Source organism: Diadema antillarum, unplaced genomic scaffold (assembly GCF_040938485.1).
Source record: "Diadema antillarum isolate AM-2024a unplaced genomic scaffold, OU_Dant_1.0 seq00000931_RagTag, whole genome shotgun sequence".
NCBI classification, from domain to species: Eukaryota; Metazoa; Echinodermata; class Echinoidea; order Diadematoida; family Diadematidae; genus Diadema; species Diadema antillarum.
Genome location: NW_027271782.1, coordinates 159989 through 282034, shown reverse-complemented (window position 1 = coordinate 282034; position 122046 = coordinate 159989). Strand labels below are relative to the sequence as shown.

Here is a 122046-nt window from a genome sequence, read left to right as displayed (position 1 = left end):
GCTAAACATAAATTTAAAAAAAAAATCCGAATATCATACATAGCATACATGAGGTAAGGTGTGACATCATAAACTCACTCATATGAATATTTATTAAAAAAGGTGAAAGTGTTATATCTTCTTTATTTCTTATCTGATTTTTGTCATGTTTGTATCATATTGTAAGGAATATTCATCTCTTTGTGTGAAGTTTATCTATTTTGGGGTTTCTTCTCGGTGTTCCCTTAACGATACTCGACAGAACAGTCAGATGTTTCACTGGGGTCGGGCGAGGTCGGTGACGTATTTTAGGCATCCACTGACTATTCTCACAGTGTCGTTGAGGGTAGCATCCAGTTTTCTGACATGGTGACATCACAGATGTAGATGGATGACATGGGTATGAATCTCTGTCTGCATCATCGTCAATGAAAAGCCATCGGTACGGTGTCTCAGTCGCTGGAAAGTATCTCCCCGTTCTGTTCGACGTTTTGACGGGATTTTTGGCACAATAAAGAATTCGTCGGTGAAAACATGAACCGACGTTTCCGACCCGTAAGTGCGCAAATGTGAATCGGAGAAAAACGCGTTTGAAAATATGGACTTTTTCAACGGATGAAATCACGTAGTTATCGACTGTTAATCTAGACAAACGTTACACCACAAGAACGCCCAAGACCTGTTCTTTCTAACCATTGTAAATTTATAACATGATTATCTGCATGCAGTGAGTATTGACGTGGGGAAAATTAGGTTGAAATTTCGGACAGTGCTTTTCTGCCCGTTACAGCGCGCGAGGAGGTTTGCGTCGGTTCATGCCATCAAGTCTATTGCGCGTCTGGTTGTAAACAGACGTATACGCTTAGGTACGTCGCTTCATCCGCGCACAGTAGGTGAACGCGTAGCGTAAGCACCGTCTCGTATGGGTATGCTTACACAGGCGCTCAATATGGGTCAACGAACTTTTCTGCAGACTCGAAGGCACACGTTGGTTGGGTCTTTGCGTATTACAATATTTACTGTTTTCTAACTGAAAAATTCAACATGTTTGTGATTTTAATGTACGGTGTATATACCTATGACTTTTCATATTTTATTACAGTTCACTTAGTGCCAAACAAATTACACTAAGAATTTGACAGATTGCTCTGGCAAGCGAATGTATATAGTGACATCGCTAAATGAAGCAAACGATTACTTTTACTTTTTATATGCAATACAGTATTGATCTTTATTTTTAAAGTGCTTATGTGAGGTGACTTGTACCAGTGTGTACTGGAATTTTGTCAACATTGTAAAGAAAATTATGCATCTCTTATTTCTTGCTGCTATCAACCTTGTAAAGTAGTGCCAAATTACGCCAATTTCGGGATTTTACATCGCCGGTGCCCAGCTTCCCCCCCCCCCCCCCCCCCCCCCCCCAAAAAAAAAAAATAAAATAAAATAAAATAAAATAAATATATAATGATGATAAAATAAAAAAGGGGACACTTTATTCTTTTGTTGCCACTTCCGTGTTACATCAACTAACATGCAAAAAAAAAATAATAGTAATAATCAAAAGGCCTTCAGCGGGGGAAAAAAAAAAGGACTTATCACGCTCATACTTTGGGTTTCATCTTTTTTCTAGTTCCACTACCGTGGTAAAAAGAAAAAGAGAAAAAAGAGAAAAAAAGTAGGGGCATAGTTGTGACACCCTATGTACATGTATTCCTATGCATCGTCCAAATAAAAAAAAATAATGATAAAAGTGGAGTGACATTTTTTTTCTTAAACAATTAGAAAATTTTCTAAAATTAGAAAAAAACAAAACATGTATAATACTTACAAGTTATGGTGAGCATTCAGTTACCACACCATTTACTTCATTTCCCTTTGCAATACTGAAACTGTCTTATTGTTTATCTAGCAATCTGGATATTAGTGAATCAAAATGAGAATAAAATCTCCACATGACAACACGTGCGGTCATCCATCACACACATCTTTACACATGAAACACTGTACAATTATTATCTTCTTTTTTTTTGAACACTTTTATTAACAGTAGCCAGTAGATACTAATACAAAGTTGTATACATAGTACAAATTGTGTGTCAACAATATTACTTAGGACTTACTATCATCAGAACATACAATACAGAAACATGACTGACCTTCAATTGAAATTAAAATATAAGTTGGTAGATGAAGTACATGTATAAACAGAATTTTGTTAGAGGACACTACAATGAGCTTACAGACAAATACATGACAAATTAATTTGTACAAACAAGAGTGATGATATAACGTGATTATGTTCGTAATCTAACAACATTACCATTAACATGGGATAGCAATAGTGTGAGCAGCATGTATCTACTGTTACAGTAGCTAAAACGAATACAGTAGCAAAGAGTATGACAAGCAGAGTAGAAAAATGGAGAAAATCACAACTGCATTTAAAATAAGAAAAATGTGCAATAAGTCTGTCAAGCAGTAGAAATCCAGCAAATGCAGCATCATTGCATTGCAAAAGCAAGTCTTAGCCACAGTTCAACAGCATGTCACAACAAAAGCATGCGGTAGAGTGTCCATTTCAACATGTGGTATCATGGCATATTTCGACTAAAAAAATAAAAAGGCAAATGCCAAGCAACATCTCACCTGCATGCTGCAGTTTGTGAGTTGAGTACATTTCAACATAAGTTTATGGACCTTTGACCTTTAATGAGTTGACGACGATGACAACAACTACAGTGACACCTATGTCTTGCTTCCGCTACGCAGGCAAGACAAAAACAAAAACAACAACAACAACAACAACCACCACTGCTGGGCCCCATTGCATAAAAGTTACTATTATGGTAACTTTGCCATCCAGTGGAAACTCCCATGGAATTCTTGATTTTGATTGGCTGTTGAGTATTGTTGCCATGGTAGTTACCATTGGATGGCAAAGTTACCACAATAGTAACTTTTATGCAATGGGCCCCTGGTAATTAGAACATTCATGTCCAGGGAGCAAAAACACACTAGCTTCCCTTCCAGAATGAATTTGATAACACACAAATCTTTCAAGAGAACATAATGCACTCAACTGAAAAATCCACCAGTGGAATGTATTCCTTGATGGCCACAGAGTCACAAGAAATGAATTACTGAAGCTTCTAATTCCTACATGGATTTCTTAGAAATTTTTACAGTACTGCGCTGCAATGCATTTTACGTGTGTTCTTAGCCTTACTAGTATTTGGCTGTGTGCATGTGGGGAATAGGGAAATTTCACACACAAAACAAAAATGAATAAAAAAAAACATGACGAGCTACAATAAGTTCAACAAGGCAAGGGTAGGGAAAGGAAAAGAAAGCAAGAATGTTGGGTTATATTGTATCTTAGCAACATTGACATTTGTACAATAGCGCAGCCGTCAACATGAACCAATCAAAACAACACTGTACCAAATTCTAGGTAGAAATCCACTTGTACACTTTCAATTACAACGTACATTTCCTATTTAAAACAACATTATGATATTTACAGTAAAGGAGAACCAGAATTATGTTTCCAGGCTCAGCACTACTAATTAAAGAAAATTCTGGAAAGCTGGCAGCTATGCAGCAAATGAGAAATTAAAAGCATGGATGAAGTTTTGGGGAAAAAAGTCAGGTGTGTTATGCTGAAATGGTAAATTGACAGGCATGGAATAGATGAAGATGAGAATCATTAAAGACAACTCAAGGGCTGGTTTGATATTCTCAACTTATTTTTTGGTTTCTGAGATTTATGGCAGATAAACAAAATGCTTATGCTGTGAGGGAAATACAAAATACAAAAATATGAATGAAGAATAAGGCTAATAAAAAATATCACTGCATTGATCATAAGAATATTGACATGGATTCATGATGAGTGCATTCTTGTGAATCTGCCAATTAAGCCCTGCTGTTCACATCTGCTACACATCATATCTTGGCAATAATAATAATAATAATACATACAATTTCTATAGCGCCGTTCTCCACTTTGATTAAATGCTCAAGGCGCTTTACAATTGTACATCAAAGCAAACAGATTGAAAATACAAGTACATCACAGTAATAGAAGAAGGATGAAGAAGCAGAAAAAAAAAGACATGAAAGTCTGTCTTCAAAAGACACTGGTCTTCAAAATGCACTGCTAAACAGATAGGATTTTAAATTACTCCTGAAAGATGTTATAGAGCTCGAGTCTTTCAGCTCACGAGGAAGTGAATTCCACAGTGTTGGTCCAGCGTGAGCGAAAGCTCGTTCCCCCCAAGATTTCCTAGAAAACGGAATATGTAAGAGACCTGAAGTTGAGGATCGAAGAGTTCGTGAAGGTTGGTATTGACGAAACAAACAAACATTGTAATCAGGAGCTGTTCCCTCAATAACATGATAAACCAAAAGAAGTATCTTAAACCGAATACGCTCCTGTACAGGCAACCAATGAAGACTCTTCAGGATAGGTGTGATATGACTGCGTTTACTTGACAAAGAAACAATACGTGCAGCGGCATTTTGTAGCTTTTGTAATTGGGCAATTTGCGAGTTTGGTAGATTGAAAAACAAACCATTACCGAAATCAAGGCGTGAAGAAATAAGTGCATGAACAAGTTTTTCCGTGGCAGAGCGAGTCAAATACTTGCGAATAAAACCAATATTGCGCAATTGATAACGGACTGATTTAGAAATGTTGGTGATTTCAATGTCATATTTGTCCATTCTCACTATAATTGCAATTGACCTATAACATGAAAAAAAAAGTAAATGCAGGAACAGATGACACCTGACAATGTGGTATCCTTGGGTAGAGTGGTACCCTTGCAGTTCCTTTGGAGGGACAATTACAGCCACTTTATTAACATTGGGAGTAGTGATCAAAAAGAAATGCTCATATTATCGCACATGTATGGTTTATTTGTGTCACGAAACACCTTAGCAACAAAAATTTTGCAACAAAACCACAAACAGGAGATAGTACTAATTTTCTCATTAAACTGTCACAGTGATGGTTTATTCTAGAAACGGTTTTTATTCAACTATTGTTAACTGTTTGTTTATCTTACAATACCCTGTACTTAACACTGATTGAATAGAGATTAATATTTTCACGTTGGTGATTTTTTATCCCTAACACATAGTTAGAAACTACTTTGAAGCACGGCAACAGTTTGTTTTCTTCATCTGCAAATGTTAGCAAGGTGTTTTAAGTGTTGCTGTAAGTGCCATTGAAGAGGTGCTCTGCACTTGAAAAAACAGTACCTGGGTGGATACCAAGTGGTACTGTTCCTGTCATTGAAGGGGTGCTCTGCCCTTGCAGACCAGTGCCGTGGTGGGGACCAAGTGGTGCTGTAGCTGCCATTGAAGGGGTTCTCTCCACATGAAGACCAGTACCTTGAGTGGGACAATTAAAGTCACTTTTTAACATTGGGCGCAGTGATTAAAAATATGCTAAAATCATCACATTTGATGCACATGTATGCTTCAGTTGCACTGCAAAACACAGCATTTAAATAGTTTGCAATATTGTCCCAGTGATGGTTTATTCTAGTAACAATTTTGATAAAACTATTGTCCACATTTTTTAAATTTTACAATACCCAATACTTACCATGAAATAAATACAGATAAACATTTAAGGTTCATGATTTTCATCCGTAGCTCACATTTAAGAATTCTTTTGAAGCACTAAACCATTTTTTTTTTTCTTATCTGCAGTTGTTGCCATAGAATCTGGGTGGATACCTTTTGTGGTACTATTCCTGAAGTTGAAGGGGTGCTCTGCCCTTGTAGACCAGTGCCATAGTGGAAATTACATGATGATGCTGTTGCTGTCATTGAAGGGGTGCTCTGCCCTTGAAGACTAATTGCTTGGGAACAAGTGGCATTGTCACTGCCAGTGGAGGGGTGCTGTGCCCTTGCAGAGTACCATGGTAGGGAGCAAGTGGCACTGTTCCTGCCATTGACGGGGTGCTGTGCCCTTGCAGACAAGTATCACGGTGGGGACCAAGTGTTGGTATTGAAGGAGCACTGTGGTCTTGAAAACCAGTGCCATGGCAGTTGCCGATTGGTGCTGTTGTTGCCTCTGACTGGCTGCTCTGCCCCTGGTCTGTTCGGCTTGCACAAGCTGTACAAATAGTATAATCCCATGCAGAAGAGCCTGAATGTTATACATGTACATGTAATTTATGATGTACGTGGATAACAATATCAAGAAAATATAAAGGGATTACTACAAAAAATCATTAAAACAAGGAAAAGTAGAAATTACGCGGTGCGTAATATATGTCCCCGCCGGAAGTAGCATTTAGTAGCAAAATGTACAATATAGGTAAAAAGATGAAGGTCAAAGGTCAAAGAAGTCAAAGGTCAAAATTCTATGTAGAAGTTTTGAAGCCCTCACCTAGTGCCATCACATAAAGCAAACGGAATCGAAATCGGGTTAGAAATGGCGAAGTAGCATTTTGTAGCCAATGTACAATATAGGTAAAAAAATCAAGGTCAAAGGTCAAAGAAGTCAAAGGTCAAAATTCTGTGTAGAAGTTTTGAAGCCCTCACCTAGTGCCATCACATAAAGCAAACGGAATCGAAATCGGGTTAGAAATGGCGAAGGAGTAGCATTTGGTAGCAAAATGTACAATACAGGTCAAAAATCAAGGTCAAAGGTCAAAGAAATCAAAGGTCAAAATTCTGTGTAGAAGTTTTGAAGCCCTCACCTAGTGCCATCACTTAAAGCAAACGGAATTGAAATCGGGTTACAAATGGCGAAGGAGTAGCATTTTGTAGCAAAATGTACAATCTAGGTCAAAAATCAAGGTCAAAGGTCAAAGAAGTCAAAGGTCAAAATTCTGTGTAGAAGTTTTGAAGCCCTCACCTAGTGCCATCACATAAAGCAAACGGAATCAAAATCGGGTTACAAATGGCGAAGGAGTAGCATTTTGTAGGCAATGTACAATATAGGTCAAAAATCAAGGTCAAAGGTCAAAGAAGTCAAAGGTCAAAATTCTGTGTAGAAGGTTTGAAGCCCTCACCTAGTGCCATCATATAAAGCAAATGGAATCAAAATCGGGTTAGAAATGGCGAAGGAGTAGCATTTTGAAGCAAAATGTACAATATCGGTCAAAGGTCAAGGTCAAAGGTCACAACTGAAATTCTGTATAGAAGTTTCAAAGCTCCCATGTAGTGCTATCATATAAAGCAAACAGAATCAAAATTGGGTTAGAAATGGCGAAGGAGTAGCATTTTGAACATTTTGATCACACACGGACGCACACACGGACGGACACACGGACGGACGGACGGACGGACACACGGACACACGGACACACACACGTACGGAGCCCGTTTCATAGTCCCCTGCTCGAACTCGTTCGGCGGGGACAAAAATGAAAACAACACATTCCATCAACTTGACTGACATATGTTATGGGTAGCAATTATTCCCCCTGCTTTCTGAAAGTGGTTAGTCAAGTGGTCTTTCATTTTGATAGAAAAGTTGATTTTTGGCTCTAAGGCCCAAATTCACTAAGGTGGTTTAAATTTAGACCATGGTACAAAATAAGCGTAAAATGGGTGTACCTTTGACAAGTGCTGATCAACGAGCGATTGTTAATGTTATTGAGCATCTGCCAGTGTATGCAAGCTGTCACATGCATTTACGCAGAGGGAATTGCATAAACCATGGTCTAAATTTAAACCACCTTCATGAATTCATACCTAAGAGTACAAGTTTTGTAATAATCTATATCCATTTATGTAAGTATACTGACACTAGAACAGTTCAAGATATCTAAAGATAAATACCTAACATCATCATTAAGATAAAACCCATTACTAAATCAAATTCTGATTGTTGATATTTGCTTCCTACATAAATTATTTGACTGTATGAACTGCAATGACACTGAAGTTGTAATCTACATATTTCTTATTCAAATGGACCTCTGTATTTAAAAAAATGTATGATCTTGAACGCAAACAAGTTAAATGACAATACCCTGATTGATTTTAAGGTCCAACCAGACCATCTATCTTTTCATACAACTTGATAACTCTAGAATCTGAACAATCTCTAGTCATGGTGAGTGGTTTTTTGCAATAACCACTCACCATGACTACAGATACATTTCTTTTACACGCACTGTTCTCTCTCTCTCTCTCTCCCTCTCTTGTTAGTATAGTAATGCACACACCAGATATCAGCTTCGCAAAAATCACTCTATCATAGACTTTGCACGTTTTCAAATGCCTCCATCAGATTTCCACGTGACAGCGAACAGCATTTCTTTGTATTGCTTGTTGAGGCAAGGTCCCAAGAAGAGCCATTTCAGTTCTAAAATCTGATTAATATGAGTGGATTTTTGTCCTTTTTTTTGGGCTTGGACTTGGAGGAAAAAAAACCCCAAAAACAACATATAGCCATGACATAGGCGTAGTACAAGTACTAGGCTCCTACCAACCTAGTAGAACTACTGCTACTACAACTAGCCTAGGCTAGGCTGGACAGTGTTTTGATATCTAGAGTAGACGCCTATATATCCTACATTGATACAAATAGAAAGTACAATTAAAATAATTGTATGTGTCTTTTGTAGATATCTACATGAACGGAAAATTTCTCTAACGCAATTAATAGGGGAGTTTTAGGGAATTCTGAAGCGAAAATAAGTTTTTAGTGAGAGGTGTTCAGATACAGAATCTTTTAGATAAAGGCTACCATGAACACAAAGAATTAAACTCTTGCTGATTGTTCTTACACGGTTACTAATGAATGGGACTACAATAATTGAGACGGCAACTAAGTTACATAAAACTATGAAAATTACTAACTTAGTTATATTTCCACGACATAGGCCTCCAAAAACAAATGGGAATGTGAAATAGGCTGTGATATACACCTCATAGGTGAATTTTAACAGAAATGTATTCTTCTTTACCTGTTTGTCATCTTGATCACTGACAATACGCCACTTCATCCATTCACTGAGGATTCGATGAAGAGCAGAGGACCGGCGTTTCACCCCGAAGTTACAACGTGCGATCCTATGCGATGCGTCGGTTCATTCACGCACATGCAAAATACGCGCTAGTTCATGAACAGACGCATGCGGATGCGTCACTTCATGCAGTCAGTGCGACAACAGTAGTGACAAAATAATGTACGGCGTGTGCGTAAATCATGGCTTTTGGCTGTAATTTGAAGTACACAACTTGCTACGATGATAGATGCAAGTGAGAACAGTGGAATAAGGCAAAAATCTAATTTTCGATAAAATTGAAAAAAATTCTCAGATACGTCGGTTCATCTTTTCACCGACGAATTGTCACTCGACTATGTTGCAATGTGCACGTCAATACACAGCTCCATTATAATTATGTTTCTTGATATTTCTACTGTTTTGGAGATCCTGTATACCCAACATTTTTATTGTAGGTATCGAGAGAAAATACTCGTCATATAGTACCAAGCAAATCTTGTCATACTTGAAGTATTTGTAATTCACGCCTTACTCTGTACACTCTTCCATTTTTATGGGCATTCTATTTGGGCTACAGTGAGTTATTCCGCTGAGAGTAATCGCAATCTGGTGTTAAATAATACTAATACTAATACTAATACTAATACTAATACTAATACTAATACTAATACTAATACTAATACTAATACTAATACTAATACTAATACTAATACTCATACTAATACTAATACTAATACTAATACTAATACTAATACTAATACTAATACTAATATTAATACTAATACTATCTATTACTATTACTACTATGTTTATACTACTACTACTACTACTACTACTATTTCTTACTAATTAATAATAATAATAAAATAATGATGACAAATAATACTCATTATTGCGCTTAATACTCACGTTTCTAAGCACATAGCTGAAAAAGAAGAAGACTACTTTTCCTCCGTATGCCACCATTCCCCTTCATATCATCATCGTCAGTGCATGGTTGATGAACTAAACAGAGAGGCCACTCACAGGCAGAAAAAAAAAATCATACACTTGTGTAATCACGCCAGTTGAAAAGATCTTGCGTGCTCATCATGGTCATGATAGGTCAGCCCCTTCCCACCCTCATAACTATAATAATAGGCGACGGAAACAATGATCCCCCCCCCCCCCCCCCCCCCCGGGCTTCGCTGGAGATTATATATGACATTTGCGGAATGCGAACCTGATTTCTCTTTTCGGGGTAAAGAACATTTTGCAAAAACAAACCTTCGGTATGATTACTGTAACCGAAGGGACACCTCCTCCCTCACCCTCCCCATGTTCAAGAGTGAAGACGTACACGAGAAAATGCAATGAATTAACCACTCACATGCATATTAGCCCTGAAAATTATATTTAAAATAATTGTTCTTAAAATTCCCCCAAAGTGTGATAAGAAAGATGGAGACGTGGGAAATGAGCTTGCGAGACAAGTATAGTTTTACGATAATATGTCAGACATTCACAGTGCTCTTGAATATTAGTTCTTCTTTTATTTTTTCGATGAAAAATTCTCCAAAATTCTCAATGTTTATGCACCAGATCATTAAATTTCAGCTGTACAAAAAAGAAAAAGAAAAAGAAAAAAGAATCTATCTCGTGTAGGATACTCCCCTCTCACACTCTCTTCCCCTGTAGTCCATCTCCATACCATAGTCTTTTCTGTTATAAAGACGCAAACGCCGGAAAAGAAAATAGCGATGACAGATACAACGAATAGCCATTCACATTCATTTTCTTACTTTTTGATTGAAAAAATGTTTCCCTATTATTTCCCCGAAGCGTGCATGATAGGTCATTGACTTTCATTTGGGAAGCTTCGTTGTGTAGAAGGGGATACCTTCCTCTGATTATGTCACTTATATAATGGGTTATATAAATGTTTTTGATTTTTTCAAAACAAAATATATATTTTATATTGAATTAAGCGGCCTATAATGCATATTAAATGTGACTACAGGGCTTAATCTACTTCAGATCAACATAATAATTATTTGTACATTAATTCGCAGTTGTATCCTTTTTAAACAGTAATAGCGCCATCTTGTGTTTTGTCTTAATTTTGTGCAGTAAACACGTCTCGCCGGTGAACATCAGTCTTGATAAGGTTTGGACCTTTATAATAAGCTGAAAAGGTAAAACAAGGGCTCACAATGTGTTTCTTAATCTTTCTTGATAAAAGCACACAAACTGATTAGGGGCCTATACCTATATTGCCGAACTTATAGCTTAAAACTAATGAAGAATATAATTCTTAAGATTGTCTTTGTTTTCAAATTAGTCAAAGTGCGCTCCCATGTTGTGTCCTAGTGAAATTTCGACAGTTCCATTTTGTAGGGCATGACTTGTTTTATATTCGTGCCAAATTTCAAAGCAATAGTTGTTAAAAACTATAGAAATTATAGAGAGGGCACACTGTGCCTCTTTGTGTCAGAGAAGTTTAATATTGGCTTGGGCTTCTTAGGGTTATTTGCTGATTGCTAACTATGACTAAGCAAACAAAAACAAAAACAGAAATAAAAACAACCCAAATGTTTACTGCATATTATACAGAATGAAAGTGTTGATGCTGGGTGTTTTTTTTTTGTTTTTTTTTTGTTTTGTTTTGTTTTGTTTTTTTTTTTGGGGGGGGGGGGGGCGGGAGTAGAAAAGAAACCCTTTCGGTTTAATGTATCTCTAAGTCACACCTTCCTGGTGAAACTAACAACCGGAAATGGTATCGTTTGCGAAGGACCATAGACACGACTTTCCTATAGACCATGACGATTGGCAACCTTTCATACGCAAGATATCGTATTCCCCCAACACACTGTCTTATTTTTCACTCTTAAAGGACAAGTTCACCTTCATAGACATGTGGGTTGAGTGAATGCAGCTATATTAGTACATCAGTGAGAGTTTGAGGAAAATCGGACAATCCGTTCAAAAGTTATGAATTTTTGAAGTTTCTGCTCAGTCACGGCTGGATAAGAAGACTACTATATCTTGTGATGTCACATGTGTACAACGATATAAAGAAAGAATAAAGAAAATTCAACATATTTTCACTTTTCTCGCATAGCAAAAGAACACTCGACTTCTCTCTTTCAGAAGGCAGGGGGTATAATATTACCCATGGCATACATCAGTAACAAGTCGAAGAAATGTGCACTTTATTCAAAAAGTAAAGTTTTGTGAAATTCTCTTTTTATTTTCCTTATATCGCTGTACGCATGTGACATCAAACACTTATAGTAGTCTTCTCATCCAGCAGTGACTGCGCAGATACTTTGAAAATTCATAACTTTTGAACTGATTGTCCGATTTTCCCCAAACTTTCACTGATGTGCTCTGCTAACCGCCTTCACTAAATCCACATGCAATTGTATATGAAGTTGGACTTGTCCTTTAAAGGGATGGATAGTTTTGGTTGAGATGGTGAATCAGGTTTTGAGAGATAATCAGAAACTGCTTATAATATGAAATGTTAAAGAGCATGCATTATTCTGAGAGGAATTGAAAATTCATTTAATATGATGAAATTTAGTTTTGGAATGGCTGAGATATCCAAAAGAAAGGTGTCCTAATATTAAAGGTAAGACCCTGGGGGTGTTTCATCAACGTTTGTCACGGCGCTGACAACTTGAATCACCATAGTAACAGTCAGTGACCAGAACATCTCAGCCAATCAAAATCAAGGATTTTGCTGAAACCCTGTATTTGGACCACTATTTTCTTTTTCCCCGGACATCTCAGCCCGTTTCCCTCCCCTTAGCATATTCATTGAGGGCCTAGTACAGGTTAATCTCGGGACAGGGTCGAAGGATGTCAAGACACCCTGTCCGACCAATGGGCCCAGATGTACCGAGACTTGCGGCTAGGCTTCGGTGTCGATTTTGCCATTTGCATCAGACCTGCCCCTGCAATCGCCTGAGTGTCATTATCGCCAATGGTACCTCGCCAATGTTTCCAGTATAATACTAGTTGATATACCTACTTAGTTTCCTTCCACAAGTACAGACAACACAAAACATCTTTCGTTAATTTAATATATTCCGTAATCTCGATCTCTTAATTCATGGTAAGGTTATAGCCAGAGTTTCTCAGTCGGGTATAGGCCTAATCATCCAGACCGGAAGGACATCGTTCAGTGTGCTTGGTAAATCTTCACACATTGACCATCGATTTTTTTTCACACTTCAGTGAAGCGGTATGTCCAGACGATCAGGCCAGGAGATTAAAAAAGAAGAAGAAGAAGAAAAGACAGAAAAGGGAAAAGAAGTACCGGCATTCCAGGCGTACCCTGTCTTGATATCAAGCTAACACTCCAGACTACAAAATGGACAAAATGATTAAAAGGTTTAACATCTTCTCAGTCGATATTAACGTCAGCATGGAGCTATAATCCATGGGATTAGAGCCTCTCCAAATTACGTAAGGAGAGAGGGCAAATGTTGCACCCCTTCCCCCCGAACCCCGGAAATTATTGAGTGGGAACTCTTCATTGTTAGTGGCATTAACTTCCAGGGGCACTGTTGCCGGTCAGAACCAGTGCTCTCGCCAAATGATGATATGATTTTATCTACGAAAAATGTCCCCAAGATTTGCATCAATAAATGTATGATAATATCATGATTCATACTCTTATTAGCACAAACTAAAATCACCTATTTTAGTTAGTTGTGTGTGAATAATTGTTCTTTTTTAATGATTTAATCTAGCCTTCTAAGTACCAGTACATCGCGATCGTACATTCGCGCTACGACCATGCTATGACGTAAGAAGGAAGCCGCTGCCATGGCAGTCTTCGCAGGGGGTCTGGAGCTCGAAAAGTAGTGAAGTGGCGCTACAAGGCTGACGTACTTCCGCACCTGAAATTAGGGCAAAAGTCCGGGTGAAATTTGTTGCGAAAACTGGGTTACACCCCAACTGAGGAAGCATTTTAGTCAAATCTATCGTACTGCTACTGAAATCAGCGAAATTGCGCGTGAATAACGGAGATTATTAGTGAGAGCTAAATTCCGTATTTATGCGCCGAGTGTAATGCGGCTCTTGCAACTAAACAAGCAAGATGGCGGACGCAGACTTGGGCAACAGCCTGACTTCCATGGACTGGCTAGGCCGGCTGAATATACCAGGAGCTTTAAATGGTAATACGCCGAACAGCAAAAATGGACAGGGACAAAATAACTCATTAGACCCTTCAAAAGGTACAATTCCTATGCGAAAATCGCCTAGTTCACCACTGGATACGACCGCGACATGGGACGAACAGCAGCCGGTGAAGGACGGGAAGCCACCGTTCAGCTACGCGAACCTCATCACGTTCGCTATCAACAGCTCGTCGAAGAAGAAAATGACACTGAGCGAAATATATCAGTGGATCTGCGACAACTTTCCGTACTACAGGGATGCCGGGAATGGGTGGAAGGTTTGTATTTAGGATGTCATTGTGCATATATATTTGACATGAGCTCCATAACACATATCTTCAACAGTCAGCATTGTCTCAGCAATAAACTTAAATTTACGAGTTCTAACAATTCAATTGTTTACACCTGTCACTAGCTGTCACTGCACACTGTCACTGGTTTAGGCTAAAACTTAACGTGGATTTTTACATTAACATTATTAACGCTAGGGTTAACGTTGATTAGACTTAGCTCAGAGTCAGTCTAACGCTAGCCTAACGTTAGAAGTTCACTGACGCCACCTGTCAGAATCAAAATGCGAAAAGAGACGGAAAGAAATTAAGAAGCTAACTAACGACCATGTCCATGGGCACAACTTGTGTGGTTTTGTCATCTTCTTCTTTTTCTCATTAACACGTTAGACTCTAACCAGGGTCCAAGTGGGTATACGGTCCTCTATGCCTCTGTCTAGGCCCCCAACGTTACTGTAACTCAGCAGAAGATTCATGCAGACTGTGTGTGTGTGTTCACTGTCAATGTCAAAACGATGCTTCAATGATGGGCACACTGCCTAGCCAAGCGGTAAGGCATTGCCTTTTTGGATAGCCTGTGGCTGTAGCCTGTACTGTAGCCCGTTAAAGTGTTAACATGTTTTGTCTAGATGTCTAGATATCAGTCAATCACTAACTCACTGGATAGAGAAACAGGAAGAACATTACAGGGCTGCCAACACTACGTGTGGAAACTAGGTGAGAGCGAGACTCCCATAGGCCAATGCTATAATTTAGGAGTCAAAATGAGTGAGATCAAAAGAAATGCATGCAAATGAAATAAAGTTTTAGAGTGAGAAAGGACCAAATGGGTGAGTCTCATGCTCGATGCGTGAGAGTTGGCAGCCCTGACATTGTCATTAGTCTTCAACAAGAAGGGGGTGGCTGACTTACACTTGTAATAGTGAACATCTGCAGACTGTCTTGTCTATAATGTCACATTTTGGTCTGTCCATGTTGTAAACATACCTTCTCCTCTTACCATAGTCTAGAAATGGTATAAAACACAATGTTCAGTAGAATTTTAGAGCTGTTATTGTCTTCTCTCATCAAATTGGGCCATTCAATTGAAAAACAAAGTTTATTTGAGCATTCATAATTTGACCATTTGTATGAGTGATCATTACATGCTGTCTAGCATTAAAAACATGTACAGTGTACATTTACTCAAAATTTTTTATTTTGGCATAAATTCTAATACTTAATAGATTGCTCGTTTGAAGCAACTTTGGGACAAAGATATCTCTCATTAAAGTGTTCTAAAACTAGGGGTAATGCACAATGGAAACAGAAAAATAAAGCAACATCCCTGAAAAGTACCCTCTAAAGAGTCTTACTCAGGAAATGCAGCGTCCTGTGGCAGCTATATTAATATTATGAGCATTTAATTTAATGCCTTCTTGGTGGTCTTGAAAAAAATACCGGTAGATAGATCCACACACTTGCACATGCCACCATCTGTAAGTGCTTCAAGTTTATTGGAATTGTTTACTCAATCTCAAAGCTTCTTGAGTATTCAAGAAACAGTTTGTATCCATCTATCATAAATTGGCATTTAATAAGCTTCAGAAGTATTTATGACCAAGTTTGCATTTTGTGTGTATCTGATTAATATGTAATACCTTAAATGCTACAATTTGTAGTTTTGTTTTGTTTTGTTTCTGTAGGAAAGAGTCCCATGTACTCCCACTTTTATATCTAGAGTTACATTGACTACATCTATGTACCCCAACCACATTACCCTAGGACACCAAGATTATAAAAGTTTAAATACCCTAACTTCAAATTCTAACTCCAACCCTAACCCTAGTTAATCCTGAGTAAACTCTAACCCTAATCCTAAAGCCATCTAAATTTAATGGTGTTTCTTATACATAATACATAGGGGGAGGGGGGGGGGGGGTTACTGTACATATGGAACTCTTGCCTTTCTGTAAGTACATGTACAGTATACAGTCTGAACAGAAGCGGATGTTTGATATATTTTAATATGTGATTTTGAAGGCTTTGTTTAATATCAGGACAAAGCAATTAATTACATTTTGGGTCAAACAATGAAAGTCAATAGTGAAAAGAAGTTGACCAATATTTAAATTTTGAAAACCAAAGCTTTGATGCATGAATACAAGGGGTAGGCCTATATTTTACATACTTGTATGAAAAAAACACAGTATCTGAATTTAGCAGAGTTGAAATCAGATTTTAATAGAGTTGGAATATTGAGGCTACTGACATCTCAATGGGGTAAATCTTCTCTGAGGGAGAGTGACCATATCAATATTTTTTTTTCTAATTTAGTAATACAAGCTCTGCAGAGATACACATGTACACACTTAACCTCTTCTTCCAAGTAGGAAATTGGGATGTGAACATACATCATACTGTACATTGTAATTTAATGATTGTGTACATTTTACTGTAATTGTATAGCTGTAAAGATGTAAAGATTTCAACATTACAAAATGTTGATATTAAAGTTATCAGGTACAATGTATGTGACAAGTTCTGACAAGTTGTTGGAGATTATATTTTGGTGGTCTTTGGGAATACAGTACTTTATTGGCTCCTATGAGTAAGCACTAATGTAATATGAACACTAATGACATGATGAATAAGCTGATAAAAGTTATTTGTGATTCATCTACGTGTAGGATCTGCTGGTATGTATACATGAATGTTGCTTCCCCACCCCCTCCCCCCCCCCCCCCCCCCCATCAAGCTAACGCTGTCTTAGATAAGAAATCAAGGATCTTCAGAGCTTTTATTGAGCACTCCTGTGGGGCAATATAACTGATGTTTTCCTCTCCGACTCGTAGAAATTTTCTTACAGACTGTCTTCACAGACATAAAAAGAGGGTTGGGAATTTTTTTTTTTTTTTTTAAGTGCATGAAATAAATTTCGAAGACTTTTTAAAATCATTGTTAGTGGTGTCTTTTAGGTAGAGAATTCTGTATTTGTTTGATGGTTGAAGAAAATGCCTTTATTGACAACACATTTTCTTTTTTGTTCATATTTAAATCAGATATTGTCAGCTTGTGCCTCACATGTCTATAGACTGATTGCTGCTCATTGCGTCAAGTGCGGACAGGAAATAGAGTTGTCTTCACCAAAATGCATTGTACACTCATATGTTAACGTCTGGAAAATGTGTTTTATTGTTGCCTGTAGACCTATTGTGGACCAGTAACCCAATTAGAATATTTGTAAGGTTTTCAGTCTAGACTTCCCAGCCGTAGCAAAAGCTGCCAATCACATAAACTTGCTAGAGGCATAATGTCTACACATTGCTTAAATACAAAATGTATTATGCAGTGTACATGATTAGCAATGTGCATAAAGTATATTGTAACTGTAAAACCAAGCCATATGAAAACAGCAGACCATGTTTTGAACAAAGATATTCTTCATGAGAATGTCATTTTATTACACACATAGTAAGATACTCTATCACGTTTTTAAACTATTCTATTCATAATATTGTATGTTTATCATGACCATGTAATTGTAAATCATGAATTATTACAGTTCCTTCACATTTGAATACTGTTTTTTTTGTACGTATGTTAAAACCCTCATCCTATTGTCGCACTTAAGTGAAAGGGATATCATGGTGCGCGATATACTGTTATAAGTATGCTCTTATGTTTTACATCCGTATAATTGGTATATATCATCTTACGCAATGCTGCACACTGGCACTGGTCCGACGGTCCCTGACCAGTAAAAATCACTGTCGGACCAGTAACTTTTTCAGGAATGGACCATTAAAAAATGGAAAAACTGGGTACTTACTGGTCCTACTGTCTGTCAGACCAGTAGACAAAAATGGGTTTAGTGTGCAGCCCCGTCTTACGACAACTTCGAATTAGCAAAAGAAATTATATTCAGATCTGCTCTTCTGTTTGTTGATCAAGGATCTTACTTTCTATACGCTGTCTTTATAAAAACAAATGACCACTGTTTGTTGCAGTGCTTTATATCAGGCACAATTACAAACTGTATTTCATTTGATATGTATATCATCCCTTTACAATTGTATGTAACATTACAAATCTAATAAAAATTATGAAAGCAACAACATTTTCAGACAGAAAATTCTTTTCAACCTATAACAGTACCACAGAGTATTCGAATGGAGCTCTTTGCATTTTTGCACCAGTTTAGACCTGGGAATGTGAATTTTATTGTCTGCACTTTGTTGATGATGAGAATTATTGCTGTTCATATGACCCATGAAAAGTTAGTGGCTTTCAACTGAAAACAATCTCTTTGCATTTGTTTGTTTGTTTGTTTTTTCAGAACTCCATCAGACACAATCTATCCCTAAACAAATGTTTCATGAAGGTACCAAGATCAAAAGATGATCCAGGCAAGGTATGTACAACTGTCCTTTCAATTTCAAAAGATATTGTTTTAAATCTGTCATTCTATTCCTTCTCATGATTTTTTTTAATGAATTTTAAAATCAGTAAAAATGCAGTATCAATGTTGTTTGGCTTTTTGTTCATTCAATTTTGTGATCTCTTACACTTAGATAAAAAGAAGACAGGTATCAGTGAAATTAGGTGTTGTGCAAGTGCCCTTCTGGTTTTGCAAAGTATATTCTGCATAGATTAGATGTTTGTCTTTGTAATGGTGAGCCTACTGACTGTAAACATTGATGATATTGGTATGGGAGAACAGTCAATATTTGGGTAGACCAGGAAAAAGATCTTTTGATACATACACTAAATCCTAGAAGAAGAGTAGTCTAAAATCTGAAGAACTGACTAAGAATTCACAGTGCATTTTTTTTTTTTTAACCAGACAGGTGATCTTTGTGTACAATCTGTAAATTTACAATTTGATTGGTTGTGACTACCATCATTGTGTGATATTTGTCAGTCATTTCTTCAAGGAAAGGAGGTACAGTGTACATGTCCTCAAGAGATGTCTGAACTGGCATGCATTGACTTTGAAAACAGGACTGATGTGCAGATTTGAAAAAAAAAAAAATGAAATGTTCAAATGAGCAGTGAATCTGAATGTTCAAGTATGTGGTGATGATGCATGAGATCAGACAAGTTGTACATGCAAATTTGATATTAAAGTTACAGTGTGTTGATGAAATAGATGTTAGGCGGGGAAATACAATTGAAGAAAACAGGTGAAAAACATTATAGTAAAGCTACCAGGCTCAGACATTTTTTGTTACTATGAATATGCCAGGAAGGTGGGTGCTATCCTTTTAATTAACTATTCAAGTGAAGCAGAAAGAAAATCATTTTATTCCTTGATGTGCATGAAATCCTTTTTATTCAATCCTAAATATATCTCGATCAGTGCATGGCCTTGGTGTCGTCATGGCATGTCTATCTGCTTAGAATCACAGTTATTCAGTGAGGAGAGCTTTGTTGACATATGTAGGGTTCTATCAAGTTTTCTGATGTTTGTACAGCTATGTGTACTCCTGGTAGTTGCATAACCCCAGCCTAATCCTCCATGTTCACAAACACGTTATGATCACAAAGATCAATACTGAAACTCTATTGGCTTCCACTTGATACCCAGGTGTAACGATTATTGCTGTGAATGGCTTTTGCTAGTGGAAGATGTAATTATCATTCAGACGTATTGTTTCAGTATGGATTCCTTGTGTTGTTTTTGAGTGATACTGAACCCTTAACAATACAACCAATGAGTGCCAGAATCACTTTATAGGAATCCTGATACTTGGGATGTTCATTATTATTCATAGTTAACACAGAATCTTGTGGTTTGCATTTTTTTTTTTTTTTAAGAGTGCTGATTCCAGAAGAGATTCAAAGCAGAGTTCGTTGCTGTACCTGTTACAGTGTTAATACACTTTTCCTTACTTATGACTAGTCCTTGATATTTGGTGGTGATGTGTGATTAATATATCCTGAAGGTTGAGTTTATGGTCATTTACATTGTTTCTAATTTTCAATTTTTGAAATATTGTCCATTGGTGGTCTCATGATCAGACTACAAATACCAGAGCCCTGTTGCATGAAAAGATGCAATCAAACATAAGTCGCAAATATCAAACATATCAGCCGATCAGAATTGAGTATTCAGTGACTTATTTGGTTTTCTGACTTATGTTTGATCTCAACTTTTATGCAAAAGGGCGGAGAGTACTGATTATTGACCTTATACATGGTTGTGTTCATCTACTGAATACAGTGTATTTTGCTGTATTAGTAGTGACTTCCAGCCTAAGACGTGTAACTGGCAAGTCAGTCAGTCTTCCTGCAATAGCTAGAGAATACAGTATCGTTTGCAGTTATTCCTGTGAATACAAATATAACAACCTAGCTTAAATCAGCACATTTACGTATTGCCTGTGTTCAAATGACATAAGTTTTTGCAATAATGTGAGAGACTGTGTACAGGATTGTACACAATGTACAAAATGTATGTCAGTGGAATTTATTGGCAGTTTAAGGAGGTGCTTCAGTGTTGGACGAAAATAATGGCATTATTATTATGTTCATCTTCACACATTTTTACAGTGTAGCTTGTAATCATAGACTTTGTACTTTATACTTTAGGTTGTACATTGTAAATCAATTTGTTAGTCATACTAAATAGTCAATAATTGAGGGGGTCGGTGCAATATAGTGCTAACCCACACAATAGTCATTTTGAGATAATCGCTGTTGAATGTTTGGAAAGTCCATACATTGTACATTAATAAAACATGAATGCATGCATTTTTTACCATCTTATTGGTTCAATTCAAATATGATATTTTCACGGAGTTTAGAGTGAAGGATAAGGATAATGAAAATGCATGTAACTCAATTTTGACACAGGTGTGGGTTACAAGTTTGTAGCACTATATTGCGCCAACCCCCTCAATTCGTACAAGGTATAAGGATAGTCTACAGTGAGATACCAAGATTATGATGGTGCACCATTGAACATACATAGGCCTACATTACACATCACTGACTGTTAATGTTTAGTGTGCATATATTAGCAGTGAAGCATATAATGTACAACTTGTGTTGTTATTGTGCAGATGGCTGTTTAGCATGCCTGCTATTTCATTGCAAGTGGCTTAGTACTGTACTGACTGTGCAATGCCAGACAGTAGGCTGCTACTGCCAGGCAGAGTATATTGTACACTGTAATCCCCAGAGGAATAGACCATGGCCCTATGACCATATTACACATGACCTTTGATTCCTGCGACAAGATTTCTGTTTTTGATCAAGAGTGCAAGCTTTCCTGTCCTTTCCTGTGTGAGAAAGAAAGTCTGAAGTGGCTTGTGGCTAGTGCACAGTGGATGTAGGGCTGTACACTGCACATTGCACATGGATGCAAGGACAGCCAGCACTAAACCCATGTTTTCTGCTGTTCCAGTACTTTACAGTACACGTTTTACATTTCAGCTGATTTTTTTTTTCCAATCATAGGCTGCCATTTATGGAAAAAAAAAGATATTGCAGCATTCAGGAAAAATACTGTTTTACATCAAGATTCAACTGCTGGGATCAAACATGTCAGTTATTATATTTTTCTCAAGATTACTGTTGTTAGGCAGTTATCAATCTGTGTAATTGTGTGTGTGTGTGTGTGTGTGTGTGTGTGTGTGTGTGTGTGTGTGTGTGTGTGTAATTATGTCATGAGCAAACTTTCAGATGTCAGCATAACAACAACAACAACCAAAAGAAAAAAAAATGGATGCACACATGTACAGTGTACGCATTGTACATTGTTAATAGTTATATTAATTTCTAAACCCAAGTCAACTTGAACACAAAGTGGAGTTCACCTACGAAACTGTCTTGAATATTTTTGGTCAAAGCCTTCTTTTCCACCCATAATATACAGAGTATTAAAGGGGTAAGCTTTGCAGCATCTTTAGTAAAGGTGTTTAGCAGGTCAGTGTTTGCAAAGCCATGTTTGACTTCTATGGATAATATGTGACCGTGCACCTCAAAGCGAACATAAAGTCGCACACACTGATTTTGCGTGAGGACTGAAAATAAGTGAAATGGGTCAACCTAGCCGAACTTGACTTTTTCTTATTTTCTGAAAGAGCGGGTCTTCTTTTACATTATGCTAAAATTTGGTATCATAAAACGGGCAGGAAAGTGTGTTTTTTTTAGCAGTTTATCTCGAACATTTTTGGTAGAATAGTGTGATTAGGTGTGTCTTTAGAATCCCTTTTTCATTTCTGAAAAACCTTGTCCACACTCTTCACTTTCAACTATAATAACTTTTAAAAGGATAGTGCCACTGCTTTGAAAGTTGGCATTAATTATGGACTGAATGTGTTAATGAGGCATGCTTAATTTCAGTTTAATCTGATAATCCCTTCATTGTTGTTACTCTGGTGGTTTACTTCCTGTTTTTTTTTTGTCCCATTCATCGCACAGCCAGCACGGTTTGGTAAAGATTAAGCGCTTGAATAGACACTGTACTTCAGAGACTCTTTTCTCAGTTCACACTTTTCCAGAGTTTGTGCTTTCTTTCCAATATTTAGATAGGTTAGGAGAGTCCATTTGATTTGAGTTATACATCATTTTAAAGCTTGAAGTCTGCTCTTTCAGAATATGGTCTTAATCAAAAATTTATGTCTTGCGACTTTTTGTTTGTTTTGAGGTGCAGGGTCACATATGAAAGACTTCTATGGATGATATGAAATATTTCTGTTCAATTCAATTCTCTTGTAGAAATTGCTGCACTGGCAAATCAATACCAATATATTATGCAGTGTGTCAGTAAGTGATGTCTACATACATGTAGTATACAGAAAGTTAAATGCAAACATTGAACATTGTTATGAAAGACAGGCAAATTTTATTTCAAAGCTTGGCTTCCTGACATTGTCTGGTGCCAACATGCCTGCTCTCTGAAGGCAGCACTTAAGAGTGTATGTCATCCATATTGCTTTTTTTTTTAAAATCTCTCTCTTTCTTTTCATTGACAGCAATCTGTGCAGAGTGTATACAGGCTGTGCTTGTACTTGTGTTGTTTTGTTCCCTATCCAATTACTCATCCACTCAAGGCAGTGGTTTCGCACAAGGACAGTACATATTTATGTAGAACTTCTCTTGTGTGCAGTGTGTATGGCATACATAGATAGCAGACACAAAAATGTACAGTATTGTGTATGTAGTGTATACGTAGATTGCACAGGGAAGAATACACAGTTTGTAACTGAATAGTCATTTCACTTCCTTTTCTATGGTGTCCTCACAACATATTTCCTCATAGAAACTCTTTTTCATGAATATGCACAGTACCACATCTATAGTACCACATTTATTGTACACTGTATGTTTTGAGGTAACGTCGTAATGCGAGAAATTAAACAGTTCAGTAAAGACTGGTTTAGCTTGTCCAAAACTAATGTGCCAGACTATTGTGTAGGCCTACACTGTACAGTATATGAGACTGTAAACATTGATGTACAGCATAATGTGTGATTTGAAGTATTATTATGCATTGATATAATTTTGTAAGTAATGTTTTTAATAATGAGCAAACAGATAAGAGTTGATTTGATAATGTTGATTATATTACAGAATGAATATGCACATAAAGTTCATAATTTTAACCATGCAAAAAAGTAAAAAATATTGAATTTTATTCTTTCAATATATATACAACCTCTTAAAAAGATATCGATCTATATAGACACAATATGTGTCATCTGACAGAAGGGATATTACAGCATTAATGTGCAACAATAAGGCACCAAATGAAAAGCAATTTACAATTGTATGTATCGTAGGCAATTAAAAGAAATAATAGGATCCTGCTATTATCAAACTGTTTGAATACCAGGTCTCTCGCTTGGAGGAGATGTTGGTACAGGGGTATAATTGTGTGTGTGTGTGTGTGTGTGTGTGTGTGTGTGTCCAGTGTATCATAGAAAATTTTAGGGGAAAAAAACAAAAAACAGCGACAACGACAACAACAACAACACTCACACGCACACACACATATTTGTACAGAGCTATTGTGCCAATTCTGCACTAAAAAGTGAACAAGGATTAACATTCAAGTGGCAGGTTACTATTTAAAGCAGCCATTATGAAGTACCCATGGGGCATTGATCACATTAATACACTCTACATTTGATTGCTGTACACTGTGGCTTTCCAAAAAATTTGCAAACTTTCCTCAAATTTTCATCAATGTGCACTCAAGGATACCATAGCCCACCTGTCCACTTGTCCAGTGTTATAAACTTCTCTACCTCATCGTTGGACAATTACTGTCAAATACACATTGTACGCTACGTACTTAGGTAGCGAGTTTAATTATTACAAATTGGAAAGTTCTGGAGTACAACAGTGGGCTAAGAAATCGGGATGTGTGTGCGTCCATTCACTCAGTAGGTGTATCAAGACTTGGTCCTACTTTCCTGTCTTGTCACAAGGTTAGGGCCCTTTTTGGAGTGCCCATTCTAGCAAGTGGGCCCTTTCCAGAGTGCCCATTCTAGCAAGTGGGTAAATGCCTAAAGTTTGTAATGGCCTGTTCATTGGTTAATGTTACCATTCAAAGTTACAGGTTTTGCAAGCACCTTGCATGTCCAGAGTATTACTATGCTTGATTTGTTTTCAACAATATGTTGTAGAAATTTTTATGTTGAAATCGGAGTTTGTAATTCATATTCCCTGTCTCCATGAGGTGTAAATATTTAAGGCCATGTAAAAAAAGAAAGTAGTTTCTCGTCCGGGTTTTTTGAGCAAGGCGATGAGGGAGGTCCTTACTATTTGATATCTTACTATTTTTTCGAGGATCGTCAGAATGAAAGTAATATGTGTTTATATGTGTGATATAAACCACTTATCATTTGAGTGATGCACCAAATCTGCGTATATCGCTGTTTATGCATGACAAGTATACCAATTTAACTACACTGTGACTGTATTCATTCAGTCATATCAAGGGTATGGAAAAAAAGATGTTTTTTTTTAACATAAGATATACACATTTATGCATCACTTGTTGAACCTGCGTGTATGAATCCAACCATTATCTCTGGAAATGCATAGCATTATTTTTGCCTTTCAACACAACACAAACTTACTGAGTTAGATCTTTTCTCATATGAAAACTTATTCGCTCAAGGATTTAAAATGCCGCAGACAGTGCTGCCAATTGTCAACCCTGTGAAACAACCACCTGATTTCCTTTTTACTGAAAGACAATACGAACCAGTTGAATACTATACTTGTATTCACTATTTAAAGCCGTTCGCTGTGCACACGCGCGCTTGAGATCGGTTCTCTCCATCACTCCACAATTTTTTTTTCCAGCTCCAGAACGCATGCTATGCTGGCTGGCTGGTCTCCTCTACTACAGGGAAACCCCGTTATAACGAGTTCGGTTATAACGAGGAACCGCTTATAACGAGGTGATCGCGTCGATCCCGTTTTCCTTTGCGTGTAATGGCAGAACGAATCGGTTATAACCTGTTCGGTCATAACGAGATTCCGGTTATAACGAGGACAATTTCGCTAAATCATGATAAAGAAAAACATAAGCAATTTGATCGGATATAACGAGGTTCCATTTCTTGACCAAATTGCCGCTTTCAAACACGCGACAAATGAAACATTGGAAACCGAAATCTCGCTATCCACGTCTTTTCCCGTTTTGCAGAGAACCATTCCTTCCATGTTTTCTTCTTAATCACATGATAAGACACAGGAACACCTTCCGATGTTCCTGCTAATTATTTAACATAATCGCATTCGGTTTTCTTTTTCGCGAGAAACGCGTGTGTGATATGAGGTCAGACCACGGCGCAACGAGAAAAAAATAGATAACGCATTCAAAAACTTTTCATGTAGCGACAATAAAATTTGACAAAAAATGGACAATTGGAATGCGTGTGCAACTCATCATTATATCCTTTCCAATTTTAGTTCCGACTTCCAGTTCTGTTGCTGGTTTTGAGCAAATATGAGTTTGGATGATTAAAGCCGAAATGATAAAATCATCGCCCCTATCCCGCCGGGTAACAGTAGCGTTAAAATAGTTCAGTAACGCATTTTAACCTATTCAGAAAAAGAAGCAAACGCATTTATTAGTTTGAACAGATCTGGATTTGTTCATTATCATTTAACAAATGATAATTTAAATATGAGTGTGTATGATCAAAGCAGAAATAATTAGTGAAATCATCGCGATCCTGCCAGGTGACAGTAGAGTAAAAATAGTTGAATAACGCATGTTAACCTATACTTAATCGGTGCTCGGAAAAAGAAACAAACGCATGTATTAGTTTGAATAGATCTGGATGTGTTCATCATCATTTAACGAATGATAATTTAAATATGAGTGTGTATGATTAAAGCCGAAATAATGAATGAAATCATTGCGATCTCGCCGGGTGACAGTAGCGTAAAAATTGTTGAATAACGCATGTTAACCTACTTAATCGGTGCTTGGAAATAGAAACAAACGCATTCAACAGTTCAAGAACGGATGTACAAAACGCGAAGAGATTTTCGGAAGAAAATAAAGAACGCATTTTTAATCCCTTCGAGCGCAATGATCATACATTATATAAAATTACAGCCAAATGATTCATGAAATTATCGAATTCCCGCTGGGCACCAACAGCGTAAAATACCTCGCAAGTTAGCGGTAAACAACGCACGTATGTTACTCTGAAATCATCGCGATCTCGCCAGGTGACAGCAGCGTAAAAAAAGTTGAATGACGCATGTTATCCTAAATCAGAAAAAGAAACAAACGCATATTAGTTTGAATAGATCTGGTACAGACTTGCGTAAACAGGATGACAACCTCCCACATTCAATCCTGTCATATATTTTCAAGAACGGTCGTACAAAACGCGAAGAGATTTTCGGAAGAAAATAAAGAACGCATTTTTAATCCATTTGGGCGCAACGATCATACATTGTACATGTACAGTACCGGATTACAGCCGAAATGATTCATGAAATCGTCGCATTCCCGCTGGGCACCAACAGCGTAAAAATACATAGCAAGTTACGGTAAACAAGGCCTGTATGTTACTCTACAGTATATGTTTGCCCCCATACTTGCGCTGGTGTTTAGAAAAAGCTTAACAAACAAGAATTACAATAAAGAATTAACTTATCATTTCAGCCTCTATTTCTTCATCTAATTCACAAATAATCTCCCTTTATTCTCTCAATAATAACGCTCAATAATTGTGTGATAATAACGCAAAGGATATGTTTAAGTTTAATGGATGGGTATTTGACGTCATGCTTATGTTTTTCTTTGTTTTTAATGAGTATGGTTATAACGAGGTACCGGTTATAACGAGGTAATATCGCCGGTCCCACGGATCTCGTAATAACGGGGTTTGTGGTTACATTGCGCAATCAATCTAGCAGCACACGAAGCGGGCAACAGCACGAGAGAAAAGGTGCTCAACGTCCTGTCTACATCACGACGTACCGAGTGCGCTGTACATCACAGCCCAGGCCCCCCGCCACAGAACTCTACTGTGCCCCCCGCCCATCCAACTACAGTTCAACTGCTTTGTGGGTCATTCCTTCTTGCCGAGCTCGCAGTGTGAAATGCATGCGTTATTACATACGCACTACAGAAGCTACAGCTGTACGACATTTAAGTAGAGGACGCAAGGCGTAATTAGAAATAAGACATCACGATTGGTAGGTGAATTGTTGATTTTTTTTTTTTCGGCGGCCGAAAAAATAGTAAATATAAAAAAAGTCGATGCGGCAACTGAAAATCGATGCGGGCGGGGAGCGGGCTGGGACGAGAATTATGAATTTCTTGGTATTTTCAGCTCCATTTTGAAAATAGTAAATAGTAAAAAAATCGATGCGGCGGCCAAAATCGATGCGCGCGAGGACGAGAAACTGGTTTCTTTTTTTACTTGGCCTAAGTTGAAAGTACTACATGTTAACAGGTGGACTGCTAACCTGTACTAAAGTTGAGGTTAACAGTGCCGAAAGAACTAGACATTATTTTTCACCGTGTACGATGTATTGCAATGAAGAGTGAGATTAAAATTATACTAATTAATGATGTACATACATACAAACCGTATTAACATAACTTTGTTGATTTCCTTGGGCTCAAATTGTTAAGATCAGAATATGATGTAAATTGTAATTCCCTCACATTGATGGCTACATATGTACACCAGTTTTATGTTTACAGCTGGATTACTCTAAATGTGGAATATTTCTCTGTGTGAAAATTTAACACCAATATTTGGTAAAGTGTTATATTACAGCATATTGGTACAGAAATATTCTCATATTCTATAGTACAATTGTATACACAACAAACATTCCCTGAAGTGAGTTAAACGAGATTGCTTTGGGTTCAATTTCATTTATTTAAAGAAAAAAAAAAACATCTTGCACATACAATAGGCATTCTTATAACAGAACAGGAAATTATTATGATAAAGAATAACTTCTAATGTGCTGAGAAAAAGTTTTGTTTTCTTTTTCCAAATACATGAACAATAATAAATGCCTCAATTATGATATACAATTGTGCAAGCGTTTAAAAGTGGAAAAATGCTTTAACACAATGTATGTGCATGTCAGCCGTTTTTGTCCCCCAATTTCCGTCTCTAGAGGTATTGTCAAGCAGTACAAGAAGGATGCCAATTCAGTCCTGAAGCCATAAAATCTTATTCCAATTTCCATTGGATATGTGTAAGCAGCAAGGGTAGATTTCAATCTTGTTGTCATTCAGTTCTCTTGTCTATAATCTACAATCATGTATTGCACATACAACTACATGTACTGTAGATTACCTAAAGCAGCTGCCAATATTAAAAGCATTCAAGGTTTATCTACATTGTAAATATTGCATTTTGCACTCCTGTAGTAGAATAATTTGATGCAGTGCTCAAGGTCCAGTAACAGTTGTTTGCACATTATCTGTGTGTATGCTAGTAAAACATACATTGTAGGCCTATAATTTTTACTAGTAAGGAGTTTCCCCACATGTTGGAGGTTCCCTTTGTATTCTGATGAATATCATTACATACAATGAGTCATGATACACACTGTATTGCTGTAGAGTTTGAGTGGGATAGGGGGATTCATAACCACAGCAAAATTGTATCGTTGCTACAATGCCAAGTGGTACTACTTGCATTGGGTGACAGAGTGTACGTGTGTTACTGTGTGAAAGAGTGCCAATGAAAACATGTACTTGACATCTCAGAGCAGGGGGAAGAGAGATAGCTAGTAAAGCACAAATATGATCATGGTTGCATTTCAAGGAAGAATAGTGCAGCATTTGCAGGCTGGCAAACTGTTTGGAATCGGGCCCAGGATTCGGTGTTCTCTGGATTCTGGCATTGACCTTGTGAATCACGAAGGGCTAAACAACTTGCTAATGTAAAAACCACACGTTTGAACTGTGTGAATAGTCTTGTTTGTGGGCTGTAGCACTTTCTGAATGCACAGCAACAACTGTAGGGCTAAAACTATATGTACATATGCCACCCACACATGATATCCACCCATCACCCATACAATTGATTTATGAATGGAATGCGACATCTTACACATGTGTCGGAATCCATACACTCTATACAATGGGAGGGGGAATTCCGCAGTTCACAAACAGTATGTACAGTACAAACTTTATGTATGTAGTTCTGCATGATGTGTGTTGAAGAGTGGTGAAGTCCCGACTGAGTATTGCAATTTGTATTGGGACTATCGGGAAGTGAATCAATCAGTGAGGTGATTGATGACCAACAGATACTCAATACTGCTTTGTATGGAATGCAAAGTAATTGTATTTGTGTACCGTGAGACAAGCAAGATTATTCTTTAATTTTAAAAGAGGATGTCAGTTAGATGGAGTTGGGGAGAATTCACCGTAAGCTTCTACAAATCAATTTTGAACTACAGACAAGCTGTTGGTACTTCAGGAGGTGTGAAATGCAGATTTAGGTTGTGTGGGTACATAAAGATTTGTGTATTTTTTATTTCTTTTTTTGGCTCATACAATTGTATTATATTGGCCATGTTGAACATCTTGCAAAATGTTCAGTGAGCACTGCAATTAAGTGACATAGTCCAGGATATGCATACTATGAAACATAATTATGTATTCTTTTGTACAAAATAAAATGAAAAAAAAAAATTCTGCGAACAGTTTGTATAAGAGCAAAGTGAGACTTCTACAGAAAATGAGCGATATCCACAGTCTTGTATCCGATGTGGTTCTCTGGAAATTCCCACATAATATTACATTATTCAAACTCCGGCTATATTTTCACATTTTACAGTGTATACACTTGTATGGGAGGGGTTAAAATGTTCCCCATTTCACTCAATGTCAATCTCATTTACTTCTGTAAATTTTTGACAATTCTGTTTGTCACTTCAGATGTGAGTGACTCTCTAGTTATCTAGGGTCTACAGCTGTATACCAGAAATACAGCTCTGTATTTGTAATGAAATGAATAGAAGCTGTTACTGCTTAAAGATATAGTGCAGTCAGTGACTTTTCACAGACTTTTGTGAGCTGGAACAATTATTACATACATTGTAACACAAGAGTTTGTAGAATATATAACCATTAAAAGCTATAATTTTCTTGCCAATAGATACAGTACCAAAGGCAGTGCTGATATTGCAGTGTACACCATTGTTCAGCCCACCCAGCCATGCTAATTGTCAAAAGCTTCCTGTTATTGTGTGCACACTTCAGCAATACACGATGTCAAAGGGCATTTTTTGATGTGCCGCCATAACTATACCCCTGTTTATGTCTTTTAAAAAGATTGTGTGTTCCAGAGTGTACAAAGTGATCAATGTACTGTAGTGTACATGTACAATGTATGTAGGGGTTATGCATGTACAATACATAGATGAGTGAAATGTTATTGTGATGTATTTTGCTTTTACAAGTGCATTTCATTTTTTATGTTGTTGTTTTTTTTAATGGAAATATGAAGTTTTAAATGCAATGAAGTAAAATATGCTATCATCATTGTTACATCAAGAGATTTCATTATCACCCCTACCCCTTGTTTCCTCCTACAGGGTTCATACTGGGCAATTGACAACAATCCACACGATGACAACTTACACAGGCAGAAGCTCAGGAAACGGCGGGTGAGTACACAATATGGCAAAACAATCATGTGGCGTGACACGTGACCCATAGCGCGGCACTGTTCCATGAAAACACTACGCCTGCATCCTGTTTGTATATGATACTCAGTATTAGGTGTACTGTTGTAGTGATTATATTGACACTTATTTGATGGACAGAACCTTCAGCAACAGCAAGATTTTAAAAAAAATGATCAATCTATGGAAGTAAACATAAATTTTATTACTTGGATGAGAATGTGTTGATTTTGTGGTGGTTAATGTACATGTACCATTGTCACAACAGTTTTTTTTTTTTTAGTTTTCTCTCAAATTTTATATGAACTGTTATCCTCCCTGCTAATACCCATCCCCTTTCAAGTTTTATGACAAGATTTTTCCAGCTGCCTTCATGTATCTCCTTTTTTTCTCTGTGCACATGATTCTACACTGTATTTTCTTTATTCTCTTGACGTTTTGCAGTTGTCACCATACAGTCCAGAGGAGAGCTTAGAGAGCTCAGGCGGAAGCCTGGGTAGTGTAATAGTTACTCCTGCATTTAACAATAGTCCAGTGAGTATCAGACTTCTATTTTCTATAAAGTTGCAACTCTCTTGTTGACATGTACACAGTATATAAAAAATGCAGTGGCAATTGAGTGTTGTCAATATCACAACGACAGCTCCATTTGTAATGTGGCTTGATTAATTTTTCATGGCACCAGAATGCAAAAACAAGTGATGTAACTTTATAATGTTTATTTTTTAATCCTCCATTAAGAGGTAAAAGGATATTTAGAGATTTTTTGTTTGTTTGTTTGTTTTGGTATGGCAATAGCAGGCTAGCAAAACAATGACATCAAAACTTTATCTTAATATTGACGTGTTAGATTGTAGGTGATGTTGCTCTTTGTAAAAATGTGAAATATCAAAGTTCTTTAATGAAAAAAAGACCCCCATTTCTTTCCTTTTTTTTGGTTTGGTTTTGCAATATTTTTATTTGGTTGAGTGATATATTTTTTCAGTCAAAGAGTTTCCCATATAGGTAATGGCTATCACTGGCTTATCATCACAATGCAAACTTCAGCTAGAGTATATATCAGAACAATTTGTCAAACTATATTTTAGACCGTACATAGAGTAAACGCAAAACAAGAAACTACTCTTATCTGACAGTGCATAAAGTGTCCTACATGTAGCAGTTAAAGTTGAATGGGCCAAGTAAATGTGCATCAGGGCAAATAGTAGACTGATGTAGAGTTTGTGAATGCTTAATCAGGTCGACTTGGGAATAAGACATAATTTGTCCTGCTTGAATGACTGTCCTGATTAGAGAGAGGTCAAAAATTGAGTCATCATCTTACCGCTACCTCATGAAAGCCATCACAAGAATCTTACATGTGGGCCTGTTGGACAGTATGGTGTATTGTCCTGCAGTAAATTTAAAACTGATGAATTTGAATACTCCTCTATACACAAAAATTCAATGACAGCCAAATGTAATTCAATACCCGCCAAATGTAATTCAATACCCATGAGCACATTTTTGTCATGCATTAATGTGTTGAATTTCACGCAAAACATCCATCTTGAATGGACGTTGGTTGAAAAATAAATATTGTTTATAAACTGACATGCTGTCTAGTTCATGCAGTTCAAATCACTTGCCATGAAAATATTACCCTCATTTTGTGTCATTACAAGAGTGTTTTTGTATATTTGAGGCCCATTGAGACTGTGTTCACTTTTTGGGAATATCAGGAGTTGCAGGTTGCTAGTTTCTCTTTGAGACTCCCACGCTTATTTTCATATGATTGCTACAATGTATGTATTTGAGTTAACAGGATGAGAATTGTATACATCAGTTTGGAAGTGACTCATTCATAGGAATGTCTGTAGGTGTATATTAATATGTGGTATCTTGTAAGTACCCCAACAATGCTTTGGCACACACTCTGTGATTGTGTTATTCTAAGTAAAATAGTGAGAAGAATGGTGTTCTTTTGTTGTGTATTTTCTAAAGATCAGCGCAATGATGTGTGAATTCAAAAGATGAATTTTGAATACAACCTGTTGAGCTTGTGCTACACTGTATGTGTGAAAATGGAGTTACACCTATATCCTGCATTTAGTTTTGTTTTACCAATTCTCCTTTGATACTGTGGCACAAGGAGCATTATACCCAGGTATCTTGTCTACAAAAGTCTGGAAAATACCTCTATAGATGCAGAAGTCATCATTTTAATGATCTTTATTGAGAGTATTGCTGTTGCCTGATTGTGCATTGATTGAATGCTTCAATGCCCCTACATGTACATGCAATGAAATGTAACAATTTTCGAAGGCAAGTCAGTGGCCTTTGGTGCTACTGTATGTCACAAAAGGAAAAGGATGAACTGCTGCCGAAAATTGAAGATACAAACATGTACACTGTAGGTCACTGACCTGATGGTCAACCTCCACAGGATGTAGAATAGTCTTAAATTTTCTTGATTTCACTTGTATACTTCATCCGTAAGGGCCAACTTTACTAGTGCATGAGGGAAAATTACCTGAAAGCTACATTTCCTTCGACAGGCTAGCGGAGAGATGGTTTCTTATTTTATATAGAGGATAGTGGTTGATATGTGGAGGCGGTTTTTAGTGTGGGCTGTTCTCATTGTGGTAGCAGCTTGAGGTTTTCCCCCCAATGGTAATGGATCTATAGGGATATCTGGAGGGCAGGGCGGGGCAATTTTTGCAGTGTGTTACATGTATATGGGTAGAGTACCCTCCTCCATGGGATTAAAGTGAAATTCTGTGTTACTTTGAAACTTGGTTTAGATAAGTGGAATAACGACAAACAAATATATTGGGACTGATTTCAGGCATGAAATTAGAAATTGATGGAAGTGATACTTTCACATAAAGTTGTATAACAGTGATAGTGGTACAGGTACCGATCATGTTATGCAAATTGTTGTACAGTAGATCTCATTGCCTTTCAAGTCATCCATTGACCTACAATGTACATACAAATCTATATGTACTAAATTCTTTCTTTTTTCCATAAAATCCTAGAAAGAAAACTTGTATTCTGCTTTGTCATGTACATTGTATATAGATTGTGCAAAATAGCTAGTACTTTAATGAATTTCTGTGGGAAAAGAGTTGGGAATACTAACATTTAGTTGACCAAAAACATAATTTTTTTAAAAATGATATTTCTTGGCAAGAAGCGTGGGTAAGCGTGAAACTCTCCATAAGTCCCTATCTTCCTAATTTTAAGTCTGACCTTGATGGCTGTATTCTTCTGACCTCTTTTTACTGTGCGTATCAAAGGAAATTCAAACTGTGCAGAATTTTGCACTTTGAGGCAATGTGAGGTCCTCTGTAAAGAATAAAAAGTAATGGATCTGTGGAAGAAGTGTGGCCTAGAATCTGAGTAGAGGGATTCTTAATTCACAACACCATACATGTAGGGCTACATTGTACAAGGGTGTGTTTAGAGTTGTGTAAAATCATAAGTAAATTTCATACAATATTGTGCTCTTCAGTCTGCAGAAACAAGTTATAAAGGATTCAATGGGTCTGCAGTTAAGCTGCTATCATTATGAAATTCTGGCTAATTAATGATTTGTCCCCAGACACTTTTATTTTAAGTATGATACCAGCTCCAAATGAATTATTAAGTCAGACCATGTCTTTTAACTCTTGCAGGAAACTAAACTCTTGAAGGAAACTAAACTATTGAGAAATGTGTACAATAAATACATTTTGTATTTAAGCCTAATCTTCTACAAAAAAGAGAAGTCCAAGCATATGAATATCAGTACAAATGTGTTCATGTACATAAATACATACTACAAATGTATGAGATCACATTTGGTCATAGATTACATTTCTCCCTTCCCCCTTTGGTCTGCAGTTAAAATGTTAAATGAGTTCAGGTGTTAACATTACCCCGAGCAATGTAATGATGTGGACACGTCTGTGATCTTTTTATGTCTAATGAAATATAACCCAAACCTGAAATGTATTTGATTGCACTTTCAGCACAAAGTGTATTGTATGTTGTCTGCAGTGCATTTATGAAAATCATTATAGGTCCTACTACAAGTTGTAAGCAGGCACTATAGAGTTGAAGTAGTTTATACTACCTGTTGGTCTCTGGGTGGAATGGATCCAAAGTTACAAGGTGCCAATATAGAGAAACTAACCAGGAAAAACCAATCTGTACTTAGTTATTTATGGCTGGTTCACGATATTGATTTGGCATGAAGAAACCATAACAAAACCTGGTACACATGGTAATACTCTGTTATGTTGGACTGACAGCAATTTTATAAATCAAAATCAGTGGTTCTCCAAGTGGAGTTATTTCAGGGTGTTCCGGTAGGTGATGTATTGCATTTTATGCTCATGTTACAAAATATAGCCATCAAGGACTTTTGCGGTAAACCTGTCAAAGATAGTGTGAGTGCCTCCCCCCTCCCCCCCAACACTCACCCTGTCACAAACCTATGCCCCCTCCCCATTTCCATTTTCATGATTATGTTATTCCTAAGGGCAGATATCACAATGAGCATGTAAATTTGCTGATATTTTTTACTTCTTCCCTTTACACTGCAATGAAAAATTCCATTGCTACATACATTGTAGTACACTTTAAAATTAGTAAACTAATTTTTGCCACCATAATGTGCATCACGACTAGAACAGTTTCTGAGCAACTTCACCCTTATGTTCTACAGGATATTGATTATAATCATTTTTTTATTATTCATATTGGTATTATCATATTATCAGTATGTCCATGCTGTTTTGTATACTCTGAACAGTGGTATAGGCCTACTGTATTTAAGCTGTTATTTTCGCGAATAACTGTTGGACTGGGAATTCAACAACACGTGGAAATGTCGCTGTGTGCTAGGGTAATAGTGCACTTATATGTTAGAATTGGTGTCCATTCGCAGAATCAACTTCTCACGAAAATGTGATCTCCTCATTCGCGAAAATATCTGTCCACGAAAATAGCAGCTTGTACACTGTACAGTGCATACTGAGCTCGTGATGAAACTGAAGAGAAAAGAGCTCTGCCCTTCACATTGCATCCTATACTTAAGTTTTAGCCGTCTAGCTCTATAGCATGGAGAGAAGAACACATACGGACCCCTTTGCTTATAAGTGTACATGTAGCTCTACTTTTAAGTACATCAGAAAGGCCCTGTGGGACCCAGTTGACAATTAGTCGGCAGCCGAGTTAAAGGTCACCCTGGCACAACCTTTATAGGCTGCACCGACTGGCCAAAACAAGAGTTGACATCGGCAAATTTAGATTAAATTGTTTAATTACCTTTTCCTCCTCTTGCGAAGCATCGTGTCTGATCACACCTTATCTTGGGTGGGCTTTTTATGATCCTTGGATTATTGGATGGGGGGATGGCAGAAAGACAGGAGAAGGAGGTAGGGGACAAGCAAGAGATATGATAAAGGTCAATTGCTGTAGATTAGCTAAAAACAGAGAGAGATGAAGCTTGGAATAGTTTGATATGAATAGATCAGTAGATATGTAAATACTGTATGTGTCAAAAGTGTATAGGTTAAATCCTTGAAGAAACCGACTGATAACATTTCAGTAGGTGTTAGTTTTTGGTTGTTGTTTTCTGTTGAATAATTGTATAGTTCCAGAAGCCTGTTAGCAGGGTTTTTTTAATGGGTTCAATTTCTGTGCAGGCCATGTTTTTGTTTGTTTTTGTTTTTTTTCTATTTTTTCGATTAATATTACTGCATAGTGGGATAATATTACATAATTTCCTTTCTTGAGGAAATTAATGTTGGAGCTACCTGTTACCTCTGTTGTGGCTTCACTTTGACTTGCAATATGTTACCTTGGCTGTGTCAGGCTTTGTAAAGCTTTGTTGTTGTTATTGTTGCTTTTCTTGTGTAGTCACATAGTATAGTACAATATTTAAATGGGTTGAATTGTACCTCTTGATCCAGGAAAATATAACTTGTACCCCAATGTAGGAACCTAGGGGTGGGTCTGCATCAAGCTTGAAATTCAATAATATCATTTAAACATCAAGTAGGGAAACATGTCAGATAACTTAATGTAACAGACTGTTTCAAGCTGTGTTGATTATAGTATATTTTGATATTTGGTGTACATATTGGTTTGATATTACAATACTTCTCTGAGTCAATTATGGACTGTTTCCTTTTACTAATGATCTTCCTTGTCAGAAATGCAGTCAAATATGTCTTCCATGTCTACAATGCAGTCAAATATGTCTTCCATGTCTACCATGTCTACAAATATGTCTACCTGGTAGTTTCTTTTCATTTTGTTGTCGTATATCATTACTTTTTGCAGTTTGCCTCACCACCACACCATCAGCTGTCAAATTCTGGGGACCACAGATTATTTGAGTCCAACCCCAACATAGAAGACCTCAGCGCCTCTTTCAAGAGCCTGTACAAGAAAGTATTTGAGAACCCACAAGGTACTGGTGAGTTTGCAGTGCCCTCGTGCACAGCCCTACCCCATGGAGTAAACAAAAAAAAAAGCAGCTTGCAGCCACACACTGAACCAGCCACTGCAACCACCACCACCACCACCACCACCACCACCTCTACCACCACCTCCACCACCTCCACCTCCACCTCCACCAGACCACCAAAATCCCGGTCTCCCCTGCCCCCACATGACCAAACAACCATTTCCCCTTGTGTTTGGGATTATACAGGTTTGTTAATGTAGGGGAAAGGAATGTAAAGTGGTTGTGTATCCATGGGTATCATGACCTTTGGATGTCTGTATCGTTCATCAAATAACACTACCGGATGCACTATGTTTAGTGTTGTCCATCCACCTGTCGGTTGGTACGTTCGTCGGTTGATACGTTCATCTCTTTATCTGTCTGTCTGTATTGATCCATCTGCCCTTTCACCACACTATCTCTAGAATTCTTGCAGGCACTCTTAAATATTAATACTTATGGTATAATAATATATTGTGCATCATATCACAATTTGTCTCTGTCTTTAAATCTGTAGTTGCTATTTGCCCTAATAATAATTAGCAACCTTAGACACCGAACATCTACTCCACTGGCCAAGTACAAGAGTTATATATAAAAGTTGGCATTTGATTTATGTTTCCTTCTACTCAGAAAAGCACTGTTTTGATGTCATAGTTTCTTGGTAATGCCTCAATCATGTTAACAACTCCCCCCCCCCCCTCCACCTCTCCAGAAAAAAAACAAACAAACAAACAAAGAGAATTACACTAGTATGAGTTCAAAATTAAAAATATAATGTAGGCATCACAGTGCCCAAAGGTGTCAGGTGTGTTCACATATCAAAATGGATCAATTTATTAAAGCTCTCAGTGATATTTTCTTTAGCAATTTTTGTAACGTACTGTCAATGAAGATAATAGAAGCTGCAGCAGTGTATGTTAGCGTCCTTCTTGTTCTCAGCCAAGGACGAGGAAGGAAAAAACACCAAAGGGCAGTGAAAGTAGCGCCTGCCTGCAGTGCTCTTCCTGAGATTGTGACGAGCGAGAGTATATTCTTGTGATGTGTCTTTTTGTGTGCACAGTCTTTCCTAACCCAGAATGCTGAATGATGTATGTGTAAAAGGCTCCAGCCTGAACATGAATTAGACATGTATATTGAACCCTGCACTTAGCACCTTTTAGCATTATGATTGTATGCTCCTATTTGGAAAATTTAATATATTGATATACATTTTTTGCCCCCCCCCCCCTTCATTTAGGAAACTACAGTACTATGCTTCTAGTCTGTTAGTGATAATGTTGAGACAGTAACTGTTACAGCACTACAGCACTGCGATATACAACATTGTAGCAATGCTTTGCCTGTATTCCCATTGCAAGGAGCCCTGGTGCTGAAGAATAATGTGTTTGATGCAGAGTAGAGATTTCCTGGAATTGGAGAGTGAATAATACACCTCATGTTTGTAGCCATCTTGGGTATGATTAATATCAATCAAACAGAAGGCAGAGTAGGTCTTACAGGCTTTGTCAGATCACTAGCAACAGTTAATATCTCAAGAAGAGAATAGAAAAGAAAAGAAAAGAATAGACTATTAAACTAGTAAAGCAAGCTGCACTCATTTTCCTTTGCCTTCTGTCACCCTCTCCATCACCGCAGTAGAAATATTTGTCAGTCCCTGCACATGTACAATTGAGTCTGCCTCAAAGCGAGTGATTCCTTGTGACTGCTGCCCTACTTGGCCTGGTGACAGTTGGAGTGTGTATTGAACATGTGCAGCCAAAGGGGCAGTGTAAGGGGACAGTTGTCCATCCTAAGTACACTTTATATATAGCCAAATGGGAGGAATAAGAAAAGTACAAGTGACAGAACATGACGACAGTGCAAGTGTACTTTAATACGATGTTGTTCTTGGTACACTGTAGCATGCACTGGCTGGTGGTAGTCAGCAGTATTTCAAGCAATTATATGTAGGTAATTTTTTTCACTGTAAGGGGCAGGTGTCAATCCTAAGTACACTGTATTTTAGCCAAATTTGGGGGAAAAGAAGATTACATTTAACAGAACAGAGACAGTGTAAGTGTACTTTAATATGCAATGTTGTTCTTGGTAGCACGCACGAGCTGGTGATTTTATCAGCAGTATTTCTGGCATTTGGGTATTTTTTCCCCCTTGCTGTAGGGAGAGAAAACGACAAAGATAGAGAAAGAGAGATTAATAGATTCGTGGAGATATAAACAGAATGCGGAAGGAGACTGTGGCTTGACGTAATTCTGGGAGACGCGCATGTAGAGGGATGCTCCTATGTAAATTGATAAGACGCCCCCTGAAAGAAATTGATTCTTTCCTCGATCAGAATCGCAGTCCCGATTTTGATCGTGTCTGGAAGGTCTTCGCCCCCACCGGGAGGGAATCGGATGGCAGGGAGAGAGAGAGAGAGAAGAGGATGAGGAGAAAGAAAGAATATGAGAGACAGACAGATATGCTGTGAGTTAATAGTAGAAAGAGAGAGTGAGAGAGCTTTGAAAGTGGAGAGGGGGGAGGGGGAGGAGAGAGAGAATTGGAGAGAATGTGTTAGGGGGAAATGTGGAAGGTGACGTATGCAATAGAAGGTATAACTAGCGATGCCCTGCTCTCAATCTCTCACGTGGTCTTGCTGTGCGAGACTGAGTGGTAGACTCCAAGGGATAAACTGCACTGGGAAAGATATGACCTCAATTATGATGTCACAACAGCCGCAGGGTTATAAATGTCCTCAATAGAACGTGCTCAAGGCAAGAATCCTAGAATTACTGTATTTTCGTGACATGCAAGGAAGTAACACTTTGAGCTGCCATGTTAAAGCAATATGTTATCTTTGAAAGCATGTGATAATGAGAGTATAGAAAACTAAAATTTATCAATAATGTGATTTCTTTTTTAATGAAAAATAAGAAGAAACAACCTGGATTTCAATAGTAGAACTATAGGAAAATATATGTATATTTTTTATTTTTGCAAAGCTGCACAGTTTACAAATTTAGCATTGTGTTTTTATCCTCAGTGCAATGGTTGCATTGAAATATCACATAATTTTGTTGGGTGATTGTATTGATTGCTTTTTGTTTCGAGGTAGTCGTAAGAGGGTAAAAGAAGGGTAAGAGGAAATCTTGGTCGCGTGGAACAATACCGATGATCTGGATACTGTCCCAGTCGTAGAGTATTGTAGCAAACCAAAGAGGATATGATCTAATTTGTGATGTCAGAAATATGTCCCCAAAGAGATAAAGGATGATGGAGAGAGCGAGAAGGGAAGGGAAGGGTAGAGAGAGGGAAGGAGAAGTGGACATATAACTCCTATCTGGACCAGTACCCTTCTCTCTCTCTCCTCTGTCTGTCTGTCTGTCTGTCTGTCTTGTCTTGTCTTTCTGACATCACATTCCCTTAGTCCCATGTCTGCAGTGGTTTTGACTGATCAACTGCTGTCTGTCATCACTATTTAATGCATGTCATCATAAACTCCCTTAGTTGTCGCAGTTGCGAGTGTGATATGGATGTCGATTGTGTGGTGTAATGGGTGTCTCCATGTGTGTACGATCCTGCTCCCATGCCCCGTACCACCAGCAAATGCTTGCAAGCGATCTGCATGCAAGTTTGATATCACTGCAATCACCCATGATGCCTACCATGACCTATGTACGTACCATTCACTTTATGACTTCCTGTTTTAGGCTCTCAGCTCAGTGGGTACTTGGAAACATACAATGTTAATGTCTCTCACAGGCCTGATGGTCCTGATAATTGTAATGTCATGCAGAAATTGATACAAGAAAGGAAAGTCTATAAGTATTTTTTATTTTTTTTATATCATACTGCAATGTTTGCATTTTACATTCTCATTCTGGGTTCAGGATAAATCTGTATTCAGTGTAAAATTAATGTACAACATATGGTAGTTCACCCTTGTTAATGCCCTGATCTGCCATCAATAGCTTGGTTATGTTATTTGCCTTGCCCGTAGAGACTCACAAGTTGTTTCTTCTATTGACCCCTATCTTTTATTATATTTTGATTGTCTTTTGTTTTTGTTTTTTTTTGTGTGTGTGGCAAGATGTGGGAGACATCATCGCGCAGTACAAGCAGCAACTGGAACTGCAAAATTCAGGGCAGGGCATGACATTACAACCAGCATCCTTCACCAGTTCACACAGCAGCATATCATCTCTCAACAACAATCAACACCAGCAACAGCAGCAGCAACACCATCACCAGCACCAGCAACAGCAGCAACAACAACAACAACAACAACAACAACAGTTGCAACAGTCGCAATTACAGCTTTCATTAGGAGGTGAGTTTGGCTGAACAGTCACATGAAGTACATGTAGCTGTAAAATTTCTCTCATTGTAAACCCTGTCGACATTCAACAGTTGGCAGTTTCAGGTTCTACTGAGATATGTCAGATAGATGGAATAAAACTCATTTTGATTCTAATTCAGTCATATGACTGTGTTTTTCAAGACAATATTTTTTTTTCTCTCTGCAGATTCTGTCATATGATGTATAAAGGAGATGAATTCTAAAAAAACATCTTTGAAGTAAATATTCGAAGGGAATGTTGTCATATTTAACTGTACCATTTTGTGAGATATCCTGGCAGGCACATATATTCTTGTTTTTGTATATTTCATTCTTTTGTGTGTGTGTGTGTGTGTGTGTGTGTGTGTGTGTGTGAAGACTAGACATTATCAAGTATGTCTAGTGTCATCCTATCCTCCTTGTTCTGTAGATACAGTGTATATGATGGCAAGATACAGGGGAGACTCGGTATAACGAACACTGCTATAACGAGATATCGTTTATTACAAGGAAATTTTCCCGGTCCCAAATTTCCTTCCACACAAGTCTCTGTAAAATGCTACTCGTATAGCGAGATCGGCTATAACGAAATAACTGCTATAACGAGATAAATTTTGTGACTTCCAAACAAAGATAAACATAGCCAATCAAACCTGTTATAGCGAGGTAAAGCAAAATGTCTTCGGGAAAGCTTTACTTCGCCTGTGCTATCATCTTCCGAGATTGTAAAGCTCGATGCGCCAAAAACTGTCTTGTACACACATAATTATTATTTTCTTCAGTGCACTCCAGCTAGCACTGCATATTGTACGTGTAAGTGTGTGTGTGTGCGCACACTGATACATGCAGAAAATGTGGTGGGACGGCCATATGTATACATGACATCATCATGACGTTTAGCAGGTGTGAGGCAGTCTGATGCTGTGATTGGCTTTCTACGTAGGGAAATCCCCATCTTCACACACACGCAGTCATAATGTATATACAGAATGTGTCACATACACACACAGCATTGTGCAGACCACATTCAAGCTTTCCACACAGCACAAACCCATACCATAACCACATACCAATCCACGGACGATCTTGACACAATCGCAAGCTATATAAATTTACAAATTCAAACATCTACAATTAATAAGAAACACATTGTTGATATTGGATTTCATTGGCGAAAAACATCTTCTTACCCATAAAGGTGAGTAATTCCCTCACACACAATATCAAGTTATCAGTATTGATTGAAATATGATGGGTAGTCCCACATGTGGAAATTAATGTCTTTATGTTATGCCTTCTTTTATGCCTACTGATATAACGAGATATCGGCTATAACGAGGAAAACGACTCGGTCCTGACCATCTCGTTATATCGAGTTTCCACTGTATCATGTTGTCATGCTCAATATCCATATAAACATTTATACCACATCAAAGGAAAGAAACAGGTAAACTGTTGGATGTATGCAGTTTGGTTCCAAAGTTGGAGTAGATTTCATATGAAATGCAAGCATGCTGGAAAGAACACAGTGTGAAACACAGAGTTAAGTTGAACGTTTGAATAATGTGAGCACTGAGTCCCATGATGTGATCACAGTGTGTTCACATAGTCGACTCTGTGAACACACTGTGTAAACAGAAGGTCCAGGATTCGACACAGTGTGTTCACAGAGTCTACTTGAGTGAACACACTGTAAGCACACTGTGGGACACTGTGTTCGTTCCAGCAGGGAATACTGTATATATGCTATAGGCATTCTCGTGAGAGAAGAGGAAGTCAGGGAGATCTTTATTCTCGCCATACAATTTTCGCTGTTTCTGTTCCGAGGCTCTCAAGCATGGATTCTTTGTGTAGTTGGTGACCATGAAGATGGGCACCTCATGGTCACGGAGCATTCATTGCATATAACTGTAGATTGTCATGTAGAATGAGTGCATGACTCAAAAAAATCTATATTACTTGTAGGAAAGTATAGCAAAAAGGAGAAGATTTGAAGTAGGGAACTGTTGAGGGAGCATTCTCTGTTAAACGTTCAGAACCTACCGGTAGTGGTTTCTTGCAATGTCAACCTCTTTTTACTGACAGAAACAGTGAATTTTATACGTACATTAGTAATAAATGAAGAGTGATATTGGATTTGGAAAAAAACACACAGACACACACTGAAACATGCAATGGTGGTTGTAGACTGTTGTGTGATGTTACAAGAGAGGCAGCCAGAGATTTTTTTGGGGGGCTAAAGAGTTAAAACTGTCCAGCCAACACACCAAAGAGTGGAGTACAAGTTTAATAGCATTCTCAGGAAATCATTCTTCTTCTGATGGGTACGTGATTTCTCCTACGTGGGGCCGCCAGTGCTAAGGGGTCGGAATGACATGACATTCTCTTTTTCCATTGCTTCCCATCGTCCCGCAGGAAATCCAGACTGGCTGAATAATCTAGACCTACTCAAAGAGAGCGTACGGTTTGCAAGTAGCTACAACTGGTCCGACTTGGATCTATCGCAATTCGCAGGTAAGCTCCGCCTCCGCCAGTCATTTTATACCAAAATCTGTTCCCCGCATGGAAAACAAAACCCCAAAAGACAAATTGCTGAAAGTGATTGACGGGTAAGAAGGAAAAGAAAAGCAGAAACTTTGACACTCACTTTTTCCTCTTTTAAAGCTTCATGAAATTTGACCCTTCATTGCTTTATTGAAATTCTAGATATGTCTGGCACCATTCTTGAATCGTATTCATTGTGTCATGTTTCTTGGTATTCATTGTATCATTCTTGGTATTCATTGTATCATTCTTGGTATTCATTGTATCATATTCTTTCTGTTTCGTTATTGATATTTTCTCTCTTTAAATGTAGTGTGCTATGGTTTTGCTGAGAGAATCATTCAATATCAAAGTGTTTTACCAATTGATTCATTCAATCATTATTTATGAAGAGTAATGTCATTTGCTCTCAAAATTTCAAGAGCCAAGTAAGTATTAAGGATGTGTCATCTGAATAGGAAGTGAGCTGTAATTCAGAGGATTGATAATGCCCTTGACCCAATCTACATGTATTAACTGGAGTGATTCTCCGAATGATAGCTGTGGTAATCCGTGATAGATGTTATTGTTAGGATTGTTATCTTCCTCTTAAAATATTGACATGTGATGATACAAATTCCAAAATTGTTATTGTTATTATTTCACTATTGCAACAGATTGACAAATTGCCCCACATCGACGTTTAATTTAAGCACCGATTATGCCCATGATTTTTTGTTATCATAGCTATCATTAAAGCGTTGAATAATTGGTGCCTTTTTCCAGTGGTGTAAGGCAATTTGTCAATCATTTGCCATAAAAACAACTTGATGCAACAATTCATTAATTTGACTATAAGTTTGCTGTCTATTGAGACAAAGTCATTAGGGGTAGGTGATTACCATTGCATGCTAAAGCAGATGGTGTCAGCAGCTAAGAATTAAATATTCAGTAAGTGGAAGGAAATGTTTATTTCTAATACTATGGCCTCTGCCATCTAATTGGCTTTGCTTTCTCAAGTGAGTGCTATGCTGAGATGAATGCTATTTGACTTACTAGTAACCTTTTCTGTTATTGCCACACAAATGATTTACTTTGATTGTTCTAATAGTGTCATGAAGTGATATAGTTATTGTCAAATACACACAAAAAAATCCCCCAAGTTTGCTCTTAAGTGTTGAGTGTGTATCTTGAAGATACCTCTAGACTTTGTACTTTAAAAATCTCCGTGTAGACTTTGACCTGATAAAAGTGCAAGAATGCTTCTCTTTGTGTGTAAGTCTGTCACTTTGGAAAAGGGGGGGGGGGTGGTATGCAGTCTGACCTGACGCTTGATTTTACGGTCATTGGACTTTCTATGTTTTGCCACTCATTGCAATTTTTAAATTTAGTGCAGTAGTATTTCTGTCTTTGACTTGCCCAGACAAAAGGCTCAAGTGAGGTATGGCTGATGCCTCTGTCTACCAGCAAAGACCCCAGTGTAGACTTACATTTTCCTGATGCTGCACTTCTGTAACTTCTGTAAAGAAGTAATTTCTGTACAATGGTACAGGTCTAGCTTCAACAACCAATTCAGTAGAAATGTACAAAGCGAACCTGTGGAGACAAAAATGCTACACAGTATGATGTTCACAGATGAAACTTAGCACTGTACGCATAAACTTCCTCCAACTTCACTGCGCAGGTCTGATGGAAAGCATGAAGCAAGCAGATTCCAAGAACTGGTCGCTGGAGCCGGAGCAGTTTGCTGACCTCGCTGCATCCCTGAACAGCTTCTTCCAGCAGACGGGGGTCTCGGGGCTCCTCAACACAAGTCAGTGCAGTACAGGAGGTAGCTTAGATGTGCTTTGTTGTGCTTTTGCTCTCCTAATGATAACCATCTATCCTACCATATGCCTATTGACCCATTCATGTATCTATCTTACTATCTATTCATATCCGTCTTTCTCTTTCTCTTTCTACATACGTGTATATCCATCTGTATAGATATATAGGTAGATAGATGGATAGATCTTATATCTCTGTATTTCTCTGTTTTCAACACACCCATGAGAGAATTAATCTCAACAACGAAGATAAGTCAGTAATTGCTGCATTGTACATGATGAGATCTGGAGATTTGTCTTTGTATGCTGAGAGGGGGTAGAAGTGTGACTGCATTTCAAAGAGATCAGACATTTTCATTGACAGAATTCAGATAATATCTCATTTCTTCATACAGAAGTAGATAGTGAACATCATTAAGAACCACTGCTGCCGGCACTATTTATATTGTTTTATTTGACATACCCTGAAAGTTATTTCATTAATGCTCCTCAGTTTGAAATCCTTTCCACAACGAATAGAAAGTTTGACAAAAAGTACATACAGAAAAAAAAAAAGGATCCTGTTGAAAATTTACAGACACATTTAATAGTTGATAGTGAAATGACCTGCTGAGCCAACAAAAGTTACGGCAAATTTTGGATGAAATGTACTCTACAGTGATTGTTTGGCCTCTTGAAATCTTAAACAGAAGAGGAAATAAATCTGCATGGTCCCGTTGTATCTGGCAACAACTCTCCATGACTTTGTTCTGTTTTCATCATTTTGTGATGTACTCGATAAGGGGTAGGGGAGAAGAATGTGATATCAAGAATTAAACAAAGAATGTAAGAGATTAGAGGCAGGGTAAAGGCAGGATATACCATCAACAGTCTACATTGACAGGAAACATGACTGGAAAAGAAAAAGAATACTACTAGACTAATTTGCATGAGCTTTGTGAGCACTGCAGTGAAACCTAGAGTGAACTTTAGCGAATGATACAAACATGGTGTTAAGTACACATCTCTCGTAGGATCTTCTGAGTTACTCAAAACACCACTCTAGTCTTCCTGATTTCTGAATAGCTATGTCATTTCCTTTTTTGGAAAGAGGAAAAACACATTTTTAGTCCTTGGATTTGCGTGCAGGTATTGACCCTTAACTTTATGTTTTGTGAGGACTTCATGCGCTTGACATTTTTGATGTAGATTGATAGATTTAACCCCCCCCCCCCCCCCCCCCAAAAAAAAAAAAAAAAAAAAAAAAAAGAGAGAAAAGAATAGAGAAAATAATTGTCTGGCAAAATAGGATTGGTGTGAACATTTTATGCTCATATAAGAACTTTACAAAAAATGGGATATTAAAAAAAGAGGTTGTAGTCAGTCACATGACAGCCACTTTTGTTTAAAATTTCGGATACCCAAGTTCACCAAATCCTGATTTAATTATTGCCATATGTGTTGAGAGAAGTTATTGTGTTATTCATATCTTCATTATTTTCCTCAATAATTTTCTATGTGTTTTTTTTCCCCCTCACTGTACTGGCTGATTTTTTGCCTGCATTACTTTCATTCAAAAGTGTGACATCTTTGATTTTGTGCACTTGGCATTCTGAAGCCTTCGAAAGGTGCTTTTGAGCCTTAGGGAGGTACTTTGGATGCACTGTCAACTGGAGACTGTTTCTTTCTAATTAACACTGTGTGGTGTGTGATGATGTAGTGCCCTTTTTGTCTGTCATTCTTCGTGGCTTCAAAGCTGCTGTTTTGACTGTGCAGCCACTGCGGTGCTGATAAGGTCGCTGGAAGGAAATAACTTTGTGAGATGACATTTGGGACGCAGCTTAGTGTTAAGGGGTTGGGAATCGCTCAAATGTCACCGTGGGGGGAGTCTTAATGGGTCATATTCGATACCATTTACCAAGCAGTTCACAATCATTTGACTGACGCAATCGAATTTTCTCTTTTAAATACGTTTTATACTCATCTTCCCAGAATATCACTCAACTTGGTTTGTGGATGAGCTCTGAGCAGTCAGCCATACGTGTTTTCCCCAGAGTTCTGTGCTAGCTATACTAACGTGTCTTCATATTGCGATATGAACAAAATTATGCTCTGATGAGTGACAGGGCAATACACCCTCACATTTGACTACTCTTGTCGAATATCAATGTAAATTGGATTCTGGTGTCATTTATATATTACATGATGGCTGTAAAAACACCCAGCACCATTTATGGATTTAATACTAATCAAAAGCCTCCATTCATGGCTTTTATAAATCATTTTGTTGGGTTGTTTGCCCTTTTCCACTTCTGTGTGGAATAGTTGCATTTTGATCATCAAATTTTAGTGAGCACTGTATAGAGCTACATACTGGATATTCTTCCTTACCTTTATGAGTGGACTATTTATAGACTTCTATTTAATGTGTGTCCCATGGTTGCTGGTTGATGTGCCTGCTTTTTAACATTACGGAAATGCTAGAGAGTATTGTATTGTATCATAAGTCATTGGCTAATAATGACACATATCATGTTTTTTGGTTTGAAGTGCCACTTAAACTGTAATCTGGCACTGATAAGTTCATCCATAAGGAAGAAAACATTGAATATACATATTTTATTGATCATATCAGTTGTGAAAATTAGCTTTCAGTTTCACTAAAGGCAAATGCATACTTTGACCATTTATGAGACTATTTATGAGTTTGAGGGTCCACATTGTATGAAAAAATGATTTGATTTCTGTGTAGCTCAAGAGTTGTTGCTGTGCTTTCACAAGCAATTTTGGAATATGTATGAATTTGAATGGCATGATCAGTTCATATGCTGGTACAGACGTATCCTGCTTGTTACTTGTGATGCAGTTACATAGCATAGAATACGCATTGCTTGCAAGATGTCATATCAGTGATGTCATGAATGTACAATTATGAAATGCAGTTTCTTAAATGTGTTTTCAATTTTTGCTCCTGTTTTTTCTCCCTTGCCCCACCACAGCCAACAGTGCATTCTCCGACAGCCCCCACAGTAGCATCTCCAACTCGACAGCTGGTGGGGGCGGCGGCTCCCTCCTCGGCTCGCCCCAGCTGCTCAGCCCCAACAGCAGCCACCAGTCGCTGGGAGCGCACTCCCCCATGGGCATGGCCAACCATCACCAGGTCAGCCCCCGCATGATGCCACAGTCCATCTCGCCCAACCCCCACATGCAGCGGCCGGTGCAGCCGACCATCACCACCCGCGTCACCGACTTCGGCGATGACGAGATAGAAGACACGTTCCCGTGGGACACGATCGCGTAGTCACCCCTCTCACACTTCGCGCCAAGTCTTTGTTCTGTCCTTTTCTTTTTGCCTGTAAACTGTCACAGAAAAGGGGAAACCCCCAACCTTCCCTTCTGACCTTAGCATAGAGAGAAAGTGTGCAGAGTGTGTGCAGGTATCTCATCTTAGAATACAGTTTGCAGTGTAGTAAGGTCAGTGAACAGCATAGGGGTACTCTATTCCCGCCGCAAGCCAGAACTGAAATTTGCCAGGGTGAGAGCAGTCACATGCTTTCAGGGAAAGGTGCGCAAGGGGACTCGATAAGAGAAATCCTGATGATCATCCAGTGTGGGTCTGCTTCCAACCCCCGGGGTGAAACTTTGGCCAAGCCAGCTCGTTCCTCCACCTAACGTTGGTCACAGACAGACAGACACTCCCATGGCCAGCTCTCTGGGGTGATGTGTGATCAAGTTCGCCCTCATTCACTGTTGGCCTGAACATGGGTGTTAGAACGAGGGAAAGTGAGCGATTGTGAAGAGTAGGCAAAGTTTGATGGGGTGTGACATCGTCCTGCATGCCAGTCCACTGAAGCTTGAGGATAATTTGGTCTCGTACACATAACGCCCTCCTAAAGCGTGTAGAAGCTATGCTTCATATTCGAGGGCAAAACGAACCAACCAAACCTGTACAAGAGGAAAGTGCGTTGAATCAAGTTAGCAGCACCAGGCACATAGATCTTTGCTTGCATCCTATTTATAAGCAGTTGCACAACTACTAAATGTGGAAAGTGGTCTGTCACTATTAAATGTCTGTCACAATTAAATGACCATCCACAGAGAGTGAGCTTGTGATTCCATAGGCATGCAAGTATGCAGGCCCACCCTACAAACCGTTTTCCAAGTGTGAAAAGCCCAGAAATGTTGGACTTGAGTCCTTCTGCATGGGAATCTAACCATGGTACAATCCCAGAGTAGGTCAGTGTTATGTTTTTTTCTCCAACATTTATGTCACCTCAGCTGGCAAGAACCAAGTGGAATTAACCCCCAGTGTGTACCATCCGGTCCTAGCTGGAGGACTACAAAGGCGCTCTAGTGTTGTGAAGTGTGATAGGGAGTAGCAATAGTGGACTTAGTCTGTATCCACCTATCTCTGTGTTATGTTCTCTCCACTCATAAACCTGTAAATATGTGCATATGTATATATACACAATATAAATATATTCTGTTGGAGTGCTTGTGTGTGAGTTTGTGGGAGAGCGTAAGCGTGGTATTACATTTACGGCATGTGAACCAAAAAAAAATTATGGTTCTTTCTTTAAAATTTGATTTACGTGGGAAATAAACCAAAAGAAAAAAAGAGAAACATATCACTCTTAAATCTATTTTTCTAGCAAGTACAAGAAAATGCAGTGTGGGTAGTGGATTTCCAGTTGAAAAATGTTATCAAATCCATTTCATCTCTCTTAATGTTTTTCCTCAGCTGATATGATAGGATATGAATGTGATTTCCTGTATCAATCACAGTGATGACATATAGTACATGTATATCAATGAACGAAAATGCATTCTGGGGCATACCAACGAGAATACCTGCTTACGTTCTTTCAGTATGTGAATCACGAGGGAATCTCTCAAACATGGACTCGTCAAGTCATCTATAGGCTCAGATTTGTCAACCATTCTGTGCCAGGGACTTTGGATAGTGTGTATAATTATTCTGAAATGCTGCGGGATTTTCTGTGCCATTTGGCACTCTAAACACACAAAGGGTTGAAATATAATAATAATAATAATGATAATGATATGAATTTATATTGCACTAGATCCACTCTGTAGAGTGCTCAAAGCGCATACATTCTATTATTACCTCGGTCTGTGGATACATTGAAGTTAAGTATCAGACTTTTGCATCAACATCACACAATTTGGAGACTCCAATATGTGAATCAAAATGTCTATTTACTTTGCAAAAGGCTAAGTTTAGACTTACACCAGTTGTTTTGTTTTGTTTTTGTAATGAATTATCACCAAAATTGGCCAAAAAAAATAATGGCAGTGTGTCACACAGTAATTCTCATCACACAGGGTGTGCATTGTGTCAGCTGTGAGATTTCTGTTTGATATGAAACATTAACTGACATTTAGATGTTCTATTGGAGACTTTGAGACATTACTGTTTCTTTTTGATATTTCATCAAATTGTTGAATAATGGGTCAATTTATTCAGTGCTGTTGATTTTGATGCGAGCTTAGAGGGAATTCTCTTTTTGACTTTTCAGTGTTCTGGTATTGACAGTATTGTTAGTCGGGCTTCTTTGCTTTGCTGAAGTCATTTAGGGACACATGTAATTCACGTGTGCACCGGCAACACTTTCTGAAATTTCCTGACATGAAACGGCTATGCAATGATAGAAACGTATCACCTAGACTTTGAGAATACAAGTTTTGTGAGTGTGAATTTTTCAACACATGTGACTAATTGGGATAAAAAGCAGTAGAATACTTTGTTTTGATTACAGCAATTTGGCTAGATTTAAGCAAAAAAGAAAAGAAAGAATAAAAAGCTACAAGTAGAGATGGGGATAGCATGACGGATTGTGTCCACTGACATGGTAGGCTGTATGATTCTGTGATGTGCCTACATTGAGGCTTGTGATCATTGCTGAAAATAAATCTGATTATTTTCGGCATGTGAAGGCCTCCAGGGGGAGCGTGGCACATGACCCACAGGTGGCTTAGAAAGAAAAAGGAATCAGTACACATACTTGCATCTTGTAGTCTGTTTTTCTTCTTCCTCAAATTACTCAGTTTAGATGAACCCAATTATTCAAACTGTTTAATTGCATGTGCATGTGTATTACCTAGTATCAGTTATATTTTTGGTACTGAAAAAGGTTATCACTGAGTCTTATACCCTTCACAAATTGTGATATGACTTGGTGTAAAGTAATACTCTACACTATTAACAATCTCTCATCCAAAGTCTTAGTTTGAAGTCGCATTCTAAATTCTGTGTGCATACCCCAGTCTCTGTGATTCTGGCCGACACAGCTTTAATTTTCTGTATACACCTGTCTTTAGTTCCCTTGTGAGTTCCTTTAACTGTGATCCTGACATTGCCTTATATTGAAGTGATTACCTGACATACACATTATGCAAAAGCTTAATTATTTGTGCACATTACTTGATTCTTTGTTAACCATATGCTACCCCCCCCTTTTTTTTTTTTCCATTCCCCACACAAAATACTCTGCTCTAAGCACAATGTGGTCAAAATTTGATGAGCTTTATGTTGGATAGGCACGCATGTGTTGACATTGGTTTATCAAATTCCTGTGTCTATGGGTGCTAAATGTCATAACAAGATTTAATCACACATGCCAAATGTCTGGACTCCCCATGATCATCATGAAGAGATATGGTCAGAGAGATACTTTTTCTCGGCAATGTGCTACCTTTTAGATATATTTTGACTAGGCCTATACCTTTTCCTTCAGGGTTATAAATGAACACAGACACACATGTTCATGTAAAATGCTGCGCATAGTACGTTGTACTAATTTGTAGGTTGCCCTTACATGAGCAGTGATGTATTTCCTTGTATTATGTAGCACCTCCCCCCCCCCCCCCCAAAAAAAAAAAAAAAAAAAAAAAAAAATCCCCTTATTAAGAATGAGCTTGATAAATAAGTAGAAATCATATTAGATTGCCACCAGGAAATATATCATGATTTTGAAAGACAAACTGTTTCCTTATATCTTTTGCCTGAAATGGTGTAACAATGGCATCAAATAAAACAAGGATTCACTGTTACATTATTATGCTTTTTGGTGAGATATCATGATTTTGAAACTAAAAGCTGCTTTTTATATTGTACCAAAGATTAAATTATGCATGTATCAAGTACAATAGGGTTAGATATTAGTGAAAAAGAAATGTATTTGTTTAAAAGGCTGTGAAGTTGTGGGTACAACAATGTGCCAAAGACAGATTATTGATGGAATAGATATAGTTAGCAGACATGGAGCAATGGAAGAGGAAATGTCAGTATTGAGCTTTTGCTTGGGATTGGGAAAGTTGGTCTTTACATCTGTTAGGTTTTGAAAGTCACTGTGGTTATAGTTGCTCTTGGACCTCTTTTCTTACTGCTGAATAGACAGAAGAAAAAAGACTGCTTCTGTGATGGATTAAATTTCATTGATGTCTCTTTTCCTTCAGCCTAGTAAGTTCAGAATTTCGCAGCGATTGACAATGAATTGTCACATACGGCCAGATGATTTCTGTAGATGACTGTAGTGATTACTAAATTTGACCCTCCGCAAGTTTACATGATCATTAGTCGAATGCTGTCAATTAACAGGTAAAGTGGTAGTAAGACATCAGTAGTGAACATTGATAACACAAGCAGTCAAAGATCTATACAAAGATTAAAGACCCACGCTACTAGAGTGTGTCATAACACCCTTGTACTCCTCCTGAACTGTCAAAGACATACACATGGTATCTGCTGCCCGATGCCCTGAACTCATTTTTCCTCGCCTGTGTCAATATTGATATTTCACACCCAAGGATAATAATTACAGGGGAGAATGTTATTCTAGAGTGTCTGTAATCTACTGTCAACACTTGTTCATAATTTTGTTCCTGCATTGCATAGCTCTTGACAGAGAAGGTGAAAGCGACCTTTAATCACATATCACACACACACACACACACACACACACACACACACACGCAATGCTTGACAGGTAGGGTTTGAGAAAGCTCAAATTGTGCCAGGGAGATGTTGCTCTCTTTCCTGGGGTTCTAGCTTTGTTTATTCTTTCTCCTTTTGTTTATTTTTCTTTTATTGAATGGTTTGACAATTTATGAATTCACAGGCTTTGCAGTGGTTCTAAGGGTTGTAAGTGGTCACAAATTTCTTTATTTGAAGTTAGCAAATATGAATTGTGCCTCGTTTTTTTATAATTACTATTGTACATATTCATCAGGATGTTTTTAACTATCTGGGAACTACAGGTGACAAGTACGTTGACTCCACTCTCGTGATACAGAAATAGACCAATCAGTTTTTTAACTCCAAATCTTGTCAGAGTTATAACTTTGTGAAAATGTTGCAATACACATTATGAATAAACAAACAAAATTTGTGCTTATAGTGATGAGTGCAGGAGCAAATCCTGCTGGGCCCACATGGAAAATGTCATCCTGAACTTGTACCCTGCTCAGAACACTGCAGATAACAGGGGTCGAGATTGTTGAGTTTGTGCAAGGATAGAAGAAATCGAATGCAGAGGACACAAAGTGAAAGTAATGGGTAGGATTAGATTCCTTATATGGGCAAAAGTCAGAGGAAGAAAGTGGGCGTGTCATGTTTTGTCATGTGCGTATCTGTCATCTTCTTGATCTGTTTTGCTTTTCATTTTGCATTTTTACCTCGGCCACGGAGGTTTTGTTTTTGACGGTGTTGGTTTGTTGCTTGTCTGTTTGCAAAATAACTCAAAAAGTTGTTAACCGATTTGGATGAAATTTACAGGAAAGGTTTATAATGACACTAGGAAGATATGATTAAATTTGGTAGTGATCCGGATCAGTGTCTCGATCCAGGAATCTTTTGAATTTTTTTTTGTAAGGATTCTTTATCATTGGCAAATAGTGCCACCACATGAGGGCCTTGGAGCTGAGTGTATTTGAGGTGTGCATATGTATGAGCACCAAGTGTGCACTCGAGACGGGAGGCTGAGGTCGAAACACTGGAAAGGATTCTTTATCGATTGTGAAATAGGGCCATTTTCAGCATATCTTTATATGGGTGGAAGTGAGCTCCATGGTGGAGGTCTGCGGTCTCTGAGTGCTTTCGTAGTTTTCTTTTTCTTTTCTTGTGAAGAGGGCGGCTCCAGTAAGTCTGGTATAGGTCCTTAAGTGATGAGCAGCTGTGTTGATGAAAGCACAGAGAAAGAAAAGAATTCAGATTTGATGTCATCGCTATACCGGCCACTAAGCAGTCCAGTAGGGACTACCACTTTCAGTTTTCCTTTCAACACAAAAGGCACTCCATATTGTATGGGACTATGTTTCAAACTGGATCAAGGCTGCTATATAGAGTGGTCATCTTTCAGTCACTGTCTTTTTTTCTTCTTCTTTCATACATCTGTAATGACATCCTCTGCAATCATGTAAAGATATGAATATCTGTTTCTCTTGAAAGTAGACTGCTGGGTTCTTTTCCCTTTTCTTTATGCGTTAGTGTCAAGTACGGTTTTCAGTCATTGAGTGGTGGTTACATGAAATTGATTTGAAAGGCACCAATGTGAAAGTCAAAAGACAAGGCTCCCAGTAAGCAAAACGATTTGGAAATGTAGACATTGAAAAAGTGATAGTGTAGTACTGGTAATTACTGTCAACTACTGTTTTTTATTCATTGAGCCGTGGTTACATGAAATAGATTGTAAAGGTACATGTACCAATTTGAAAGGCCATGCTGCTCCCAGTAAACAAAACTGTTTGGAAATGTAGGCATTAGCAAAGTGATAATGTAATCTAGTAATTATCTGGATACCTAAGTGGCCAGAATAACTGGGAAGTAACTTGAAGACAGAGTGAGCAGCCAGCATATCATGTTTTAAAATATGCACAAAATAATGCACGTTTTTCTCTTTGGTAATAGTATCCCAAAGTCAATTTTTTTGTGTGTTCTGACTGGCATTAGTAGACTTATAGAGTTCATTCATACCTTATAAAGTAATTTATCTATGAAGTTAGCCTATAACTAACTGCGTTTATGCTTGTTTTTTAAGCAAATATTTCCAATTTGATGTCCAGACTGTTGGCTGTTGTACAAACAAATGAGTTTCATGTAGAGTAGGCTCTAAAGGTTTTGTTCCTGCGGAAGGATATTCCATTTACTGCTTTTTGCCTCTTCTATGAATGATACTTGTTCTTGGGTTTTAACCAGCGAAAAATTGTCAAATTAGGTATGTGAAGCTTAATCAGCTACTTGTACTGGTTCAATTATCAATGAGACAGTTTCTGTTGTGTAACATATCAATGCAGATATCAGCTGAGCATAATGTTGTGAAGAAAGTACCCTGTTGTATGTTTCATTGTTTCATCTTGGATGAGTAATTAGCTTGCTTCGTCTTTCTCACTTTCTCTTTCGTTTTTAATTTCAGTTTTTCAGTCGGTATTTTCTCGTGTCTGCTCATGGTGAGGAGAGAGAAAGGGGACGGGGCTTTGAAAGAGAGAAAAAGTTTTTTTATGGCTCATCCCCTTGTGCTTGATAATCAGAGACCCAGGCTAAGAAGAGACAAAAACAAAAGCAAAAATAAATATCTCAGTTAAGCCCTATCTTTTGTCAAGGAAAGATGTGTCTTGGGTTATAGGTGTAGGAACTCAACACTAAGTGATGTGTCATAGCCTGGAGATAGTGGAGGATAATAGTACAGGGTGCATATGGACAATTTCCTTCCTCATAGCAAAAAAAAAAAAATTTGAAAAAAAAAAGAAAGATAAGACTAAAAGATAAGTAACAAACAGGAAAAAGGAAAACCATCTTCGCCAGGCACCACGTCTCTTCAGAATTTGCGCAAGATAGTCCTTTGTTGCGCCATGTGCCAAAAGCTCCACGATCATTTATACATGGACTGTATAGAAGAAGGAAAGAGGAAGCATGTCGTGTACGTGACTAAAATCTGAGCAAGGAAAGTTACATATTCTCAGATTCAAGGCCATCACAAAGAGTAGCTGACGTAAAAAAAGAGAACCAAGAGGCCAGGGGATTCCCCCGTCGTGCACGTAATTTCTTGTTCTCTGCTGGGCGGATCTCAAGTATAGTGTATCTGAAACCACCAAGAAAGTAGGTCAAGAAAACAAGTTGAAAAAAAAAAAATAGATCAATGAGCATGGTAACAGAATACATGACTGGATTATTCTCTTCCACCAGAAGTTTTGACGAGTCATTGTTGACCTAGGAATTTTGTTCGGCACTTACACTGGTGCCACAAGACTTACAGGGTAGGAGCCCTGTTCTGCAAGACCACATTATTTCTAGGGGAGAAAATAGATTTCAAGCTTTCATTTGATGTCCAAATGGTATTTTGAAGACTTGAGTTTATGCTGTCTATAGAAATTGCACTGAAATAAAGCATTTCAAAATTTGTGTACATTTCCTCTGACTGCTTGTCAAGCATTACAAAGCATCTGAAATTTGAAACAGAAAAGTCTTAGTGGCAACTATTGTGTAATGCCAGTGAATTCCATATGGTGGTAAAGCACTTGAAATATCTCCCAGAATTAGGTGGTATAAAGAATGTGTCACTTCATAATCTTATCAGTGATGTTCAAAGGATGGAGTAGAGCTGTCCAGACAAGTGGTACAATTGTATACCTAGTAACCTTTCTCTTCTTGGAAGTTGGTTTGGGGTAACATTTACTTCTTTCTCAGAAAAAAACAAACACAGAAGAACCCAAGCCAATGCCTTATCTTTTTATGCTATTCCAAGAATTGTGTGCGTCATTTGATTTTACACCCAAGAGGCTTAGGAGGGGGGAAAAAAATTGTTTTCCTCATGAAGTGCTTATGATAATCCTGTTTGACCCCATTCTTGTAACTGCAAGGTTCCTTGTTCTTGCCAGTGAGTACAAATGTATATCCAGTTAGTAGAAGAAAAGGGGCATTGGAATTTCGTATATTCCAGCGAATAAGGCAAGGAGAAATAAGGGCACACTATTCCTGGTTATTGTCTGTCAGCCATTTGTTGCTACAAAAACCCTGAAAGAGTACCATAGGCGATATTTTTGAAGATGGGACGAAAAGGTTAGAAATTGTGAGATTGAGTATTAAACTTTCATGTAGATTTTGAAAATAGTGCATTTGCTCCAGAGTAATGGAGACACATAATTTGGTATGGGGCAGGGCAAGGCTTTAAGTCTTTCCTTTTTTTCTGTTTTCATTTCTTATTTCTTTTCTTTTTTTGGCAGGAAGTAGTGTTTCCTTTTCTTAAGACTCTTTGCAAAAAAGGAAAGAGGTAACTTCCTGAAAATGTGCACTGGGTTAAAAAAAAAAAAAGAAGAAGAAAGAAAGCAAGCTTGTGTCAGCACTGTAGCCATATTATCAATATGGCTACAGTAATAGCTCAGCAATATTTTATTGAGATTTCTTGAAAATTAGTAACTTTTTTAAAAGAAAACACTTGCTGCTTCAAGAGACTACCCACAAGTGTTTACTCCATGTGAAAGAGAAGAATTTGCGTCATCCTCATGTTGAGAAGAAAGTATTTCACATTTGATTCCATAATGTGATAAAAGCTGCTTGCAGCTGAATGTTTGGAAATGCGACCAAATGGGGATTTGCCCTGTGCCAATCGATGATGCCGTTTAGACACTTGTTACAAGCATGACAAAATGACAGTCTGTACACCAGGTCTGAAAGTCATTCTGAGTAGTGGTACAGTTTACTGCACTGAGGCTGTAATAGGTGTTAACATTGGTACATTGTACTTGTTTTGTTTGTGATTCTATGGAGGAGTTAATTAAGATGTCTCTCTATTACTCAATTTGCTACAAGCATGACAAAATGACAGTCTGTACACCTACATATCTGGAAGTCATTCTGAGTAGTGTTTGTGTTGTGTATCATTGCACTAAGGTTAGAATAGGTGTGTAAAAGACAGTGAAGTCCATGTTAACCTTGGTACTTGTTTTGTTTGTGATTCTGTGGGGGAGTTAATGAAGACGTGTCTTTATACATATCTCCATGAGAAATCTTGTGGTAGTGTGAGCATTGATTCTGTAAAACTGACTCTTGTGGCTTATTCTCAAATCTTTCAACATTTATCCAAAAATATGCCTTCAGTAGTGTCTTCTCTATCTCGCCGAGCACCAGCCTGAATGCTTTTGATAATACTGTATCATTGAGTGAAATTGCGTTGACAGGTCTTCATGAATACTCTTTCATACTTAAATGTACATAGATTTGAAAACAGTTTGCAATAATTGACTTCATATGATAGAGCTTGTTCAGGGATGTCAGCCCTTACTATACTATTTTTGTATAAATTATTTTGGACTCTTCGTCTTCAAACTTGAGAGATATATATAAGAATACTAAGTGTACATGCGTGTACATATTCATATAGATATCTTCCTTGTCTTTTTATATATATCCAAAGTGTAACTAGACTCAAATGTTGCCTGTCTTTGTACATAGATAAAAGAAAGTATGACAGTTTCTCTTTTGTGATATACAGTGTAACATACTTAATTGAATACCATGAATGCTGTGAATTTGTTAACATTTGCCTATAGAATCAATAAAGGGCTTGACGTCTGTTGTTAAGTCACATAATTTGTCCGTGCTGTGGTTTAATTGTAATGGTAAATGTTCAGGCAATGTCTATTTATGATGTTGAGTGTGCTGATGATAATGGTGACAAGAGTGATGGTAGTGATAATGTCAAGGGTGATGGTGATTGTTCTATTCACAACATTTTGAACAAATTGTCTGCCCCCAAACGTTCTGTAGATGCTCAGTGCCTGTCGTGAACCAATCCTCCCAGCTGACGAATAAATAAATTAGGCCAAGTTCACTGAATTAGGATTGAAATCAAGTGGTTAAAGGAGACAAATAACAGAATTGGAATTGATAAGTAGAAACAGTTATTTACAAGGTTTAATAAATGAGAGAAAAACAGAAGTTTCTACTTATTTTGATTGTAATGTTTTCATGGGAAAGTATATTGATATTGACAGTTCTATGGCCTTCTGTTTAGTTCACTTCCAATGAAACTTTCATATTCATTGTCTTGTTTGAATTTTAGCTCACAATGAATGAACATGAAGAGGATTTTCACCCTTAAAATTTTCAATTCCCAGTACCATCTGAATGGAGACACAAAATGATGAATCTTGCCTAATATTTGGGGGGGAAAAATCCAAATTTTTCAAAGAGGGAGATTAGAGTGCCACACTATTGGTGAGCAAAATGTCACTGAATATCAGTCACTTAAATGAATTAGATGAATAAATAATTTATATCGTCCTCTATCTCAAAACGTTTGTCTTGCATTTCAGTGTCGGCAATTGAAATGCCATGTTATACATATGGACCAAAAACATGACTCCAACTGAATACTTTAATATAAGAAAGACCCAAGTCCGTAAGAGAAAATTTAGAAAAAAAGTATCAATAACTTACTGTTTTTATTTTTCAGTTATTGGACCATTACGTATCACATATTAAAACAGTCACTTTAATTAGTGATTTTCATTACTTCATAACAGGTCTCCAAAGACGACTTTTAAATTTGGACTTGGATCATTCTTATAATGAGGTATTAATCACATAAACATGCTTCTTTGATTACATATTCACGATCATTCAGTGATAAAAATGTTATTTCATGAACAACAACAAGATATTCGAAGAAGTCATTTTACAGCAGTGAAAGAATAAGTTGCCTAAAGGTACTTTCCATAGTATCTTTGGAATACTGATAAGAGGGGCTAATTAATCAAATTCAACAAGTTTCAGATCGAGAACAGAATGATTGTCGTTTGTATCTCACAGTGTTACACAGTGCATGTATTGCAGCAGAGCTACCAAGTCTCACGCATTCTGAGTGAGACTCAAGCATTTAGGGGCCGTCTCACGATCTCACGCATGGCACCCATTTTTCTCACGCATCGGGCGAAGTCTGCAACTTTGGCCTATAATAAGGAGCATAGCTCAAAGGATTAAAGTAATAGTTGTAATTGAAGGTATATTTCCCTTTTGTCTTTCAAACTAAGAAAAAATAGTCACGTAAATATGCACCTGGTCGCACCATCAAGAGCTAAAAATTGAAAAAGCTCCCTACCGTGGGAGGCCACAGGGAGGAAAAACCCCTCCCACACCCTCGCCTCGCTCGTGCGCACATTCGCGCGCCGAGATGCCGAGTCATGAAAGTCTCACTCATAAAAATTGTTTGAACTTGGCATCCCTGATTGCAGCAGCAGACAGGTTTTGAAGTCATCTCTTGTGAATCTGAGAGAAAAAAAATGGGGGGGGGGGGGGGTTGTAATTTGGTTGATGCACCTAATATAGTCTTTATCATAATGATGGGAAAATTAATGATGTTTTCGTCATGATGGTCTGCACGCCGAAACGGCTATCACTGATTTCTGTGATATTTCCATAGACATCAGTGCGTCCAGGGAGGTGGACCACCTCCCTGGTGCATCTTACTCGTGTCTCATTGAAATATGCGTTATTCATGTGTATGTTTGAATATTATATTTTACTATAATTTTCAATTATTTACGTGTAATAATATTACACCCTATATGGAAGAGCAGAATCATTCTACAATCTACAAAACTATCTGCGCCAATCACTTATCTCAAGAGTGTCAGGGCCGACGGCAATAAAGAAAAAATTCTTTTATATTGCCGCAGATGGCGCCAAACAACTTTTCCTCCTATCGTTTCCTATTTTGTAGTTCACCCTCCCTCCCCTCCTGTCTCGTTCTTCTCTTTCTGTGTGTGTGTGTGGTTTTTTTTTTTTTCTCCTTAAGCTTTCATTTGCTGCTTCGTGTCCTTCTTCCTCCATACAGAGTACAAGCGATTGGTACGCAATGAGATCAATTTCTTCAAAACAAGACAGAACGTTTTAACGACTCAAGTGTTAACGAATGAACAAAATGTGTCTGTTTGACACAGCGTCTATACCACGAACCCTCCCTTCCCCTTTCGCCCTTCGCTCAAATTCCTGCACCACATGCATTACCTTGGGGGGGGGGGGGGGGGGGAGGGGGGGGGATTTGCACCCCCGGACTAAGAAATTTTCATTTCTATTTTTTTGCAAAGCGATCAAACGTTGAATCAATGAACGTCATTATCACAAACATGTATACTGGGGAAACTCTTTCAAGTGAAATGGTGTTCCATGTTCATGGCTTTGATTACATGAAGTAAAAGCCATGGGTATTAACCTTGATGAATCAATGGGAAACCTGAGTCAAATTCACCGCATGAAACACTTTCGTATGATTTTAATGACAATGGAAGCATTTGGCAGCTAGAAAATCGTAATTATGATGATTCATTTGGTTACAGTTCGTTATTCCAAAGGTTCGTTTATCCGAAAATGAAATAAGATTAGTTAACTCGAAAATGAGATGAGGTTCGTTATTCCAAAGTTTCGTTGATCCGAAAATGAGATTGGAAGGTTTGTTATTCCGAAGGTTCGTTAATTCGAAATCGAAATAGGGTTCGTAATTCCGAAGGTTCGTTTGCACGCGCATTCTTTTCAATTTCGGTGTAACGAACCTTATGTCATTTTCGGATTAAAGGAATTTCGGAATAACGAACAGTCTGTAATAACGCCACAAATGTTCGGATGGTTTTTTGGCACTTTATGTCAGTAAAATGGACAAACAGATGTCCATACGTATACAATTCATACAAATAGCACAATAAATGTAACAATTGCATTCCCGGAGTAAAAAGGGGCCTGAGCTTTCGATCCTAGCAGAATCTTCGTCAGAGGCAAAATGACAATTCCCTGGCAGGGAAAGCAATCACCCATAAGAACTTCACACAACAAGAACAGTCAGGGACAGGCTAAGGACACAGAACAAAGAAAACAAAAGGAGAAGGTAGGAGGTCATGGGCAAGGAGCCCAACAGGTAAAGGGAGTGGGATTAAGGCAGGAGGGTGGACAGACAAAAGGCAGAGGAGGGTCAGTAATGCTCCTGTGGGCCATGGGTGCAACCACTGAAGGAAAAGGATGAATAGGGAGGCAACATCAAACAAGATAGGGAACAACAGAGGGATAAAGGAGTGAAGAGTGAAGAGTGAAGTAGCAAAAGCAAGGGGAAGGGGGGGGGGGGGGCTGAGCAAACAGCGAGCCCTTATAAGGTGTACCAAGAAGAGGCAACAAAATGAAATTGAAAGTCAACCAACAAATGCAAGTAATCAAACATATCAGAGTATGAAATACACAATAATGAAAATAATAATAACAAAAACAATAATGACAATGATGTTGATAAAAGAAATTAAAATGATATTAATTAAAGCACATATGAAAAGGGAGGGACACAAAATCTCAGTAAACAAATTTTGACATTGATTGAAGTCTTTTAATGATACGAAGTCACGCTTAAAGGGACTGTAATTATACCATTCTGGTTGAGGCGAGGATTTAGCTTTGAACGTTTTGCGAGATATTCAGAAACCACTCTGTGAGATGTCAATGAGCATGCAATTAGGGGAATCAAAAGTTTATTTGATGAAAATCAGTTTTGAAATGGCTGAGATATCCCAAAACAAAGTGAAACAAAGAGATCCTAATAAAAGACGTGGCCTGTCGCCTTTTATTATTATCACTTTTTGGGATATTTCAGCCATTTGAAAAACAGTTTTCATCAAAATAAATGTTGAATCCTTCTTAAAATTACATGCTCTTTCATATTTCATAAGAGGTTTCTCATTATCTCACTTAGGAATGTTATAAAGCTGAATCCTCTCCTCAACACTATACTGTACAGTCCCTTTAATTTACTTTCTTTGCAGTTGCATTCTACGAAGACTTTTTTGTTTTTGTTTTTTGTGTTCTGTTTTATTTTTTGCTTTACACACGAAGACGTCGCGTCTGTGCACTATTATATATTATGGTTGGTTTGAAGGGATTTTTTTTATTGTCAACCAAGATAACATATGAGTATACTTTAACAAACAAAATACCGACATTTCGTTATATCACACATAAATGTGAATATCATGAACTTAATAGCCATTATTTTAGTTTCATATTATATGCCAAACAGTGATATCGCACCCCATCACGACGTCATATAATGCCATTGGATGACGACGATACTTGCAAGTCTCCTATTGATTAACACAAGACATTAAGTAAGTCTGCCGTTTTGAAATGAAATAAAAATGATAATAACTCATACACATCCATTGCATCACTGTCGTGAATGATTGCGGAATGGGAATGATGACTGAGCACTGTATGCTGCTTTTCAAGGAAGAGGAATTTGTCTTCGGATCATAATGTTGACAGCCCTAAGGCATGACTTCTGTTTCCATGTAAAGAGGACGCATATAAACTATCACCAATAAGGCCTATCCATAATAGCATTCGCAATTTTGACATCTTCACTATTTCGGAGGGGCGAAGATTCATAAAACTTCAAATTTCCCAACTTCTTAAATTCTCCTGAATTTTGAATAAGCTTTTGCCGTTCTGTTTGTTTAAAATGTCTCTTCTCATTATAAGTCAACTTTTACAAAGAGCGACGTTTAATTTGTTTTTTTTCGAAATACATTTGATTGAGACAGGATGTGAGAGTCAGGAATGATAATTATAGACTCATAACATTAAATTTGGCAACAACTTACTGTTATAATTCACAACCGTATTTTAATTGACTCCGATATGATGCCAAACCTATATATGGGTAAACACATCCCATTTCTATCTCACAAAACCTTTGATATTGGACTGATTGGCCGAAATGGGAATAGGGCAAGAGCAAAATTTTGATCTGTCGAAAAACAAGGAAAAACGTTTTCAAGAACGGATTTAGAAGATTAGGCTGGAAACAGCCACGCGATGTTACAAGTATACCAATCTAGAAATGATGGTGATGGTGATGGTGGTGGTGACGTTGTAGGTGTGGGTTGGGGCGATTACATGTGGAGTGATATTGTGTTGGATGTGTGTGTGTGTGTGTGTGTGTGTGTGTGTGTGTGTGTCTGTGTGTGTGTGTGTGTGTGTGTGTGTGTGTGTGTGTGTGTGTGTGTGTGTGTGTGTGTGTGTTTGGGGGGGGGGGGGGGGGTGGGGTACGCAGTTCGTTTTTCCGAAGGTTCTTTAGTCCGAAAATGAAATAAGGTTCGTAATTCCGAAGATTCATTTGTACACGCTTTCTTTACCGTTTTCGGATTAACGAGCCTTCGGAATAACGAACCTTAATTATTTCATTTTCTGAGTAAAGAACCTTCGGAACAATTCCAAAAATATTCGGATTAACGAACCCTATTTCATTTTTGGATTAACAAACATTTATTTCCATAGAGATCAGCCTAGGTATAGGACCTAGGCCTAGGCCTATATGCACAGGGAATTTGTGTCAATTCCGGAATAACGAAGCTTAATGTTTAAATTTCGGACTCAAAGAACCTCCGGAAAAACGATCCCGTTTCATTTTCGGATAAACGAACCTTATGGACCAACGAACCCTATTTCACGGCAGATTACTGAACAGTATAGGGACTGAATTATGTGTGTTCCAGAATAATGAACCTTCGGAATAACGAATTACATGTACATCTAATGCTCCCGCGTGGGGTGGTGTGTAGGCCTGTAGAAGGAGTTGTCTGGAGCCTCAGGATAATTTCCCTGAGAGTAGTTTTATCGAGTGCCATCATAAGTTAATAAAGCTATTACAACTAAATAGTTGTAGTTTCTGTAGGAGTTAGTCATACATGAACCAATCACACTATTATCGTGAAGGTAACTGCAAATAAATTATAGCAACTTTCAATATCATTGCCTTTTCTTTAGGCCTATAGAATGGGCACCATAAGCTATAATCGGTATAATGATGCATGGGCTAATGCCGGAATCTCCCAATAATGGTACGCATCCGGGGTTTCCGTCGTCTTGGGATATTTTAGTAAGGCTTATTGTTGAACTGATTGTGTCGCCAATCAAGTGGACAATAATTGCGCAACTCGGCGCATAGTAGATATCCACGTCGTTTCCGTAAGGGGACTTATGGAAGAGCAAATTTTTTCTGGAGTAAGAAGAGTTTCCAAGTGGAAAGCTATATCTCATAGCCGAGTCAATATCTCAATATCGATGAAATTTGGTCAGATTTTCCAAAGTATAAAGGCAAACGTTACTGCGGGCTGGTGGAGAGACTGTATCCCCCAAACTAAGTGATCCTTTGCTGACTACTAGTATTTGTTCAGATGATCATAAAGCCATTAAAGTCATCAGTCACGATTTTTAGTTGGAAGCTCAGAGAAGGGCCACGATCGTGCTGCAAGAGCTGCGTACGACGCGACGGTCAGCTGTTAGGACGTCACATGACATGACAGTCCAGTGACAACAAACCAGTGACAAACGAACGAAGTACGAACGAAGATGTCCAGTATATTTGGCAAAAAACGTAAGTTAAATTTTGTACGTTTTGTAACAGATAATGCAGAATTGTTTATCTCGCATTGTGCTACAGAGGGGATTGTTTGACTCACTTTTGCTAGTACCACTGCAGTGCAACGAATAATATATGGCCCTGAGCTTTGTGTGCGTAAACTGTCCGTTGTAGCGACGAGAGCAAATCTTCAGTCCCATACATACAAATTGTAGTATGTGACCACTCCTCAATGGCCTCTTGCACGCCGCCTCTCTCTCACCGCACCAAAACTGCGAATCATCAGATCACGTAGAACTGCTGCCGTACTGGTTCTACAGAAGAAAATGCCTAGCGTAGAGGCTAGAATTCTGACGCATTTTGGCGTAAATACTCAATCTTGAGTGATACACGCCATTAAAACCAAAACAACAACAACAACAACATTTGCAGTGATATGAACGACGTGTTCTGTTCTGCTATCATGCGCAAATGTTTCTGAATGAAATCTGACAGGGAATTTAGAAAATCTGTGTAACCATGCCTGTTGTAATACCAATACCATCACGTAAACTTTATGGACAGATGGAATGGATGTAAAGTGATCCTGTACCCGTAAGTATAATTAATAATGATGTAGATCTCATTTGATTTTTTTTTTTTAAAGAAGTTGACTGTTAATTGGTGTTATGTTGTTTGCCCATGCCATGATATGCATAGACTTCTAGACTATCTGCCCAAACAAAACAAAAGTGAGAGAACAAATACGAAGTCAAAGAAGGGTGAAAATTTTGATAGCACATTTGTTTGTCCTATTTCTGATTTTGTGATGGTTAACCACTGCACTGAATCAGGAGCAGCCTACATTAAAATGGGTATGGTGTATAGACTATAATTACTTCAATAACCCCTATCCTCACTACAATAACAATTTTGACTCTTCGCAAAAATTGTGCAGAATATACTCTGTGAATGTGAAATTGATCATCATTTATGATTATGTAATAGGTCTACTTTTTTGTTACAGTCTTGAAAGTTGGACTACATGTACATGTCGGTCAAGTCCACCCATGTTTTTGTTTTTTTTAGCAAAAAGCACTTCACCATATTTTGTAACCCTACACATACATTAAACCTACAACGATAAACTTACAGATGCACACGACTAATCTAATATCCTGTTTGAGGTACAGTGTACATGTGGACAACTTATGCAAGCTGTCAGTGTGTCAGGATCGTGGGATATTCTGCAGTTATACAGTCGACTCCCGTTAGATAATATAAACGAAATCCCTGGGATGGGCAGTTTTCTTTAGTTATATAAAAATTTCGTTATAACTGAATAAATAAACAATAAAAAACAAAGAGCACATAATTAGGGGGCCTTTTATTGTAACCAGAATTTTGTTATACCATGTTCGTTAGAACAGGAGTGCACTGCACCTATTTTTTCCCCTGTTTTTTGTTTGTTTTTGTTTTGTTTTTCCTTTTAATAGTGTATCTTATTTTAAAGTAATACAACATTTAAAGCAGGTTAAGGTCCAAGGATGAGCACAAGCAAATCTTGAATCAGATGAACATTTTGTTTAATTCTGCTCAGGTCAAGATGAAGTGGAGGCAGCAAGACAAATGGCGATCAAACTCACTCTCAGCAAAGAAGTGGCATCATCCATCAAAAAGGTATGCAGATCAGTCAGGTGATTGACAGCTGGTGCATTGTGGGATGCAGGGGAAGAGACAATTGTGATGACTGAAGAATGGACATACTGTTATATTAATTGAGAAATGTGTACATGCATGGCATAAATTGATCAACTGGAGCTTTGGAATGGGTGGGGGAAAAGAAAAATTTCACATAGATGCTTGATGAAATTATATCTGAAAATGTGATTGATCAAGTCATTAGACTAATAGACCATTGATTATGGAATGGAATCTGGTGGAAGGTTGATTACTTGTCAGTGGTTGGCATCTTGATAATTGGTAGATAATCTTAAAGTCTCTTCTGAGTCTCTCTGCTTTGATATTAGAAAAAAACAGACGACAAATTATAGGATGACTTGGTAAAGGATGGAAAAAAAAATGATCATGGAATGGCACATGATGACTTGTCAAGTAGAGGAATGAGAATTAAGAAAACATGAGAATGCAGACAGGGCTTCCACAATACTGGCCCCCACCACATTACAGTTTATACCACGAATGACTGTAACCTACAGTTGTAGTACATAATCTCAACTCCTCGTAATATTCTTTGTTTGCAGCTTCAAAGAGATCACATAAGCTCAGATTCTGCGATCAGGAGGTAAGAAACAAAAAGACAATGATTTTTAAACATTTGCATACTTTCTGTTTGATATGTCTAGAAATGAAATTGTTTGATGTACTGTATACGCCATATATTTCGGGAGTCTTAATTTTCGCGAGTTGGAAATTCTCGATGATTTCGCGAGTGGTTAAATTCGCGATTGTGGAGTCCTGTACTGAACGGAGATAATGTATGTCACATCCACATCGGGATCAGAGTCAATATTTTCACGTGTCTTTAATTTCGTGAATAGCACCTGTCTCGCGAAATTCGCGAAAATAAAAACCTCGCGAAATATTCGGCGTATACAGTATGCCAATTGTACCCCCAATTTAATACAGAGAAGGTTTTTTCCCTGTATTTATGCATTAGCAGTGAACTATTAATGGAAAACACTTCAAGCTGCATGATGAGCAAAAATGTTGACAGAGGAAACAAAGTTTGAGCTGAAAGAAAGATATTTCATTAGCATGAATTGTCTGTTGGGTTCTTTGAAGTATACGGTACATGTATTGGGATTTTGTTAAGATGTTGGTAGTCCATTGTTGTAAAGTCTTTTATGAATGTAATGTACTACTACTAACTGTGTATGATTTGATTTAGATATATCCCTCTGCACCTCAGAATAGGTCACTAGTAGATCGATGGCACCTTACAAGTGCTGTATTTACTACTTTTCTTATGTTTCTTATTGTTATTATCATTATTATTATTGTTATTATTATTATCATTATTATTTTATTATTGTTATTATTATTATTATTATTATTATTATTATTATTATTATTATTATCATCATCATTATTATTATTATTATTACTACTACTACTACTACCTTGGTACTTATTAGTGTCATTTTTATTACACAGTTATGGAAAATAGATCAATTAAGTATCTGTTGAGGATATATCGCAGTTAGCCAAATTCAATTTGGTTCATTTGCTGAGAATACTACACCAGAGACAAGTGACCCCCAAAAATAAGAAGAAAGGAATAAAGTTTGCAAAGAACACTGAAAGTGAAAGCATTCCCTTGTTGCCTGCTTAGATATTGGGAGAAATCAATCATTGCAGTGAAATGTGCTTAGCAATGCTTACCATGAAAGTGTCAAAATTTAGCTGGTATGAAAGCTACCATGCAACTGTTGGCTGCCTTTCTATGGCATGGCAATCTGCCATATGTGGGAATTGTTGCAAAATATTCAGTGAGACAATGGCAGGATGTTTATTGGCCCCTGGATGAAAGAAATGAAAGTGCTACCTGTGACATCATGCCATGTCATGTTTAATGTGAACTTTTTGTTGTTACTGTTGTTGCTGCTGCTGCTGCTGTTGCTGCTGCTGTTGTTGTTGCTGTTGTTGTCGTTGTTGCTGCTGCTGCTGCTGTTGTTGTTGTTGCTGTTGTTGTTGTTGCTGCTGCTGCTGCTGTTGCTGTTGTTGTTTGAGCAATGGGTTACATGCATTTGATCGTGAAGAAGACCATTTACAGGGTTGTTGCTGATTTCTGTCTCTGTGATTGCAGCGGTGACACAGCAAACAGGTTCTGCAACGTGATGGAGGCCATCTTGCTACATGAGCTGAAGGATTCCTACTCATCCAAGGTAGTGTCCAACTGTATTCAGATATCTACTGTACAAGTGGAAATTTTCGCGGTGTTGAAATTTCCGCGCATTTCGCGCAACCAGAAACCAGCGCGAGAATAAAAGCACACGAATATTTTCGCTTGCCATATGTTCTTGTGCGTGACATCTTGATTCTGCTGAATTAAAAACATGCGAACCTCTTCTTACCCGGCCAAGCGCGAAAAATTAGTCGCGCGAAAATATCCACTTATACAGTATAGGAGTGGGACTGCAAGTACAGTGATGAGAAACGACAACACTAACAACAACAACAACAACAACAACAACTACTACTGCTGCTGCTGCTGCTGCTGCTGCTGCTGCTGCTGCTACTACTACTACTACTACTACTACTACTACTATACTACTACTACTACTACTACTACTACTACTACTACTACTACTACTACTACTACTACTACTACTACTACTACTACTACTACTACTACTACTACTACTACTACTACTACTACTACAACTACTAGTTCTACTACTACTACAGTTGAACCTCTCTTATCCGGCCTCCCTTTATCCGGATCTCTCTATTATACGGACGCAATCTCGCCGTGATTTTTTTTTTTATAATTACGGGAGGAAAGGGGGATTCCCAACTCCTTGAGAACTCCTACACAAACACACATGAATTACATATTACCTCCAACATGATTAAAGGGTGTGTACAGTTCTGGTCGAGGTGTAGATTTAGCTTTTAACATTTTGCGAGATATTCAGAAACTACTCCATGAGATGTCAAAGAGCATGCAGTTCTAAGGGGTATCAAAAGTTTATTCGATGAAAATCGGTTTTGAAATGGCTGAGATATCTCAAAACAAGGTGAAACAAAGAGATCCTAATAAAGTAGGGGCATGTCGCCTTTTATTATTAGCACTTTTTTGGATATCTCAGCCATTTGAAAACCAATTTTCATCAAATAGATGTTGAATCCTTCTTAGAATTACACGCTCTTTCATATTTCATAAGAGGCTTTTCATTATCTCACTTAGGAATGTTCAAAACATGAATCCCTACCTCAACCAGTACTGTACAGTCCCTTTAACATACATTACATCAAATTTCCTTCCAAATTGCTTACCTTCAGACATTTTAACATCCCCAAACATCCCCAAATGTAACAATGAAAAGGTTGCAGTGTACACATTACTACATTTGGTACTACAATGGGCTACATCAGTACATGTATAAAGCATTGAGTCTCCCGTATCCGGCCAAATCCCTTATCCGGATGAGCCCCGGTCCCGACTTGTCCGGATACGAGAGGTTCAACTGTACTACAAAACTAAACTAAGAAGCTGAACTAAACTATTAACTTCACTTTTCCTGAAATACTGTAAAAAGAAAGACATACAAGTGTGTATATACATGCCATCGTGTGTGGAATCAACATTTTTCAAGAGAACACCTCTGGATGACTGAACTCTTGGAATTAGATTTCTAAGATAGCATGTCTATTTCTAGTCAAACCTGCATGGGGAGGCTACAGCAGGGAAATATTATAGTGGTCTGTACAGAAAGGTTAGCAACCAATTTGATGTTATCACACAATGCCCGTCATACTAATCACATGCCCGTTTTCTGTACAACGTGTACAGGTGTATGAATACAAAAGGTCAAGAGATGATATTAATTGTCATTTCTGTGCAGTACTCTATGTGTCATATATTTAGCACGTCTAATTTTTTGCAAATTGGGACTTCTCAACAATTTCTTGAGTGATTAAATTTGCTATCGTGGAGCGCAGTTATGAACAGAGAAATGTACGCATGCAGGTTGCATTCATGTCGGGATCAGAATTATTAATTTTGTGCATTTTTAAATTTGCGAATGGCGCCCGACTTGCAAAATTTGCAAAAATAGAAACCTTGCAAAATATATGGCGTATACAGAAAATGAATGCATGAAAAAAACAAACAAAAAAAAACATAAAAGCAATGTAATGGTTTGGGTTCTGGAAAACTTGCAGATTGGTTAGCCCTTAAAAAAAAAAAAACCTGAACAAACAAACAAACAACAAAAAAACACCACAAGAAAATATTTGAGATGAAATTTGGCAAAAAGAAGAGCAACTAATTTGTAGCCCAGCAGCCAGGGCGTAAGCTGAAGTCTGAGGCTGCTTAAATACATAGTGCACTCCCGTAATAACAAACACGGTTATTACAAAATTTGCTTGTGAACAAAGTGAAATTGAAAGTCCCAAAATTATCATCTGAATATCTTTATTATATACTTTTTGTTCGGCTACAAAGAGATTTTTATATTTACAACCAAAGAGAACCGCTGGCCCTGATGACTAATGGGAGTTGCCTGTATAACCCTCACTGAGACAAAGTAGGCACCCAGTACACAAGTTGTCACTGTATTCAAGGTACTGTAAAACCAGACATCTATACCGAATGTATTGAATGTGAGTGGTAATTCACAAAAATTTCATGCCACAAATATTTGTAGTTTTACAGTATAAAACACACATATTCTTTTTTTTTTCTGGGGCAATTTGTAGTGGCTTCTAAGGCAGGTTTGACTACCAGTAGAATTTTATGTTTATGTTGTTGATTAATGAATATCATAGTCTCACATATTCATAGACATTTTGGTATTTCATAGCTAACACAACTTGCTCAAGGCAAGTTTTAGTATTGCTGTTTTGAATTTGCTTGCGTACTTGATACACGTACAAGAAAACAATGACATGAAAATCACCAAATATTCCTCATACAATCAGAAGAGTTTCTCTCAAATCAAATTTTTGTACCTCAAAAGTGTACCATGGCTACCGTACTTAGCGTCATTCAATAGAGCTGTACATGTTGTAGCTCTGTCATACATAATGACACAGACTGTAATGTAGGGGGAAAAGAGAGGACTCTTGAAGTACCATAATGGTAGTTCTCACTGGTTTCCTGAACTTGAAAGTGATCCTGTTTGAAATGGATTATAGAATCTAATCATCGTAGTTTGAAGTCTTGGCTCATATTTCAAGTATCATGCATGATTCATGTGTTGAGGCGTAGCAGCTGGATGAGAAATATGAGTTGGAAAAAGTCTTTGTGATTGATACTTGATGCAGTAGTCTCATCCTAAGCAGCTCATGGATGTAGCCTAACTGGGATATGGGATAAGTCTTGCATCAGTAGAAATGTGCCATAAATTGTAGGGATTGTGTGTGAGGGAAAACAGAACCAAAAACCCTTCTTATACAGTGATATTAAGGAGTATTTAGTGTGAGTAAAAGAGAATGAATCTTCTTTGTGCTCTCACACTTTTGAATGTCTAGGTCTTCATCCTGTACTGTGCTTTTGTTTGCCAGTCGGCACATTCACCTGTGTGCGTCTTCCACCATTGCCACAGCCGTCCCGAGGCACGGTGGCTAATCAGTGGGGATTATGCACTCTTATTGATTCCTTCGATAATGACCTTTGATGGGGACAAATGAACAGCCTCATCTTGCATGGCTTTAATATATTGGAATGTATGCAAAGGCCAAGTGTGGAGAGTTTTTGTTGTTGAGCATTGCTTTTTTTGTTGTTGAAGGAAATATCCAAGCACTATAAATCAGCCTGGTAAGCCATACCCTACTGAATGGGTAGGGCCTACAATACATACAAACCATATATGGCCCTTATTCACGAAGGTGCAGGTTTTAATTTAGTCCATGATTTATGCGAATTTCTCCTGTGCAAACATGCATGATATGCATGATCGGAGATTGCGTGGACACAAACAGGTCCAATAATAACTGCGAGCCTCGCACTGTAAACGGGGTCTAAGATGGCTTTAGATACAATGTAAGTTGCTTATTGGGGTCAACTCTGCTACATTTAAGATGACCACGAATTCGTGATGACACAGTATTTTGTAGGTTTTGTGACATATTCATGGAATATTTTACTCGATAATGAATGCACCTCTTTTTTTTTTAACTCCCTGAGCACTGTATAGGGCAACATGATGGGTCCTGTACAGATTGTATGGGAATTTGAGGAGAACCTTGTAGAGAAAATGCTTTATAGAGGGATAGTATACACATTGTAGTTTTGGTTGAGATGGGGGTTCAGGTTTGAACTTTTTGAGAAATAATGAAAAACCTCATACATATATGAAATATTAAACAGCATACATTTCTAAGAGAAACTGAAAGATCATTTAATGAAAATTGGTTTTGAAATGGGTAACATATAAAAAAAAACAAAGGTAAGTGGTCCTAATAATAGGTGGGACCCAACTTTTATTAGGACCACTTTCTTTTGCTTTGTTTTTGGATGTCTCATCGCAATCAAAACTCTACTAGAACTCTCCCTTTAACATCAGTCATCTCTAATCCTCCTACCCTGCCCTGCCCTGCTCTGTGGATTGATATTCCACACACTGTATCCTATGTCATGTGACTTTTTGACATTAGCACACAATACAAGATGAGATGAGAAAAATACAGTACTCCATTTGTCTATGTGAAAGCAAATACATTGTAGGCTTCGTTAAAGGCACTTCCTGTTTTCGAGTGCTCCAATCTCGAAGTCTTGGTACGAAGTGAAAGTATTTATAAAAAATGAAAGATGCTAATTCCCTGGGTCAAATAGAAAGGCACATAGTGTACATTCCAGACTTTTGTGGTTGTCTGTGTTGAATATCTCAATTGAAGAACCTGGGACAGAAGTTTAATGGCAGTTGTCTGTCATTTCTCTAGTTTGACCTAGAGCATGATTTCATTAAGTGCTATTAACTGTAATATTGTAAAATGTATTGGCAATTAGGATAAGTTGTAAACTTAGCATTGTTGATATTAATTGTGCAAACAAAATTGAACAATGGAAAGAGATGATTTATTCTACATATACCTCATGGTTTAGTAGGGGTTATTAATCACCTTCAGTGATAATTCTAGTTTGTTTGTTTCTTGTTTGTTTGTTGTTGTTTTTTGTGTTTTGTTTTTACTGGATTATGCATGTAGACTGTAGTAACTCCCCCAAAGGAGCAGTTTCGGGATATTTTCTATGTTTATGCAGTTTGTGGCTACCGCTAAAGACAACAGAGTGTAAAGGCAGAGAGCACACAGTGTAGCTGTATACATGTAGCTCGATGATATTGGATATCTTAGTACCATATCACAAGTTTTAATGCTGTACAAACAGTTCAAGGAAGTGATTAAAGATAATATAAAGTTTTGGTACCTCGAAAGTTTCCCTGAGTTTCCTTGTCTTAGTTTGTGTTTCAGGTACCTTTCATATTTCATAACACTGTGAGACTTACTCGCCCCAAAGTGCTCTCATGTCTTAGTAATCATGCCATAATGGTGTCGTACAATACGTGTATATTGATTGTCGCGGTACCGCGTCGAGTCAAACTAACGGCTCGTTCAAATTTTTCAGAGCCCGCTCTGCTCTGGTACGAAACCATTATTGCATGATTACTAAGACATGAGAGCACTTTGGGGCGAGTAAGTCTCACAGTGTTAGTTATATGAAAGGTACTTTAACCTGAAACACAAACTAAGACAAGGAAACTCAGGGAAACTTTTGAGGTACCAAAACTTTATATTATCTTTGATATGAGCCGATATGTTCAGGTAATATTACTAGATTCACTCATTTTGATTTGGGACAATTATTGTTGGGGTCAGGGGTCAAAAGTCAATTATGTCGAACACTTACATTGCAATGCAATTGCAGTGATTCAAATGGAATTTGTGTTTTATCAATTTCCAAGTACATGGCAAATTTTTTGTATTGTATAATCATTTATAATCAGTGCATATTCCGTCATTATGGCAGTGAGCCACACTTACTGCATTGTAGAAAAAGTCATAAATTTAGAATTCAGGCTATTATACACCATGAAAATGTAAAACATCAAGCCCATCAGATTTAGATCTGATGATGCAGCAAAGACTGATAATTGTTTAAACCGTATTTGCCCAATCAGACCTTCTGGCCATTCCTGATAAAGTTCACCCATCGTGATGTCGTAGAACAGATCAAGGACCTGGCGTTCATAAAGACTGAGGTTGGCTACTGCCGGGTGAGTATACAGCATGCACAGAAATTGGTTTTGTTTCTGTTGTTTATATTGCTAGTTTTCAAGGACTAGGGCTTTGTCTATTTACAGTGAATCAGATTTAACATGACATTGCTTGTCTGTAGCCTGTTATGCACTCTAGTTTTCCATTTGTCCGACTCATTGTATTCTGTTTGCAAGCCTTGGATAAAGACCAAAAAGCCATCACAATCCTCCCTGCTACATCACATGTAGCACACAGGCAGTGACTTCAGACCAAGATTCTTGAGACATACAGTGTGTCTTTTTCTATAGCTTGATATTGTTGAAGCATGATGTACTTACTGTAAGTGTTAATGCAGTTTTAATTCATTTTCTGCTTCTCTCTGCCCTTTGCCTTTTAATGTTTAGAACCAGGTAAACTAGTGTTTAGAAACCAATGTTTTCTTGTTTTAATTCAACAGTACCCTGGTACCTTGTCCAGGTACATGTACATTGTAATCCTTATACTCGAATTGCACATTGTTACTGTGCACTGTATATGACCTGTGGACACCAACACCCCCAGATTTTGTGCAGTTTCCTTGCATATTGTAGGAATAAGCTTATCTAGTGTTCCCTAAACCACAGTTTGTTTGGCAGCTTATTCAGCAGCTTTTTAAATTTCAAAAACTTACTCCTCAGAATCATTATTGAATTATAAACATGTATTTATTGCACTGAGTTTATTTTCCTATTGAAGAATGTGTACACTGTGAGCTATATGATTTTTCTCGTTTCATATATTTATCTATCTATTTTTTCTCATATCAGATTGTGTTAGAATTACCTTGATGATTGGTCAGCACTGCACTGTGTTGAAATAGCATGCAAATTACCTCTGCCACGGACGTTGTTTTTTTGTCTTTGTTGATAATAATACATAAAGTTGGAAACGGTTTTGGATGAAACTTACGGGAAAAGTTGATAATGAAACAAGGAGCAGATGATTAGATTTTGGTAATGATCTAGGAATTTTCATGAAATTTTGCAGGATTTTTGTATCTTTTGGCTAATAGGGTCAATGAACTTGGGAGTTCAAGCTGCGCGTAATTGAGGTTTGCATACGAGCACTAAAGCGCGTGCTCTGCTCAAGGTGCTGCGCAGTATGCAGGAAGCTGATGAGGTAAACACAAGGCTTCTGCATGTAGGTGTTGGAAATTGGGCAGTTATCAGTACATGCTTGTGAATGGAAATGAGCTGCTCGGCAAAGGTCTACACTCTCTGAGTGCTTTTCTAATTTTGAATTTGCTACGAGGTCATTGTCGCTTAATGTATACAAATAAGTCACTGGTAGCCATGTTGCTGCCTTATTTTATACATAATATACAGGATATGTGCACAAGCTATAAAGCTAATGCTGCACACTGGCACTGGTCCGATGGTCTAGACCAGTAAAAATCACTGTTGGACCAGTAACTTTTCAGGAATGAACCAGTACAAAAATGGAAAAACTAGGTACCTACCAGTCCGACAAGGACAGATTGGATCAGTGGAAAAAATGGGTTCGTGTGCAGCTCTGATATACCCTGTAGCTTCAGTTGTTTATCAAAGAGAGTGCCAGTTATAGTTCAATATTACATCGTCAAGGTATCAAAATATGTTCAGAGGGGAAAAAAATCATGAATTTTCCATATAGAAATCTTGATCCATTGTATTAGATTATGATCATGATCAGGATGGTACCATTTTTATTTTATTAGCTCACCTGAGCCAAAGGCTCAAGTGAGCTATTGCGATCGCCCTTCGTCCGGCGTCCGTCGTGCGTCGTGCGTCGTGCGTCGTGCGTCGTCCGTCGTCCGTCGTCCGTCGTGCGTCGTGCGTAAACTTTTTACATTTTCATCTTCTTCTTGAAAACCCCAAGACCGATTTTCATCAAACTTGGCAGGTAGCATCCCTAGGGGGTTAGGAACTCAATTTGTTAAAATGGGCACCATGCCCCACCCAGGGGGCCCCCAGGGGGCCCAAACCCCCCAAAATTAAGGAATCTGTAAAAATCTTCTTCTCTAGAACCAGAAGTGATAGAGCTAAGTTAATACTATGGGTTAGTACATTGATGACTGTAGTTTCAAGTTTGTTCATGGCAGAATCAGGGGTGCCCCCCTTGGGACCCAGGGGAGGGGGGTGGGGAGGGGTTCTAATGGGGCTTAAATTGTACATTTTCATCTTCTTCTTAAGAACCCCATGACCCATTTTCACCAAACTTGGCAGGTAGCATCTGTAGGGGGTTAGGAACTCAATTTCTTAAAATGGGCACCATGCCCCACCCAGGGGGCCCCCATGGGGCCCAAACCCCCCAAAATTAAGGAATCTGTAAAAATCTTCTTCTCTAGAACCAGAAGTGATAGAGCTAAGTTAATACTATGAGTGAGTACATTAATGACTGTAGTTTCAAGTTTGTTCATGGCAGAATCAGGGGTGCCCCCCCCCCCCCCTGGGACCCAGGGGAGGGGGGTGAGGAGGGGTCCTAATGGGGCCTAAATTGTACATTTTTATCTTCTTCTTGAGAACCCCATGACCCATTTTCACCAAACTTGGCAGGTAGCATCCCTAAGGGGTTAGGATCTCAATTTGTTAAAATGGGCACCATGCCCCACCCAGGGGGCCCCCATGGGGCCCAAACCCCCCAAAATTAAGGAATCTGTAAAAATCTTCTTCTCTAGAACCAGAAGTGATAGAGCTAAGTTAATACTATGGGTTAGTACATTGATGACTGTAGTTTCAAGTTTGTTCATGGCAGAATCAGGGGTGCCCCCCTTGGGACGCAGGGGAGGGGGGTGGGGAGGGGTTCTAATGGGGCCTAAATTGTACATTTTCATCTTCCTCTTAAGAACCCCATGACCCATTTTCACCAAACTTGGCAGGTAGCATCTGTAGGGGGTTAGGAACTCAATTTCTTAAAATGGGCACCATGCCCCACCCAGGGGGCCCCCATGGGGCCCAAACCTCCCAAAATTAAGGAATCTGTAAAAATCTTCTTCTCTAGAACCAGAAGTGATAGAGCTAAGTTAATACTATGAGTGAGTACATTAATGACTGTAGTTTCAAGTTTGTTCATGGCAGAATCAGGGGTGCCCCCCCCCCTGGAACCCAGGGGAGGGGGGTGAGGAGGGGTCCTAATGGGGCCTAAATTGTACATTTTTATCTTCTTCTTGAGAACCCCATGACCCATTTTCACCAAACTTGGCAGGTAGCATCCCTAAGGGGTTAGGATCTCAATTTGTTAAAATGGGCACCATGCCCCACCCAGGGGGCCCCAGGGGGGCCCACACCCCCAAAATGAAGGAATCTTTAAAAATCTTCTCTAGAATCAGAAGTTATAGAGCTAAGATAATACTACGAGTGAGTACATTAATGACTGTAGTTTCAAGTTTGTTCATAGGAGATCCAGGGGTGCCCCTCTTGGGGGCAGGGGTAGGGGGGGGGGGGTGGTTGGGAAGGTCCAAATGGGGGCCTGAATTGTACATTTTCATCTTCTCTTCCTGAACACCTCGTGATGGATTTTCATCAAACTTGGCAGGTAGCATCCCGAGGGGGTCAGGATCTCAATTTATCAAAATGAGCACCATGCCCCACCCAGAGGGCCCCAGGGGGCTCCAATCCCCCCAAATTAAGGAATCTGTTAAAATTTGGGCCCTTATTGTACATTTTCATCTTCTACTTGAGAATGCCTGGTCAAATTTTGGTAGAGCTGTGAATAATTTAGATTAGTGATTGCGTGAAAGGTGAACTTGCGATACTCAGGTGAGCGCTAGACCCGCGGGTCTCTTGTTATTTTTTGTTGTTGCAATATTTGGTGTCACCTGTCAACGTACTTCAGTACTACACAATAGTACTGGTACTTATTGTGTGTTTGTGTGGTATGGTGACACCAAATTTGCTCCTGCGACAATAGCTCCAGTCTTGTTTTCTCCGAGGACCTAGGGTTAGGGGTTATGTTTGTGGGTAGGCTTTATTTTTGGTGTAGCATGTCAATATTTCAGGGGAGCAATTGTTGCAGGAGCATATATGTGACCCTCCATCATAAAACCAACAAAATGTCACCAGACTTGGATTTATAGATAAGGGCAGATTCTGAATCTGTTTCTTTCAGGAAGTATTAAAAACTAAAGACCGACTAAGTTGACCCATTTCACCTGTTTTGAGTCCTCATGTAAAATCTTCCTGGGTGACTTTTTGTTGGTTTTGTGATGCACGGTCACATATGTCATGGAACCGTGTACTATAACTCCACCTTAGGACAGAGTTTTACCAATTTCTTTTTTTTTTCTTTTAATGTGGTATAATCTTTATTCCTTTTGGGGCCTTAGGCATGGGTTCGGCTGGCCCTGAATGACTGTCTGATGGAGAGCTATATGAACGCCATTCTGAGGGACACCAAGGCCATCCGACAGCACTACAGCCGCAACTCTTTCCTCCGCGACCCCGAGCAGCCCCACATCATCACAAACTACCTGCAAGGCATGCAAGCTTTATTAATTACGAGATGCGCTAGTTGTTCCGAGAGTGCCGAAGGAAGCGTCATTAGTCTTGTCACCTGATTCTTGAGATCACATGCGCAGTAGAGATGTCATTATAAAGAAGCATTGGGCAGTGTCCAGTGTCACACCTCATTATTTAAGAAAAAAAGCACAACAAAACAAATCATTCAAATTCATGAAATTCTTCCGTCGAGATTTTTTCATTGCAACTGATTGACAAATTTATGTCGATGTGGGGCAATTTGTCAATCAGTTGCAATGAAAACAAGTCATGTCCACGCAATGGCAGTAGAAATAGCATCACTCTAATTACAACACAAAGTACTATCATTTGGCTTCATCTAAATTTTCATCGAGTGCTTATTACGAGTGCTTAATTATGGTATTTGTATTGTAGTCAGTGATAGGGTTTTTTGCCGGTGCCATTGTACTGGCATTTGTCAGGTGATGATTCAATAGTGGATAATGTGATCAGAATCTATTTTGCTCATGTCAACGTAAGTTTCAGTTTCAAAGAGCTCTTTGTGGCGGACAGCTGAGACCTTCAGAGTATAAGCAAGTGGCTGTGTTGAACACATGTATATTGCCATTTAAATGTGTTCATGAGGAAGTTTCCGAGTGCATGGATTATGTTTTTGTATGTGCGAAAGGTGAGTTGGTTTTGCGAACATTTCTATGTGATACCAGAGGTACAGCTGTAGTCGCACACCTAAAACAACACTAAGAAATGATGTGTGCAGTTCTCACAAAAAGTGAAGCAATTTGCAACATATTTCTAATCACACAGTATAAAATATACCAAGCAATAAACGTAACATGAGACTATTACCCGGAGTCCTTTTCTTTGTATCGCTTTGTTTTCCAGGTCTGGGGAATTTCTCCTTCCAACTCTCGTACAACTCTGACCTCCTCAACGTCTGGGGAGCGGCGCCGCTGATGCTGAAAGGGAGCTGGGCCCCGCCCTCCGACGCAAAGGGCAATGAGCACACCTCTCCCAGATCATCCATCGGTAAAATGAAAATATCCACTCTAAAATTTACAAATTATTATTCAATGAGAATTGGAGGAGTGCATTTGGCAAAATTTTGATTCGTATACATGTATCAAAGCTACAGTGTGTGTCCTGCTTCAGTACACACTTATTATTAAAGTAACTGTTAATCACATCTATTTATGAATACATTTTCATGCAATTTTCCTGTGCATAGTGTACATTGTTTTAGCGTGTCCAATACAGCGTCTACATCACACTCCCCTCATTACAAAATCTAAAGTCTCCCTTTAAATATTTGTGTATTATTGATGCTGTTGTTGTTGTTGTTTATTTGTGTCATGTACTGTTCAGAGAGCAGCTATGTGTTCAGATTGGCTCGGTATTACTGTTTGTCAATATTTGTCCGTCCTCTAGCCTGTCCAGCAGTGAGGGCAGGGTTCAGAGTACTGTAAAAGTGGTTTCTTTCGCGTACAGAAACTTTCACGGTTTCCATTGGTGCCGACTTTTTCGCGTGTGTTTAAATTTGCGGTCGGTAATGATAGCGTTGCAACAAGCCACGAGTTCAAAACATTTTCGCGTGATGTTAAATTCGCTGTTCAACCTCAAAGCGCGAAAAGCGCGAAAATAAAACCACCGCGAAAGAAACCACTTATACAGTGCATTGATAAAGTATCAGGTGAACATTTTACAGAGGAAGCAAATGTTGAAAACTCAGAAGCTTTTACATTTTAAGATTTTCACCTACGATGAGCATTGCTTAAATAATTCACTCTGTTCATTAACTCTGTTCTTTACTGAATTTGTGTGTGGAAGGTTTACCTTCAGTAGTAAAGGTCAAACTCTGAAATTGTATGATTGTGCTCCTGCTATACTTGCCAAGAGTAGATAAAACACACACACAAAAAGAGATTAGACTTGCATTAGTATATGGATGACAGAATGGGTTGCTACATAATACATGAGATATTTGTCTCATAGATCAGAGTTCAGAGGTCATGATGAAGCTATTAAAGGGATGAAACTTTTTTTGACCATTAGGAGAAAACCATACACTACAGACAGTTCAAAATGAAAGAACTTAATTACAACAGTCAATAATGCGTCGATGTACTTTGTCAAGCCCTTTTGCTGCATTGGTATATAATATTATCTGTCCATGCCTTCCAGATTCTGCAATGTCTCAAGACTGGGCTACATCTGGTGCTGCAACCTCCCGAAGTTCCAGCTTCACCATACCAGAGGGTGCCCTCCACGTGACGCCGTCAAACTCCATGGATCGGCCGTACGAAGTCAGCAGCTTCCACGAGAGCGAGCTCAGCACCAACCTGCTCCGCAGCCTCTCAGAGGAGGAGGGGGAGAGGGGGGCCAGGGAGGTGCACGTGGAGGGCGGCTCTGAGACCTGGAAGCCTGGGGGTGGAGTCGACTCCATGGTGATCGTGGAAGAGTCCAACGAATTTGAGGACAGTTTGGTGATACACCTCTCTCCGGCGGGAACTTCGCCGCCGCAAACGGAACTGAGGACCGGCTCAAGGATGGAGGTCAGGCAAGACTTTTTGAAGGGGAGTGGTCCAGTGCCAAGGACCAGCAGTCCATACGAGACCATGGAATCGCCAGAAAGTCGTGTGAACCATGCTGAAAATAGTCATGAAGTGCAATCAAAACTGGTGAATGCTCCTATGGCAGTACAGGGTGATTCGCAGATTGCAGGGAAGTCAGATGGGGGCTATGATGAGGAGCTGAACCCTTTCTCCCAGGATGATACAGAGGATAATATCGTGGTTCAGGCCCCACCTAGCAACCAAAAGTCCTCACGGATACCCTCCCTGCAGGAGGAGATTGATGCAGTGGACCCAGGGGCATTCTATACCAGTGATGGCTTTGGTCTTGCAGGTGACAGGCCGGACAGTGATGCTGATGATGAAGTAGAAGACATAAAGGAGCTGGAAGAGGAGGAAAAAGATGGTTTCAATCAGGAGGTGGTGGTGGAGAATGCAGGGCAACTAGCCAAAAAAGAGGACAAGGCGAGAAATGGCGGACAGTTAAATGATCATTTGGGCACCACAAATCAACCTGAGGATGCTCGGGAGGAGGAATTCACCAGTTCCTATGGTAACAGCCTTGGGGCCTTACGGGGGTGGTCATCTGAGTTCCCTACCAATGGGTCATCACCGGGTGTGGTCACAGGGGACACTACCGATGGATTTCAGAAACAAGGTAATGATACAGTTTGCATATTTTGAATTGTAACTTCTTCCGTTCTTCTCATGCATGCTCGACACAGTAATTATGTGAGATAGCTACTGTGCCATAAGATGTTTGTCCAACTTTGTACTTGTGTATGTACTGTATGATACATGTACTGTCAGATGTCCTATGTCTATACATTCACCACCTAGCGCCTGTATTGTTTCAATAACTTAACAACAGCTCAAAATATCTTAACCCGTTGAGGATGGGCTGATTTTGCTACAACACGCATTTCCCATAGATACTTGCATGAGTATACATGGGACTCGTTCTCAACAGGTTAACCACCAAATAGAAATAGACTGAATCCAAAGTCTTGGCTAACTTTTATGTCTCAAGATTGATTGTAATGAACTCTTGAAGCGACATAAAATTCAGTCCAGCTCAATGCAGTAGTAAGCAATGATATCAAAGGACAAATCTCTTGTTGGAATCTGGTACTGTTCAAAGATCAACTGTCCAGGTATTCTCAAATATGTTGCAAGTTTTCTGTGGTCTGAAGGTGACATTTTCATCAAACTTCATATGTTAATTCAGTTTGAGAAGTCACTACCCATTTCCGTAACTGATTGATAATGAGCATAACTGTAATGAATTGTTCACTGAAGTGCATAAATTTGTGTTTGTGTAAGTGTGTACATGTCCTAATTTTTCCTCCTCCAATGAAGGAGGAGGTTAAAGTGATCGTCAGCATTGGTTTATCTGTTTGCAAAATAACTCAAAAAGTTGTGTATCCATGAATTAAAATGAATTTGCATGAAAAGTTGATATTGACACAAGGAATGCCTCATTTAATTTTGGTAGTGATCTAGGAATTTTTATGGATTGTTGAAGGATTTTTCATCTTTTGGCTTATAAGGTCAAAGAACTTGGCGTTCAAGCTGTGCCTACTGGAGGTTTAGCCCCCTTCACTAAAGCGCATGCTCTGCTTGGGCAGGCGCCATGCAATGACTTAAACAAAAGGCTTCCTACACTGTACTTGGGGAAATTGCATGCGTGTAAAAGTGGAAAAATCTCTTTTGATGGAAATGAGTTGCTGGCTTGCTGGAGGTCTGTGCTCTCCTAGTGCTTTTCTACTTAATGAAATGATGGATATTTAGGTGATGGCTATGGTATTGTCTGATTTTTTTTTTGCCCGTTGTTGACCTCAACTGCAGAGAGCTATCATTCTGTACTAAGGAATTACATGGATGCATCAGAAAGGTCCAATGCTCCCATGACCAACTTCTCAACTCTTGCCTCGGCTGGCAGCGAGAATCCATCAGAGAACAGGACCTCTAAGCTACCAATGAAAGTATGTATCAAAAGGACAAAAGCAGTAGATTTCTGTAGGCTTTAGTAAGTCACCTTTTTTTTGCCACAAATTTAAAACAGTAACTTATCCATAAAGAAATTGGATGAAGCAGCTGTATGTGAAGTGAAAGTTGTAGGTGAGGACAGTAAAGTGTGGATTGCATTGTGAGCCAGGTACGGAAACAGGTTTCATTGTTCTTTAATTCACATGTTTTTCTCAAGTATGGAGTGAAACTGAACATGGCAGCAGCTTTTTATCAATCATGTATGGAACCTAGTTTGCCAAATTTCTTTCAAGTGCCAATGAATACTGCTTTTAATTGTAATGAAGACGAATGAATAGTTATACTATTACCTGTGCAATGGTCTCACATAGCAGCAAGTGTTAGAGTGGCAATCTTTTTTAATGTGTGGTTTGTTCAATGGCAAATGACTCAAACAACAAGTGTACTTGCATGCAATTTGGAGTAATAATGCATGTTCATATCGATTAGCCTTTGCTGAGCTTTTGCTGAGCCTTACTCTGACAACATGCATGTACAAATTGCATGGCAGTGCCCACACAAAGATATATCCTGTTTTATTTTAAAGAAGTTGCCGGCATTTCTTTCTTGGATGCATTTCGTCATTCATATATCTAACAAAGAAATATCCATATTCATGCACATTGTCAAGTTTTCTCAAATTCCACAAGAGGCTGGCTGAAAATTATAACCATTTCTTTTCATCCTGACACAACAATCTGAGACCCTTCCAATCTTATACTAATTATCACCTATTTAAATGCATGATTGCTGAGGTGTATCCTAGAGTAATGCCCCTTGGGACCTCCCTAATCTTGACTTATGAATACTACCAGCCATGACTGACTAATATCTAAATGAAATGAATGCCTAACATGTACCCTCAGTCTAGCTTATGATATTCTGTCCACTGCATATTTTGTCCCTTCAATTTTGCTCAACTCCTGTTCTGTGCATAGTAGGCGTGGGGATGTCATGGATCGGGCGATCCTCGCGAAAATGTGCACTAAGGTAGAGGCCAATGTAATCTACAAGACTGCATAGTTAGATTTTTAAAATTTTAATTTATATATTTTATATTAATTTATGCTAATTTATGCATTTTTTTTTTGCCTATAAATAAAAAATAAAGCTCAAGACTTCTGATTTTTGGTGAACATATTCTTTTCAATATCCTCAACAATAATACTGAAGCAAAAATTCGGCTTCATAATTATTTCTTTTGTATTTCATTGTTTATTGAATTTCTTATGTATTTCGTTGTTTTTACTTTTTGTTTTTGTTGGTTTCTTTTCGTCAAAATTTGTTGCAGAATCTTTTTAAAGCATAATCAGGCTAAAATAAATCATTATCAGCCATTGAAAGTAAAAATATTTATTTTTATATGAATTAATTGCAAAAACACAATTTACATTGGATTTGTACACAAAATCATTTTTTGGAGCAATTTTGGGGTCGACGAATTTTTTTCAAAGGGGCGTGGCTTCAAATCAGTGTGCCCGGGAGCGACAAATTTGGTCTCAAAAGTTGCGTGATACTTGAAAGAAAAAAGTCATAAAATGTCGCGGCGAGAGCATCACGCGTTGAGGAATAATCACGCGAAACGTCGAGGGGGGGGGGGCAAAATGCCCCCCCCTGGTGGGAATAGGGTTAAAACAACCTTTTCTTTTTTATTGTCTTCAAAACATAATCCCAATACTGAGTAATATGCCTTCTGCAAGCCTTCTGCTAAGCCATTACATACTATAATGCTATTCTTTTGATATTTTCATAGAGTAGCCTAACCTAGAATTTTGCTCTTCAAAACAAAGCTACAATGTACATTGTCTTCCGCCCTTGTTTTCCCTGCAACACATAAGAACAAAGCATACTTAACTAAGCAGTGATTTCTCATTTCATGCTTGACTACTGATGGAATCGAACATTTGATTTATCCATGTCTTATATGCTCATAACAAAGCAGAAACAGCAAAAAAAAGAAAAAATCACAAATTGTCTTTAAGCCTTATGATCTCACATATTCAATTGGTCGTGCAATAAAAACAATAATCTATGCTCTGTCGTGCCTTTTTCTGTGCAGAGTCCAACCTCATGTATAACTTGTTTTGATTTGGTTGGCATAAATTATAACTTTTTTACACTGCATTCTTTCTTCTTTCCTATCAATATTCATCAAGCCCAAGGTATGGAAATGTTCCATCGATGCTTCTTTGATTTGTATTTGATTTCATACCATGACCATTCTGTTTTCCTCCTTTCTGCCTGTTACCGTCTACAGACATGACTTTTATTGTTTCCATGACAACATTCAATCCTTTTTGTTGTACTGGGCTGTATTTGCAAATTGTCAGTCTAGTGATCAATAAGCATTAACCATCTTTGATCATGCATATATCCATCATATATCAGTGGATGTGTTTACCAGTAAATGCTCATGTTACATGCCAACAGTATACCAACAACATTAAACAAAAGGAGGAATTGCAACTATTTCTTTCCAAGTCTTAAACTGGGAGGCATACATAATTTTGTTTTCTTGACATATTTTCTCTTAACATCTTCATTTTGTTCCATGTGATCAAGTGGGAAATGATGAAATCATGACTTTAAATGACCTAGCATGTATCATGTCCATCACAAGTTTAACTTTTAAAAACTTCGTAATGTTGAATTGTATCACCCAATTTGCTTCGCAGCAGATTTGAAATGGACTGATTACAGCATGCAAATATGATTTCAACTTAGTATCAAACGTGACTGCATTTGCAAACTATCATCTAGTCCATGTATTGTTTATCTATTTATTTTTTTTTTTTGCCATGACTCAAATGCAGAATTACTCATTTCTTCCTTCCATCTTCTCTTTTGATTTCTCATCCACCGTGGTCATTCATTCGTCAGAGCCCCATCTCTCTGTCGCCACCAGCGGCCGATTTTCCTCTGGATTTTGAAATAATTCCATTCAGCAGCTCACCAGCTTCCAAACATGCCGACGTGGTAAACATTGCTTTGTAGATCTTGTTTGCATACCTATGCGCCATATATTTAGTGTGTCTTCATTTTTCGCGAATTGGGACTTCCTCACAATTGCGCAAGTGGTTAAATTCACGATCTTTGAGTAAACCGACATTATTATCAAGCACATTGTTCACATACTGTGTATTGTATACCAGTACACAATGTTATGTGCATGCATTGCACTTACATTGTATGTCTGGATCAGAGTTGACATTTTTTCTTGTTCTCAGTTTCAGGAATAGCACCCGACTCGCGAAATTCATGAAAATAAAAACCCTAGTGAAATATATATGGCGTATTGGTATACTGTGTAAATGCTGTAGTAAAAATGTGCAGATGATATCAAATTGAATGAATAGATATGGACACAGAGTTTAGGCAGCTGTATGTGACAGTTATTATTCAATTATATGTAACAGTCAGAATAGTGAATCAGAATGAATAATCACTGTTTCATATTTTAATTTTCCCTGTGATGCTTTTTGTGGATTAATTCTAGTGCCATGTGCTAGACATAGCAGATATGACGCATAGAATTTGTATTAACACAAGCAGCTTTGCATAAAAAGTTGCCAATAAAGCAGTAATAGCTAGGGATACAATGTGAATTTTTGTCCTCAGTTTTTGTCCCCAATTGTTACCATTCATATTCCATACTTATGTACATGTACAATGTAAGTACTTAATCATTATCCTCACATACTTAATTTAATACATGCATGTTACCGTGAAGGAAGCTATTCAAATGAGATTTGTGTTTATTTTGTAGGGGTATGTTTGTGTTGTCTGACATCAATTATTCATACATTTTGTAGCCAGTTTTGATATCATCGTGAAATATCTACCTTTAATAACTACTTTCATTGTCATAAATGATTATTACATTTGTTTATATGTACTTGTGTACCTGGCATGTTGGAGCACATCATCATGTGTGTGTCTGATTTTTTTTTCTTTTGTTTTACAACGTGTCATCAAGTTATCATATACTTATTTAGTGGGTGATTGTTTATTGATTAGTCTGTCTATCAATTACGCCCTCATTTGATGATGTTTATAGAACCAAGTCTTAAACATGTTAAAGCAAACAAAAACCCATGAATTGTATCTTATGAGGGTTAACAATACTTTTCTAGTGAACAGGTGCACTACATATAATGCTCCAAGGAAACCAATGTAAAGACAATCGAGATGATAGTTCTGAGACCTCGTTGTAAAACTTTGACCATCATTAAATGTAAGGGGTATCAGCCAGCTCTTGTTGTTTAATCATCATGCAGCGCACTCAGGAATTACTGGCCAAAGTGACCACCATTGCTAATGAGAAGGGGCTGGACACACAGAACTACCAGTGCAAAGGCTGCACAAGACCAGTCGGGATCAGTGAGTATACTGCCCTCTTGTGGTAGACTGAATTCATTATTTTTATCATTACCCTTTGACCCTTTTGGTATAGAACGTTTGAACTCCTGTTTACTATCAACTTGGACATAGGCTCAAAGGGACTGTACAGTACTGGTTGAGGTGGGGATTCCTGTTTTGAACATTCCTCAGTGAGATAATGAGAAACCTCTCATGAAATATGAAAGAGCATGTAATTTTAAGAAGGATTCAACGTTTATTTGATGAAAATTGATTTTCAAATGGCTGAGATATCAAAAAAAGTGATAATAATAAAAGGCGACAGGCCACACCTTTCATTAGGATTTCTCTGTTTCACCTTGTTTTTGGATATCTCAGTCATTTTAAAAACGATTTTCATCAAATAAACTTTGATACTCCGTAGAATTGCATGCTCTTTGACATCTCATAGAGTGGTTTCTGAATATCTCACAAAACGTTAAAAGCTAAATCCTCACCTCAACCAGAACTGTACACACCCTTTAAACCTTGTCACAAATGTTCATGCTTATGTGGGTTTAACCCCTGGAAAAAAAAAAGTAGTCATATTATTTCCTTCTCTCTTTTTTTTTTTTTTTCAAAATCCCAGTGGTCAATGCTCTATAGATGCAGTAAATCACCATTGCCTTGCAAAGCAACATAATTGTATTATAAATGATAATAGTAAAGTAAGAATGAAAAATGAAATGGACATTCATCATTCTCTCGAGGGCTAGGCTTGATATGAAGACGTTTAGTTTCATAAGTATAGACTCCTGCAGAGATATTACATCATGTGTTGTTTTTTGAAGCAGATGATAGTCAAAACCGGCATGTCATTCCATTGCTATGAAAAAAAGTGATATATCAAAATTTTACACGCTCTAATAATGTAGCAAGTAGATATATGATAAAGAAGACTATGTTGATGGTGATGAGTGAGATATGAGAATTAATGATGCAGAGACTCCAACTCTCCCGTTTTCGACGGGAGATCTCCCGCCAAAAGCCCATTTTTGCAAAATCTCCCGTTCGAGATTTGATTTCTCCCGCCCTGGCTCTGTGTCTCCCGGTGGAAAGGATTTCTTACTTACTGCTATTCTATGTTGAAAAAATAAGCCTTAGATAGCACCAGAGAACATCTAGAACCCTTGGAACTTCATGCTTCGCACACATCAACTTGGAGTCTCCCGTTTGCTACGGGTTTCGGGCGGGAGAATCTCCAGATCAGAAGGTGCTTGGGGTTGGAGTCTCTGATCATGCATCATGCATCATGCTGTAATACATGGAGAACATAAATGCCTTATTCAATGCCATTCTAAACCTGCTCAGCTGAGTCATAAAGCCAGAGTTGGGACTGTTTTGTGATTGAAAAGTTGGCCTGGTATATCATATCATGCAAAGATAAGATGATGTAAGGGTGTCTATGTGTGTGCTTTCATTGACAGTCTATGGCAAGGCCAAGGTGTGTAGCTATGACGGCTGCTACTACTGCTATGAGTGCCATGTGGATGAAGAAGCCATTATTCCAGCCAGGGTCCTCTACAGCTGGGACTTCAGGAAACACAAAGGTGTGAGGAGATGAGAGAGAAATGGAAGACCGGATGGGGATTGGATTGGTTATCATTGATCATAACTATAGAGATAGATGGTCAGATAGATAGATAGGTTGATAGATAGATACTAGATAGATAGATAAGGTAGATAGATAGATAGATAGATATAGATATAGATAGATAGAAAACAAATAGAAGACTGGATGGGGATTGAAAGGCGGATTGGGAGTAATATATAGCATAACTAGAGAGATAGATGAATAGATAGATAGATAGATATATATATATAGATAGATAGATAGATAGATAGATAGATAGACAGATATAGATAGAAAACAAATAGAAGACTGGATGGGGATTGAAAGGCGGATATATAGCATAACTAGAGAGATAGATGAATAGATAAATAGATATATAGATATATGGATAGCTAGATAGCTAAATAGATAGAAGAACAGATTGAGATTAATCAACAGGTAGGTCATCCTATTATAACAAGATAGATAAATATTGTGATAGACAGAAAAATAGGCAGGTAGGTAGATAGATAGGCAGAAATACAAATATGAAAAGAAATTAAATCAGATAGCTTGACAAATATGCTGTTACTGTTTGTTAGTGAAATTATCATTGTAGCTGAAATCCTCTTGTTTTGACAGATGAAAAAGGAAAATACATTGTAGATGTGGGGCAGGGGGGAAGAAAACTACAAAACCTGTAGATGTCATTGATTTTACATTTGTAGTTGCATGATTAAGAGAAAGAGAGAGAGAGAGAAAGATAGCAAGAGCAGTAGATTGATACAATAGTTAATTATTTTGCCACTATTGGTTGTGCTTATACCAATGGTACTTGGTAGTAGTATTAATTAGATAAATTTTTCACTGAGAAATTATGTTTGTCATCCACAATGCTTTATTGATACATGGACTATATTTTTTGTCATCCCACAGTTGCCAAACACACCAAGAGCTTTCTGCAACAGATCGAGGCCATGCCACTGATAGACATAGCTGAGGCAAACCCATCCCTCTACAAGGCTGTCACTGAGTTGGAAGAGGTCAAGGTAGGCCAAAATGAAATTACTTTAACTCTTCCTGTGCTGGTCTTGATAATAATCTCACATGGGTGTTAATGATTGAGCTTTTGTGACGTGGTCCCATTTAGATAGTTTTAGAGGAGAGAAGCAATTGATTTACAAGTATGTCATCCTTAAAAAATTCAACATTAAGAACAGAAAAAAATTGTAATGTTTATTATGATGATAGCCATATTATATAAGTAACATTTATTGAATATTGCATGCAAATGCATGTGACTGTTGACTGTCGTCCCTGATACTCTATACGCAATATATATTGTGAGGTTTTAATTTTTTCTAATTTTGCAAGTCAGTGCAATTTGCGATTTTACAACATGCGAAAGTATTAACTATGATCGTGACATAAATGTGACGTGCGTGCGTACATTTTTCCATCCGTTACTGTACTCCTTGGTCACACATTCAACCACTTGTGAAATTGTTGGGCAGTGACAAAAAATAAGACTTGCCATTATGTATGCCATATGCAGTATGAAAAAAAAAAAAAAAAAAAAAAAAAAAAACGAGATATGAAGCCAATATTTGACTGCATGAGACCTGGGTAAGACCATGGTGACATGACTTACTTCTTGAATAATACATGTGGAATTACCAAATTTTGATTGTATCGTTGATTGTATAATTTATCAAATGTTAAGTTTCTCTTATTGGACCAAAGAGTGATGGGTAATTTTGCAGGTGCATTGATTGTCGTCTTGGGTGCTGATCTTCTCCCCTTCCCCTCCTCCCCCCCCCCCCCCCCCCAAGATGGTCCGCATGCAGCTGAAGTACCTCAAGGCGTACCTCTTCACCTGCAAGCAGTCTGTTGCCGAGGAGCTCAAAAAGAGGGTGTGGCCTCGGGAGTACATGCTTGACCACGTCCACCTCTACTCCATGCTGGTACGTCTGTGAATCATCTCACTACTCTGGACAACTTATTTCATGCATACTAGACCATAGATAGATGGAAAGATGGAAAGATAGATAGATAGAAAGATAGATAGATTGATGATAGATACGTGTAGATAGATACATGTAGGTACATGTAGTTAGGTAGATAGATAGATAGAAAGAAAGAAAGATAGATGGATAGACAGATAGTTTTGTAGATACATGAATAGATAAATGGATAGGATAGATAAATAGATACGTAGGCAGTCAGGTAGATTATAAACAGCTACATTGCTGGATGGAAGGATGGATGGATGATAGATGCTGTAGGTAGTTAGGCAGATAGATAGACACTAGATAGATTAATATAATTGGTTTGATTAATACAAGTAGAGTAGGAAGAGAGGTCAGGAGAGTGACAGGAAATAACATGTGCTATGTTGACATTTGATTAGTTATAAATGTCTAATCACTTGTCCTCTCTTGAATAAATTGTCAGGGCTCTATTGATTTCATTTACTGTAAAAGTGGGAATTTTGGTGCATTTCACGCAACCAGAAACTAGCACCAAAACAAAAGCACAGAAATGTTTATGCTTTGCTACATGAACTACTGCGTAATGAAGTTGATTCTGCGGAATTAAACATTAAAAAATATTCACTTTTACAGTACAGGGGAAACTCGGTATAACGAACACTGCTATAACGAGATATCAGTTATTACGAGGAAATTTTCCCGGTCCCAAATTCCCTTCCACACAAGTCTATGTAAAATGCTACTCTTATAGCGAGATCGGCTATAACGAAATAACTGCTATGACGAGATAAATTTGTGACTTCCAAACAAAGAACCAAACAGAGAAAAACATAGCCAATCAAACCTGTTATAACGAGGTAAAGCAAAATGTCTTCGGTAAAGCTTTACTTCGCCTGTGCTATCATCTTCCGAGATTGTAAAGCTCGATGTGCCAAAAACTGTCTTGTACACACATAATTATTTTCTTCAGTGCACTCCAGCTAGCACTGCATGTTGTACGTGTAAGTGTGTGTGTGCGCGCACACTGATACATGCAGAAAATGTGGTGGGACGGCCATATATGTATACATGACATCATCATGACGTTTAGCAGGTGTGAGGCAATCTGATGTTGTGATTGGCTTTCTACGTAGGGAAATCCCCATCTTCACACACACGCTATCATTATGTACAGTACATGCAGAATGTGTCACATACACACACAGCGTTGTGCAGACCTTATTCAATCTTTCCACACAACACACACCCATACCATAACCACATACACGTGTACCAATCCACAGACGATCTTGACACAATCGCAAGCTATAATTATAAATTTACAAATTCAAACACCTACAATTAATAAGAAACACATTCTTGATATTGGATTTCATTGGCGAAAAACATCTTCTTACCCATAAAGGTGAGTAATTCCCTCTCACGCAATATCAAGTTATCAGTATTGATTGAAATATGATGGGTATAGTCCCACATGTGCAAATTAATGTCTTTATGTTATGCTTTCTTTTATGCCTACTGATATAACGAGATATCGGCTATAACGAGGAAAACGACTCGGTCCCGACCATCTCGTTATATCGAGTTTCCACTGTACTTATCTGATTCCAAGCAATTAGGTTGTGATAGTGTCATCTCATCCTTTCTATGTGCCAAGTCTTAACCTGCAATTTCTGCATTGATTCAAAGTGTTCAACATCCAAATCCACTCATCAAAATTGCAATGATTTCCTTCAATCACCTCCAAAGGACTTCAGTCAAGTGCAGGCTGGCACCCTGGCCCCCATCCTGAGGAAAGTGGTGATCTTTGCCGTCAAGCATGTCCAGCATTGCGCCCTCTGTAGCCAGAAGGGTTTCATCTGCGAAATTTGTGAGAACAGCAAGATCATCTACCCCTTTGACATGGATCTCACTGTCCAGGTGAGAGATTTTGCCAACTCTAGCTGGAACAGTCTTAAATGTGAACTCCATTTTATCTTTTATCTTATCGCTGGGGGTCAGAAAACTATTGTTAAGAGGGTGAGAGATCCTTTTATATATCCTCTAGTTTTAACAAAGTGACTCCTATCTTTGAGAATGTATACCTAAAAATAGATGTTTATAAAATATCGGTGAATAAGGATTATTCGCACTAGTGTTCCAAGAACAGTGATTTATTGATCCCCTTTTTTTCTTGCTTTTACTAAAAAAAAAAATGTGTAAAAGATAGTTATCAATATATCGATTGTGAGCATCACAGGCAGGACAAAATACCTGTTTATTAATCAGATGTCAGGATGATAATCATAATTTTAATGTTAGATCCAACATGCTAACTACTTCACAAAAAATGTCACATAATGAAAGAAATTATCTTATATCTCTAGGTATACACACACAAAATGTATGATAGTGATATTGCTCATATAACTGGCATTTTGCATTCCCCAAAGAACACAGCAGAAAAAGATGGCAGAAACAAGAGTGATGCATTTGAAGACAGATACTCCTAACTTGGCCACTTCAAGGCAATTTTTGCTCGCTGCTCTCCAGCTTGGGTTTGAATTTCTCTTGCTCGAGCTGTGTGTTTCCCACCGAAGGTGTATTTCATCCTGCTTAGCATTACATGTAGCTCTCTCCTACCCAATACTAGTTTGCCATAAATGTTTGCCATAAAAATAAGGTAAAAATAGCACCAGAGAGCAGCTATAACCCTGGACCTTCCAGTGCCCGCTTAAGGGCCCTGGATCCCTTCGGCATGGGATGATGAGGTTGTGAAAAGCAGTACACATACATTACATTGTGTGCGTGTTCACGCAATCATAGTTTCCAGTTTGCTAGGGGGCCAAGTGGGATAATCTTGTGTTTAACCCGTTGAGGACGAGTCCTGAGTATACTTGGGTGGGTGTCTATGGGAATTGCGTGCTGTAGCAAAATCAGTCTGTCCTCAACGGGTCAAGAGATGTTTAGGGTTCAAGTCTCTGTGGAGATGAATTTGACGCTGAGAGTAATGGTGTCATGTCAGTTTGTGTGTAATGTTTACAACTTTTACCTCTGTCTGTCTGTCTGTCTGTGCAGTGTGAAAGGTGCAAGTCAGTGTACCACAAGGCGTGCAAGACGGAGCACCAGCCCTGCCCCAGGTGTGTCAGGAGGAAGCTGCGGAAGGCCCAGTCTGACCAGAGCTCGCCCCAGGAGAACTTCGTCTCCCCGTTCACCTGATAGTGGGAGGAGAGGTCCCACAGTGAGTGGCTCGGGGGGATTGTGGCGCCATCTCTAGTGGTGTGTTGACAGAAATATTGTGAGCCAGCGATGACGGCCACCATTGTATACGTTCGAGGGTGAAAGCTCGGCGTACACGTATGTGATCAGCACATCCCTTTGTTTGCAATGTTCATGTGCAGAGTGGAAAATCCATCAATGCTGCATTCACAGTTTTTCTCACATTGCGAGAGAGAGAGAGAAGGTATTTGAGAGACTTTCATCTCCACATTAATGATGTGATTTAAGTGTTCCTGTTTACATGCAATTCATGTGTGCTTTAGCAGAAGACAAATTCATCTCGGTCAAATCAATCCATGTCAAGCTAATAGGGATTGATACACTCCTCCCAGTGAGAAGCCTGTTGCCATTGACTGTCTGAGATGTGTGTTGCACAATCACTCACTCATCTACTTGTATCAAGTGCCTTTGATTTAGTGATCAGAACTACAAACATTAATTTGTACCTTCACCATACAGGGTCCATTTCTGCTCTCGTGAATATTTGTGACCGCCCAACTCAAAACCCACAAAAATTTGCAGATCAAGATTCTCTGTAATGGACCAAAATATGTCATTTGGGTCGCCCAACTCAAAGTTTTGAAGTTTGTCTTACTGAAGAGAGTAATCTTTTCTCTGCATTCATCAAATTTGGCGGCTTCAAACAAAATTGAAATTGAGGTATCAGCAGTTTTTCTGGACCATTTTTTTTTTCCCCGGCCAGGTACTGTTTTCACTGAGACACCTGAGTAACTCTCATTCTTAGAATCCCCTTTTCTCCCTTTCTGTGCAACTGCACCTCCTTCCTGTTTCTTTTTTTTCAATCAATTTTTCAAGGGGATAGGATTGTCCAATTTCACATTAAAACTTAGAGCTCCCCTTTAAACCTAGCAGGAAAGTGGAAATTCATTTTGGCCTACTTTTTGTGGGTTTTCAAGCTGGGTGGTCACAATTGTGTGTCTTCACTGTCGCATGCATTATTGACTATCATAGAGAATTTTGAGTTTGATCAACTGTGTTAGAGTCAGTCTATATTCATTTTTTCCCTGTCCAAATTCACTGTTCAGTCCTATCTGTTAAAGTTCCTGTAGGCACAGTGCAACAGTTGATCATTCTGTAGCATGAAAGGTTTGTAGCTTGCTTCTCAACTGAAGTTTCAGATGAAATCTATCTAGTTTAGATCGCATTCACAGAATGTGACAATCTTGTGCGAGATTCCACCATGGACGTATGGTATTTGACATCTACTACAACTCAATAGATATCAGTGACACTGCCACGTAGATACTTATATGAATGGGAAATGTGTGAAGTTAACTGGCCTTTATGCATCATATCTTCCGTACAGTATATTTGTATTTTGCAAAGTAGATTTCGTTTGATTTATTTCTGTTTTATTTTTCAAAAGTAACCATATCTATGCCCATTGTGTGATCGTTCACCACAAAATCGACAAAAGTTGCACAACCAGATATTACTTGCAGACTTGAAATACTAAGAGTAGGTGAAAGGGATCAACCGAGTCATTCTTCAAGTTTCTTACATTTTCTGACTGAGCAATTCTTCTATATAATTTTTAAGTGTGGGATCATAAAACAAATGGGAAATTGTGATTTTTGCAGCTTTTCTAGAATACTTTTTTTTTTTAGAGTATTGTGATGATTAATTATGTCTTAGAGTCCCCTTCTCATTTACTTTCTTGCCATTTCAGCAAACATGTGCCCTTTTTTTTTTGTTCAGGGAAAGGTTTTCATACCTGCTGCTGTTAAGGCCTTTAATGACAAAGCTGCGTGCAGTAAATGAGTGGTGGAAGCAGCAAATACACAAACAAGTCATTGCAAGATATCATGATTTAACTTCATACTGTATTTGCCTCATGGATCCTTTTTATGAGTGTGAAACATTGTTTGGAATCCAACATGAAAATTGATTGTCACTCTTGAATGCACAATTTTCATTCACTTGCACTCGAGCTCTCATTTTAACATACACTGCATGGTTTTTGAATGCAATCATTGAATGCATTCATGCCAAGACTTTTAAGAAAGAAGATGGATGTAGAAATTTGAGTGCCACTCTTGCTTGTTGAATTTGTGAGGGATATACAGACATCTTCATTTGAAACAAGATTGGTTATGTTATATAATATAGCACAATATGCAGCTTACTAAGTGCACTTGCAGGTCTATGTGTTTGTCCTGTGTGTAAATTGCACCCATTTGCTATCTTGCCACTACAGAATTAGCATCTGTGAAGAAATGAGTGCACAATTGCTTCTTTTGCCTCTGTATCTTTTTCAAAACATTGTTTGCTGAGAAGATACCGTACAACTCATATTCTGTATTTATGTTGATGGTTTGAAGAATACATTTTTTTTTTCTCGCTGCCTCTTCATAATTCTACTTTCTGTGAGGACCTTTTTGTTCATCAAATAAAGAGTGATATTTCTGCAGAACTGTCTTTTCTCCACAACATACATAAAGCTTCAGCAGTTACAATAAGAGTGGCATTTGCAGATTATAAGAATAAATCGTTACCTGCCCAGCAGAAGGGCCCTAGCAAGCTTTAAAGCATGCAAGCCTTAGGGCCCTGTCATAGCAAGTTTTAGAGCATGCAAACCTTAGGGCCCTTCCGCCTTGCAGGCAATGAAGTACTAGCCTTTTGCTTTGAGAGTAGTAAGAGAAAATTTACATTGGATTTGGACCAACTTGTTTACTTCAACAATTGGAATGTAGGCCTATATTAAAAATGGGATCTGTAATGAGATAGGAACTCTTGATTGTATCTTATGACTGATAAGTTGAATATTTCATAAATGAATGCTTGTAATTGAAGAGTTCTATTGTTATGCAGAACTAACATACATTTATTTTACACATTGCTATTTCAGTTGCACTCTTTATCAGACACTGAAGCTGAAATATATCTGCCAGCTTTAATCTGTTATGGTTACTCCAGGGAAACATCACTAAATCAGAAATTGTGTTGCTGTCTGTCATAGAAATAGATTAATTTGCCAATTTTACTTTGTGCAATATTCTTATTGGAGTGTCATGAGTACTGTACCGTTCTTTGCATTTTGTGCTCAAGCTTTTCTTCAAAGAGGTGACATCATATATATTCAAAGGCAATATATTTATTGTAAAGGTTCAGCTTCCAGGAAAGTACTGGCTTATTTGATTTGCTCAAAAATTAAACAAATTCTCTTGAATGAGGCTACTCATGACAACCCAAAAGCAAGCCATCTATAGGCTTTCACTGTACCTGTGTACACATCAAATCTAGCAATCATATGGCTTTTCAAATGTAAGCAAGAAAATGGCCTAGCCACTGCAGCACTAGAATTTGGAGAGTATGTCTAATTGCTTTCTATGGCATACACTTTCTGAGAATTAGATGTCTTTGGTTAATCAAGACAACTGGCATGTCATAAACATGGAATATTTTGTGGTGTGGAAATTGTTTAAAAATGTCCTGATCAATGGAACCACTTGAAAATAATAAGAGGGATATTTTTTGGAAATGCATGTATTAGTTATTGTTCCAAACTATGATAATGTACACTTTTACAGCACAATGTACCATGTATGACAAATACAAAGTTGTAATTCCATTACAAGTGAAATTCAAATGGACAAAGTGCTTTGACTTCGTGAATAATGTTGCCTTCTGCAAAAGCCACTTCATCCATCTCTGCACTCTCAACATTGCTACATGTAAGGCCCAGTCCCATTGGCTTTTAGGAAGTTTACGTATGAATTGCACACAAAATTGGTTTATATTTGCCAAACATCTGCAATATTAATGAAACGTGCTTGAATGAGTCGGCTGACATCCGTACACGTCTGCAGTTATCCGCAGAGGCATGATTTTCCGTTGGCAGGATTTTTGAGCTGCACAAAATTTTGGTTTCGGATGTTTAATGAAACAATATAAAACAATTTCGTGCACACTTCATACGCAAATCTGCCGAAATGCTAGTGGGACAAGGGCCTTAGGAGCAGTCTGCATGTTGTTAACTCATACTTTTAACCACTTATTATTTTTGAGTGAATGTAATGCAGCATGGAGAATTACAGATGTCCAGTGCAACCACTTGACTTCACATTTAATCATTCATTCATGCTAAGCAAGAACACTTAGTATACAGAAATACAGAAATATAATAATTGTGTAAAAGCAAAATAAAGGTTACTTCATGCACCCATTCACAAGGCAGACATGGTATAACGGATTTAAAATGAATATGTGAAAGGCCACAAGTACTTAATATATCAACACTATGATGTGGTTATGTCTCTAGTGTCTGTAAAATGGAAGCTTCTTGTGTTGTTACGTAATAGAAATATTTATTCTTATTTTTAATATTTGATGGCTTTCGGAAAGCATCAACATGACTCCAAAGAAGCAAAGTGTTGTTTTGCTTGTCCTTCATATTTGTTCTGGGTGTATATATTGGATGTGGTTTCCAGTATTAAATTTATACATCTTTACGCTCCTGTTTTAGTGTCCTCTTTTATTTGTGTGTGCACCACTTCTCAGTTTATTGCCTGTGTCAGTGAAATGCTCATCAGTGATTGGACAATCATGATCATGTGATAGGGCTCCCACAAGAGGAATATTCTGTGGAATGTTCTCCCATTCTTGTGCTGATCCTCCCATTCTAATTAGATTAACAAAATACATTGGAATGTACCTTTCCCTAAATTAAAGCAAAACTTGCATGTGTACGTGTTACTAATATGATGAACAAAGCACATTGAAGGGAAACATTATGCAATCATGGACCTACTACTACACAATCTGTTGGTTAGGCACTTTAATACTGTTTTTAAAGCAGCATTATGCATAATTATGCTTGTCCAATGTAACACTTCATGGAATTCGTATTCACACAAAGAATATAGCGTATAGACCAGGTGACCAGAATGGTTTGTCAATCGACACTTTGGCAGGCATCCATTTCATTGTTTTGTACAGAATGCATTAACACCCTTTTCTATTAATATTGTCAAATACCAGGCTTGCAGTCGGGTGGATTGATGTTGATGTGTATTAGTGCGCTTCATTCAGTGTTGAATGTTTACGCCATGTGCTGGCAAGCACTCTTTATACGGATTGCATGAATAATTGTTACATCAGGGATGCTCTGAATCCCTTCACCGTTGGTGAATGTAGAAATCACCACGCCTGATTGTACAGCACTATTTATAGGGATTGCATGAATAGTTGCTACATCAGGGATGCTTTAAATCCCTCAGTGAATTTAAAAACCAACATGCCTGACTGTATCATGAATAAATGACCTCTTTCTTCTCATATGCAAAGTGGAACTGTGAACTGGCTTATAGGAATAGTTTACAGGTTATCAATCATAGTAACTAGCATGTCAAAGAAATCTGTGGTCTACGTGGCTACCTGTCGTTACCACTGACAACCTACCAGCACAACGGAGTATGTGATGGCCGTCAAGGCATTTTGAGATGGATGCATGGAGAGGGCTAAAATTAACAACAAAAAGGTGAGTTAAAGAAGGACTTTCATATTCACACATTTCTCTCACACCAGACGACACTTTTGATATCCCTTTACACATGATAGTATTAAAAGAATCACTTCAAGGAAAAAAGTTCAAAATTACGGATAAAAAGGGAACAGCACAAATACAAGATATCAGTCTATTGACTAGTAAGCATCCTGTTGAAATACACGTAGGCATTTATTTGAGACAACAGGTCTTGTACTCCACACATATAAAGTCATACACATAAACTAATGCAGCAATATGAATTTTAACAAGTTATTTCAAGATCACTGACACAAACAAAGTTTTTTTTTTCTATGCACTTAAACATTCTAAACCAATAAATCTCTGCAGCCAATGCTAGCTTACATACGATTTACGCAGTGTACTACTCACTTTTAAGCCTCATAAATTACAATGCACATTCTGCAATGCAAACGGGCAGTCAACACTCGCCAGGGTATACCATACCAAAGTTTACTACTCGCAGCAGTGTGTGTTCAACAAGAAAATGCAATAGGTCGTCTTTCTTATGTATTTGAAATCATGGATATTTTTTCTGGCCTGTGAGGACCAACAGTAAGCTATTCTGTCTGTCTGTATAATACTTAAATATCAATACTTGGAACTCGGCTCAAAGGCATATTGGTAATGCTACGTTGGGCAAGGTACTGAGCCTTCGGCAAGCTTCCTGGATGTTACAAAGTATGCCCCAAATTTACAATTACAATAGTACTGTCATGTAGATTATTCCAAAGGTTCGTCAATCTGGGAATGAAATATGGTTCACTATTTCCAAGGTTTGTCAATCCAATAATGATGTAAGATTCATTATTTGGAAGGTTATACATGATGCAAAAACAAAATAAGATTTGCAACTCTGAACGTCCCTTACTATGTACCTTCTTTTCATTTTTTTTTTTAAATCAACAAACCTTCAGAATAACAAATCTTGTTCAACTTTTGGATTAATTATAAATGTACCTTTGAAATAATGAACATTACCCAAATTTACAAATGTTGGTATTGCATGCCACAATATACTTTGAAAATAAAGTGTCCACTGTACAAATCGTACATGTTTTTGCACACACATTATCCCAATCATCTCAGAGTCTTTAAAGGACAAGTTCACCTTAATAGACATGTGGGTTGAGTGGATGCAGCAATATTAGTAGAACACATCATTGAGAGTTTGAGGAAAATCGGACAATCTGTTCAAAAGCTATGAATTTTTGAAGTTTCTGCTCACTCAAGGCTGGATGAGAAGACTACTATAGCTTGTGATGTCACATGAGTACAACGAAAGACAGAATAAAGAAATTTCAACATATTTTCACTTTTCTCGCATAACAAAAGAACACTTGACTTCTCTCTTTCAGAAGGCAGGGGAATAATATTACCCTGAACATATATGTCAGTAACAAGTCGAAGAAATTTGCACTTTATTCAAAAAGTAAAGTTTTGTGAAATTCTCTTTTTATTTTCTCTATATGGTTGTACACATATGACATCATACAATGTAATAGTCTTCTCATCTAGCAGTGACTACGGAGTTACTTTAAAAATTCATAACTCTTGAACGGATTGTCCGATTTCCCCCAAACTTTCACTGATGGGTTCTACTAATATTGCTGCATTCACTCAATCCCCATGTATAAAATGAAGGTGGACTTGTCCTTTAATTGAAGACCATGCCTTTTTCAAGCACACAATATGCTGAATGAAAATAAAAAAATATCGCTGATATGAGCAAAATACCAACTCTATAGGCCTACAACAAAGGGGAGGCATAGTTTCGTAACTGGCACATTAGAGTAAAGAGTACGATATTCTTGTGTACATGTTTTATTGTTATTCACATCCAGAATCAATCTGTAAGGTTGGGCACACTTTAAAACAATATACATCTAGACTTAAAAAAAAAAACCACACACACATTATACAATTGAGTACATTCAAAATTAGGTATTGCACAAAAATATTTCTTGGTTTGAGCTCAAAAAGCATATTTGGCATTAGAAATGAACATTTACCGACACTAAATTATTTTTGTGTTGAGTTGAGAAGAGGAGACAGTGAAAGAGAAAGAGTATAACAATAAAACATATTAACTCAACTTTTAAGGCACATTCCATAAAGCTAACATAAACTCTCTGTAGGCCTAAAGGTAATTATTTCCATGCTACATATGGAATAGAGATGACTGATCAGCCTCTATAAAAGATCACAAGTTGTACAAAAACAAGACCTATTATAGCATTTGGTGTATTAATAGGCAATGGTTCATAGAATTTTGAAGACATTCAATAACAATGTAATAATACACTGACAGATCAATGCAAAATACTTCACTGATTTGATCTGCTGCATGCATGTATCTATAAACATACTATAGCTGAAAACGTCATCTCAATAATCTCTGTATTTCTATGTAAAAACCTTCATATCCAGTAACTATAAGATGGGCAGAATTGCTATTCAAGTTTTCATCACTGTTAACATCCTAGACCCCATTTACACATACGACTGACGCCAACTTGAGGCTGGCTGCTCGAAGGTAAGTGTAAACACACAAGTGGACTGACGGCAGCTTGAGGCCGGCCAAGTTTCGGTCCACCTCTGGAGGTCGTTTGAGGTCGGCTTCAAGTCGGCCTCACGCCGCCTACACGTATGTGTAAACAAAAAGCAGACTGACGCCGGCTTTCAAGAGTCGAGAGTCGCGTGGGCTTGTGCAATCGGACGTATGTCATCATTCGTGAATTTACCTCGCACGCGCCAGAAATGAACTTTGAATGACCAAAACTTCTAGCTTCTCGTACAAATAATTAAATAAGTGCTTTTGTGATTTTTACTGGAATTCTGCCGTCCTGGACAGTGTCGATGTGTTTCCAGTTTAATCAGTCGTTCTGTATCCTTATTTTGTTGCGTTTGTTAAAATCACTAACTGTACGTAAGCTGTGTTATAGCTGTAAGGTTTGTATCCTTCAACTTCGTATAGTCCCACCCCTGTATTTCTGTGTTTTTAGTTGCACTCGGTGAGATTGATTGATGACTCATCACAAGCATGATTAAGGTAAGTTTAAATCCACTTTTTAAAAGGTTAGAAATTGAATTAGGAATTCTTGTCGAGAATAAAAGAAGGAAAGAAATCACACATACGATAGAGAAGAACAATGAAGGACGAAAATGTTGTGCATGCTGGGGAAATCAGCCCTACGGCTGCTGCAGTGCTGATGGCTAGTGATGCTGAGCCGAGTGTTGTGTTGATCACGCGTGTAGGGCCTATCTACTATTAAATCAAGTACAATTGTATTACGCCGCGCCGTTTGGTGGGGCTGCATTCACGAGTATTAACTGTGGTTGTTACAAGAAATCACCACCGCTGTGCATATGGACCGATTAACACCGTGTGCAGTGGCTGATGATATACATCAGAGCTGGTTCAATTCAGTGTGGTAGTTGGTAGCTGCCTGCAGTGGTCAGCTGGTGGTTGGGACAATTCCTAGAGTATGCCGAAATTTATCTGTTTGCCTCCCCTGAACAATGTGAAGAAAGATACAAGACTAGTATTATAGTAATCCTAAGGTAGTATGCAACCACTTTTCCTGGTGTGTTATCTGACAACCTATCTGATGCATGGTGTGGTGTCAGACAAAATGTGAAAGTTTTTTGTTTGATGGATTTTAATGAAATATGATGCAAAGGTAGATGGTGTTAAAATACAGCATCAGATTGATTTTAGGATATGTGGACTTCATCAAAAATTAGGATCTGATCGTAAAATGCGCAAGAAATCACTGACCGTCACATTGCTTGCCTTTTGGTATGATCAATAATTTTAGTTTGACAGATTGTAATGATGAAGGTATGCTGTAGGTACATGGTATCAAATTACTGTCTTTGTCTTGTTGTCACTGGTTTCATCATTGATTAGGAACCAGGCAAGTCTTCTTTTTTTTTTTTGTCAGACATGATCTTTCATCCAGAAACAAATGTAGAAGGCAGTATGCCAGCGAGAAACTTAGAAGAAAAAGAAAAATAATTTCCTTTGGATTTTAGTGTACGTACGTACTATATGTACTATCAGTACCACTCATTGTGTGTTAAACTACAGTGAGTCCTTAACCTACCTGTATTCAGTCAACCAGCATGTCATCATCGAGAGGCAGCCTGTGGACTGATGAGGATAATCTCTGCTTACTGAGCATATGGCGGGACCAGGACATTCAAAGACAAATGGATTGCACAATAAGAAACACTGCGGTGTACCGCCGCATAGCTGATAGAAGGAAAGCAAAGGGTGTTGATTAAGGTCTGTTGACCAAATTCGTAGGAAAGTGAAACAGCTAAGAGCAACCTTCCGAAAGGTTGTAGATAACAATACAAGGTCTGGCAGAGGAAGAGTATAAACTTGCAAGTTTTTTGCAGAGTTGGAGGAGATTCTTGGAGGACGTCCTGAGACTGCTCCAGTGGCTGTTGTATCATCACATCTACTAGAAACGGAAGAAGACACGCCACAAGAGGAGGAGGATGAGGAGGCGGTGGAACGTGATACATCAAGTACTGTGGACGATCATGATGACAGTCATAAAACTACTTCGGATGATGATGTGGACATGGTGGAAGCAGATCTAGAAAATGCTGGCACACCACCGGAACTAAGTATGTTTGCAATGCGTATAATTTTTGGTATTCATTAGATTTCAGAATGGCTACTATTAAACACTGATCAATTTGGTGCTTATTTACATCGATGTAGGGCAATTTGTCACTGAATAAGCACTGAAGTGATCAGTGTTTAGTAGCAGCCATGAATGGCTAATACTAAACACTGATCAATTCAGTGCTTATTTACGTCGAAATACATGTAGGACAATTTGTCAATCCTGGCTAATACTAAACACTGATCAATTCAGTGCTCATTTACGTCGATGTAAGGCAATTTGTCAATCAGTTGCAACATAGATATTTCTTATATGAATATCAGTGAGAGTAAATCAGTTTAGAACTTAAGCAATTACAATATGTGATAAATTATGATTTGACATATTATGAGAAAAAAAAATCCATTCAAGAATAATTGATGATTTCACGTATGCCTTTTATGATTACCACTATCAGCCCTCAGAAAAGTAGAACAAACAGTATTGACAACAAAAAAGTCAATAGTCATGGAGAAGTACTTACATTATTTCACTCATTAAGCAATTTTTTGTTTCTAATTGTGTGTGTGTGTGTGTGTGTGTGTGTGTGTGTACAAAGCTTTGTTATCCTAAACTCTGTTTTATTTAATAAATGCGGTTTTCTTTCAGTTGGAACTTTTCAGACAGAAGGAGTGTGTTGTGGTACTGGCCCAATGGGCACGAACTACATTTATTCAACGTGCATGTATACCAATTGTCACCACTGTGTGATTTGACTTGATTCGACACACTGGTTCCGGCGGTCAAAGAAAGACTTCAACTTTTGTGTTCCCACACTATTATCACAAAATACGTGTACTGTGGTTTATTCTCCAGTGTCAAGTTATCACCAAACCACGTAGTACAACAGAGGGGAGGAACCATCTTCCGACTCAAAACGCAAGAAATCTGCAGGGGGTAAGGGAATTATGCATCATGTACATACAGTGTGTAAATATACTTGAAGTGGGTTCTTTTTCTCCCATCTGCCTGAACTCGTCCACTTTATAAAAAAAAAATCAAAATTGTTCCCTTATTCAGTGTATCTTTCCCTCTTCTAGCATTGCTCTAATCACTGGTCTCAGTAAAACCATTAATGTTGTTCATTTATTATCCAGTATCAACAGTCACATGTACTTTGTCCCAGGCAGAATTTATTTTGAATGAAGATGTATCTTTTGCCCATTTGATACTAAAAAAAATCCAGTTACTTGAAAGTCAAGTTTACATTGTGGGGGCAAAAGAATGCTTTGTTTCAATTCAGGAATACATGGTGTACATGTTTTAAGATTGAATTAAGGCTCATCATACAGTTGACAAGATCTTAAATCTGGAGCTAGACAATTTCAAAATAAGTTTCCTTTGTGTGGAGAGAGATATACAGTAGAAATCACAAATTTGGAACTATTGTTGACAGGGCCATAAATGCCTGGTATGAGATCTACTCTGGGATTATTTGTGATATCAAATATTGGAAAACTACAGGTACAAAGGTTTATCAAAGAAGCTCCATCACATTTCTATTGGTAGTACGCTTGTGAATACAATCAACCTCGCCTACTGTACGTCAACACTGCACAAGTCAAATAATCGGTCAGTTGAAGAAGAGTTCCAGTGAATGGAAGTGTTAATTGCATTGCAGTCAAAAGTGTGGGTTTTTTTTCAGTCCACCTGGATTCCACTATGACAAAGTTGCTTGTCTTTGATTTCAGGTGTTATTTACTCGAAGTAGATAGTTTGCCAAAGGAAATTGAATGGAAGTAATGATACTATCATGTAGTTCAGATATTGTCATTCATTACACGCATTTACAGTGTATACTGCTTCATGTACACACATTTTAATGTAAACATTTTGTATAGCTTGCTCGACTACAAGGAAAAGGCACAAGAATTAAGACTAAGCTAAAGTCATCTCTTGGATGGATGGCCAAAGAGATGCGACAGCTTGATAAAGAAGCTACTGCCCAGTTCAACATGAGAGGGGATCGTCATCTCCAGCGACAGATTGAATGAGAGCGTAAATTGCTCACGAATAGGCAGGCTGCAGAAGAGAGGAAGCGAGAAGAGGAGGAAAGGAGGAGGAGGGAAGAGCTAGAGTACAAGGGCAGAGAAAAAGAAAGAGACAGGCAGCATCAGCTCCAAATGATGCAAGTAATGATGTCAGGTTTTCACAGAGCATTTGATAGGATGCAGTAAGAACTCGCCTCGTGTTCGTACACCTCACTTCCATTGCCACAACTGTGAGGTGCACTTCCACAACAATTAAGCCAATGACATTATATTGGAACTAAGTACATGAATTGGTGTTTAGTCTTCACTTCACTTCACTGTTCATCTTTCATTCACCGACTCAGCAGCACCCTACACCTGCACCACATGTGCAACACCAAGGGCCAATTCAGAGTCAAGATATTGGCCTGGCCCAGCCTTTGTCTCCACCGTTGCAGTCTTCATGGTCTACAGAACCAAATTACACATGGAGGTCCCATTTACCACCCTGTCAGGTCAAATTTCTTCTGCGGGGTGGGTTGGACGATCTCCTTGATTAAGCTCTTTACAAGAATTAGCGCCTTGACTGTATAGATTTTAGATCGACACGCAGACGTTCAATGAGGGGAAAAAACTATAGGCATGTTCTGAGCCAGTGCGCAGAACCCTGCGTCATCTTGTTCATTTCCATTTGAATGTCCGCGCGCGTCTAAAATCTAAAGCTCCCTTTTTTTTATGCACATTCGGTCCACACATTGTGTGTGTTTCGTTAATCACGTTCAGGAGCTTAAATTACAGTAAAAATTAAAGTATACGCCTTCCCTTGTTAAATTGGTTTGTTCATTGCTCATTAGGACTCAATCATGGGTGTTGAAACAATTCAGGTGATGGTTGTCGAAAGGTTTGCTGAAAGGAGGAGGGCTGGCAGTACTGACTCCTTTTTGGTGGGAATGGTAATCGAAAAGTCGCCGGCCTGCAGTGTGGCTGCTGGTGCCAGTGTCACTGTCAGTGAGGAGAAGAACATTCATGACAAGGTACTTTTGTGCTTCGTTAATTGTACGGCTGACGAGAATGTTGTTAGAGTCAAAGAGAAGCTGGTTGGACTGGCCGTGAGACAAACAGTAATCTTGACCAGTGTGTTGAGGTACCCGAACAGCCTTCGTCTGACGAAGGACTCTAAGTTATTTTGTGAAATGATTCATGTAACATGGTCTTTGCGTGTGCAAAATGTGGAAAAGATAGGACATGTATTCACCAAGATACAGGATGAAACATTTTTTAGCTTTGACCCTAATTTACATACCCAAGATGGTGTCCGATAAAGTACTTGTTATTTTATGAAATAATGTACGTGACATGAACTAAACATGTGCAAAATATGGGGGTGATAGGGAATGTCTTTCTTGAGTTAATGCAAAGAAAGTTGCAAAAAGAAAGAAATATGACAATACATGGAAGCTAAGCTTCGCTTTTAGTGAAGTTTTTCGACATGATTTCGACGTTCTATGAAAAAACGGAGGACATATAACGATAACCCAAAGTCTCAGCTACAACATTGAAAATCTGAGAGAAATTCACTGAAGGGTAAGTGAGGTAGTGCTCGATAAAGAGAGTCATGTCAATTTTCACATCTAGAAAAATTCCCTCCCACAGAGATAACACGTCATAACGAAGATAGAGAAAAAAGTACTATGACCTTTGACCCCACTTTGCACAGACAAGATGGCATCTGAGCAAAAAATGGTCATTTTGTGAAATGATCCTTGTAACATGGTCTTTACGTGTGCAAAATATGGGAAAGATAGGACATGTATTCACCAAGATACAGGATGAAACATTTGTGACCTTTGACCCTAATTTACATACCCAAGATGGCGTCTGATCAAGTAGTTGTTAATTTATGAAATGATGTACGTGACATGAACTAAACATGTGCAAAATATGGTTTTGATAGGTTATGTTTTTCTTGAGTTATTGCAAAGAAAGTTGCAGAAAGAAAGAAATATTTCAATACATCGAAGATAAGCCTTAATTTCAACCAAGTTTTTTGACGTGATGCCGACATCATACGAAAAAACTGAGGGCACACTTACGATAGCTCAAAGTCTCAGCTACAAAACGGTGTACAACATATTAAAATCTGGGAGAAATTTACCGAAGCATAAGTGAGCTAGTGCTCGATAAAGATAGTCATGTCAATTTTCATTTCCAGAACTAGAAATGTCGCTAAGGCGACTGGTATGCCTCCGCCATAATGCATGATTCTCCTAATAGGTCTATAGTACATGTGGACAATGTGTGATTGTATTTTCACAAAATTGGCAAAATATTAAAATGACAAGTTTGTCACAAATGTGTTGAATGTTCACCTTCCTTGACCTAGGTTTAATTGGATGAATAGGAGAGCATGTATTTGGGGATTTAAGGACTTTAACATGACTTTGCCCATTCATAAGTTTATGCATTGAGTAATTTTCAAGGTATGGAGAAAAAGTGCAATTTCTGTATTGAAAATGCTGTTACCATTTTCATCTGGCCTTTGACTCTAAAATTCATAGGATAATCACTGTCAGGCAGTAAATATGTAGAAAGTTTCAGGATAACTTGAGCCACTTCTGAGATATGGAGAAAAAGTTTGTTCAGCACTTTCCCTTGATCTTTAACCTTTTGACCTTTGAGGCAAAAAAAAAAGTTTCCAGAGAATCTCTATTAGGTTATACATGCATACACCAAGTGTAAAAAAAAATAAATAATATAATCCTGCTGGCATTGCATAAATATGAGGGAAATAGTAAAATGTTGAAGTGTTGCCCTTGACCTTTGACCCCTGACCTTTGACCCATGAACCTTAAATTCTCTAGATAATCACTGCCAGTCAGTTCATGTATATATACTATGTTCCATGAAGATACCTTGAACAATTTCCAAGTTAGGGAGCAAAAAGTGAAGTTTTGATATTGTTACTTGACCTTTGACCTTTGACCTCATGACTCCAAACTTTCACCAGAGAATCTTAATTGGGTAATACATGTATACATTAAGTTTTAAGAAAATATCTTCAGGCATTGCATAGATATGGTGGAAATAGTGAAATTTTACGTATTTGACCTTGACCTTTTGACCTTTGACCTTGAGCATGTGCACCCAAAAGTTGATAGGCACAACTTCACCCCCTAATACACATACATGCCAAGTTTCATTAGGATACCTCAAAAGGTTTTTTAGTTATGCTGTCCACAAAATTCATTACGGACGGAAGGACGGACGGACAGACGGACAACCCGAAAACATAATGCCTCCGGCACCACTTCGTGGCGGAGGCATAAAAACTGCACTCCCATAGAGATAACACGTAAACTGGTCAAATTTGACAAGATTACATTCAATCCATTTTTACGAGGTGATACCGTCATCCAATCAAAATTGTGTTATTTTACGTTTGAAAGAACATTAAATAAGCTACAACATACTGAAATCCGGAGGAAAACCGACAAAGGATTAGTGAGATACGCTCGAATAAACTTGAAATTTGATGATGTCATTTTGTAAATTTACTTTTTTTACTTTATTAAGAAATTTGATATCTTTTAATCATTTTTTCAGTATCGCCAACCCATGAAATGACATGTACAACACATCAGCTTTCAGAATATGTAAAGAAAATTGGGGGTCACCGTCCATCCTGACGAGTAAAATCGGATTTAAAATTGGCAGTTTTGTGGCATTGTTGCACTGTACAAGTGTATATCGCCATTGACGCGCGCGTGGAATTTCAACTTTGACGGGCCCCTAGGACGTCATATTGAGTCGGATTGACTTGAAACTTGGTAGAAATATTCCTTGACATTTCAGACATTAGATTCAAGTGAAAAAACGGGAAATTTCTACTGCTTATGAGCTGTGCATGCGTATATGTGCGCGCGCGTACGCGTCCGTCCAATTTTTTCAATTTTTCAAAAAATGCTCCAATTGGTCTGAAATGTATGCAAAAAAAAATTTGAGCTCAATTGGAGCATACAAATATTTCAACGCGCGTCTTAAGCGTAAATATGAATTTTTAGAATATGAGTAGAATGCGCTTGACTTGAAATATATGTGACGTAAATTTCATTGAGAAATTCCATACCATTAATGAGATATGAATGAGAATGTGTTTTCACATAATGACGTCATAGTGACGTCAAGGTCGACTGATCACTTTGATTTTAGTTCGATTGTCGTCTTTGGGACACGATACATATATGGTATAAGTTTGACATTCATAGGCAATGCACTTTCTGAGCAAATCTCTACACAACTTTTGCGGAGAAATAAAGAAGAAGAAGAAGAAGAAGAAAAACAAAGAATCAGTACAGATACAGAAGGTGATGCGAGAAGATTCTCGGATCACCTAAAAAAGAAGTATAATCATAATGTATTTATTCTATAGGCTGAAAAATGGTAAGAAAATACATGTACCCATTCTAAAACATTGATTGAGGGTGTTATTCTTAAAATTGTTTATCGTTTGTTCTAACTTTTGTTTTATCTTCCTGAGATAAAACATTGCTAAAATTGTTTTAAATTGGTCTTCTGAAAATTGTTTACCTCTGGAAGACTGCCCCTAATTATATCTTTGCCATACCCATTTGTTGGGAACTAACGAGTCCACGACTCAACATTGATTTTATGTTTGTAAGTCAACCGATGGAAACATCACTAGTGCCAAAGCATATATATATGTCTTCGCATTGCACGTATCTACTTGCGGGCATGTTTAACTAATGTACGCATCTAATATTCTGTCTTGCTGCACTATATCCATGTTTCTGCCAGTTTACGCATTAGAGTGTGGATGGTAATATAGTGCTCAAAATTTAAGCACGGGAAGAGACGGGAGGATGGGAAGAAAGATAAAACAAAAGTTATAACAAAAGGTAACACACTTTTCAGAATACTGATTTTGTTTTAAGGCAGAAGATAAAGCATTTTAGAGATAAAACAATTTTCAGAATACCGCCCCTAGAGTTCAATTTCCAAAAGTGATTCAGTATTGTGATGAATGAAAAATTGACACATGGATTAATGATTGTTTTTTTTCTTATGTTCACTGTAGTGACCTACTCTGTCCTGACTGAACATGCATACAGTAAACCAACGGTGGACAGCCCCAGATCTGAAAGCCCAGGAAATTCTACACCCGCTCCTTCATCATTCACGCCATCGCCTGAACCGTTCGAGCAACTTTCAGCCAGGAAACAGAGTAAACTTCTCAGAAAAGAACGACAGAGAACATTTCGCTTGAAACAAAAGGTGGCATCACTCAAAAAATCCATGGAAACAGCAGCAAAAGAATCAAAATCTATAGAGGAATTGATTAAAAGTGCAAAACAATTCCTTGATGAGCTTGCCATGTCATTCTTTGCTTCACAGCTTCGTAATTTGACCCACCGTCGTAAAGCAAAGGGAAGGAGGTGGTCATATGATGACAAAGTTCTTGCCCTCTCGCTGTACCATCAGAGTCCAAAGGCATACATTTTCTGTCAACGGGTTTTTATACTCCCTTCTGTTCCGTCACTACGCCGCTGGCTCAGCAACATAGAGGTTCGGCCTGGATTTCCACAGAGAGTGTTTGATTTGTTGAAGGACAAAGTGGCTTGCATGAGTGATAAGGACAAGCTGTGTGTCGTAACATTTGACGAAATGAGCCTCAGAGCAGGATTTTCTTACAACATTACAGGGGATTAACATTTATGCAATTTATAGGGCAAAGTCAACATACTGTACTATAAGTAAATACTATCTTGATGTTGTTACTGTACTTATACTGTTATCCTCCATGTTCAAACAGATTTGTTTTTAGATTTCCCATGCACAATATGGAGATGTCAATGATATTACAGACTTCAGAAACAAGGTACATTGCATTGATATTACATGCAACTTCATTACTTGACTGTGGAGAAACATGTAAGGATGTGCATTTTGTGTCTCAATTTCAATATCCTTACAGTCCAAAAACAATTACAAATCGAGAAGTTTCTTTCAATCTTTTTCCATCAAGGGAAAACATGGAAATTATGTAAATGGAAACAAAAAAAAAGAAGAAACAAACTGAACCATAAGAAGCAAACACCACCAGTTTGCAAGTTGGATGAAACTGAATATGACGAACCATCCAAGGTCTTCACTCTGGGTGATACCCGGACCAACCCACCGCAGGTTGGAAATATAAACAGTGCGAACTAGACATTGCAGGCCATTCTGTCTCCCTATTTATCCATGTAGGGGCTAAGGTATCCATTTTGAGCGCAGACTTGAACACCACGCTATTCGCAAATCATCTGCTTGAGCCTACTACAGATTGACTTCTCGCGTACTGATCATTTGTGATATTCTACTGGTTATAAAAGACATAATTCAATTTTATGTTGTTATATACTATTCATTTACCTAAAATCATATTCAATTTTATATTTTGATTTCTGTTTTAACTTATTTGTATCGGAGTATTTGTATTGTATGCATTGTCTTGTTATGGACTGTAACATTGTAGTGTTCAAAATTTGTTTAAAATTGTAAACTGTACTTCTTTTCATGCAATACAGGGCTCTCTTGTAAAGCAGTTTTATGTACTAAAGAGACTACCCTGTACAAAGAACACAGAATAAATAAATAAATAAATCTAAAGCAAAAGAATATTTTCTCCGGTCTCTTCACTCTACTTTCCTCACCCCTTATACAAAATCAGCAATCCTTATTAGGATTATCCACACAGTGGATTACAAACTCCTCCATTATACAATTATGTGCTCTTCTCAAACAGAAAACCTGAGTGCAATATGAACTTACGACCAAGAGGACTGTGTTGCTGAGGCCAATAGACTTGCCACAGCTCCAACAAGAAGAAAGGCTCCTTCGATGGAAGCTCCTACAGGGAAGGCTCCTGGGATGAAGGTTCCTACAACAAAGACTCCTATGACAAGAGCTCCTACGACCAAAGTTCCTTTGACAAAGAACTCCCAAGCAAAAAGGAAGAGGAAGACCGCGCAAATCAGGTCCATAGCCCTGGAACCATCGACTAAAAAGCTTGTGAAGAAAGAGGCATTGTACTTGCTAACATGAAGTTCCACAAAAAAAAAAGTTTAACTGATACTACAAATGTACACTTAAAGTTATTAGTAATTGATCACAGGCTTTTAGACCTGCCAACACTCCTGATTTTATCGTGATTGTCCCGATTTTCAACTTTCAAAACAGCCAAATATGATTTCTGAAATTTCACATGAACAAAAACCCAACAACAACAACAACGGTAAAAAATCGCAACAAATCGCGCAATCATAGTCGGGTCTGGCTAGCCAGACCCATCATAGTCGCCTCAGTCGCGTACGTACACATACTCTACTTCCATGCATATGCGCATGCATTGTATGCAAGCTTCGTTTTTCCACACGCAGCGGCACGGCACCAGCGGGTGCATGAAGTAGCCACACAGTTCGGTGGAAGTAACCCCGCGTACATGTATACGTAAGTGCGTTTGCAAAGGATTTTCATGATCGCGATTCATCATGCGCACATGTGCATGTACTGTGCACAGCGTACCGGAGACCAGTCGCATTCGGATTTCGTACACTGCATGCACAGTACAGTCTGATCAGCACTGAACCAAAGAGATACGAGGCGAGCTGACTGAACTACAGAACGGTACGTATACAGCTTGCCGATATTACGTCGCCAATTAGAGTCGCCATTTTGTTTTTATCGTACGTTCATCACCTGCCCGGTTTATCATTGGATTTCCCCGCATATTTTTTGTCAATTATATCATGAGTAAGAAAGGAACAAGGCATTTGGTGAACTTCTCCGAAGAACATAAAAGGATATTTCCGTGCCTCACTGTATCTGCTAAGGGTGAAAGTTTTGCATTTTGCAAACCTTGTAGAACGGACATAAATCTAGGTCACGGAGGAGAGACTGACATCAAACGGCACATGCAAACGGAAAAGCATCGTAAAAACGCAGTTGCAGAGGACAAGGCAGTGGGTATGTCTCAGAAAATTACACCATAAAAGAAAGTAACAAAGACATTCACAAGAGCTCAGAGGACATTCAAATTGGTTACGAATGCAAGTCCTATCTGAGAGAAAACAAGGACAAACTGGATGTGAATGGGTTCTACACTAGTGTAAAGAAATTCTATATTGCTGCTGCAAGTTACATGATCAACTATTATCCTTATCAAGATGATCTACTGATACATGCCAGAGTTGCAAACATTGCAGAAAGGAGTAGAGTGTAGTTCAAGTCAGTAGAGTACTTTTTAGACCGCTTTAGTCTAGTCCCGAGCTAGTCCATGGATCAATTAGATTCATGGATTCAATCGCTATCAAAGTGATCCGGACATACAGTTTGACAAGGATAGTCGTATTGACCAGGAATGGCACATTCATGCACTGTGCATATAAGGAATTCGCGATAACAACTCCGATGTACTGCAGCCTGCAGCAGCTGCTGGTGCCGCGCTGCACTGACTGTGCTGGAAAAAATAATGGAAAACTCTGCCTCTGACGTTTTTGACGTGGCAGAAGAAGCTGTGGAGCTTTCCCCAAACCAGGGAAGAAAAAGAAAAAGGCAGAAAGAAAACTGGAGCCGCGAGAGGTCAAAGAAGGAACGACATAATGGAGAAAATACAAAATGTACGGTTCCGGAGCTAAATTGTACATCATAACAACCCATTTTCATGCCAGGCAGGAACTCTAACCCCACAAGAAGTTCTGTACATTAAGGAACAATTCTACAACACACCAGACAAAGTGAAGTAAGATGTTGTGTTATTATCATACATGGACATCAGTAATTGTCATCATAGAAGGAGAAGAATTTTGAACGAACGTGACAATGAACAGGATGATGATACAAGACCACCAAATGTTGCTGTCAAGTACTACGTCCTCAAGCCCAACAGGGAGAAGATTCCTGTGTGTAAAGTATCCTTTATGAGCATTCTGTGGGAGTATCAACTACTTAGTACCAACTGCTGTAATACTCTACTAACGTTAGGCTTTGGGGGGCAGTGCAGTGCAGTGGCTATTCTTTAATACGCCGAGGTGTAAAAATATCCTGTATTCTTTCAACATCAATAGATCTATAAGGAGGGCAAAAGTTAAGCCATCTGCTACAAATCAATTTACAAATGACAGTATGCAGTAGGCCTAACGCGTTAGGGCTAATTTTAAATATCGGTGAAATCCCAACGGTAGCGGCACCTTATCATTGTGGCCTGTGCTGTGGCATGATTGCTAGGGCCTTTGACTTTTTTGACTTTGATACTTGAGCCGCGTACGTTCACCACTAAGTCCAGAAATGGTATAAAACACTGTGTTCAATAGAATTTAAGGGCTTTCAATTATTATCTTTCCTATTCAATATAGAGTTCTAAATCTAAAGCCATTACAGTTGCAATACAACAAATTTTCAGTGACTATCACAAAGTGATATCACATGCCCTCCAGATTGATGTGGTTGGAGAGGATGACGTGATATTTCCACCCTTCATATGCAAGCCATGTGAATGCAGGCTTGGAAGATTCAAGCTAAAGAAATCCAAAAAGCAAGCAATGAATGTGAACACTGCGATATGTTCATTCACAGAATATTCAGAAGACTGCAGGATCTGCCGTGACAAGGAACATGAAAGATATTGATTCAATCATGGAATCCTGTAGGGTGAGGCTGCCTCTTCAGTGGATATGGTCATTTCAAAGCAAAGGACAGGACATTGTTAGTCAGTGACAATTGCAACTAAGTCTGAGAGTGCATTCACCATTCCAAAATGTTTGGCCTCGCATAATGATGCCACATGGGAAGTTTCCATTGCAGGATGGTCACTAAAGGCCGATCATCCTCGGAAGTCGCACTGATGACGATGACACTCCCCAAACAGCTTTATGTTTCTGGGTCTAAGGTAGCACTTGCTACTAGAGTACGGTAAAACATTTCATGTACTTTCATTGAGAAATAAAAAATAAAGTGAAACTGAATGTATCTTTGCTGTTATGATATTGTAGTTATTTGCTATAATATTAATAGTGACATCATTAATAGCTTTCTTAGTCATCTAAATCCAATCCAAAGATGATTGAAATACTTTTACCTTGCCTATAATTCTGCTATTTATTTTCCCGTACTCTGAACTGTTCAGATTTTCATTTTTCGTCAGATTATTTGCTATAGCCAGAATCTTTAGCAAGGATTTAAATGTGAATAATAATGTTTATCTAACCAATATTTGCAAATGCTTGCGATGTACTGTCTATACTATACACTGGATTGCAAATACAAAAGTGTACACATCTTAACTGAGAAAATGAATACAGGTCGATAATTTTAAGGTTGTGTCACGATTTTTGAATACCAATTATGTACGTGTAACTTAATGATTATATAGAGCTGAAACAAAAATATCTTATTTTAAGGTTGTGTCACTGTCTATGAATATCAATTATATGATCATATAGAGCTGAAAAAACAAAAAAAACATTCAGCATTTGAGATAAATAAACTGCCATCCATGTTGTTAAGAACAAGTTGAAAGAACAAAACAGTACAAAACACATTGTGCTGCAGTATTTGACGTACATGTACTACAGGTTCTGTTCCTCTGTACATCCCATATTCTACAAATGAAGGTTATCATGGTACAACATGACCATGTATGATTTAAGTAACAGTGATGGCATTAGCTAACTTTCTAACGAGACCATAACAAAGAGAGGAGCTTGTGAAATCTCATCATATCTCACAGATATTTATTACGGGAGCAGACAGTATTAGGGAGTAGAGAACATAGATCTTTTCAGTGATGGGTGTCAGGGACAGAATAAGAACTCTGGTCTGAAACAAGCAAAGAATGTGAAGTTGATTTGCTTTCACTTTTTCGAAACAAACCATGGACAAAGTGAATGTGACTCTATGCACTCAGCAATTGAACAACAGACCCGAAGTTGGAAAGTAATCTGTCACCCTGAGTGAACACTTGGTTCCCCTAATCTGGATTGCAAGAAAGAAGCCAAGACCATATTATTTTGTGAAGCGTTTTCAGTCAACTAATATCTTAGATTGGAGGACCTATACTCACAAAACCTATATATTGAGATGACTAGGACATAATGAAGGGTCACCCATTGGCTGGACCACATTTAAACAGGTCCTTGTGAATAGGGAGTTTCAGTGTAAGATTTTATTCTTTTTATATAAGGAAATAGATACAATTTCGGATACTTATGGTTACACCTCTCGGCGATGCAGGTCAAAGTAATCACAACGTTACTAGCATGATGCCTTGTGTAATTTATTTGTTTGTTAGTTTGTCTGTTTTTTTTAAAGCTTCCATGAAATCAACTGCGCAACTGCTAAGCACAAGACAAAGAAAGGACTGAATCCAGCGTTCCCATACGCTGTCTGCCTGGACGCGTGTCAACCTGAAACCAGACATGGTGCGATGGCTTCGTAAACGATTTGGCGCAGTGAAGTTGACGCTATTGTGTATAAAACAAAGGCACTAAACAAAAGACTTTTAATCCGCCGTTCCCGGATGCAGGCAGCACGGGCGCATGCCAAGCTCGAGCCAAACTGGCTACTTAACAGATAAGTAGGGCATGCCGGATGCTTGTGCATGCTCATGATAGTAAATTGTCATGCCTATAAAGGTTTAACACCTTCAGACAGACTTTGACACGATCATCCTAGGACAGGGGTGTCGAGCTAGTGACGTCGCATCGATGACAATGACACTCTCCAAGCAGCTTTATGTTTCTGGGCCTAAGGTAGCACTTGCTATTCTATAAGGTACTCTGATGTGAACTCACCTTTTCAGGCCTACAATTGTAGATTATCACTGATGAGAGAATTTCCATTTCCTTCCAGGAAATCTGCAAAATAGACTCCAGATCGTTCAAAAACAGGATCCGGCGGAGTGTCCGGGTATCCAGGAAACTGTACGGTCAGCAACCAACACACCAGGCTGTTGCAAGGGAGCTGGCTAGGGCTTCCCCATCGACGTCAAGAACAAGTGCAAGGCCTACTCAGACTCGTACAAGGGGAAGACCCTATCAAGAGCTGGGATTTAAGATCACATGCCTGGCAGATGAGGTGCCAAACATCAGTTTCATTCCACATGAGAGTCTGAGGGACTAGGTCCGCTTTCCTTGCGTATATTCAAAGCAAATGTTTTTATTGAAATAATTTCAAATAATTTCAAATAATTCAATTTAAACAATTGAAACAGATTTTTTTTTTGGGGGGGGGTGTGTCCTGTACTAAAGGGTAGGTGGCCATCAAATATGACGGAAGAATAACAAACCCTTAGTTTGCCAAGTACGCATTTTGGCGCAGATAGAGAAGAAACCAGTAATGAACTAATTGAACAATTAGGGCTTGAAGGGGACAATTACCACCACTTTAATCCCCACCACAACACGTTGTAAATAATTATGACATGACTGGGTCACGTTGCAATTCAAATTACCACATGACATAAATATAATATAGTCCAATACTCTAGATAGTGTGATTACCACC

At 38.2% G+C, this 122046-nt stretch overlaps 2 protein-coding genes across 2 annotated transcripts; both read left to right on the top strand.

Moving 5' to 3' along the window:
* The first annotated feature begins 13833 nt into the window (after positions 1-13833).
* Positions 13834-53547, top strand: LOC139741446 (forkhead box protein J3-like). Its single transcript, XM_071652027.1, has 9 exons — positions 13834-14409; positions 18740-18814; positions 31465-31536; positions 31999-32088; positions 37870-38005; positions 42105-42344; positions 44769-44867; positions 46561-46707; positions 49681-53547. The coding sequence occupies exons 1-9, from the start codon at positions 14050-14052 to the stop codon at positions 49980-49982; spliced, it is 1521 nt and encodes a 506-aa protein (XP_071508128.1). The 5' UTR covers positions 13834-14049; the 3' UTR covers positions 49983-53547.
* Positions 53548-66988: 13441 nt separating this feature from the next.
* Positions 66989-97460, top strand: LOC139741472 (pleckstrin homology domain-containing family M member 1-like). The gene is made up of 16 exons (XM_071652057.1): positions 66989-67107; positions 68672-68751; positions 69336-69376; positions 70901-70979; positions 76938-77033; positions 81359-81509; positions 82395-82538; positions 83691-84737; positions 85928-86064; positions 88988-89083; positions 90385-90487; positions 91933-92055; positions 92994-93106; positions 93890-94021; positions 95798-95968; positions 97106-97460. Exons 1-16 carry the CDS (start codon positions 67083-67085, stop codon positions 97244-97246), a joined length of 2679 nt encoding a protein of 892 aa, XP_071508158.1. The 5' UTR covers positions 66989-67082; the 3' UTR covers positions 97247-97460.
* The last annotated feature ends 24586 nt before the right edge of the window (positions 97461-122046 follow it).

What these genes read in the sequence shown, in the direction of transcription:
- LOC139741446 (XM_071652027.1), top strand. Translation starts at nt 14,050, where the DNA reads ATGGCGGACGCAGACTTGGGCAACAGCCTGACTTCCATGGACTGGCTA. An exon ending in ATGCCGGGAATGGGTGGAAG is followed by an intron (nt 14,410 to 18,739) that starts GTTTGTATTTAG and finishes TTGTTTTTTCAG; the next exon opens with AACTCCATCAGACACAATCT. An exon ending in CTGCATTTAACAATAGTCCA is followed by an intron (nt 32,089 to 37,869) that starts GTGAGTATCAGA and finishes TACTTTTTGCAG; the next exon opens with TTTGCCTCACCACCACACCA.
- LOC139741472 (XM_071652057.1), top strand. Translation starts at nt 67,083, where the DNA reads ATGTCCAGTATATTTGGCAAAAAAC. An exon ending in TGGCATCATCCATCAAAAAG is followed by an intron (nt 68,752 to 69,335) that starts GTATGCAGATCA and finishes CTTTGTTTGCAG; the next exon opens with CTTCAAAGAGATCACATAAG. An exon ending in TCAGATTCTGCGATCAGGAG is followed by an intron (nt 69,377 to 70,900) that starts GTAAGAAACAAA and finishes CTGTGATTGCAG; the next exon opens with CGGTGACACAGCAAACAGGT.